Raw genomic sequence first — 117,767 nt, forward strand, 5'->3', positions numbered from 1 at the left:
TTGACCTATTTGTGTATCGGTCTGGATAATGCGTCACAGCTGCCGATACAAGCCTTTTTTGTTCATCAATTAACAACGGATTAGATGTCGCCGTTATATTCTTTTGATATCGGTCTGACACGGGATAATGCCCTGTATTTGAGCAATTGGCATCACCGTTCCTGGCGACATAAATAGTAGGGCTCTAAATGTATAACCCACTACCGAATACACTGAACCATTTATTACCGTGTGTCACACTGTCGTACCCTCATTTAAATTTAATTATTTTGATAGTGGGTTTAGATATCAACCATGAGTTTGCTCAATTATTTTTCCCCTGGGGGAGGGCAAACGCGAAAACGCGAAAACGCGAATGACGATGGATCACACTTGACAAAAAACCAAACGTACAACACGACAAAAAACTGAAAGTTACAACATGATTTAAGTATTTTGCTCGTAAATGTGTAATGTTACACTTTTTTTTTATAAAAATCCAGTTATAATTGATCAGGAATTTGGGCTAGTGCTTTATCTTGGTGGGCTAGTGGTTTTCACAAACCCACTAGCCCTGTGGCTAGTGATTTTTCAAAATATTTGTCATACTCTGAGCAAGGGATCTTTTATATGCACCATCCCACACAGGATAGCACATACTATGGCCTATGATATACTAGTCATGGTGCACCGGCTAAGAGTGAGAAATAGCCCAATGGGCCAACCAACGGGGATCGATCCTAGACCGACTGTGCATCAAGCGAGCGTTTTACCACTGGGCTACGTACCACCCCTGTAAGGAATATGGATTTATACCAAATACGTTGTTATTAATTTAAAAAGGTTATCACACACACAAAAATTCAATAATAATAATTATCATTATTATGTTTAGAAATATGCCATAGTTTTGATCACAATAATTGATTTTGTTATCATTTTGGTGGTTCTTTGGCTACAGGCCGTGGTGCTTAGTTCAACATAAGTGACTTGTCCATTTCTTGGATAGCATAATTTACATCATTAATTAAGATGGTATAAACATAAGTGTGTGAAACAGGAGGCAGGGCAACTGCCCCCCCCCCCCCCCCCCCCCCCCCCGCAGTGCTAGAGCAACTCCTCAAATTTGGGTAAAATGAGCTGGCCTGAAACCATTTCACTATAATGTATTTCCATCATTCTACACACAGTAGGCCTATTTAGTAAAAAAATCCAGGTAAAAATGTAGTGATTTGTTTGTAACCCTATATAGCTGTGGTGTTATGGTTAAGCCATAAGACATAATTAGTAAGTACTGCACCATTAGAGCACAATGATTAATTAACCATCAGCTATTGCATGTCAAACATTTGGTAATTATGACTGGTAGTCATCAAAGGAAACCCGGATACATTTTCCATTAGCAGCAATGGATCTTTTATATGCACTTTCCCACATGCAAGAAAGCACATACCAAGGGCTTTGACCAGTTGTGGTCCACTGGTTAAGACGAGAAACAAATCACCGAGGTCGTTCGATCCTGCAACGCAAACACCTTAGGCTTAGCCGAGCACTCAACCCCCTTGCTACGTATGAGTGCCATGTACATTTCTGGTGTAAATTAGCATATGGATCATCAAGCTGGGGTAGATACAGAACGTTAAAAAATCAAATGACACAGTTTTGCTAGGTATCTTATGTTTTACGGTACCGGTAACCTATTAAATACTTCGCGAACGTTAGCGTCATTCATTATCGCTAAACGCAGCTGAAAAGTCATTGGTAAAGGGGAGATAACTTAATACCGGAAGTGGTATGAGGGGAAGCCAAAACAAAAAAAGAAGAAAATAAGTTTTCAAGAGAACGAGCTGGTATTTTAATATGACTTAATTTTAACAATAAATTTATTGTGTGAAAGCGAGAGAACATGAAACAGGGGACATTATTTTCTTTATTTGTATTGCTAATTAAACAATGCACTGTACAAATTGTTCGAGCTCAGTGTTTGTGGCATTTGTGCAGCTCAGTCAGTGCAGTCTTGCCAATACTAGACCAAACTGGTACACCAAAGACCATTATATAATAATGTTATATACTGTCTTGTAAAAGTAAAACATCCTCTCTCCCTTTCTCTCACTTTCATTTTCTCGTATTTCTCTCGCTCCCTCCCTCCCTCTCTCTCTCTCCCTCCCTCTCACTGGGCGAGACGTAGCCCATTGGTAAAGTGCTCGCTTGATGTGCGGTTGGTTTGGGATCGATCCCCGTCAGTGGGCCCATTGGGATATTTCTTGCTCCAGCCAGTGCACCACGACTGGTACATCAAAGGCTGTGGTATGCGTTATCCTGTCTGGGATAGTGCATATAAAAGATCCCTTGCTGTTATCAAAAAGAGTAGCCCATGAAGTGGCGACAGTGGGTTTCCTCCCTCAATATCTGTGTGGTCCTTAACCATGTCCGACGCCATATATCCGTAAATAAAATGTGCTGAGTGTGTTGTTAAATAAACCATTTCTCCATCTCTCTCTCTCTCTCTCTCTCTCTCTCTCTCTCTCTCTCTCTCTCTCTCTCTCTCTCTCTCTCTCTCTCTCTCTCTCTCTCTCTGTCTGTCTGTCTGTCTGTCTCTCTCTGTCTTCACTAAATTATTTTTGAAAATACAACATTGAAATGATCATCAAGTGATGAAAAATGTGCCGAAGTGTTATTAAACAAATAGTCCTTTTCTTTATATTACTATTGTTTTTCATTGGCTTAGGTCATGGATTTGTTCATCCTGAACAGGATGCAACATTGTGTGTGAATAAGAGCGTCTCACAAACGGCAACATGGTTAAGATCAGCAAGGTTTTGTTTTGTGGCATGAATGGTACCGGAAAGACGGCGATAATAGAACAACTTCTTTACGCAAACCACGCCATTGGATCGGTAAGTCAAAAGATACCTTTCATGTAACTGAGCAGGATCTGTTATGTAGCTCAGTGGTAGAAAAGTTAAAATTTGTTTTGTTTAACAATATCACTAGAGCACATTGATTTATTAATAATCAGCTATTGGATGTCAAACATTTGGTAAAATTGTCATATTAAAGGGCCACTGGCTATCAAACAATGAAATATATATATTTTTCAATTTTACCACAACTATACCCATATTCACAGACTTGGTCGTGTACATGTACATGTATGTTAGTCATCTAATTTAACCGAGTTTAAAATATGCTGTGGTGTTGTTACGTAAAATGTTCTTTCTTTTCGTTTCTTGAGGGGAGCAGGGAGGAAAAATTGCAATATATCCACCCAGGGGTCTCGCTACATGTCATCCACCTATAACTGCTTTTGAGAAGCTGGACAATTTTTTGTTTTTGCCTTTGTCTTTAACTACTTTTGACAAGTTCAGGGTTACCTACAGCAAGTTTAAAATGTTTTTTCCATACGCAAAATGTTCATCTGTGGCAATTTTGAGCCTGCCTAAAACAATTTTAAACTAATGATATTTATAAAAAACAAACTCAAAATTAAAAACCAAACATTATTCCTTCAACATATAACAATAATTTTGATACACCACTTGGCAAAATACTGTCATCAACAAACCCCTGACTTACACCAATTCATTTTTCAAATATGTCAATTACATGCTCGTGCTGTCGTTAAGTTCAAGCCCTGAAGTTGGACAATTTTTGTATAAAATGTTAAAACGTCACTATATTACATTTTTATAAAACATTTTATTTATGCCTTTCAGCCAATGATTCCAACGATAGAGGATATTTACACTGCTGTGGTAGATACCGACCGCGGACAAAAAGAAAAAATCAGAATTTACGACATCAGTGGACTGGTATGGTCAAAATACAATTCTGTTAATCAAGGCCCTGTTCCATGAAGCTATCTTAGTGCTAAGATCACCTTAAATAAAAAGGTTTATTGCATACATAAGAATGAACTGTATAGATCGGCAGAAACCATAAAAGTGATACTCAGTGAAAAGTCATATTTTTACTGTATTTTAGCTACAGTGCAAATATAGAAATCATATTTACTTTTTTGTAAAAGTGCATGATTAAATTATCTCCCTTTGTCTCGTTTCTTTGTATTTACATTTGATGATTACCAATGCATCTGATCATATTTGAAAAATAAAAAAATGTAATTTAAATAACTGTACTGTTAAAAAAGGGATATGAAGTACAATTACAATAAAATATCCAAAACAAATTGAATACGAAGCTAAATAATGATGACACAGTGTCCTGTCATTGAATGTAAGTTAAAATTTAACGGCATTCGATTCGTTTTGATTTTGTGTGGGTTTTGGAGGATCACTTTGTCAGGTATTTTTGCACAGCAGTATTATGAAATACATGTTAATTTAATAATTAAATAAAGATAATTTATATTCAAAGTTCTTTTTAAAAGTCTATGGTCAAGTAAATTTTCGGGAAAAGTTCCATCGGAAGAAATATATCATGTCATTATGTTTTTTTGATAGGACAAGCGAAATATATTAACAAAAAGCGAAAGATATTTTTTAAAATTATGAACGACGTATATAATAAATAGACCATTTCATGGCATTTTTTCGAATACGATTTTTAAGTCAACTTGTGATGTGTGAAAACCATTTTTCACTTATTGCTTTGCAGTTTGTGAAAATATGGTTTTTACACATCACTTGTTGACATAAAAATCATATTCAACCTAGACATGTTTCTAATACTTGTTTTCTTTTTAATTCTTTACAGGATGGAAGTAACGAAACACACAAGCATTACCTAAATTACCCTGATGTGAGAAAATTTTATCTTTTTGTTCTATTCATTAGGCCAGCTATCTCCATTAATAGATTACCCGAATTACCCCGATGTGAGAAAATTTTATCTTCTTGTTCTATTCATTAGGCCAGCTATCTCCATTAATAGATTACCCGAATTACCCCGATGTGAGAAAATGTTATCTTCTTGTTCTATTCATTAGGCCAGCTATCTCCATTAATAGATTACCCGAATTACCCCGATGTGAGAAAATGTTATCTTCTTGTTCTATTCATTAGGCCAGCTATCTCCATTAACAGATTACCTGAATTACCCCGATGTGAGAAAATGTTATCTTCTTGTTCTATTCATTAGGCCAGCTATCTCCATTAATAGATTACCTGAATTACCCCGATGTGAGAAAATGTTATCTTTTTGTTCTATTCATTAGGCCAGCTATCTCCATTAATAGATTACCTGAATTACCCCGATGTGAGAAAATGTTATCTTCTTGTTCTATTCATTAGGCCAGCTATCTCCATTAATATATTACCTGAATTACCCCGATGTGAGAAAATGTTATCTTTTTGTTCTATTCATTAGGCCAGCTATCTCCATTAATAGATTACCTGAATTACCCCGATGTGAGAAAATGTTATCTTCTTCTATTCATTAGGCCAGCTATCTCCATTAATAGATTACCTGAATTACCCTGATGTGAGAAAATGTTATCTTTTTGTTCTATACTTTAGGCCAGCTATCTCCATTAATAGATTACCTGAATTACCCTGATGTGAGAAAATTTTATCTTTTTGTTCTATTCTTTAGGCCAGCTATCTCCATTAATAGATTACCAGAATTTCTTACACACCCATTGGTGAGAACACCATGCATTATTCAGGGTTTTACATGACGCAGGAATCCTGCGTATTTGACGCAATATTTACCTAAAAAGATTTTACATTAAACTTTTTAAAATTTTAAAATACATAAAACCCCAATGACTATGAAGTTCAAAACGAAAATAGTCGAGCAGTTTAACTAGTTCCCAATGTTATCAATATGTTTAATGTAACTTACAGGTAAAAACCAGCAGCTGATGTAGCGTGCTAGTCCCTTTGTCTAAGGTCTCACTACACAGATAGATACATGTGTGTGGCCCCCCCCCCCCCCCCCCCCCATTTTTTTGCCACCTTCCAACGCCATTTTTATTGCACAGATGAAGCTGTGTTACAAAACAGGTTAGCATGTAGCAATGGGTGACTAAAAGCCAAAGATGTTATAATTTGTTTAAAACCTGGTTTTTGAGGATATGTAAGAAATAGAATAATACATTCGTGTCCGTTAGATACCATTTATCTCACACGTCGTTTTAATACGTATCAAACTCATGTTCACTTGTTAGATACATTTTAAAACAACTCGTGAGATAAATGGTATCAAACGGCCACTCATGTATTCTCTATTACCGTGATATGAGAAAATTTTATCTTTTTATTCTATTCATTAGGCCAGCTATCTTCATTAACAGACTACCTAAATTAACCTGATATGAGAAAATTTTATCTTTTTGTTCTATTCGTCTGTCGACCTATCTCCATTAATAGATTACCTGATGTGAGAACAAAAAAGTTATTACACCGTGGAGGAATAAATACCCATGTGATATTTATAGTCTCTTCACATTGTGGAATATGCCTTTTGAGAGGTCATGACCTCTAATCAGGTGATCGACTGTGTCACAGTACAACATCGCATGTATCTTCATGCCAAAAGTGTGCACATGGTTCTTTCGATTCATATTTTTAAATTGGAAAAAATACATGCTGTCAATTTTTATAATTAATGTTAGCAGCATAATTTAACAAAATTTATATGTTAATTTGTTTTAGCCTTGAATTTGTTTATAATATTGTTTGTGTAAATTTCATTGATAGATGTGTGGTGTAGGAATTCAGTTTCATTGATAGATATCTAAATGAGGTGAAAACAACATGATGTCTTCTTTAGTTATTTTACCGGCCTCGGTGGCGTCGTGGTTAGGCCATCGGTCTACAGGCTGGTAGGTACTGGGTTCGGATCCCAGTCGAGGCATGGGTTTTTAATCCAGATACCGACTCCAAACCCTGAGTGAGTGCTCCGCAAGGCTCAATGGGTAGGTGTAAACCACTTGCACCGACCAGTGATCCATAACTGGTTCAACAAAGGCCATGGTTCGTGCTATCCTGCCTGTGGGAAGCGCAAATAAAAGATCCCCTTGCTGCTAATCAAAAAGAGTAGCCCATGTAGTGGCAACAGCGGGTTTCCTCTCAAAATCTATGTGGTCCCCATATGTCTAACACTATATAACCGTAAATAAAATGTGTTGAGTGCATCGTTAAATAAAACATTTTTCTTTCTTTCTTTAGTTATTTTCGAAGTAATGCTGTGCAATTTTATTGTGATGTAATAAATAAAATTCTTTACTCATTTCTCTTTCAGACCATTTATATTACAATGTGTGTTCTTAATTGTACATCACTCGTTTTCCCTCATGATGTACAATTAAAAACACACTCTTTGGTAATATAAACAGTCTTACACAGGAACTTGTTTAATATTGTCTAGATCTTTCTGTTCTATTCATCTGTTGACCTATCTCCATTAATAGATTTCCTGAATTACCCTGATGTGAGAAAATTTTATCTTTTTGTTCACAATAATATACGGTTTTCTCCATTTAAACAAAAAGAGCACTTTTAAATTTTGTATAGCTCCATTAGGTACATCATTGGCTAGAGTAATGTGTTTAGAAAAAATAAAATTGAAAGATGGTACACGTCTTTGAACAACACATTTGTCTCATGGTAAATAATTTTCCTCGCAGGCTTTTGTGATGGTGTACGACATAACCAATTTTGAATCGTTTAAAAGGCTGGACAAGTTGAAGAAGGACATTGACAAGCATCATGATAAAAGAGATGTAAGTAATACAACATATTATAAAGGGATGATCCAAGGATTTTAGATTATGGTAGCCCCACTCCCATGGCTAGTAATATTCAATGTTGGGCTAGTAAATAACTACTATTGCCATGCCCAACGGCTAGTGAATGTTTTGGGTCAAATGTGCAATCAAGTCTTATTTTATAAATATGAATATCCTTTCCCCACCACAACCCCCAATGTTACTGTTTTTAAGCTCCATCTCCCTGTGTATGTGACATATCTGATTATTACTATTATTTAGTAAAAAAAATTATGAACTTAAAGTAAAGTAGGACTAGTTAATTTTTAATCGTGGCTAGTAAATTTTTTAAATCACTGATCCCATGTCTAGTGGATTTTATAAAAATTCTAGAAGCCCTGGGATGTTCACAACTGAAGTGTTTTTACAAAAGTTTGTTACGTCAATGAGTTGTCAATTTGAGAAAACCAGTCTTTAGTGTTTCAAACAGTTATAACTTCAGGCCTAAAAACAATGTGTGTCCAGGAATATGCCGTAAAAATTAGGGTATATCAGCTGCTTTTTTTATTATTACATTCACCTCTATGGGTCCAGATAAAACGTTACATACCGTATGTACTCCTTTCATCTATATGTTAAATTTTAAAAACCATTTTAGAGTTGATCCTTTTTCATCAGTTTGGATGAGGTTCCCAGAACAACACATTTTTTTAGGCCTCATGTACAATTGTATGTACCACTGGTTTATATCCACAATATAATGCATTTTAATCCATTTGGGGATAACCACTGTGGATGTAGCTTTGTATAGTGTATCAAACACACAATTCATGTGGTTATCTCCCTTTTTTTGCCAGACTTCACAAGTTGTAAAAACACTTCCATTGTCAGTATTATATTGGTAGGGTTTGAAAACATTCTCATTCAAGGCTAACCCCCCCCCCCCCTCCCATCTAAAAGCAGACATTAAAAATGTTGATTTTGAATAATTAAATTGTTTTTAAAAAGGTATGGTGACATTAACCCACCCATCAACACAAACACATATCTTGAATGGGCCAGTTTTAGATAGGGGATTTTGTTTTCTTCTTTTAATGTTTCGTTCAACATGTATTTAATGTTATGGGTGAAGTTGAAAAAGATCAAAATACACATGTAAAGTTCTGTGGCTTCAGATTTAGGAAACTGTATTTTAGACACAATACTTGGCATTTGTTTGACTGTCGGACATTGGCAGGTTTCTAAACCCAACCCCCTTGTATAAACACGGGCGGAATTTGGCTTAGTCGGTTGAGCACTCACCTGAGGTGTTTGCATCGCAGGATCGAACCACCTCAGTAAATCTGTTCAACTGACTGGGTTTTTTCTCATTCCAACCAGTGCACCACAACTGGTGAAAGGCTTTCCTGTCTGTGGGAAAGTGCATATAAAAGATCCCTTTCTGCATTAGGAAAATGTAGCGTATTTTTTCTGTTGACTACGAGTCAGAATTACCAAATGTTTGACATCCAATAGCCGATGATTAATTAATCAATGTGCTCTAGTGGTGTCATTAAACAAAACAAACTTCTTTATATAAACTTTGGGTGATTATAAATGTTCACCAAATTATTTATTAAACTTAAAAAATTGCAGAAACCCAGTTATTTTGTACAAAATATATCAGATATTTTCCAGTTTTTAAAATTCGCAATTGATGAATTTGGCAAGTACCAGAGTTAGCCGTGGAACAGGATAAAGCTAGAGAATACTAAAGTTATTATGTACCAATCTCGGAAGTTATTAAAAAAGTAGAAACAGTTTTAAATTTATCAGTTGAAAAATACACAACTAAGTGAATATCCATTCCGACCTAAGTGTTGAAATTGTTGTTGTTTGTACTTATTTATTTTCGTGCTTATATCCAAATAAGGTCCAAGCAAGCAGTCCTGGGCACACACCTCAGGTATCTTGGCTGTCTGTCCAGGACAGTGGGTTAGTGGTTAGTAAGAGAGAGGTCAGTGTAGAGGTCAGTGTAGTGGTCTTACGTCTAACCATAGAGTCGTTAAACTCCCTCTGGGTGGGAGGCGGTACCAGGATGAAAACCAGTCTTAACTCTGATGGCTTAACCACTACAGCACTGAGGCCGGTCATGTTGAAGTGGTTTTGACTTGATGATTTTCCAGATACACATCATTGCCTTGGGTAACAAAACCGATCTGGCAGATCAGCGGCAGGTGGACTACAACACAGCTCAAGCCTGGGCCTCCAAGGAGAAAGGTAAGATAGACAACTCTGTAGGTAACACAACTCAAGCCTGGGCCTCCAAGCAGAAAGGTAAGATAGACAACTCTGTAGGTAACACAGCTCAAGCCTGGGCCTCCAAGGAGAAAGGTAAGATAGACAACTCTGTAGGTAACACAGCTCAGGCCTGGGCCTCCAAGGAGAAAGGTAAGATAGACAACTCTGCAGGTAACCCAGCTCAAGCCTGGGCCTCCAAGGAGAAAGGTAAGATAGACAACTCTGTAGGTAACACAGCTCAAGCCTGGGCCTCCAAGGAGAAAGGTAAGATAGACAACTCAGTAGGTAACACAGCTCAAGCCTGGGCCTTCAAGGAGAAAGGTAAGGTAGACAACTCTGTAGGTAACACAGCTCAAGACTGGGCCTCAAAGGAAAAAGGTAAGATAAATAACTAAAAAAAAAAAAAAAAAAAAATGTTTTATTTAACAACACACTCAACACATTTTATTTACGTTATATGGCGTCAGACATATGGTTACGGACCACACAGATATTGAGAGAGGAAACCCACTGTCGCCACTTCATGAACTACTCTTTTTGATTAGCAGCAAGGGATCTTTTATATACACCATCCCACAGACAGGGTAGTACATACCATGGCCTTTGATATACCAGTCGTGGTGCACTGGCTGGAATGAGAAATAGCCCAATGGGCCCACCGATGGGGATCAATCCCACACCGACTGTGCATCGAGCGAGCGCTGTACCATTGGGCTACGTCCCACCCCAGATAACTCTGTAGGTAACTAAAACTACTGTGTACTATTCAAGGTAGACTTCTATTTTTTGGCATGCTAAAATATTCTGTACATGTGGAAACCTCTTATCTTACTGAGAAATGAAAAACTCTTCTCCTTTCCTGTTCTCGCCATGTAATTATAAGCTTTTGACCTTATGCAATGTAAAGTACAGTGTAAACATGGTCATTAACCTGGCAAACCTACAGTACAAGAAGTTGGCCTTTATAGAAGGCAGGCTAGGGATTTTCAAAGCGATCTTTATTTTTTTCGAGACTCTGTGAGACCCGGCCTCTAATCCAGGCAGGCCTCTATTCAAGAATATACGGTATATGTCAGAATTAGCAAATGTTTGATATGCAATAGCCAATGATCGCAAAACAAATTTTTTCCTAATGAAAGTGTTATTCACATCTGTTTGTAGTTCGACTGTGGGAGGTAAACGTCAGCTGCCGCCAGTCACTTGTAGACCCGTTTCAGTGGCTAGCGTCAAAGATGACTGCACCTACAAGTATGTATCTATGTTAAAGTAGTAATCTCTCTTTCTCAGTCTGTAAAATCATTTACCAGTACTGAATTAATGGTGGAAATTGGTTGCAATTTCATCATCGGTTTTTCTTATACACCCATTGGTGAAAACATCATTCATTATTTTTGATAACACATACTTGTTTAACCATGTACATGTGTTAAAAATTTCAAGACATATGACTGGCTACTCCAAGGTGATGACCAGGTCACCAATGCCATGCATCCAATGAAAAAACAGCACAATCTAAATTGATTACCCCATGACGTATAGTTAACCTGACAATCATTTGTCTGTGATGCATAAGTGCAAGGGCTACAAATAATTTTTATTCGAAAAAGATGTTACAATTTGCTTAAAACCTGGTTTCTGAGGATATGTAAGAAATAGAATAATACATTCCACTCCGTTAGATACCATTTATCTTACAACTCATTTAAAAAGGTATCAAACTTGCTTTCATTCATTAGATACATTTTAAAACAACTCATAAGATAAATGGTATCTAACAGCCACTCATGTAGTTTTTCCAACGATCAGCATCTGATGATACAATTGGTTAGAATATACATGAACTTGGGAAGAATTTGAATTAATAAGACTATGTACTAACTGTTGTTAATTCTACCTTTAATACTAATTCAGTATGAGGTTTTTTATGTATGTACACCAGAAACCAAACCAAGTCTGCAACATATTTTACATCAGTCATTCTTTATATATATAGATATTTAAACCTCTTTTTAGAATGTAAATTTATGCAGATATTTTTGCAAATCGCTTTACAAATAATGTGTATACAGAATTTAAATTGGACCCAAAACCTATATTAGCAATTTTTAGTATTTGATCAGGAAAACAACAAAAAAAACTAGTTTTTAATTAGCAAAAAAAAAAGAGAGACGGAGCAAAAATGGCTGTATGCTATTTTCAAAATGTAAATTTTGGGTGAATTGAATGTGGTAATGAGAAGTATTTGACAAATCCAACTTTAATTTGCATTTAGTAATTTAGCAATTAACAGCATAAACCCTTTGTGTATAATTATATTGTATATCTGTAAACTAACTTTTTTTCTTCTCCTTTGTTACCAGGTAAATCCACGTTTCTACCAAGTCGTAAGGCCAAGGCTTCCTCCAATACTCTTGTCACAGAATCCTAGTCTGTGTGGGATTTTTATCACTTGTCTCATCATTCACTTTTATAGGCAGGATTGCACATGTCAGGTTGTAAAATCAACTCGCTGAAATATTACCTGAAAATAAGTTTGTGGTGAAATGTAATTTATTCAACCAGCTACCCAGTACATCACTGGATCCCACTTATTGATATTTTTGTATAAAACTGAATTAGGCACATGCATGTGGGGTTGAGGGTAGAAACCCACCTGTCTTGCATAAAGCAAATTTTCTTCTGTTTTTAAAACATATTTTCTGGGGGATCATGACTCAAACCCCAGTAGAAACATTGTTTGCCAGTCTGGACCCACACCCACACCCACACCCACACCCACACCCACACCCCCCATAATTTTACGCACACATGCCTGTTCAGGTGAGGTAGTCATAGATTGGAAAAGTGTGTTAATTTTTAGCTAACATTAGTTTAAATGTTTCCAGACAGGCTTTATACATGCAGCCCATTATGATTAGCTATCGCTGCTGTCCATAGCAGTAATCGTGTATTTGCAAAGCCTCTCTAATATCATGATTAAAGAAGTGACTACACAATGAATCATAATTGTGAATGTATTCAGTGGAATTACATCATAACACGCTCATCACCAAACTAGCAGTATTCATACTCTTGGCTTTCATTTGTCTCATTTTCCTGTTTGTTTTTCAAAGAATTTATTTGTTAAATCTAGCACAAACTGGTGACTTTGGTTTTTTTAGTGAAATTGCAAACTTCGATGTGAAAAAATTGAGGGTAGTGATTATTTGCTTCCCAACTTAGATTATGGGGAGCCATTTATATTATCATACTGATCATTCATGCCATTTATATAAATCAGGGGTGGGAATTCTCCTCGGATCCGCAGTTTTCCTCTCATGGAACATTGCGTGTCCTTGCCCTCTAGATTTCCTTTTTTTTTTTACGGTTCACCAATTCCCACCCCTGGTAAATTAATCCGTTTATAGTATTATGTTAAGAGTCACATGCTAAGGGGAGCTAAACATTACTCTTCTTGAACTAGTCTGAGGGGAGAGATGGGGAGCCAGATTGATAATCCCTTGATAATGTTGATTGTTTATATCATTATCATGGCCAATATTTTCGAAGCCATCTTAGCCTACGAAATCGTAAAACCATTGTACGCTATGACATCACTATGGCGTGTGCTGTAATGATGTTACAACCTACAATAGTTTTACGATTTCGTAGTGCTAAGATGGCTTCGAAAATAGGGGCCCAGGACCATATAAATGTAGACGTAAATGTCATTTGGGGGATGGGGTGTTGTTAAAAAAAGGTTTTGGTAAACATTTTGGGGGTGGGGTGTGGTTTATTAAAAAAAAGTTTTTTGTCAAAATTTAGTTACTTTCTTTGTTTTTGGTACTAGGTTATTCCCCTAATTTTTATGATTGTGTATTTAATCAGTTACGGTTTATATAATAATGATTTAACAGACATAAGACATGTTACAATGATTAATGGTATTGCAATCCCCTGACGATCATTGTTTTCCCCATGATCACTCACAATGTGTTAAACATGACGTGCTAGGTTCTGTCATCACAGGGAAGAAAAGTACCCTTTTTGTTTTTGATGGAAAACTATTGCATAAACAACAAAATAATTTGGCACAAATTTACCACCATACTCAGCCCTCTCTATTTACTTCATCTGGATAAGACCCTATATAATATTACTGTGCCCTGAATCAACTCGCTATGTTTTACTACCACAAGGTAGTTTTAAACTGAAAAAAATGCACTGTATATGTTTCTATCCCTCCCACCTCTGGACATTATTAGGAATGGGGTCTCTGTTATTTTATTGATGCTGCATCAAGGATCTCAGTTGACACCGTCTCTAGTTTTTATTACAAAACTCAACTGTATTATTGTTAAACAATATTTTTACCTTGCAGTCTCATTTTTATTTTAATGTTATTTAATATTGAATAATTTGTTACGTATTTACAGACTATCACATTATACTGTGTATGTGGGGTTATATTATAGAGCAGCATCAGAGGGGAGCAGCTCTACACTAGTCCCATGTTTTAGTAATGAACTGCTCCCTAAATGGATGTGATGACCTGGTGACAAAGTGTACTTGAGTACATATTATCCATACCTATATGCGATATAATGGGCATGATCATTTTGCAATTCTAGAAATCGGAATCCCATGAAGCAATCTTAGCACCAAGATCACCTTAGGTCTCACTACACAGATGTCATCTGCCATCTGTCATGTTAAATGGCCCAACTTCAAATGAAGATTGCCAATAGAACGGATTCTCATTGGCACCAACAACATACACTATTGCGAACATACATTATATAAGTATTTATTTTCACTCCAAAATTGAGAACATTTCAGTCTTTGTTTTTTTGCTATATAACCGCATCTGGCTGTAGTATCAGTCCGAACAGGTGGTTCATTAACCGATTCATTCCAGCTGTCTTTTGCACTATACACCCATGTCTCAAAAGGTCAATGCACAATATTACAAATTGGCATGGGCAAAATACAACCAGAAGGCTTACCATTAAACATACATATTGTTTTAATGCTTCACTATTTCCTAGAAGTGAACATGTGAATCATAACTTGTCACAGTTAGGAACTATAGTGGACCATGATCTGTGTAGTGAGACCTCAAGTGCATAAGGTGGTTGAGCAGTCAAAGATGAAGGATATCGGTGTATGCTAACCTCATAGAACCCACTGGGTTTTTTCTCATCCCAACCAGTGCCCCCACCACTATTGTATCAAAGGTCGTGGTATGTGCTTGCAGCTACTGATGGAAAAATGTAGTGGGTTTCCATTGAAGACTACGTCTAAATTACCAAATGTTTCACATTCAATAGCCAATGATTGATTTATCAGTGTGCTCTAGTGGTGTGGTTAAACAAAACAAACTAACTTTATTTAATATGAAATATAAAACGGATCTATTAGTCAGAAACTTCTTACAATAGCAGCACTTGGGTCTCTCCAAGTAATATTAGTCTGGGTTAGTATGTGGGCGAGTTTAATTGCCTGGAAACACCACATATGGCTATGGTATGTGCTGTCCTGTGTGGAATAGTGCATATAAAAGATAACTTTTTGCTATTTGGTAGGAGTAGCCCATATGTTTTATATCATACTAAAATGACTGTTTTGCATGGACAACCCAAAGACAGTCGAATTGCAAGCTCCCTATAGAATATTTGAACCTTCGTTGCATGAGCCCGAAATTAGATTTATGTTGTATCATGACTTGTAGCATTAATACACCCCTAGTCACCAGTGATATAGACTAGTCTGGTCTTTCTCAAGTCATTGTTTAATAATTTGTGCAATATTTGTCATACTTTGTTGTCAATAAATAAATTTTGATTCAAAGGATTTCAGAAGTTCCTTTGTTTTGTTTTAGGTTATTAAACTTTAGCACAACTGGATTTTAATAAAGAAAATGTTTCGGGTTAAACCTAGTGCACATGGGCAACATTTCGACAAATTTTGGTCGTGTGTGCTAGGCATTATATGTTAGATTTGAGATGTCGAAATTTCAGTAAGGTTAGTTGACAAGTATTAAAAATGACAACACAATTAACTATACTTATTTATTTACAAACATATATCGTCAGATGTTATACACTTGTATTTATTATCGAATGGCCTAACTAAAATATAAATTAAGCAGCTTTTTATTTATTATTTACATTTCATAGCATACATTATAACAAGTGTATACATAGTCTACATTTGCATGCACAAAGAACTTGGAAGTTGTGTTGATAATGTGAGTGAAAACGAATGAATCTAACCTAGACCCATGTAATGCAATACTTCTCATCTTGACATGTAGACCGAAATGTTTAATGTGTGCACTAGCTTATCCACAATGGCATACAGGCACACCCCCAATCCTCAGAAAAATATAACACCCCCTCCCTTTTATAAACTGCCTCTGCCAGTGAATGTGCATTTTGGCAAGTCAAAGGTAACAAGTGTTACATTTTTAGCCAATTTGAAAATATCCAATAACCTACATAAATATTATTTGCCATTTTGCACATTTAAGATGGCCACATGCTACTTAAGGCTAACAAAAACAATTCAGTCTACCTAAAGTAAACTTTGGTGGCCATTTAACCAACCATGACTGATATTCCAAAATAAGGAAGACATTTTTGAAAAATCAGTCTCCAATGACCAATTAATGGCTACTAAGATGGTCTTATTTATTTTATTGCAGTAATAAGTAGTCTAAGGTCTTCCAATATCAATATATCAACAAGCCACGCTTGAAAACAAAACTGTCCAAAATTCACGTATGTGAAATTAAAAAATTGCCTGAAGTAGTGATAATAGATTTGTTTTAATTGCAAAAAAAAACAGAGAAAAGTTTTCTATTGCGAAATATTTTATGTAAAATATATCTTGTTACATATCTATCTTAATGTTTTGTTTGTGGTTTCTTCATTGATTCTGTAGACACTCAATACTGTGAAGCAAATGTTCCTTTTCTTTCCTGGATGGGATGAGGGTTTTTTTAAAGTCAGCAGTTTGTATAATTAATAATTTAACTTGTTCGTTCGGTGATGTTGATTGTGAAACTAGCTGAGCAAATTTAGATAAAACAACCTGGCAGCAGGAAATGTATAATGTGGAATTGACTAGGTTTAAAGACTTATAAATGGCTGTTACTAGGTGACGACCCAGTCACCACAGCCATACCATTCAATGAATAATCAAATTAAAGTCATCTGATCTGTGATGAACAAGTTAACCAAGAAACTGACTGCTAAGTTAACTGCAAGCGCCATAAATAGTTACGATTGGAAAAGATGTTTAAATTTATTTTAAACCAAGTTTTTGAAAATATGCAAGAAAAGAATATTACATTAGTGTCCATTAGATAACATCTATCTTAAAACTTGTTGAAAATGCATAAAATTCACTTTTGCTTCTAAATACAGTTTCAAGCAACTCGTAAGATAAGTGGTATCTAATGCCCACTCTTAGTAATTTCAATGTCAAAAGATCACGACTGAATTGCACACAATAAATACCCATTACGGCAGCTGCCCAGACTCCATATATTAACGAGGGTTATCCAAATATGGGGTTTTAAATGGTTCAGTAGCATACTATATTAAAGGTATAAAAGTATTAAATCAGTCCCTAATGAAAGCCTCACCTTGAAGCCCTATTCCTAAGTTCAGCTTTCATAGTGGTACTAAGCAGAATTTTTCACTTGTCCACCACACAAGAACATCTAGACTTCAAATCTATTTGTCCACCACACAAGAACATCTAGCCTCCAAATCTATTTGTCCACCACACAAGAACATCTAGCCTCCAAATCTATTTGTCCACCACACAAGAACATCTAGCCTTCAAATCCATTTGTCCACCACACAAGAACATCTAGCCTTCAAATCCATTTGTCCACCACACAAGAACATCTAGCCTCCAAATCCATTTGTCCACTACACAAGAACATCTAGCCTCCAAATCTATTTGTCCACCAGACCAGTACATCTAGCCTCCAAATCTATTTGTCCACCACACAAGAACATCTAGCCTTCAAATCTATTTGTCCACCACACAAGAACATCTAGCCTTCAAATCCATTTGTCCACCACACAAGAACATCTAGCCTTCAAATCTATTTGTCCACCACACAAGAACATCTAGCCTTCAAATCTATTTGTCCACCAGACCAGTACATCTAGCCTTCAAATCTATTTGTCCACCACACAAGAACATCTAGCCTTCAAATCTATTTGTCCACCAATATTTTCACCTGTCCAAATAAATGGTTTGTTACATTCAAGTACAAGGATGATGTTTTTTGATTGTTCAAAATGAATCTGCATTAAACATTTTCATTTGTTAACTGGACAACCACAGGAACATTTTGCTTCTCCAAAAAGATTTTCACTTGTCAAGACAGACCGACCAGAGCTCATTTTGAAAGCTGTGGTAAAGCCATCAACCTGATCATAGGTGCATCAAACGTCTCTCAGAATGGACCTTTATGGTCAGGTCAGGTCATAGGGTTTAATGTGCACATTCAGAGCAAGCTGTTGTAGTGCACACCTGTCGTGGGCGCAAGTGCTTGCGGAGCAAGCTCTGTCGTCCAAGACAGAAGACCTTTATGACATATTCATTTCATTTATACTTATTTTTGTGCTTATATCCAATTAAGGTTCAAGCACGCTGTCCTGGGCACACACATACCCCAGCTATCTGGACTGTCTGTCCAAGACAGTGGGTTAGTGGTTAATTGTTAGTGGTGCTACACCTACACATCGAGTCGTTACACCCAGTAGCTGATGTGTATTTTTGTGCTGGGGTGTTGTTAAACATTCATTCATTCTATTCGCTCTATGTGAAAGCTGGTACCGGGATGTGATGCCAGTACCTACCAATTTTAGTCTGATGGCATCCCCACTACACCACTGAGACTGGCTTTTATGACGTGTGCGTGAAGGCTTTTTTTAGTGTGCATGGAACTTGATTGTCTTCGTTTGAGGGCACTGATGAGTAGTAAATTAAAAATGTCAAATACCTGTCAATAATTACGTAATTAAATGCTAATCAAAATTATACACAACCATTTGTGGCTTACTAACCGATTCTAGAAAATTTGTGGAACGAAAACCTGAAAACTGTATTAAAAGTTTGTATTATGGATACATGGTTACTCCACATATACAGACCTAACCCAAAGTTGTCTTTCAGCCCTTGAAATTTGTGACAGTAATCAGCAGAGTGGTCACAAAAAGCTGTTGTAAAACTGATTTAGAACAGCATTGTTATCATTATCAGGTATTTACTTTTTTATTATCTGTACGAAATTGCTGTTGCAATAAAATCTGAATTTCGAAGGTTGCTTTTTTGCAATAAAATCAGAATTTCAAAGGTTGCCTTTTTGCAATAAAATCTGAATTTCGAAGGTTGCCTTTTTGCAATAAAATCAGAATTTCAAAGGTTGCCTTGTTGCAAGAAAATCTGAATTTTGAAGGATGCCTTTTATTGACAAAATTAAAAATGTTTAAAGGGACAGACCCTAGTTTCAACCCGTGACAATTAACACCAAGTTTAGTTCGTCTACAAACCTGTAACACATTTGGATAGAGTTACAAATGAGTGAAACATGAGTCTGTGACTTTCAAATGGTGAAATACACTCTAAAAATAGACTAAAACTTGACTCCATAACTGTTACTTCTCAGATGCATGTGCGTTTTTAAAAATATGAGAAATACATTTTGTGATATTAAAAACACCAGGATGACAAAAAACACATCGAATGTACGGAAATGGATAAAATGAACAATAAAATCTAAGTAAAGTATGATTTTAGTTGTCCAAAAAAACGGCTCTAATAGTCAAAAATATGTCTTAGTGTTTAAAAACTAGGGTATGTCCCTTTAATAATACCATACAGAAAAACTTTGAAACAAACTATAACACTCACTATCAGGGTTCGACTAACCCACTAGTCCTCAGTCCCGGCTAGTGAATGTTTGGTCTAGGCTAGTGGAGATTATCAACTGTGTTACTATAATACATAGGGCACTAGTCAAAGCATCTTCGAGGGCTAGAAACTTTTTCACACATTTGTCTAACACTGCATGAGGCATCATTACCTGTAATAATGGCATAAAGATTTGTTTCATGTACCATAGTCTATTTCAGATTGTGTATATAGTAATTTATTAAACAAAGCTTTTCCATCTATAAAAGGCAATTTCTTAATGTTTATTAGCAACTTCTTAATGATTATTATGGCTGTTGTTTATATAGAATAATAGGTTATAATACTGATAATACAGGCTTTTTGGGGGGGGTGGGGTCCCACAAATTTTCACGACTCGTACATAATAAGCGGAAAAAAAATTGTGTGTAATTTTGATTTCGACCTTAGTGTTCTAAATTCTTACAGCCATGCTAATGATAACGCCCCATCTCAACATTTTAATTACTATGTACACGAAGAGGAATCCATAATGAAATATTTACAGGAATTAGAAGAAAAAAACATCTTATTACATCACACACACACTAAAATAAAACCCCTCTGGCACACAAACTATATACAAACTGTTTACTATAGTATTTATTACAATAATATTACATATAACAATAATAATTATATATTACAGCATATATAAAACACATCACGTGAAATATTCAATTATTTGTTTAACTTTTGTTCAAAATTATGTCACTCTAGACCTTGAGCCATACCTTATCATATCGGAATGGCCATATCTAATATTAACTACACAATTTATAATCTGAAATATTTATTTAAATAATTTATTTTTGCTGGCTGCCAAATATTCTTGTTAAAAAGGTATTAAAACATTCAATGAAGAAAACCTTATGAAAACTACAAACATTTTATGCAATGACATAGATATGGGGGGTATCATGTTGGTTTTGATGGATCTGCAATCAAGGTTCATACACAATTTGGAAGGCAAATTTCAAGAACTTTTCACTGTAAAATTAGTTTTCACAGGCTTTCGCATTCTCGGTAACACTTAGTCTCATACATTTTCATTAGTATTTGTAACAGTGTATCCAGCAATTTTCAATAGTTTGTGAAAAAATTAGGCCGACTAGTAAAAAAATATCAATACCAGCTCACAAATTTTTAAAGTAGGAGAAAATAAACGTAAGGAAGGTAAATTTTAATATTTGTCACTGGAAATATGCAATTCAAGCACATTTCCAGATGATTTTTCTCAAATTCATGCACTTTTTATGGTAGTCACAAACCAAAGGGCGTTTCCTCACAATCTCTCAAATTCAAGCACTTTTCAAATCTGTATGAACCCTGCCAATGAAGACATCTTCTTCTAAAACATGCACAACCATTGCTTTCGTTTAATAATGAGTTGTTACGACTTGTTCTATAAAACATTTGATATAAAGAGATGAAATAAAAATGACATTCAACAAAGGAACCAGGTGGTTACAGATGCCGTTTTAGTGTCTGGGTTGAATCACATGGTTTTTTATGTTGAAATGTAATATTTTACATTGTAACAATGTCATTTGTGACTTCCTAGAGTTATCCTTCCTGTCCGAAATCATCCATAAACTTTGTGAGCTTTTTCAAGTCTTCATCATTCACTGTAGGCTTGGTGGTGGCAAGAGACATCAGCATATCACTCTGTTATGAATAAAAACATTTTTTAAATTAGTTTAATGAAATTTATTGCAAACCCCCATTTTTTTTAAAAAGTGTGACACCTCACTTATGAAAATTTAAATCTCTCTAAATACTCCTGAATATTAGTTTTAAAGAAAATAATGCACAAAATTATTAAACATTCTCAAAACATTTAAAATTAAGGTTTCATTTATTACAAAAAAACCCATCTACCGGTATTTGACACATTTAATACTGGCTTCATAATGTTTTGACAAAATTGAATATAGACTTTTTAAAGTGACTTGAACTGCTTTTCAATATACAACATAAACTGTCAAACTGCATTCAGCTTTGAGACAGGCACATGGGTAAAATATACCCTGCAGTACATTTATTCAGGCACCATTTCTGAGTAACTTTTAAGACCTATAAAAGGTAAACACATGTAAAGATGTCTCACATACTAACAAAAATGTGTGTGCCCCTACCCCCTCAGGAAATAAACATTTTTGTTACCATAGAAACAATAGGTTCGAGTAACTTGTCTCCGGGGACCAGCATCCAGTTCATCTCAATGGCTCCAGGGGCACCAGGGGAACATGGGGTCAAAAGGTCATCACAAATCACTGACGGGTCGGATCGGGAAGGGCCTCGGACCTGAAGGCAAAAAATTTCAAAATGAGAATATTAAATGTAAAACTTTCTTAAATACCTTAATACAGTGAAACCTGTCTAAACCGGATCATGCCTGGGACCTAATATTTATCCCATTTAGACAATTAAAAGTTTGTTTTTGTTTAACAACACCACTAGAGCACACTGCTTCCGATTTAGACAGGATCCTGTGTCTAGTCCATGAAAGTTGGCCGGTTTTGACAGGATTCCAGCTTGTTCACAGTCCGGGTCAGACAAGTTTCACTGTACAATCATTCATGGATCTGATACAGTTTATAAAAGACATAGAATGGGATGTGCCTTATGAATGATACATCAAAGATCATGGTATGTACTGTTTTGCCTATGAATGTTTGCTATTGGATTTTTTTTATAGTAATGATAATAGGAAATTTATAAACTACTTAAATGTATGATAACCCACAGGTTACTAGGATGGGTTACCAGGGCTGTATTTTGTCGCAACCTGGACATGGGTCATCAGACATATGCTTATTTCAATGTCTGATTCGGTCGGACTAATGATTCCTCAGACTAGACTAGACAGATCCGCTCTGAAATAGATTAACCCAAATTATCACAGATAGTCAGTGTAAAATATCTTCAGCTATTATTATAGAATTTTTGCCATTAAATTATACATTACTTACAACTTCTTGTTTAAGTGATCGAGTACGGCAAATCCATTGAATGTCTGTCTGCAGTAGCTCAAAATTAGATTTATGTGAAGCAATGAATAAAATGGAATGGATATTTAATGACAACGCAGAACAAAAGAAAATCAGCTTTTGTGTGTCAACAGAGCTATGAAAACTTCCATGCCCTATAAGACAGGGTCTCATGAAAATAAAACAAGTGTTGACCTACTTTTCTAAAGTGAGTAGCTGTCTGAACTTTCCTGACTGGCTGCATGAGGGCATCTCTCACCACGACACTAATATCAGCTCCAGAAAAACTGGAAATAAAAACAGAAACAAGATTTTTTTTTTTTAATGTTAAAGGCTGTTAGTATTGTTTTCTTAAGAAATGATTCAGAATTACAGGTTTTATGAACCATTTATCATTTCGTAGAACTGAGCGTTTGTAATCAAGTAAGCCTATTTAAATTACAAACTAACAATAATCCAGATTTGCCTTTCTTTTCGTGTTCAGTATATTTTCAGTCAATATTTTCTTACCTCATTTGGTAGAGAACCTGCTGTGCAACACAGTCTTTTCTGAGGCAAACTGTATTGCATTTTACAGAGCTATCACTATCCTAACCTTCACATGATAAAAACTGATATCTTAAGACAGGATCCAGTTATTCTCAATTTGTTTTATTTCTGACAATACTTTAAAGGGACTGTCCTGAGTTTGCTGCCATTGTAAGATATTCCCTACTTTAAAAAAAATCTTTGAATGATCAAAATTACACACTAAATGTAGTTTCTTGATTAGCACCTGTGTCTATATATTCAATGTGTTTATAGTCATCCTGATTGTTTTTCAGTATCCCAAACTGGATATGAAAAATATATATATAAGGAAATAAAATGCAGTTTGACCCAGTACAAACACTAGGATGATTAGAAATGTATATAATATATATCCACTGGTATGTTATGAAAAAAAACCTGCATGTAATATGTAACGTTGTCATTAAAATGTCTCTGTTAGTTGACAATATCTTACCAATGACAACAAACTCAGGATAGTCCCTATATCATGTCATACATACCCAATCTATGTTTCGAAAGGTTATATCACTTATTATTTGTACTGCAGTAATTAATTACCCCTCTGTCCGCTTGCCGAGATCGCGGAAATCGTCGTCATTCAGCTGGTGTGGTGTAGTTCCTAGATGTATCTTAAAAATTTCTGTTCTGGCATTAGCTTCCGGCAGTGGGATATAGATACGCTTTTCAAACCTAAAATATCAACAAAATTATGTTTAAGCAAGACAACTTCAATATAGTAACCCATACATTGCTTTCATTTCATTGCATTTCAACTTATTTTCGTGCTTATATCCAATTAAGGTTCAAGTATGATGTCCTGGGCACACACCTCGATTACCTGGGCTGTCTGTCCAGGACAGTGGGTTATTTGGTCTTAAATACCTATACATTGAGTCATTAAGACTCGCTCTGGGTGGGATTTCACTGTATAAAGCATCAGTGGTCAAGTAACTCTGCCTTCTTCTAATGGCCGAGTCCAGTGTCCAGGGAATATTTGTACAGTGGCAGGGGTTCAAAAATCCCATCGCCCGACGCCCGTGCCAAGTGGAATTTCCATGCCGGGCAAGTAATTATGTTAATTGCATATGCCCAATGACAAGTGACTAATGTAACATCTAAAACATTTTTAAAATTTTGTTACAAATCTTGGTAAAAACTTTGGAAAGAGTTCCCACCGTACGAGCATTTATATAGCTCTGAAGAGAACTAACCCTAACCCTAAAAGCTGGAACGATCGGAACTCTTGCCAATGTGTTGACACACCAAAACGGAAAACAATGTGTTGAAAAGTTCGATAACAACTTTAGAGTTATTCCCCTTTTACTATCGACTAAGATCGGTAATTTCAGCAACTGAACATTCGACTGAATTCATACAAATAATCGGTTTGATGATCTTCAGAGAAATAGCGTTCAATACGCTTTACAGCTTATATAAAAATAAAAGTATACATTCCGTGTATGTGCAATCATAATGTTTAATCCTTGCAAACATGGTAAATAAGGTGGGATACAGTTTAAAATTGTTATATTCAAATTAAATTAGACGTTAACGTGGTTCCGGAATCTGCTCTTTGCAAATGAACGGGGACGTAAAGCAAATTTATAATTTCCAAGTTCACTTGAACAGAGCATACATATTATAAACTGTATTCTTATAAAAGTTGCAAGACATTTTAGTTTAGATATAATAAACCGTGTAGCAGAACATACTTAATGTTTTTTTCAGTACTTTATAAATTTAAATCTACGTTCGTGTAGGTGAAGTTATTTTTCATTAGCCCTACGTAATAATCGTGACAAGTCAGATTTCATTAGTCCTACGTCATAATTGTGATGGTGCGATGCCCTCTAAGCATACATGAATATATTCATTGTTTCTGCTTTATTAATAGTTTTTAACAAATAAATTATGCTCAATAAGTTAAAAATACAAGGCTGCAATCGATGTACACCCCCTCCCTGGCTGTTGTTTACCAAGCCTGCACTATTTAAAAACATTTCCAAAGTAAGAGCTCATGTATACTTTGAGCCCAGCTACGACTGTTTGAGAGAGACTTTTCTCAGCTATGAACAGGGTAAAAACACTTAAGAGAAGCGTTTTGGGGCACAAAAAAAAAAATATATATACACAATGACACATGGGCCAAAATCCCTAAACATTTTTGAACCAATGCCAGCCATAAAAGAATGGCTCACGAGTGGAAAGGGATCTCACAACATCCACGGCCATACAAGTGGTCACCAAGACATACATCAACACAATAATTATATTTAGATGAACAAGTGGACACTACCAAACAAATAACAAACTTTAAATCAACAAATAGACACTATTTAAAAAAAGAAGAAGTTTAAATCAACAAATAAAGAAGACAGTTGATACTACTGGATAGACATATACATTTAGTACTTCCTGGGTAAGTGTTGTAACTTATTGGCAAAATTCTTTATTTGTGCAATTGAACCAATTACTTTCAAGATTATTACACTATTAAGCACTGTATTAAATTAAATAGGAGTAACACAACTGGTTACCTTAAGAAGTATGGGCAAGTGAAAAAATATACAGGGCAAGTGAATATCTGATTGGCACTTGCCCTATGGCAAGTAATTTTTTTAAAATTTTGAACCCCTGAGTGGTCAAGTAACTTTACCTTTTTCTAATGGCTGAGTCCAGTGTCCAGAGGATAGTTGTACAGTGGTCAAGTAACTTTACCTTCTTCTAATGGCCGAGTCCAGTGTCCAGGGAATATCTGTACAGAGGTCAAGTTACTTTACCTTCTTCTAATGGTCGAATCCAGTGTCCAGGGAATATTTGTACAGTGGTCAAGTAACTTTACCTTCTTCTAATGGCCGAGTCCAGTGTCCAGGGAATATTTGTACAGTGGTCAAGTAACTTTACCTTCTTCTAATGGCCCAGTCCAGTGTCCAGGGAATATTTGTACAGTGGTCAAGTTACTTTACCTTCTTCTAATGGCCCAGTCCTGTGTCCAGGGAATATTTGTACAGTGGTCAAGTAACTTTACCTTCTTCTAATAGCCCAGTCCAGTGTCCAGGGAATATTTGTACAGTGGTTAAGTTACTTTACCTTCTTCTAATGGCCAAGTCCAGTGTCCAGGGAATATTTGTACAGTGGTCAAGTAACTTTGCCTTCTTCTAATGGCCGAGTCCAGTGTCCGGAGGATAGTTGTACAGTGATCAAGTTACTTTACCTTCTTCTAATGGCCGAGTTCAGTGTCCTGGGGATAATTGTACAGTGGTCAAGTGACTTTACCTTCTTCTAATGGCCGAGTCCAGTGTCCAGTGTATATTTGTACAGTGTCAAGTGACTTTACCTTCTTCTAATGGCCAAGTCCAGTGTATATTTGTACAGTGGTCAAGTGACTTTACCTTCTTCTAATGGCCGAGTCCAGTGTCCAGGGTATGTTTGTACAGTGGTCAAGTGACTTTACCTTCTTCTAATGGCCGAGTCCAGGGTCCAGGGTATATTTGTGGCTCCTAGTACGAGCACACCCTCATTGTTGGTTCCCACACCCTGCATCTGGACGAGAAACTCCGTCTTAATGCGCCGAGCCGACTCAGACTCGTTTTCACTTCGAGAACCACACAGGGCGTCTACCTCATCAATGAAGATGATGCTAGGTCTGTTCTGACGAGCCAGCTCAAACAGGTTCTTCACCAATCTGAAAACGGAAGTAAATGTCTGCATAACAACAACTCAGCACATAGTTTAAGCAGAAGCTATTAATAAAGAAGTGTTTGGTTAATAGGACCCCAGCACACTGTATAATCAGAAGCTATTAATAAAGAAGTGTTTGGTTAATAGCACACTGTATAATCAGAAGCTATTAATAAAGAGAAGTGTTTGGTTAATAGCACACTGTATAATCAGAAGCTATTAATAAAGAAGTGTTTGGTTAATAGCACACTGTATAATCAGAAGCTATTAATAAAGAAGTGTTTGGTTAATAGCACACTGTATAATCAGAAACTATTAATAAAGAAGTGTTTGGTTAATAGCACACTGTATAATCAGAAACTATTAATAAAGAAGTGTTTGGTTAATAGCACACTGTATAATCAGAAGCTATTAATAAAGAAGTGTTTGGTTAATAGGACCCCAGCACACTGTATAATCAGAAGCTATTAATAAAGAAGTGTTTGGTTAATAGGACCCCAGCACACTGTATAATCAGAAGCTATTAATAAAGAAGTGTTTGGTTAATAGGACCCCAGCACACTGTATAATCTGAAGCTATTAATAAAGAAGTGTTTGGTTAATAGCACACTGTATAATCAGAAACTATTAATAAAGAAGTGTTTGGTTAATAGGACCCCAGCACACTGTATAATCTGAAGCTATTAATAAAGAAGTGTTTGGTTAATAGCACACTGTATAATCAGAAACTATTAATAAAGAAGTGTTTGGTTAATAGCACACTGTATAATCAGAAACTATTAATAAAGAAGTGTTTGGTTAATAGCACACTGTATAATCAGAAACTATTAATAAAGAAGTGTTTGGTTAATAGCACACTGTATAATCAGAAGCTATTAATAAAGAAGTGTTTGGTTAATAGGACCCCAGCACACTGTATAATCAGAAGCTATTAATAAAGAAGTGTTTGGTTAATAGGACCCCAGCACACTGTATAATCTGAAGCTATTAATAAAGAAGTGTTTGGTTAATAGGACACTGTATAATCAGAAACTATTAATAAAGAAGTGTTTGGTTAATAGCACACTGTATAATCAGAAGCTATTAATAAAGAAGTGTTTGGTTAATAGGACCCCAGCACACTGTATAATCAGAAGCTATTAATAAAGAAGTGTTTGGTTAATAGGACCCCAGCACACTGTATAATCTGAAGCTATTAATAAAGAAGTGTTTGGTTAATAGCACACTGTATAATCAGAAACTATTAATAATGAAGTGTTTGGTTAATAGGACCCCAGCACACTGTATAATCTAAAGCTATTAATAAAGAAGTGTTTGGTTAATAGCACACTGTATAATCAGAAGCTATTAATAAAGAAGTGTTTGGTTAATAGCACACTGTATAATCAGAAGCTATTAATAAAGAAGTGTTTGGTTAATAGGACCCCAGCACACTGTATAATCTGAAGCTATTAATAAAGAAGTGTTTGGTTAATAGCACACTGTATAATCAGAAGCTATTAATAAAGAAGTGTTTGGTTAATAGCACACTGTATAATCAGAAGCTATTAATAAAGAAGTGTTTGGTTAATAGGACCCCAGCACACTGTATAATCAGAAGCTATTAATAAAGAAGTGTTTGGTTAATAGGACCCCAGCACACTGTATAATCAGAAGCTATTAATAAAGAAGTGTTTGGTTAATAGGACCCCAGCACACTGTATAATCTGAAGCTATTAATAAAGAAGTGTTTGGTTAATAGCACACTGTATAATCAGAAACTATTAATAAAGAAGTGTTTCGTTAATAGGACCCCAGCACACTGTATAATCTGAAGCTATTAATAAAGAAGTGTTTGGTTAATAGCACACTGTATAATCAGAAACTATTAATAAAGAAGTGTTTGGTTAATAGCACACTGTATAATCAGAAACTATTAATAAAGAAGTGTTTGGTTAATAGCACACTGTATAATCAGAAGCTATTAATAAAGAAGTGTTTGGTTAATAGGACCCCAGCACACTGTATAATCAGAAGCTATTAATAAAGAAGTGTTTGGTTAATAGCACACTGTATAATCAGAAACTATTAATAAAGAAGTGTTTGCTTAATGGTACCTCTCTGTATACTGTTTAATCAGAAGATACTGGTAAAGTAAATGGTTGTGTAATGACACTCCAGTACATTATTTAATCAGAATCTGTTGGCAAAGCAGTAACTGGGTAAGAACACCTCAGCACCTTGTTTAATCAGAAGCTATTGGTAAAGCAGTGTTTGAGTAGTGACACCTTTAATGAGAAGCAATTGGTAATGAAATGGCATGCCACACACCGTACTAGTATCAGGTTCAAAACAATGCTTTACACATATTATATCAATTTTATTGGAAAATGTTAACGTTTTCAGCAACGAGAACTGATTTACTGTAAGGGAACCATATGGAGAATAAAGACTGCGGCTTCAAGACTTACTTCTCACTTTCTCCTAACCACTTAGAAACCAAATCTGAGGAGGACACTGAAAAGAATGTGGAGTTGTTGGCCTCTGTTGCAACGGCTTTAGCCAAGTATGATTTGCCAGTACCAGGCGGCTGGAAAATAACAATGATATCAGTAAATCACAAATATTTGTAGAACACAAATTATACATTTATTAGGCCATTATAAAATAAATTCTAGATTTTCATATCCACCTGCCTGAAGAATAAAGGCCCACCCTGGTGTTTTTATTGCCCCTACCCACTTTCTAAAAAGACATATATGAAAATGCACATATTCAGTGCGGAAAACATGCACAACAAATTGTGCACAAAATTTGGGTTAATGGAAAGTGGGTCTAAGGAGAGCAGTTTAATAAATCTTAAAAACAAATTCCATTTAAAGCAAAACACAGACAGACCTATTTTTAGTATCAATGACTAAAGTATTGATGTAAAAGGTATTCCACAGAGAACTAACACAATTTATCTCTTTAATTCTGTTTGTGCTTTTAACAAACAGAATCAATTATGAACTGGCAATTAAGGTTACTGACCAAACTTATATTTGCTTGAATGTAAAAATTAATTATATGTCCATTAATTCATTACAATGTAACGTTATTTCATTGAACTGCAGACTTGATGAATGTTAAAATTACGTTGTTAGGGATTGTCATATTTGATAACATCATTTCATATGGGCAAGTTGTCTTATTTGAGCGTTATTGTTTATGGACCAAAAATAATTCAAAATAAAATCTGAACTTTTACTGTTATTATTAGTAAGTATGTTTTAAATTTAATTATAAGTATTGTATGTTATTTCTTTTACATTCATCTGGGTGTGAAAAAAAAAAAAATCATCCACAAACTTTTTCCTGCCCCGATGAACGTAAAAGAAATAACAGACAATCCTTAAATATGTTTTAAAAATACTCACACCAAACAACAAAATTCCTCTCCATGGTTTTCTGTTCCCTAAAAAAATAAAAATATTGCACTATTTATCAACATTGCAGACTTCTTTAAATGGACACTTTGACTAATTAAACAAAAAATAACAAAGAAAGGCAAAAAAATATTGGTTTAATAACACCTCTGCACATTTTCAAACTATTATTATTGTGTTATTTAACGTATGGTTATTTCAACACTCAGTTGACAGAATCCTGCTGCTACCACAAAAAAAGACTAATCATATGGAAAAAGCAGCAAGGGATCTTTTATATGTACTTTCTCATAGAAAGAACAATACATTAATCCAATAAATCAAGGGTGCGAAAAAGTACTACTTCGCTAATTCTGACGGTTGCATTTAAAAGAAATTAACTAACTGTTCCATGGGCTGCTATTTTTTTACTTCTGTCTAGCTTATTTATTTATTTTAGTTTTTTCTCTTTATATTTCATTTCTCTTATCCTAACTGACTTCATTGGATGATCATTTCAAGTGAAGTTTGAAATTACATGTTCGTTATAGCAGTAGTTCGTTGTACATATTTGCATAAGTTGGTTGTTAACGTATAGGGAGATAAAACGGGACTTTACGATCAGTTCGTTCTATGCAGCAGTTCATTCAAAGCATGTTTGTTCAAAGTGTACTTTACTGTATATATAAAATATTTGACCAGTCTGCTGAGCCAATAAAATCCAATATTCACTAGTTCACCAGAATTCCTACTAGTCCATTAGCCTAGAGTATGGCATTACTATATTACTCTCCTGTTCATTATAAGAGTACATTATTATATATATATATATATACAGTGAAACCTGTCTAAACCAGATCACGTCGGGGACCTAAAATTAATCCTGTTTAGACAGGATCTGGTGTTTAGAGGGTCGCAATTTAGAATACAGAGTTATTTCCCTTGACATTAAATTTGTAACTGTACACAAACAAGTCCAAGAATTACCGAATGAATGTGACTGTCGGACTAATAATAATGTTGTTGTATCCCAATTTTGTTATGTATCGTTCTTATTTATGAACCAACATTAAAACATAAATAAAAGCAACAAGAATTTTACATTTATGAACCAAAAATCTGCCTACATTGATAATCAAGAAGTTGAAAGTAGTGTGCAATTTTAGTTAAATTTAACATTAAAAAGCACGAACAGCCAAACATATTTATAAACTGACTAAAAACTAGTGTATGTGGCTTTAATTTACAGTGCCTAAATAAACAGTGTACCTGTGAAGAGATGTGGGAATTTGACGGGAAGAATGACAGCTTCTTTTAGAGCTTCCTTCGCTCCCTCCAAACCCGCAACGTCCTCCCAACTAATGTTTGGCCGCTCCATTACAATAGCACCTGAAAACACAATTAAAAAATTAAGCATACAAAACAGAGGAGGGAGGGGGGGGGGGGCAGGGGTAGGACACAAAAAACAATACAGATATTCAGGTAAAAAGTGTATTTCCATCAATCTATACGCAAAATTAGTTGTAATCTATGTAAAAATGTGTAGCGATTTGTTTGCAACCCTATATAGCTGTTTGGCAGTAATGCTCAAATGAATAAATGTGGTTATCCAGATTCAGCATTTTCATTTAATTCGAGCAAAGCCCAGCTTGCCCCCCTCCCCTACAAAAATGGGAGCATGTACAGCTATGAATAAAATACATTCCAGGGATAGCTCTGCCACTCGCCAAATCCGCCAATTGAGAATTTTAAACAACTGGTGAATTTTATTCAGATTTTGCAAAATAATTTCATGTAATGTTTGATATTTTGTTCAAAATAATGGTGGGTTTTTGCAAAAAAAAAATATTAAATAGATAATTTGGCAAAATTGTTTACATAGCCAGAGCTAGCCTTACATTCATGGGTTTATTTTGGGCTTATTACCGGTCCAACCGGAAAGGACTATAGGTTTCATGTCCATCCTTCCTGCCTGTCTGATCTGTCAATAGTTTCCAGACTTTTTATTAAACCTATAACCTACTATCTTGGTCAGTTAGCCCAGATAGCTGAGGTGTGTGCCCAGGACTGAGAGTTTAAACTGTAACTGGATATAAGCACAAAAAGTCCTAGTATAATTTTAATACTGGTAAACAGGTGAACAGTTACTGAGACTGGCCCTACGGTTAGGGTTGCACAATGGTCTAAAATGACAAACTTAATTAAGAATGATTTTTTTATTTTATTTTTGATTTAACGACACTCTCAATACACTTTATTTACAATTATATGGCGTCAGATATATGGTTAAGGACCACACAGATATAGAGAGGAAACCTGACATTGCCATTTCATGGGCTACTCTTTTTGATTAGTAGTAAGGGATCTTTATTATGCACCATACCACAGACAGGATAGTACATACCATGGCCTTTGCTACACCAGTTGTGGAGAACTGGCTGGAACAAGAAATAGCCCAATGGGGCTACCAACGGGGATCAATCCTAAACCGACTGAGCATCAAGCGAGCACTTTACCACTGGGATACGTCCTGCCCATTAATTTAGAATGAATGCAAAGTATTAGTCAAAACTACATTTTTGATGGAGAATATGAGAAATGCTTTACAAACAGCCGAAAACACTGTAAAAATAATTTAAAATCAGGAATTCCAGATAAAGTCAAAAGTTTGTTTTGTTTAACAACACCATTAGAGCACATCGATTAATTAATCATCGGCTATTGGTCGTCAAACATTTGGTCATTCTGACTCCTAGTCATCAGAGAAAATCTGCTACATTTTTCCTAATGCAGCAAGGGATCTTTTATATGCACTTTTCCACAAACAGGAAAGTACATATCATGGCCTTTGACCAGTTGTGGTGCACTGGTTGGAAAGAGAAAAATCCCAATCAACTGAATGGATCCACTGAGGTTGTTTAATCATACGATGCAAGTATGGTAATTATTCCAGATTGATACAGAGAACTTTCATCTCTGTAATTACATTTTGGATGTGATGGAATGCTGCATGCTGCTATTTGTTTGACATCATAAAAAGGCTCAATCCATGACATCATTCTAGCAAAGACATGAAAAGAAAATTGCATACCTGATAGCTGCGCTTGAAATTTCTTCTTTTCTGGATCTATATCCGAGTCTTCATCACTTGAACTGTCATTTTTACTTTCCCTATTGAATTACACATAAGTCAAATGTTTAAAATCAACAGTTTATTGGTAAACAATCATATGATTCTCACTTTAATAATAACATTAACAGTTAATTGAAGGTCATCTATTTAACCTTCTGACTACTGCAGGCAAGATATCTCGCCAATACAGTGCATTCCCCAATTCATATTTCCCGCCATTTGGCACATGACACTCACTGGAAACCGGTTGGGTTTTTGGGGGGGGGGGTTTTCAATGGAAAATACCTTGGAATTTTGAATTCAAAAAGTGTTTTTCAGCAAGTAGTTTCGCTTGACAACAATGGCGGCACGTCGCGGTTATTTTCAGGAATCGATAGCTGATCATGACAGCTAATTTGATAATAAATTTGATAATTTTACCAACAACGAAAATCACCTAATATTGGGATATGAATCGTAGTCTGTTTTTAAAAAAAAAAATCTGGTCAGAAAACCAGTTAGACATTAATACTGAACAGCTGGCCACAAATGCTGGTAACTAAATGTGACTTTTTCTGATATAATATATGTAAATACCATAAAAATTATAAAAACACACGGAAATAATACTTACCAATTCAAATATGAACTTTGTTTTATTTATTTAAAAATTATTTAAGTGAATATATGTGAGTAAAAATTATAAACTTGGACATGGTTTTTGTCAAATCCAGTAGTCTAAAGTTAAGAAATGAATTTGTTGCTGTTTGTATCTGATGATTTTAAATAATTATAAATTGCAGCATGAAAATAATGCAAATGGTTATTGCTGTTAACATTTCATTCGGCCCAGTGTTTACTTTAGAGGAGTTTCACTATTAATAGTAAATATAATTATTTAGTTAGTAAGTAGTCCAAGTATAAACCACTTTGTTAGATAGCAACCCAACAATGAAACTGCCCATCATATTCTAGCCACATCCTCCATTAGCTACTTACTTTTTACCACTTGAAGTTTCTCCATCCATAACTAGCTTTTTCTTTTCTCCCTTTTTTACATACTGTTTGAGCTTTTCCGCTCGATCGAGATATTGGATGCATTTCTGTCGAATGCTCTCCTTCGCCTTTTCACTTTGTGCTTCATCTAAAAATTAAAACAAATATACATATTTTTCCTCATTTCTTACTTTCAGTTTCACCCAGGATTTGACTTCACATGGTTGGCAATACAGTTGGACATAAGGGCAAGAATGCTAGTGGTGTTTGAAAATTCAGTTGCTTTTAGATGCCTTATGAAGTATGGGTATTGTGTACATTTACATGCATTATAGAAGTCTAATAATAATATTTACATATAGTTAAAACTTTGAAGTTTGATGAACAATAATTCCTTTTTCCACTGGCAACTTCCATTTTTTACCTTTTTTCTAAAGCTTCCAATGAATGTTAAACAATAATTTTAATTTCTACAAAGAATGTGAAATTCACCAATACAAATTTATTATATAATGGATACACTTGAAGTTTTACGACTGTAAATTAGGTTGTCAGATGAATGCGTCACATGATTTAGTTGTTTACACTGACCAAAGTTTAAAAAAGAAAAGTTACACGAAAATCAACTCTAATGAATATGTTTGTATCTACAGCAACCAAGTAGGGCTTCTAGAATTTTTATAAAATCCACTAGCCCAGGGATCAGTGGTTTTGAAAAACTACTAGTCACAATTTAAAATTCACTAGTCCGACTTTTCTTTAAGTTAATACAATTCTACTAAATAATAGTAAAAATCAGATATGTCACACAAAGTGAAAAAAATAGCTTTAAAACACTAACATTTGGGGTGGGGTGGGGGAAGCAGGGGTGGAAAATTATTTTATAAATGTACTTGTCCGAGGGCAAGGAAAAACTAGAAATTTACTTGCCCTGAATTGTACTATACTTGCCCTGATTTTTATATGATGAATGTTGGAAAATTATTTTATAAATGTACTTGTCCGAGGGCAAGGAAAAACTAGAAATTTATTTGCCCTGAATTGTACTATACTTGCCCTGATTTTTATATGATGAATGTTGAATTTTTAAGTGAATAAAATATATAAACATTTCTGATTTGCGTGGTCTTTATTTGTTTACTTTAGGCCACTGGTTTTGTTGAAGTTTCTGGTCCACCTTCAGGCGTATCAGATTTTAAAGACAGGATATGGCATGTACCCTGGGCACTTTGAATCCACTCCTTTACAGCAGCGCTAGGGCAGAAATCTCTCAGTGTCTTGGGTCCATGTGTCATTATTGTCAGATTGTTTTCAAGTGTCTCTTGGTTTAGAACAGTCCTGTGGTTTGTCTTGACTAAGTTCATACTGGAGAACATTCTCTCACATATAGCTGTGCACGGGCTCATTACAAACATCAGCTCAACTAATTTGCAGACGTGCATGTACTTTACGGACTGATTTCCGAGCAGACGGCTGTATGTGTCAAAGACGGGTTTGTCACAAAAACCTTTGAGGTAACCCTTTAACAAGGTGAACTCTTGAGAGATCAGTCGTTTTTCATCTTCAGGAAGGAGCACAGAGAAATGTTCCAACAGGTCAGCAATATCATCTTTACCATAGACTGACATGGCTTCTCTTTCAGCAGGCCACTGAGTGTAATCGAAGATTGAAAAACTCTTGAGTGGTTTCTCATTAAAACAGGCAAACCTCTTGTCCAGATATGCAATAACTCCATCTACAAGTGATGTAAGAAACGAGTCTTCTTTGAAGTCTACTGCGGTACACTGCCCATGGAGTCTGATTCCATCATAAGTGGTTGTCTTGTGATCATACGCATCCACAAAGTGCTACATATTTTCACCAGTTCCTTCGCAGTTCAGAAGTTTCATCACTAGGCCTTCTAGTTCATGCGTCACATCAATGATTTGATCCGGGTTTCACGCTGGAACACTAGGGACACATCTGATAAAATAGGCAAAATGTCCAACAAAATGAACACTGTTTTTAAGAATGAAGTTGTTTTCATTTTTTTCAGCCAGTCTTTAGTTTTGGCACTTTGAGTTGTCGTTCCTGTCGCAAGAGACTCAAAGTGATGGATAATTGTGTGAAAACTGGCCCTCAAAGCACGCACAGCTCTGACCTTGCTAGCAAGCCACCTCACTTGTTTAATGTTACTAAGATGAAGCAACCCTGTGTTAAATAGCTCAGACATTACTTTGAGCTCTCTGCGCATCTTAGGGCTATAATGATAGAATTTGAATATTTCTTTTGGTGTTTCTTCAAATAGAGTAAGGTTTGGTAGATGTTTAACAGCATCAAGAATGCATAGTTCAAGTTTATGTGCTACACATTGTATTGGCACCACGTGCTTGGCATCCTTACATATCTTTGCCATACCCCCTTTTGATCCTAACATCAAAATAACCTCAGTTTTCTGCAGGTTCCATAACAAAGGTTTTTTGTTAAATAATTAAAAAAAGTATGTCTATGTAAAAAAAATTACAACCGAGTTTGAGCAAAAAATATAAATCATATATTAAAAAGAAATAATACCCCCACCCCGAAAAAAAGAGTGAAAACAATCTGTAAATATTAGGAATTTCATTTCAGCTACTTGATTTAAATGATTCCATCCATTTTTCTGTTATCACAGTGTGTGATTTTGGTTTTAAAAATTTAAGTGTCATCCCATCTAAACTAGGTACAAGCCTACATACTAGTGAATTACTGATTGTCTTTTATTTCTTTGTTTGCACATATCAAAAGTGAGAACAAAAATCTTCTTGATAACTCATTAGTATGTAATTTTTAGCACCATCTTTCAAATGTTAACTAGCAAACTACATTATTTGTATTCGAAAATGTTTTTTATTGATACTTGCATGATAGTAACAAAAATAATATTTAAAAACTACAAATTAAGACGGATAAAAACCTACATTTAATAGCATGGAGGAAGTATTCCACACCATGCTCATACAGTCTCAAAGCTTCTTCATAGTTTTTGTTCTTGTCTTCTTCTGTTGCTTTAGAAACCAAGTCAATAGCTTTCTACAAAAAAAACCCCAACAACCACAGTTTAAACAAGTCATATATATGCATGTACAGAAGTCAAATTCTAAATATTGGAGGAACACTACAACTACAAGAGTTGTCTTCAGTTTAATAACAAAAATTAAGACACTAAGGCAAGTTGGAGGGGCACCAAGGAAAAAGTGGCAAATATGTTTAGTTTCTAAAAATCAAGATAAAAAAACTTATTTCACCAAACCATCAATTCTTCAAATTATGATTATTTTTAACAATGGAGGAAATGAAGATATTTACACCATGGGACATATGGTAAGGATATGACCATCATGTATGTATGTTGGCAAAAGAGGCACAATTGAAACTTACTACACACATACATCAGTATGTTAATAGTATCAATAACAAAATAACATACTATAATTGCAGCCCCTGGAAAATACCATCCTCGTCCAGGCATTCTATATGTTGTCCTTAACAATTACAAAAAACACTACTGTCAACTTGGTCAATTTTGACAAATCTGGAGTCGTGTGATAACCAGCTCAGTGTACTGTGTTGACAATTCAACACATGACCATTACACTGATCTGCAAAATAGATCTGAATCCCAGACGTCACCATTAGCATGTGACATTAACTAGTAAAATATGAGGGTATGACTCATTGAAAAACTGTTTCGTTATTATTTGGCAAGAATTCATTTGTCAATACTAGAGATTGCTTGACAATCTGAAATCCATTAATAACCTAAAATGCTTGAATAAGCTAAGAAAAGTTATTCATAACAATCACATGATTCTTATACCAAACCTGGCAAAATGTCAGCGCTTTCTGAATTAATACAATGTTCAATGTCAATGTTGTTGTTTTAAAACAGATCTTTAAGGATTTTGTAAATTTAAGATCTGGTATGTATGTTGAAACTATTCTACCAAATTCATAGGGGAAAGGAACATTAAAATTTAATTTCTTTTTCTTTTTTAACCATAACACATTAAAATAAACATTGTGATTGTATTTACCTTTTAAAGCAGGTAAAATATTGATATGAATGTACCTGCAATGTGTTTCCTGTCGTCATGGATAAAGATAAAAGTCAAATGAATTGACTTTAATCGTAACAGAAAAGTAGAAAACCGGATTTTATTAAAGGAGTGGTTATTTTTGTCAATTTACTCTCATCAACATGGCGTTTACTTCCGAGATTGGTCACATGATCTCTTTGGGGGGAGATAACTGTGGCTTTGTTTTCTTCTTGTGTTCATCTTTCCTTAATTCATTATAGTTATTTGTGTTTTTGTCTCCAATTAAGGTTCAGGCACGCTCAGCTGCCCTGGGCACACACCTCAGCTAGCTGGACAGTCTGTCCAGGACAGTGGGTTAAGTGTTTGTGGTTAATGAGAGAGCCCTTTAACGGTGTCATTAAACTTGCTCTGGTGGGAGCCGGTATACCGGGAGACGTTCAAACCTTTTAGTACTCATTGAGGGAAAATAATATGGCACATAATAAATTTATAATTTAATTAATTTTTAATTATATAATTTTAGCCCTTTGGAGGTTAAGGAAGGATGTTGAGCCCAGTCCGAAGAGGGAAGATTATTTATTAGGTTAGGAAAAACGTCAATCGTATTCAGGATTTCGGTATGACCAACCGAAAGGGAGACGGGGAGGGGATGGGACGTCAGAACAGTCTCAAAACATTCCTACGGCCGAAACTGCGCTTACCACTGACATCCAACCCCCCCCCCCCCGCTCTTCCCCAGCGAATCCAGTCGTCGTACTGTACAGTCATGGTGCTCTTCAACAGACTAAAAGAAAAAAAAGTCCATCGTTGGCACTACTAGTCCTGAGAGCACTGATGCAGAAAGTAGGGCCTCCACGAGTCTAAAATACTCGTGGGTCAAACTTTATTAGTTAAAGAACTCTTCTATTCCCTTACACGACTGTTTAATTTATCATTGTATCACTCCTTTTTCCCATCTGTATGGAAACTTGCAAATGTAAATCCTATTCATAAAAAAGGTAGTATTCATGAACTTTCAAATTACAGACCAATTTTATTAACAAGTAATATTTCTAAACTTTTTGGAAAAATGCATTTTTAGACACATTTTTAACTTCTTTAGAACTAACAACATTATAACAAAATATCAATCTGGGTTTATTTCAGGTGATTCAACCATAAACCAGCTTCTGAATTTGTATCACTTTATTTGTCAATCTATTGATGAAGGAAAGGAAGTTAGAGCAGTATTCTGTGATATGAGTAACGCATCTGATAGAGTTTGACACAAGGGTTTAATTCACAAATTGGAAAATGTTGGTATAAAATGAAAATTATTAGTATGGTTTGAAAGTATCTATTCCATCGGGAACAGCGTGTAGTATTGCATAACCAGTTTTCTCATATCAAGACTGTCCCTGCAGGTGTTCTTCAAGGTTCTGTCCTCGGTCCTATTCTGTTTTTGATATATATCAATGACACTGTAAGTAATATCACCTCAAATATACGACTGTTTGCTGATGATACTTCGCTGTATATAACTGTTGAAAATTCTAATGCATGTTGTAAAATCTTAAACACAGATTTAAAATGTATTTTTTATTCAACTTTTTTTACAGTATAGAAAATGGTCGCCATATATAATTAAATCACGTATTGATATATTTGTAGAAGCTTCGAACAAAATGGTCCATTTTGGGTTATTTAAAAATATTCGTCGGATCCACGGTCATAAAATTATTTATGTTTATCATTTTTATGCCACTATTTTTATAGTCTTGCGTTATTAAGTTTCTTTTAAGTTGTTCACGGCAGCTATTCCAAATAAATTGGAAAAATAATGTATTTATATGTTTTAGCAAACGTTCGCTTGGATTTGGTAATGTTTTCAGTAGGTATGTTAGTTTAGGAACTATTAACGTTTTCAGGACTGTAATTCTTCCTAAAGCAGTAAGTTTTCTGACAGACCATAGCTTCATTAATTTTTGTACTTCGATAATCTTGGGATTATAATTTAAATCAATAATTTCTTCTAGGTTAATGGAAAAGTTAATACCGAGAAGGTTAAACTGTGTACTGCCCCATTCTAGTTTCCATCGAGTGTGATGGTAAACTTCATTTGAAAATTTCTTGCTACCTATCCAAATAGCTTTTGATTTGGTGTAGTTAATTTTTAGGCCAGATATTTGTGCATAATAATCTAGGATAGATAGAACACCCTGCAGGGACTCAGGAGAGCCGTCTAAAATAAAACTTGTGTCGTCTGCATACTGCGATATTAAATATTTTTCACCATCTATAGTGATACCTTTTATATTATTTGAGGTTTTTTACTATGATATCGAGGATTTCAGCACATAAAATAAATATATAAGGAGACAAAGGATCGCCTTGTCTACAGCCCTTTTCTAGTTTAAATGGCTCTGAAAGAAATCCATTCTGAATTACTCTAGATACCGAGTTACTATATAGTGTTTTAATCCAGGCTTTCATTGATGTTTTGAAGTTAAAAATGTCTAAGGCTTTATTGATAAATGACCAAGATATTGAATCAAAAACTTTTTCGAAATCGATTAATAATAGTAAACCAGGGATATCTTGTTCTTCGGTATAATGGTTATTCTTAGACAATGTTCAGATATCTGAGGTTGAGGTTCATAAACACTTGGGTCTAACGTTTAAAAAATCTGGAGAATGGGACTGTCATATAAAAGATATTGTAGTTAAGGCCAGTTAACTGACAAACTGTCTTCGTTCGTTCAAATTTAGATTATCTTGAAGGGCATTAGAAAAAATATATATATATTATTTATTCTTTCCATATCTGACTATGCAGACATCATCTGGGACAACTGTACCCTCTACCTGGCAAACAGCATTGAAAATTTCCAATTAGATGCTCTCCGTACAATTTGTGGTACTGTTAGAGGAACATCTCACCAATTGTTATATAGAGAAACCGGTTTCATACCTTTACTAGAAAGGAGGAAACGCCACAAACTGTGTATGATGTATAAACTTTCAAATAACATGGTACCAACTTTTTTAACCTTACAACTACCTCGCTCTGCTGCAGAACGCTATGAATACTACACACATAATGCCGAGAACCTGCAAACATATTTTTGTCGAACAAAATTGTTTTCGGATTCTTTCTTTCTTCTGCAGTAAAATCATGGAACAATCTGTTGTCTGATATTATAAATTATTTTTTCTCTAACATTGTTTAAAATACAAATGAACAAACACGACTCTGCTGTTCCATCCTATTTCTATGAAGGTAAAAGATGGCAACCGATTCTACATAGCCGACTCCGTTTGGGTACCAGTGATTTGAATGGTTACAAATTTGTACGACGTGTGACAGATACCCCTTCTTGTATTTGTGGGCATCCAGTCGAAGATGCTGAAAATTTTTGTATGTGTTTGTCCAACATACGCTGCAGCTCGCAATACCCATTTACTGAACTATTGTAATCTCGAGTGTCATACTTTGCTATTTGGAGATTTTAATTTAAGTGTCCAAGATAATTATATTAATATCTCTATATTTAAATCTGTTCAGAATTTTCTTGTTAATAGTAAGCGTTTCGAGATCATTTAACCATTTAACCATTCTAACTGTTTGCTATATTTATACTTTGTTTCTTCTACACCTTCCTCTCTTCTACCCCCCCCCCCCCTCCCAACTATCCGTGTTATCTTTATTGTAATATTGTTCTAGCCATCTTGATGTATAACATGTATAGGCCTATTTGTTAAATGTAGGGAGAGGCCTGTTGGCCAATCCCAAATTTTGTTCTGCAAATCAATATTGTTTAAACCAAACTCGACCCGGACCCGAGTACCCGCCAATTACACTAGATGATTATGAGTCTAAGGAATGAAGTGAAATAGCACATATTGCATTTTAAATTCCAGCGCTGAACATGGATGTCAAATCATGCCTTTGTATTGCATTCCACACATTCCACTTTTCTTCTCCCTTTATGTCTCATAGCCCTTTAATGTAACTGGCGCAAGCATACGGCAAAATGATGTTAAAAATTATAGTTAATTGAAAATGCTCTTCCTTGCACGGGTACTCGCTAGACTCGGCCTGTGCCCGAGTATTCGAGTAGGCCTACTCGTGGAGACCCTAGCAGAAAAGAGCAATTGATTCATATTCTTATCCTTCTCAGGGCTTCTGAGATGCTAGATCATATCCTCTCGGTAAAAACAATGGGTTCTCCCTGTCCAAAATTGGTGCCCATGACTAGTATATTAAAGATTGTGGTATGTGCTTTCTGCACATCCCCCCTCCCCCTTCTGAATAATGCCGTAATGGAAAAATGACGCAGATTTCATCTAGATTATGTGTTAGAATTATTAAATGTTTAACATCCGTATTAATGAGTAAATAATGATTGATTAAAAAATGCATGCTAGTTGTGTCGTTAATTAAATATTTAACAAACTTTAACGTTAAGGTAGCGTATTATTTTTAATGTAGTATATTTTTAATGACAAAATGACCAAAGGGAGATCACTCTATACAGACAACATTGTAAAACAATGTTTACAGTAAGTAATGTTTATTAAACAAATAATAAATATGCTACAATGTTGGTGTAAAATCATGTCACATATCTTCCATTTATAAATTATGCACATGCTTTATTTCTGGAATTCCGGTCATACTTTTTAACGTACATCTTTCAAACGCGAAGTGTTCGCGTATGAAATTCGAAATTTAAAGCAGCAATCTCGATTTCTTATATATTCTTAAAAAAAAAGTACGGGAATGTAGGAAATAACGGCCAATTAACCTTTAGACTACTGGATTAATTTTTAACAAAAAACACGTTGAGTGGGTACAAGTTTATAATTTTTACTCACATATATTCACTTAAATGTTTTATAAATACATGAAATAAAGTTCATATATGAATCGGTAAGTATTATTTTTGTCTTTTTGTAATTTTTATTATTTTAGATCGGCTAATGGTGATTAAAATTAGGCCAAAAAAAAAAAAAGTTGTGTTTACTTATGGGCATTTGTGGCCAGCTGTCCAGTATTTATGTCCATTATTCCCGATAACAGTGGTTTTCTGACCAGAATTTTTTTACAAAACCCGAACTACGATTCATATTGCAATATTTGGTAATTTTCATTGTTGGTAAATCGATCAAATTGATGATCAAATTAGCTGTCACAATCAGCTATCGATCCCTAAAAATTTCAAGGTATTTTCAATTGAAAAAATCAAAAATCAAATAAAAAATTCTTTAATTATATTTCTGTTTCCGGTGAGTGTCGTGTGCAAAACGGCGGGAAATATGAATTGGGGAATGCACTGTATACAGTGTACAGTATATCGACTGACGTGACGTCAGGCGAGATATATCGCCTGCAGTACTCAGAAGGTTAAAGAAGTATCAAGAGGAATCACCGTCTAGGAATAGTTCACGTTGGCAGCAGATTGTATGGGTGTTAACGACTTTAAAAAAAAAATGGGAATGTGAAAATTTAACGTTCAGGTCTTTTGATCAGTAATGGATAATACTGCTGTGATTCGTCAGACATTTCTTTATTCAACATGGCATGCTACGTATCAAGCTCCCAATGACGATTTGAGGAAGTCTACCCAACTCATCTTGCAGCACCTGGCCAAGTTCAGCTACAGTAGCGGGCGGCCGTTAATGTTGCCATACACGTCTCCCGATCATGTACCAGACATGCTCTATGGGGGAAAGGTTAGGGCTTATTGATTGGCTATGACAGTTTGGTTTTGCTGCTGAAGGTAGTCGTTTATGATGTGTGCACAGTGGGCCCCGAGCATTGTCATCTTGAAACACAAACCGTTGACCAGCATGGTGAGCAAATGGGACAACAGTCAGTGCCAGTATGTTATCCTGATAATACTGACCAGTGACCCTCCCTCGAACAATATAGAGTGGTGTTCTGTCAGTCATAGTGATGCCACCCCATCATAATTAAACCACCACCAAATCTATCATGTGGCCTAAGGTGGACGTTTGCTTGGCTTTCATTTCGACATTAATGTGACCACGCCTATCCAAGAAGATCTGGACTTGTTAGAAGATGTTACACAAGACTATCGACAGTTCCATCAGTTTCTACACTGTATACACCATTGGCGTGTGTTTACCATATGGCGATTCGTTAATGGTGGTACAACACATGGTCGCTGAGCATGCAGATGAGCTGCATGTAGATGATTTCTAATCTTCTGACACGTCACTCGGACCCCAGTAGCCTGGTGTAACTGCAGTGATTTGAGTCACTATTTGAGCTTGATTTTGTAGAGCCGGGCATCTGAAGAATTGATCCTAGACTCGTGTGGTTGACGTGGGACATCGTAAGTGGGGGTGATCGTCAACATTTTGAGTCTGCTGCTATCTGTTCCATTTTCTGGAGATCACAGACGACGAAACATTGAACATATTGGCTACATCACAATGAATTCTACTTGTTTGAAACCATAAGGCATTCTTCACGTCATAGACGCTGCATCACTAATTCAAAGACAATGCATAACATCCAAAGATCAAAGGATAATTGATCATGACATCCATCAAAATTAACATTAGTAATCACTCAAACAGATTTATTGACTGCTCTGTGCAGTGTCAAAATCACGAATGACTCCCTACCCACATGTTTGGGGCTTCTGCATGTTGCACATGTCCACATTTTTGGCTGTGCTTAGTTAAGTTGTGCTACCATGAACGTTCTTTCCTAGGCAGTCATTTTTAACTGTTCCAATCATTGGTAATGACATTTGCATTTTAAATTCCCCTACTTTTTTGAAGAGTATAATATACTCTTTCACAAGTATGACTGCAGTAGCCACATTGTAGCAACCAGGAATACGGCTCAAGTAACTTCTAGATATATGTCATGGGTTGTATTACTACAGAATTATTATTATTATTAAACATGATTTATGATGTTCGGAACACCTTTTGTTGTTACAAAAGTAGATCTCTCCAGTTTAAATACAACTACTAATCATAATAAAAACAATTTATGCAGTGTTTTTTTTCCTTCTCACAAATTGAAATAAAAGTTAAATATTTTAATTAGCTAATAATTCATGATTTTCATCATATTGTTGATATTGTTTTTGTATTTGTATTTTCAGATGAGTCAGATGAAGCAAGTATCATTAAAATTTCTGAAAATAAATGCCACACTATCTATTAAATCCATACTGTTGAAAAAGTTGCTTCCAGCTCCAAACTGGCAATCATCCAACTCCAGCAGACAACTTCATATATGCACGAAGTGTTTGAGTAGGTTTTGTTACAATTCCAAAAAATCAAATTTTGCAATTCCTGTTTTCCTAAAAGCAGAAGATCACATAGGAAGAACTGCCATCATTGACCAAAATGGCCGCTTCTCATATGATGATATTCTTCACTACAGTACTGGTCTCTCTCACCAGTTGTTGAAGCTCGCTCAGTGCAGCAATCTAAACAATGGCAGAGTTGCATTTTTGTGTGAGAACGATGTGTCATATGTGGTCGCCCAGTGGGCTACCTGGATAGCCGGGGGCGTGGCCGTGCCTCTCAGTAAAAGTCACCCAACCTCTGACCTGGAGTATTTTGTGGCCGACTCGCAGAGCTCATTGCTTGTGGCGTCGGAAGAATTTTCACAAGTGCTGATGCCTATTGCTACCAAGCTACAAGTGCCGCTGAAGGTCAGGCTTGTTTTAAGGGAGTTTGTTTAGCTAAGGGACCATTGACAAAAGTATCAACATTTTTAAGAGTGTTTTAAGCAAACACTAAGGGGCCATTAAAAAACGTATCAACATTTTTATCAATGTATAAAGCAAACACTGAGGGGTCATTGTCAGAAGTATCAACATTTTTATCACTGTATAAAGCAAACGCTAAGGGGCCATTGACAAACATATCAATATTTTTATCAATGTATAAAAAGAAAGAAAGAAATGTTTTATTTAACGATGCACTCAACACATTTTATTTACGGTTATATAGCGTCGGACACATGGTTAAGGACCACACAGATTTTGAGAGGAAACCCGCTGTCGCCACTACATGGGCTACTCTTTCCGATTAGTAGCAAGGGATCTTTTATTTGTGCTTCCCACAGGCAGGATAGCACAAACCATGGCCTTTGTTGAACCAGTTAAGGATCACTGGTCGGTGCAAGTGGTTTACACCTACCCATTGAGCCTTGCAGAGCACTCACTCAGGGTTTGAGGTCTGTATCTGGATTGAAAATCCCATGCCTCGACTGGGATCCGAACCCAGTACCTACCAGCCTGTAGACTGATGGCCTAACCACGACGCCACTGAGGTCGGTATCAATGTATAAAGAAAACATTGAGGGCCATTTGACAAAAGTATCAACATTTTTATCGGTGTATAAAGAAAACACTAAGGGGTCGTTGTCAAAAGTATTAATATTTTTATCGGTGTATAAAGCACACTAAGGAATCTATACATGCTTGACTTTTTTTTCTGCTTTTTATAAAAAAAATTGTTATATTATATAAGTACATGTATTGGGTTTTGTACGTGTTTAGTGTAGATATGTAAATGTGTTTCCATAAAGTGTACCTCTTATTTTAAATGTGTGTTTGTCACAGGCCTCTGAAAATTGTGAGAGCGATAGTTTTATTCACGCATCGCTCACATAAGTATAGTTTGCATAACTCATTTTTCGTTCTCTCATTGAATTTATGACATCATTTACATGTCTATGATGGGTTTCCTAAAAACAAAATGGGTTACCTGAATTTGTTTTTAGGTAACCCATAAATGGTTTACGCATATTTTCAATTCTTAGAGGCCTGTCCTGCTATTCAATGACGGTTTGCCATATTTTCAGATTCTGACAAAGCACGATTTTGCTGGTGTTTATGACACAGAAAGTAATCTGTGGTTTAAATCTGATGACACCGTGACAACGAAGCGAAGAAAACGAAGTCGGCCAAAAGGAAAGTTTGATGATCTGGTGAACACTAACAAATACAAACACATGCCAGCCATGATTGTCTACACCAGTGGAACAACAGGGAGTCCAAAGGTACACAAATCAGTCTGTATTAGTATTGAATGGTTATGACTGTATGTAGAACACAAGAGCATATCCATAATTTCAGGGCTCAAACTTAAGAATTTGTCTCTGATGGCTATTTCGAGCCTACCTATGGCGATTTTGTTTTTGAAAGTGACATTTGCAGCAAATAAACATGACTGAAAGGTTATTTTGCTGCATGTAGACTTATTTCAAACGTACAAATGTTAAATATTGGCAGATAATGTACACCAGGTTCCATTGTTGAGGAGTTTTACCAATAGTACAAAAGTGCCTTCGGTGATGCTCTCTACCTATAGCAATTTATATCTCAATGACGGCAATTGCCGTTGGTGCTGTCGTTAAGTTCAAGCCATGTGATGTTGTGAAAGAGGGGGTCATAAATTTATAAAACGGGCAATTTGAGTTTGTTGAAGGCAAATGTGCTGCATTTCCTCTTAAAACCCGACTATTTACTTGGTATGGAGGGTGTCCGGTTTAGAGGAGTTTCACTCTTTTACAGAGTTTACTATTATTGGGCAAATGTGTGGCCCTTTTAAGTTACATTCATCCATTACATAACATCCATCATGAATCTTTCTTGTACATCTATTCATTGTTTGTCCATCCATCCATACATGCATACATACAAACATCTAAATTGTCCATTAGTTACATTCATCCATTACATAACATCCATCATGAATCTTTCTTGTACATCTATTCATTGTTTGTCCATCCATCCATCATCCTAAATTGTCCATTAGTTACATCCATCCATGACATAACATCTCATGAATCTTGTACATCTATTCATTGTTTGTCCATCCATCCATACATGCATACATACAAACATCTAAATTGTCCATTAGTTACATTCATCCATTACATAACATCCATCATGAATCTTTCTTGTACATCTATTCATTGTTTGTCCATCCATCCATACATGCATACATACAAACATCTAAATTGTCCATTAGTTACATTCATCCATTACATAACATCCATCATGAATCTTTCTTGTACATCTATTCATTGTTTGTCCATCCATCCATACATGCATACATACAAACATCTAAATAAACAAACATCTAAATTGTCCATTAGTTTGTCATCCATCCATACATGCATTATACAAACATCTAAATTGTCCATTAGTTCATTCATCCATTTGCCTACATGTCCATCAATCTGCCCATCCATCCATTCATCAACAGGCTGTGAATTTAGATCAATTCCATGCTTGTACGAATCCTATAATATAGATGTGTATGTATGTGTGTGTGTGTGTGTGTGTATACATGTATACATACATACATACATACATACATACATACATACATACATACATACATACATATACACACATCTTCACTATAGGATTCATGCAAGCATTATTTATTATTTCAGGGTGTGGTGTTGACCCATGGTAACCTGTACAGTCAGATGTGTGCGATGGTCGAGGCGTGGCAGTGGAGTCGAAACGACGTTGTCCTGCACGTTCTACCGCTGCATCATCTCCATGGCATCGTCAACGTCCTCATGACATCGTTATTCTCCGGTGCCACATGCTTGATGATGCCCAAGTTTGACGCCCAACAGGTGATTAGTGCAACAGGTGTTTTCTTCTGTTTTTGTTATTTATTTATATTATTATTAACATCACATTTTCATTCCAGCCAGTGCACCACGACCGGTATATCAAAGGCTGGTAAGTACTGTCCTGCCTGTGGAGAGGTGCCTAAAACAGATCCCTGGCTACTAATTGAAAAATGTTGTGGTTTTCCTTTGTATGACTTATGTCAAAATAACCAAATGTTTGATATCCGTTAGCCGATGATTAACAATGTTAGACACCGAAGAGACGTTGGGTGGGATGTAGCTCAGTGGTGCAGCGCTCGGCTGATGTGCGATCTAGGATCGATTCCTGTCGGTGGGCCCATTGGGCTATTTCTCGTTCGAGCCAGTGCTCCACAACTGGTGTAACAAAGGCCATGGTGTGTACTATCCTGTCTGTGGGATAGTGCATATAAAAGATCCCTTGCTACTAATCAAAAAGAGTAGCCCATGAAGTGCCGACAGTGGGTTTCCTCTCTCAGTATCTGTGTGGTCCTTAACTATATGTCCGACGCCATATAACCATAAATAAAATGTGTTGAGTATGTCAGGAAATAAAACTACCGAATGAACAGTCTGCTGGGGTATCATTAAATATTGCTTACCTCTCCCTTGCATCCTAAACACCAGCGACATGTACATACGGTGATAATTCTGTCTTATCTCACTAGGTGTGGGCCAAACTGCTGAACCCACAAGCAGGTTTTGAGGGGGAGAGAATCAACATGTTCATGGCTGTACCCACCATATACGTGAAGTTGATTGAGCACTTCGAGACGCGGATCCGAACGGGCCGAGTGTCCCGGTTGGCGAGTCAGTATGTGAAATCCATGTGTCAGACCAGAGTCAGGTACTTTGTTGTTGTGTTTAGTCTGCACACCTTGCCCTGAAAACTAAACTGAGGGTAGTGATTAACCTTTAGACTACTAGATTAATTTTTTACAAAAGCCACGCTGAGGGGGTACAATTTATAACTTTTACTCGCGTATTTTCACTTAAATTGTTTTAGAAATACATAAAATAATTTTTATATTTGAATCTGTATTATTTTCGTGGTTTTTAATTTTAATTTTTATGATATTTTAGATCAGTTGTTATGGATTAAAATTAGGCAAAAAATTTAAAAAGTCGCATTTAATTATGGACATTTGTGGCCAGACGTCCAGTATTTATGTCCATTATTCCCAATAACCGGGGTTTTTTTTACCAGAAACTACGATTCATATCCCAGTATTTTGTGATTGTCTTTGGTGGTAAAACGGTCAAATTTATTATTAAATTAGCTGTCACAATCCGCTATCAATCCCTGAAAATTACCGCAACATGCTGCCATTGTTTTTGTCAAGCAAAAATACTTGCCGGAAACCTTTTTTCAACTTAAAATTCCCAGGTATTTTCTAGTAAAAAATGAAAAAACTAAAGAAACAATACTATCAAGTAATGTATTTCCGGTTGGTATATTATTATATCCGGCGAGTGCTGTGTGTCCAAACAGAGGGAAGTATGAATTGGGTAATGCACTGTATACAGTGTACAGTGTGTCGACTTGCGTGACATCACGGAAAGATATCTTGCCTGCAGTAGTCAGACCGATAATTGCTCCGCTAATAAAGCCTATGGAGAGCCATTTAAACTATTACTATGTTTAGCACTGATATACTATTCTAGGAAGGTTTTATTCGCCACAAGTCAGCTCAAGTTATTAGCAGTAATAAGAAGTTGCAGATCCTGTAAAATTCTGGACCTAATCCGATTTCAAAACCAAAATCACACAACAGATGTCAAGACAGCAACTTGTGTAGTGTCACACTACACACTGTCACGCCATGGTTTTACTTTGGTGCCAGACTGTACATCAACAGATGTTGCACTGTTTGCAGTGACCAGTCAAGCCTTATATAGTTCACATTTATGTCAGTAATGCCAGAAAATACTCATTATTACTTTCGTTTTAACGTAACAATGACATATTAATTATTATTTATTTAATACTATCGTATTTTAATGAAAATATTTAATTGTTTTGCTTAAATTTTATTACTGGAAGTAGTAGTATTTGATAACGAAATATTATGATTCAAACCGAGTGTCGAATTTGGAGCATTTCCGAATGAATGCAGAACATTACGAAATGTACCAATAAATGTAAGTTAATCCTTTTGTAGAACGTTTTTGTTTAATTCATAGACTAAGGGGAACCAAAAATTAATCGCCTTGAACTAGGCTCAGAGACAGATGGAAAGCCACCTTTTCTACTGGCACTAATAAGGAGTGACATGATACAATAATAAAATAAAGTGAATTTAATTGTATTAAAATTGAGGTGGGACGTATCCCAGTAGCAAAGCACTCGCTTGATGCGTGGTCGGGTTTGGGATTGACCCCAATCGGTTGACCTATTGGGCTGTTTTTCATTCCAGCCAGTGCACCACACCTAGCATATCAAAGGCTGTGGTATGTGCTATCCTGTCTGTCGGATGGTGCATATAAAAGATCCCTTGCTACAAATGAAAAAATATAGCCGGTTACTTCTCTATGACTGTGTCAAAATGACTATATGTTTGACATCCAATAGCCGATGATTAAAAAAATCAATGTGCTCTGGTGGTGTCGTTAAACAAAACAAACTCCTTTTTTTTAGGCTACCACTACTGAATAGTAAAGTTTGTTTTATTTAACGACGCCACTAGAGCACATTGATTTTTTATCTTATCATCGGCTATTGGACGTCAAACATATGGTCATTCTGACACTGTTTTTAGAGGAAACCCGCTGTCGCCACATAGGCTACTCTTTTTACGACAGGCAGCAAGGGATCTTTTATTTGCGCTTCCCACAGGCAGGTTAGCACAAACCATGGCCTTTGTTGAACCAGTTATGGATCACTGGTCGGTGCAAGTGGTTTACACCTACCCATTGAGCCTTGCGGAGCACTCACTCAGGGTTTGGAGTCGGTATCTGGATTAAAAATCCCATGCCTCGACTGGGATCCGAACCCAGTACCTACCAGCCTGTAGACCGATGGCCTGCCACGACGCCACCGAGGCCGGTCTCTACTGAATAGATGTAGGGCCACTACGCAAATTCTCTTCTCTCTTTGTTTTGTAGACTGATGGTCAGTGGATCGTCGGCCCTGCCTCAGCCTGTGATGGAGAAGTGGGAACAGATCACAGGGCACCGGTTGTTAGAGAGATACGGCATGACGGAGACTGGCATGCTTCTCACAAACCCCATCGATGGACCCAGAGTTCCAGGTTACACAAATGGCTTATCAATCTGCATCTCTTATATAATCTGGGGTGGGACGTAGCCTAGTGGTAAAGTGCTTGCTTGATGCGCACTCGGTTTGGGATCGATCCCCGTCAGTGGGCCCATTGGGCTATTTCTCGCTCTAGCCAGTGCACAACGACTGGTACATCAAAGGCTGTGGTATGTGCTATTCTGTCTATGCAATGGTGCATATCAAAGATCCCTTGCTGCTAATCGAAAAGAGTAGCCCATGAAGTGGCGACAGCGTGTTTCCTCCCTCAATATCTGTATGGTCCTTAATCATATGTCCGATGCCATATAACCGTAAATAAAATGTGTTGAGTGCGTCGTTAAATAAACCATTTCTTTCCTTCCTTCTTCCTTCCTGTTATATAAGTAATGAAAAAAACCTGCTTAGAATTTATCTATACAGTTATCTCCACTTATTTGCATATTAGTTTATTATATATAGTTAATCAACTATTTTCACCCAATATGGAACCATTTGCCCTTATAACACTACAAAATATCCGGTTAATTGCACGGCCTACAGATTATATATTGGTTATTTGCAAATAAAAATAAATCAGATTGTTTTTGGTGCTAAATTAATGGCACAAAGTACTAAGAAAGTCTATCAAAATTTGGCAAAAAAGCTGAAATAAATCACTGATTAATCTGTTTTGTTTGTGCTCACTGTGTCACGTATGTGATAAGTCGACTGTAATTGCCAGTTACTATTATTTTTCAGGTTCAGTTGGTCACCCGATGCCTAGTGTGGAGGTGTGTATTGGCAGGCCTAACGTGTACACTGAGATTGGATACGATATCGTTGCACAGGGAAACAGCAAGAGAACATCCTTGAAATCAGGTAGTCACAAGACTCTTCAGTTCTCTCAGTTTACTTGCTTAGTTTAGTGTGAAAGTGGAATTATTTCGGGTTTTGAACTTAACTGGACATACCCTAGTTTTTAAACACTAAGGCATATTGTTTTACTTAGATTTTATTGTTTAGCTTATCCATTTCCGCACATTCAAAGTGTTTTTGGTCATCCAGGTGTTTTTAATATCACAAAATGCATTTCTCATATTTGTAAAAACACACGTGCATCTAAGAAGTAACAATTATGGAGTCGAGTTTTAGTCTATTTTTAGAAGGTATTTCACCATTTCAATTGTAACTTTATCCAAATGTGTTACATGTTTGTAGATTAATTAAACTTAGTGTTAATTTTCACGGGTTGAAACTAGGTCTGTCCCTTTAACGACAGCACTGACGGCAATTGCCACAGTTGGTCAAGCGCTTTACCAATGGCAGTCTTTTGATGCTGCATAAACATTATTGCTATCAGGTGAAGGGATAATCTTTGGTCTTTATATATGTTTCAGGGACTACAGGTTTCATCTCCGTCCGTCCGTCTGTCCCACTTATGTTTTCCGGAGGTTTTTTCACAGAAGGTTATGAGATATTGAGCTAAATGTATAGCTTCATTATATACTGTTACAGATCAAGTTTGACTTTCATGACGATTTACCCAGTTACCCTGTTTTTTTTCAGAAGACCTTTAGATATTGAGCACAAATTTTGTGTATAGGCTTATCATGTACTGTTACAGATCAGTGGCGATTTATCCATTTTTAACGGAGTTATGGCCCTTGAAAATATGTTTTCTGTTTTTTTGCAATGCCAAGCATCAAGATGAAATTTTGTATATAGCTTTATCATTTGTATATAGCGTTACAGATCAAGTTGAAATTTAGTGGTGATTTACCACTTTTCAGAGTTATGGCCCTTGAATTTAGGAAATACGAAAAATCCCAGTAGGGGACATGTATTGCTTTAGCAGTACTCTCAGAATGCTAGTTGTGCTGGGGTGTCATTAAATTTCATTAATTCATTTATATATAGGCCCTATATGTTTCAAAAATTACTGATTTAAAATTGCTGTAGGCAGACTCAAAACTGCTGGAGGTGGGCTGTCACCATACACTGATGCACCGATGTGTCACGATACTACCATATTTTCCCATGTATTATGCACTTTTTTTCCGAAAAATACAGGTTAAAAATGGGGGTGCGCATTATATATAGCAATAGAAAAAATTTATCTTTTAATAATGTCTACTGATCACCCATAAAGAAATTGTCGATCGGTAGTTTATGGTACTTTACAGGTTATTGACAGTGTTCATTACAATGAAACGCCAAAATCCTCTTAAAAACCACACAGGTGTCAAAAAGTAAATAAATATACAGAACTTCACATACGTTTTTTTTCGCTTCCTATTTATTGCATGAGTTTATTGTGCGCAAGAATATTTACCATTTATTATATTCTTCCTCACAATAAACGTGTCATTTTTGACATTGTCCAAAGCTGACCCTTTCATTTGTCTTAACCTAGCTTCACTACGGATAGCCACAAAATTGTCCATACATACATTGCATATAACTTTACATACATCGCCATTCTCGTTTGTATTAACCACCATTTTTGGAAAGTTTTTTTCACTAACGGTGTCCTTTTTGCGTGTTTTCGCATTAGGTCCTGACATTTTACTAAATGCCGGGCTAAGGTGATGTCATGTTTAATAAATACTCATAAACCGCTTTAATTTCCAAACCGCGTATATGTTTTCCACATGTAGCGAAATAATCAAAGGGAACGTGCGACTATGTTACTAAATGTTATTGACACTTCTAATGACAGTGCCGACTTTGTAATTGACCACGATGTCGAGTTCAAACAGATACATTGTTTTTTTCTCACACCTGCAATGACCCGTTCTCTTATTATTTTATTACAAAAATAGTTATATTAGCCAAAACACGTCAGCGATTATAGTTTTTGCATGAACGATCCGTCGTTCGTGTCGATATTGGTTTTGCATAACCGACAGACGAACGACAAAATCGTTTATGCCAAATTTTATGCCCTGATGTCCCATCTAATTTTCGACTATTTCAGATATATTGAGAATTTTTAATTTTTAGGAGTGATAATATCAATCTTATTCTTTTTAGGCATGTTTGTCTCAAGTCTTTCACATGGTTGTTAAAAAGGTTATACCGTAAAAAATTTCAGATGTTTAATTTTGAGACTAATTTCTAGCGCTACTTCTCACCTTCTAGTAGGTTTTTTTTTCTTTTTTCTTTTTACAATTTTTATCCCACTGCCCCCTTTCCTTTTGCTCATTTGAATTCCATTTAATTTTTTCCGATCTGTTAACTCCTATCTTTCAACTTCTTTCGCTGTCCACATCCACATCCCAGTCCTTGCCTCACCAACAGCGACTGGCGCTTGTCTCTTGTGGATATCCGTGCCACACACCTGTCATTCCCCGTCAGCTGTTAGCTGTGGGCTTAGTCTGACCACTTCAGAGAGTGTTAAGTAGTTACTTCTGGCATTGTTAATACACACTTGCAATTACCTACTGTGCTCCCCATTTACAGGCAGTCGTTAGTTAGTGCCATGGGTCAGACCAGTTTTATTAGTGGTTGGTGCAGGGAAGTATACACAGAGACTGTGCCCATGGAGGATGTTGAGACAGGTAGGCGATGGTGTGGACAAGTCAGAAGACAGTCAGAGGATACTAACAGAAAGGGTCAAAACAGATTGAAATTGTGGCAGAAATTGGAATTTTTTTTATATTAAGATAATGAAAATGGTAGGCAGAGTATGATAGGTAACAAAGATGAATGAAAGTGTGGTCCAGCTTTGACCTTCTAGTGTTTGCTTTCATCTTGAAATTTAAAAATCAAAGATTGCTTCCATCTCCAAAATATTAATTTCAAGCTGTGAATTGCATATAGTGAAGTATAAATCTACCAAGAACAGTCCATTCCATAAATTGTAATTAATATTTAATTTAATGTCATGAATTGACTATATGTGACGTAATATAATAACATTTGAGTCTTAACATTTCGTTTAAGAAGTGTCTTGCAGAGAACTCACATTTGTTCTTCAATGTACAGTGAAACCCCTCTAAACTGGACACCCACGGGACCAAGTAAAAAGTCTGGTTTTAAGAGGTATCCGGTTTAGACAGGTTAAATTCTTTACTGATTTTAATTTTTTTAGAAAAGGACCATAAAAAATGTCTGGTTTTGAGGGAATTGCGGTTTTAAAAGGTTCCGGTTTTGAGAGGTTTCACTGTATTATGGGTTTTTTCTTCTATGCATATTGATGTTTTAATGTAATTTTTATCAAGGTGAGAAGGAATATTTTGGAGAACTTCTTGTGCGAGGTCCGAACGTCTTTCATGAATATTGGAACAAGCCGGAAGCCACAAGACAAGCTTTTACCAAGAATGGATGGTTTAAAACCGGTTTGTCATTGCATTGTGTACTTGTACTTTGTAGTCTATTTCCTATTATAAGGTGGGACGTAGTCCAGTGGTAAAGTGCTCGCTTGATGTGCAGTTGGTTTGAGATCGATCCGCGTTGGTGGGCCCATTGGGCTATTTCTTGTTCCAGCCATGACTGGTATATCAAAGGCCATGGTATGTGCTATCCTGTCTGTGGGATGGCGCATATAAAGATCCCTTGCTATTAATGAAACATGTAGCAGGTTTTCTTTCTAAGACTATATGTGTCAGAATTGTATGTATGTACAGTTTATAAGGCTCTCCCAGATACTAGTGTAATATTACGAAACAATTCATGTTTGTGTGTTACATAGTATAAAATATTTAAAATACCATATATTTTGAACCATATAGGTGACTATAGGTTTCACCTCCGTCCTTCTGTCTTATCTTTCTGTCCATCTGTCCATCTGTCTCACATAAAGTTTTCTGGCCTTTTTTTTTTTTCATAATGCCTGAAATTTTGTGTATAGCTTTGCCATGTACTGTTACAGATCACGTTTGACTTTTATGTCGATTGACTCATTTTTATGACCCTTCAACTTAGGAGATAAAATTTTTTAATTGGTCTCATAAGGGGACATGTAATGCTTTAGCAGTACTCTCAGAATACTTGTTTAAATGGAGAAAAAAGAAGAAGATATTTATTTCTAGATCAATCAACTGATAGAAACCTGTGCACTAAAAATCCAGCACGCGTTCTTAGAAGGTATAGCACTCTTTTCACTGGGCGGGGGGGTGGAGGGCTCAGTCGGTTGAGTGCTTGCTTGAGGTGCTTACGTTGCAGGATCAAACCACCTCAGTGGATACATTCAACTGATTGGAATATTTCTCATTTAACCAGTGCACTGCAGCTGTCAAAGGCTGTATAAGGTGTTTTTCCTGTCTGTGGAAAACTGCAGGTAAAAGATCCCTTGCTGCATCAGGGAAAATGTAGCGGGTTTCCTCTGATGACTACGTATCAGAATTACCAAATGTTTGGCATCCAATAGCCGATGATTAATTAATCAATGTGCTCTAGTGGTGTCATTAAACAAAACAACTTCTATTTTTTCTGTTTTCTTTTCACTGGCTAATTGGTCTTATCATCCAGGCATTAGAAAACTGTTGTTAACGATTGCTTCTGTCATATGATACTTGTGATGTAATATATATCTTACGCCATGTGATAGAGCTGGGTGGTATACCATATAATATTATACCGTTAGGTATCAGTATCATGTCAATACCAATTTAATTGTATTGAGATGAAATTAGCAGGTGAGATTTAACTCGGGTATGCATTTAAAGCCAAGTATACCGAAAATACTGCTCGATATCGGTATCAGTATTGTATCAGTATCGAATACTGTACTAATACCAAGGTAAATCACCCCCAAAATACTGATACAGATACCAAACCTAAAATTTCAATATTTACTCGGGAATGCATTTAAAACTGAGTATACCGAAAATACTGCTCAATATCGATATCCATATTGTATCAATACTGAATACTGTACCGATACCAAGGTAAATCACCCCAAAAATACCAATACTGATACCAAACCTGAAATTTCAGTACCTCCCAGTTTTACCATGTGGCTATATATTTTTTTATTTTTTTATTTTTTTTATTTTAGGAGATACAGTTGCTTATGTGAATGGAAGGTACAAGATAATTGGCCGAACATCCGTGGATGTTATCAAGAGTGGTGGCCACAAGATCAGTGCCCTGGATGTCGAGCGACATCTCTTGAGTCATCCACACGTTGCGGACTGTGCTGTCGTCGGTCTGCCTGACCTGACCTGGGGTCAACGGGTCGCGGCCATCTTGGTCTTGAAACCAGAACACAAACTTTCTCTCGGACAGCTCAAAGTGTGGGCTGCTGATAAAATTCCATCGTACGAAATCCCTACAGTTGTTAAGTGTGTTGAATTCCTGCCACGGAATGCTATGGGTAAAATCAATAAGAAAGAACTTTTGATGCAGATCTTTCCCGAATATACAAAGCAACGATGAATCCAGTGTAGAATGACTCCGATTAAGAATTGTCTGTTATTTCTTTTACATTTGAAGCCATTCACACATAAGTTTGCGGATGATTTTTTTTTCTTTTCAGACCCAGATGAACATGAAAGACGATCCTTTTAATTAAATTTGAAACATACTTACTAATAATAACACTAAAAGTTCACATTTTATTTGGAAGTATTTTTTTTGTTCTAAATAATAACGCTGAACAAGACAAAGTACCAATATAAAATGATGTCATCAGATATGATGTTTCATGACGATGTAGTTTTTACGTTTATCGAGAAATGCATTGATATGGCTGAACCAATGAGATGATGTTATATTGTAATGAATGTAACAGAAATTTAATTATATAATTGATTGTAAATTGGGTGAAAATCCATGCTTATAAATCCTGCATCATTTGTGTCCATCCTTGAGTCTTAAACCGTATACGCACACATTATTTTCTAGGTTAGGTTGTATTTAAGTCAATGTCATGAACATGTGCTAGGGTGCTTATTTGCGAGAACCAGTCCTCCACAACTGGTCTAACAAAGGCTGTGGTATGTACTACCCTGTCTGTGGGATGGTGCATATAAAAGATCCCTTGCTGCTAATCGAAAAGAGTTTCCCATGAAGTGGTGACAGTAGATTTTCTCTCTCAGTATTTGTGTGGTCTGACGCCATATAACCGTAAATAAAATGTATTGAGTGTGTCGGTAAATAAACAATTTCCTTCCTTATTTGCAAGAGAATAAACCATCGCAAATATTAATCAGGTTTACATTATATGTTTATCCTCAAGCATCTAGAATACATTGTCCTATGTCGTCTAAGTAATTATTGGTGAATAATTTCTTCTTCATTTATATTTAGTTTTTTCATAATGGTTAATAAAAGGTTGTCTTTTATTAATTACTGTTAATCAGAAGAAACAAAAAGCTTGCAATTACATTTTACATCCAACCTCATGTTGCAACATTTATTTGCAGATATTATTTTTATTGCAGATATACATTACAGATACCAACAGTTTTTCACAGAATTTACATGTAAAGTGTTTATGTGCAACGTAAAAAACAAATGTTGCAATATTAATGTTTTATACCCCATGTTTTATACTTTGGAGACTCTTCATCTTTTCCAGTTGTGCTGATCTATCGTAAATGTGATCTCATCTGGGATTGAAGGGCTACCTCTGGCACTCACCAAATTCGCCAATTGCAAATTTTAAAAACAATTAGCGAATTTTATTTTAATTTGGCAAAATTATTTTATGTAATAATTAATATTTTTGTTAGAAGAGAACAGGATTTCTTCAATTTTTGAAGATTTAACAGATAATTTGGAGAAATGTTCTACTCGCCCAGAGCTATCTCTGCTTTGATTTTCCTTAATTCCTACGCAGTTACACTGGGGTTTTTTCCCCTGGTTTTTGTGTGTGTGTTGTGTGTGTGTCTGTATGTATCTGTCTGTGTGTGCGTGTCGGTGTGAGTCTGTGTCTGTGAGTGTGTGTGTCTGTGTCTGTATTTGTGTGTGTCTGTGTGAGTGTGTGTGTGTGTTTCTATGTGAGTGTCTGTATGAGTGTGTGTGTGTGTGTGTGTGTGTGTGTATATGTGAGTGTGTGTGTCTGTCTGTGTGTGTGTTTGTGTGTGTGTGCATGCATGTGTGTTGTATGAGAATTGCACTGCAAAGTGACAACAGAATTTTGTGAAAGCATTTCACAAACAGTTGAGTGGACAAATACAAGTTTATAAATTGAAAGTGGAAATGTAGACTTTAACTGTAAATGGTTTAGGATATGTACTCTTCTTTGTTTTAAGTGTCCTTTATTTTTTTTAAGTGTTGATAAATATTGAAATTCTTGGTACCAAATGCAGACATGTTTTTGTTAAACATTTTATTATATAGAAGTATATGTATTTTTACAAAAACATAATACTCAATAATTAGAAACTGGTTTTCTATAAATTGTGAACAATAGCTGTCCTGTTGCTTTTAAATAATAATAAAAAATATTTTGTGCAATTCATCATGCCTTGATATTTGTAATAAAGTAATACAACCCATTTTGTTTTCTCTTCAGGTTTTTGGGGGGTTTTTCGAGAGCGATGTCATTAAAACCTGCATATGTTGTAAAGTGACTGTTCAAGATGGTTTATGATACTACATATACAAAATGCTTTTACACAGACAAACAGAACTTTCTAGATCCTCTACCTCAGTATAAGCAGTATAGGCCTAGTTTTATTAATGATTATTAAACCATCTAAATTATATACAACACTGTGTGCCATTATTCACTTAAAATTCATACATGTCTATATATGTTCTTTGTTTAAATATTCTTACTTATGTTTTAAAATGTGCCATGTTCTTTGTATTATTCATATACAGTGACATTTTTAACGGTCCTTTATAAAAAATCGATACAGAACTTAACCTCTCTAAACCGGAAAGAAAGAAATGTTTAATTTAACGACGCACTCGACATATTTTATTTACGGTTATATGGTGTCAGACATATGGTTAAGGACCACACAGATTTTGAAAGGAAACCCGCTGTCGCCACTACATGGACTACTCTTTCCTATTAGCAGCAAGGGATCTTTTATTTGTGCTTCTCACAGGCAGGATAGCACAAACCATGGCCTTTGTTGAACCAGTTATGGATCACTGGTTGGTGCAAGTGGTTTACACCTACCCATTGAGCCTTGCGGAGCATTCACTCGGGGTTTGGAGTCGGTATCTGGATGAAAAATACCATGCCTCGACTGGGATCCGAACCCAGTACCTACCAGCCTGTAGACCGATGGCCTAACCACGACGCCACCGAGGCCGGTCTCTAAACCGGATACCTCTTAATACCGGACATTTTACTTGGTCGCAAGGGTGTCCGGTTTAGAGGGGTTTCACTGTATAAAGAAATAAAATTGTAAATTGGCATCACATCATTATAGGTGTTTTAAGTTATGATAGTTTTGACACTTATTTGCATAAGAAACCATCAGTGAGCCTATTGGGATATTTCTTGTCCATCTAGTGCACCATGACTGGTATATCAAAGGCTGCGGTATGTGCTATCATGTCTGTGGTATGGTGCATATAAAAGGTCCCTCGCTACTAATGGGGGAAAGTTTAGCAGGTTTCCCCATTAAGACTAAGACTGTCAGAATTGTCGGTGTTTGACATCCAATAGTGGATGATGAATAAATCGATGTGCTCTACTGGTTTTGTTAAACACTTTAACATTCACGAAATCTGGTGTAGTACAGGACAGTACATACAACAAATATACCAGTTGAGGACGCACACACAAATAGGTGAACTGAGTTGGATCTGTCTGGAAGAGAAGTTTATCGTGGGGTTTACTGGGGTGGGGAGCAAGTGGACTTTTCAGATTAGAAGTTTTAGAACTACCACTATAAGTCTGTCTGTGTCAAAGGGGAACTGATGAATAGGCCTAAAACTATATAATAAAGAATGCTAAAACTTGCATATAAACATTATTAATCCCTAACCAGCCTAACAAAGGTGTTAATAGGTTTTGTCTCTCATCTATCTCCTGCATATTGTTTTCTGGAAATTTTTGGCAGGGCTACATGATAGTGCATGTGGAACAAAATGATGAAGAAAAAACCCCTACTAAACGGGTACCCAGGTCAAAATTTTATGATAGTGAGCTAAGATTTTGTGTATAACTATCATTTTGAGATACAACAGGATATACCCATTTTTTAGTTATGACCATATCAAATTTGACTGTCAAAATAGAATTTATTAAATATTTTTACAGTTATGGTCCCTGAACTTAGGTGATATAAAATTTTGTGGGGCTTGATAGGGACATATTACTTTAGCAGAACTCTCAGAATGCTTTTTAAGTTTTACACCCACATCAAACTCATAACATGTAAGCAAAAAGTTTCTTAAAGGCATATTGTCACAGACCACTGACCTATTTAATGGTCTAACAAAGTATTACCTGAACAAATATAATTTGATTTGTCCCTAAATGTACTTTATTCAACCACCATACTCCATTTATTAATGACGTTTTGTAAAAATAATTGAATTATGGCAATGGTTCATAATTCAAAAACTAAAAGTGCCGAGAGGGATGACATGGATCTCATTCCATCATGGTTCAGTTAAGGTGATGCGATAGCTAGATTTGGTTTCCAACAATTAATGTAATTTTTATTTATTATCCATTTTTAGAGAAATAAGGTCCTTAAATCCGTGACAGTTTAACAAATTGCCATCAAATTCTTTGAATAAATCAAATGTTTAATATAGGGAAAGGACAATATGCTAGAACAGCCTATATATCCAGTTTCACCTGCATTGTCACTGAAGTAATCAATAATACACTTTACCGTGGCCGTTTCATCAGAACTTTGCCTTCATACATATATCACAAAAGATTAATTAACCTTGATGTAATTTGTAAAAAAAAATGGACTTCGAAGCTAGGATTCTACATGTATTAAGCTCTCCAGCCTACATCAGTTACAAATGTAGGTGCTCTAAGCCACGGACAAAAGGTTTACACTACCACTAGCATTATTTTGTTATTGTTTTATTTTAAGTGCATCAAAGACATTGTGATTATGTTTTTGCAAGTCCCACCCTGTAACACAGGATGGAAACCTTGATGTCCAGTCGCCACATGCTTAGTTTGCTTACTCATCTTTTAAGTTGTATCCATTTAATGCGATTTCATATGCAGTAATGCATTCTTAATCTTATTTCTTTAGTTTTTTTCTTCTTGACCTGAATATCAGTATGATGACATTACCATGTGATCTGTAAGCTTACCCAGTAGAAAACACTACAGGGTGCAGACTTGCTGTGTAAGCACTCGCACTCGCATCCAGTTATATCATGTCAATGACATTCATGTTTAAAGTACTTTTTTTTTTTAATTTCTCATGACATCCGTTAGCCAAGTTTTTCTGGAATCCCAGCTTAACAGGTCGACTGAGAACAAATTCTTGATCATATGATCAATCGCATCAAGCTTAGTTTTATCCTCACAAACCCACCCACACCCATTTTTAATGTATATATAACATAGTTCTGGCATTTCCTGCCACACGTAAACAAAACACACAACACACATTTGTTTCATTTTATTTATTGAATTAAAATTACATGTATAATGGCATACAGAAATTACACGGTCAAATTGTGGTTCGATTATTGCACCATTTTATCAAATAGCATGAATTTCCAAGTACAAGTAACTACATCTATTTAGTTGGTTTTCAACATTTTATGCCAATATATATATGTTTTTTTACTTTCGATTTTTCTTTCTTTTTCTAACCTTTTCTTTAACGAGCTATTTAAAATGGACATTCTTATGAAACTAAAATGCTTCTATTCAACTTGTAATGTACAATGTAAGTAATGTCTTGTTTTATCCATGCATGGTTAACACTACTTGTGCAATGAATAACAAGACTATAGTAATGTTAATTCTTTTCAAATTCAAATAACCTGTTTTTATTATTATTTACTTCCAAGGCACATCACAGAAATAAAAAGATATGCAGTAAAACAAAAATATAAAAATAAAATATCACACATTTTTAGAGTATTTTTTTTTTTTTTAACAATTTGTATTTAAATGTCACTTTCCTTTTGAAAATCCTCAAAATAAAGTACATTGTTATCATGTGCTTTCATTAATTTAAAGGACTATTGAGACGTAACTTTTCTATCATCACTATTTGATTGACAATACCCAGGGATTTATCCAGGATTGTTTCAGCAGGGTCCATGTCTAATGTGATACGAATAACTTAATCATAATTTGCGATGTTTTTTTAAAGGAAAATTTAATAATGGCAATACAACATTGTTAATTAATTTTTCAGACCAAAGATAATTATCAAAATATTTATACTGTATATCAAATTGGCAATTTTCAGTGCCACTTGCTTGTGGGAAGAGGCCTATGTTCGGTAGACCTACTGCAGAATGCCTGGACAAATCCCCAATACCGTAGCACAAGTCAATTGTCAAGACTAGAAATTTGGTACCCTGGTGTGTATATATACTGGTATATATATGTTGGGTTTTTTGTATTGCTTTGCTGTCTGTTTTTGTTTTTTAAAAGAGTTAATGAGACACACAAAAAACTACATTTTAACAGAATCCACATTTCAGCCTCATTCTTAATTTATTAATTATATAAAATATGGAAAATCACGAATGTAGACAAGTTGCTTTTAGTTAAATCATGTAAAAAGGTTAGTTATGTGTACTTTAACGGAAGAATTATGCATGTAGCTAAACTTCACAATTTAAATTAAATCACTTTATGAAATGTATGTTTATCAAACTACATCACAGGCAGTAAATTCTCAAAAAAAAAAAAAAAAAAAATTAAATTTAAAAAAAAGATTTTTTTTTTTTTTTACTTCTGCTTGGATCAGAAAATGGAAAACAAAACAAATCATTAGATACAATATACATTGTTTTTTTAATCTCATCATCCGAGATCAGGGTGGTTTTTTTTGGTTTTTTGGATTTTTTTTTTTTTTATATGAACTATATATACAGACATGGTTGGTTTTCTCATCACCATAGTTTTAAAGTACAGTGAATATATACAGGCAATCACACATTCAGTTGAGAGAGAAAAAACAGTCACAGTTTAAAACAAAAATCAATACACAGAATGCACAAATACATTTAACAGTCTGATCTCGACTTACAAATACACACTACATGTATTTTAATTTATTTAATTTTTTTGAGAAAAAAAGAAGGAAAAAAAAAAATCTTTTTTCATACACATCATTAGCAAAATTCTAAAAAAGTAATTTGTTACCCAATTATCTTTCAATATGCTGAATAAAAGTTATATTGGTTTTATTTGCTTTTATGAGTTATTTTAGTTTTATTTTACATTCTTAAAAAACAGAAAGAAGGAAAGTTATTTTATCTTCTTGGAAAAAAAAGAGGAAAGATACATATTATGCATACATCTGTCTGCACCATCTCAACAAACCAAGGCTACTGCTCCACATCTATATGAAGTACAGAACAAGTCTTAACTTGTTAAGATGACGTAACACTGAATGACTAATTTCAGAGCAACTAAGGGAACAGAGATTCAGTTGCTACTTAAGCGTTCTGTGTAGTAACACACAAACAGTCTACTCCCAATTCATCCACTTGTCAAGCACATCAACATAAAACAATAAAAACATGCATCCATCAGTGCAATGTAAGAAAATGTACATTCTCGGTCACAGGTCAAAATAAAAGGGTCATAAATTATGTGGACCCCAAAACTCCACTCTGCTTTATAATAGGGAGTAAATGTTTATTTTAATCCGGGCTAGTTGGATAATTTCACAAATGATGACACAAAGAAAAGGGAACAGTAGAACATCAATTGTCTTGTGACTGCAAGTTTACACAAAAAAGAATGAAATCTGATAAAAAAAAATATATATAATAATAAAAAAAGCTAAAATTCACATCTCTGAAAGAATCCACATAATTTGCATCACATATTTGTTTCTTCTTTCAAATACAGAAATAACATTTAGCATAAATTAAAAAAAAATTAAAGATAAAAATAATAATAAAAAAATTAAAAAAATTTAAGAGAAAACATTACTGTCTATATATTTGGCTTTTTTTTTCAAATAATAAAAATGTCAACAAGTTTGCTGCATATAACCACCGGTTTTGGCCGATATTTTTAACATACATTTTTGCCAAGACATTTCCATAAAGTTGCACGTAATACTGAATGGCAAATATTTAAAAAATCAGCTACAAATTCTAATTTATATAAATAAGCACGACTTTTAGCGGTTTTTAAATGAACATTCTTCCACTTAATCATTTTCTTTTTACCGGGTACATGGATTGTCAAGAACATTTGTACATAACTTTACATTTCATTGTGGTAGCAGACAAGTGTACAAAACTTTACATTTTATTGTAATGGCAGACAATGTAACAATGATTCACCAATGAAATATTAAATAATGACAAAAATGACTAGCTGTCAAATTATTTGCTTTAATCTTGGACTTTTACACGGATAAGAAAATCCAGAATGATAATTTTGTAGAGGAAAAATGTGACTACCAGTTATAGTAGTAAAATTAACAGTGAACACATGATTTCCAAATAATTCCATCATGACAATGGGAAATACCCCCCAATACCCACCCTACTATAATTAACAAAATAGCCAGATAAGTAAACATTATGTCCACTCTTATCCTGAAGACAAGCTAATCGGCTTTTTCCAAAGACATAATTATAGAAAATTCAAAGGACACAACTCGCCTGAAAATTTGTGCACTACAGGTAACTTTTAAAACAAGCTTAAGTAGTAGTCTTGATTCAAGAATTGCAACAATAATGCATTCAAAACAGCTGTTGGGTTTGTTTGATTAACTATTCATTCACAACTCACAGAGTACATGTATAAATAAATAACAAAAGATTCAATTTTGGTCTTGGTTGTTCTGCAGTCTTCGCCATTACCAAACTCGAGGAAAGCTAAAAATCATTTTAAAATGGTGCTAGATAAGCGATCACCCGATCTTTTAACTAAAATTTATTAAAAATATTGCAAGGTGATTAATTTACCTCTGTAAAACTTTTACAATAAGTGTGAAGTGATCATGGCAAAAACAGTTCTGCTAAGTACTAGTTTTGGTACACTATGGGCTTACTTAAATCTCAAAATTTTAAACTGCATTATCTGTCTCAAAGATAGTTTGGTTAAACTATCAAATTTTACACTAGCAAGTGCCAGTTTTGTATTTTAATACCGATTTCTATCCAAAGACGGCAACAGTGAGTGCACATTGTAGTGGGACGGTTTACAGACACTACAACTTCCATCTTACTAAACACTATCCTGGTCAGACAGTCCAGGTGAGCATACATGAACCACAATTGGATACAAATTGAAATGAACAAATGAACCTAATATCAGACAAGTTTTGGAACCTGGATCCATCTTGAAACAAGCATGTTCTCAGACGAACCCAAACCTTTGGACATTATGGATAGCATGTAATAAGCCAGTAATTTAAGCCCCATGATTCACCTAACATCGGAATATTCATTCCTCATCACTGAAATAAGTAGAAACTAAATTGACTGTCCACACTATCATGGATTTTTTTTGGCATAGTCCCCATATGTCCGATGGATTGAGAAAAGTAGCACAAGTAAATCATACTTGTAATATTTTTTCATGCAAGTACACCAGTTAAATTAATTTATTAGAACAGACATAATTAAATATCTACATTGGCAATTTGTAGCTTAGAAATTGGGAAGGAACCTATGTTCGGACCTACAGAACGCCTGAATAAATCTGTGACTATATTATGAAACACTCGAAGAGATCTAGCATAATCTTATACGAAACTTAGTTTTAAACAAACAATTTTGATTTCAAAATCATCACCACACAGACAGGGCTTTAAAGGGTAGTAACGTTTATATTACAAAAATAAGGTGGTTTTTTGCCAAATTCCAGTGGCGAAAATATACTACAGCACTGTATAGAATGAGTATTGTTTTACTCTTGCTTATTGCTTACAAGAAAATTCTCAACATGTAATTGCACATTTTGACCAGTATTTATAATTAGTATAACTGGAAGTGGAGACACTCCTGTTAGTAAATCGATCATATTGTTTTATCATTTAGAGCACACCACCCACATTCATTTTACTACCATTATTCATTCGATATCCTTTGGCTGTAAAGTAATATTCATTAAACACTCAGAAGTAGGAATTCTTGTACAGTTCTGCATTATACAGAGTATAATATGAATTACCAATTATTATCAAATTTATGTTCCGAGTGAAATCACTTTCACTTGTCATGAGTTACAGCAGAAGACCAATGAAAATTATTTCACTCAGGACATAAATTTGGTAACCGTTTTGTTATTAGCTTTATTATATCACCTATTTTCTTCTCTAAAAAACATCTCTTTCAATATCAATAAATGTAAATCTATTTACAGTTCTGAGTATTGCTTTAACTTTCATTGAAAATTATCAAAACTCAAAATTCTGTTCATTTTATTTTTTTAAAATCTATAATGAATTAAATTAAAATAGCATATTACCAAATTTAACAATGAAAACAGGCATAAATAACTATTAAGTAAAATTTTGTGTGCTCTTACCAAATCATGACTTGCAAGTCATATTTGATATCGATGAGGTCATCGAGCACCAAATCGTCCAATAATAGTGTATGTTACAACAACATATATATCCGCAGAGAAATTACTATTTTCATACTCCTGATTATGAGTGCATGCCGATGTAATAAAGTGTTAATAAACACGGCGAGAGAAGGTAGTCAATGACAACTGTGGATGGTGGAAACACTTAAGTTCATTAAAACTGTGCAGCATTTGTACTTTACATAACTAAATGATGACATAATAAAGTGAGGCGAGATTGCAACAGTACAACGTAACTGCTGTGGTTTTGAAACAACCAAAAACCCTGTTGTTTACTGAACCCATAATCTAACCAACTGTTTTATATACATGTAACCAGTTCCAATTGTTAAGAACACAACAGGCATTTTAACGTTCTCCATGTTTAACATACTACAAAAAGATAAAAAAAAGAGAGAAGAAAACTGAACAAACCTGCTCAATATTTAACATACATAAAACACATTTAACATACATACACAGCTGTGAAGGCCAAATAATCAATGGTGATCTACTGTTATTTATGTAAAACAAACTTTCAAAATCATTTAAATATCACAAAACTAAAAAAAAGAAAAGAAAAGAAAGCCAGTTATTTATTAGTAAAGGTTTTTTTGTAACTAAAATTTGTCAAAAAACGATGTACACACTTTCCAAGATTCTTAATTTCTGAAACAACTTTTAAATAGTATGTTATCCAACTCACTTAATTTTTTATATAAACTGTATGACTAAATAATTTTAGATGTTCCCTTCAAAAACATTGTGGCTACAAATGCATACAGCCGGAATCCTAAAACTGATATAAGACTAATACAGATATTTAATAATAAATTGTATCCACAAGGGCTCGAAATTAATTCTGTAGAATGGGGAGCAATCTGTTTCCAACAATGTAATCAGGAAGGGACAGGATCTGGCTCAGTTAGTAGAATACTTGCTTGAGGTTCTTTGGTTGTACGATCAAACCTCCTCGTGGACCCATTCTTGGATTGGGTTCCCAAACCCCACCCCCCATCCCAAGGAGCATGCCCCACGACTGGTGTATAAGGCCGTAAAATGTGCTGTCTTGTCTGTCGGTTAGTGCAAATAAATTAAAGATCCCTTGCTGCTGCTGGAAAAATGTAACACGTTTACTCTGAAAACTACGTATCAAAATTACCAAATGTTTGACATCCAATATCAGGTGATTGATTGATGTATCAAATGGAACATGGTGGCCAACACAAATGTGAATAAATCAATGAAAAACACACCGACATAACATGGAATGAATGTTGAAGTTCACAGGAGAGGAAAAAACATGCATACAGTGCTACAAATATGAAAAACAGATGAGGTGTAATAAATAAAATAGAATAACTGGCATAATGTAAAGTAAGTTTACCTCTGTACCAAAAAAACTAGTTTAATTCAGACAGATTTGCTTTCCCCCTTAAACTATTCTCATCGGATTTGTTACCGGGTTAGAAAACCAAGAAATGTTTAACGCCCTGGTTGATTTTTAGCCTAGAAAGGTTGCTAGCCACATCCTCCAACCTCCAAATGATTGGAACCCTGTAACATATCCTGTAACATTGTGCCATATCCTGAGAAGACAAAATCATAGGATTTTTTTATTATGTGGCTTATAGATTTGCTGAATTTAAAAATCAGGAATAAAGAGAGAAAATCAAATCAACACTAAAAGTTGGAACATAACTACTTACTCTGGGGACTAGGAACTATGAATAGCATTGTTTAATTTGTATTCACCCAACGTGATTTCTACCGCCCAGGGGCAAGTGTTAGTTTCTATCCTTGTGTTATGTTAATATGTACAAACTGGAATTAACAAAATATTCTCCATATAAATCAGCCGTATTTCCATCTTTGCACAAAAAGATAAGAAAAAAGTGAAAGGTGGCATGGTTTTGCTAGTGACTAGTATATCTTGAGGCAAGTTTTTAAATGATAATCATACGAATAAACACAATTTTGGCTGCTGACAAGACGACAAAGAAAAACAAATGACCAGTAAAAATAGTTTTTACAATGAAAGTGAAAGTACCATTTTTACAAACAAATTTACCATCATCGAATGTGACCACCAGTACGTTATCAATTCAAAAATGGATAAGAAAGCATATTTTTAAACAAGATATATCTAAAACACTGGCAGTGTACAAAAAGGAGTAGTTAGCACTGGGTTGAATTTTTTTATTCTTCAAAATTAGTTTTCACTGCTAACTAAATGGCAAAATGTAAGACATATAACCAAGTGCATTACATAAAATCATACAGTTTATCAGAAACCAGCTCCCATCCCCACTTCAGTCAACAGTAAGTTGTCTTGCATTCTTTCCCATGGGACGGCAGAACAGATTTGTATGTACCAGTTATACTACTGGACCATTAGCAGGAACATAAGGCCCAACATTAAATTCAAGCAAACCACCAACAGGTTACATGTATGTCGTGAGTTGTTGGGATTATTCTAAAACATAAAAATTACAACATTCAGACATACAACACTTGCAAAACACTTTTAATCAAACTTATGGTAAAAGTGAAGATATTGTCAATGTAGTCACTTATCTAGTAGTATAAAAATTGCTTCATTTTTTTATTGTGATGAATATAACAAAATGCAAGTTTAGGGTAACAGACTTGGTGATTCACTTGGCTATGAAAATATAATTCAGGTAACCGAACAATCAATTACCCAGGTAAACATCACATGAACACACATCAGTTCAAAATTTAGAAATATTGTCTCCTGAAACAGCAAAATAACAAACCGATTCAATCTCATGGCTAACACCATGGGTGTATACTCTACCTGGATATGCGTTAAGATTTACGACATGTACAATTTGTACAGCTGTAAGTTGACAGAGTTTTGGCACGTGGTCAATTTTGGATTGTTACAGACAAGTGAACAACTCACTACCACAAACGTGAACATGCCTTGCAACTTTAAAAAAAAAGAAAAAAAGATTATAATTTTAAAAAATGATGTCAAGCCGATTTCAATCAGATGGGTTTGTTTACAATAAAGAATGTTGAAGCACAAGTTATCACTAAAGACTGACACACTGACAGTATAAAAAGACTATTATAAATCGATGTATCTCATTAATATGAAGTAAAATATATACACATTTACTATTGCGTTAAGAATACAGCATGATTTTATTTTCAATGTTAATAAGATAATGGGTACTATGGCATGGTTTTGTCCATTAAAAAAAAGAAGACAAAAAAGAAAAAAAAAAGAAAAGAAAAAAAAGAAAAAAAGAAAAAAAAGAAGAAACAAAGTATCCCAAAATAAAGATACCAGTAAAAATTATTTGGGCAAAATCCTGCATTCTGAGCATATTTCTCTTTATTTTCTAACATTTGTTTTCTTACTCATTGTATCAGGTTTTTTTTTTGTACTTACGGGTTTATTTTAAAATGAAAAACAAGTAAATGCAAGTCCATATTATAGTAAATTTAACTGCTCACATTAAAAAAATGGAGGGTATTTCAATCATATCTTTATCTTTGCTGTCGACATGAAAGATAAGAAATGGGCAAAATAGATAAATTAAGGCAACGATCACGTTTTTTTTTTTTTTTTTAAAACTCCAAAAGGACTACCTGTGCATGTCAACATGGGGGGAAAATGTCTCTTGCAGGTTGTGACTGGGCAAGAAAACTTTCTGATCTCAACTAGCACTCATCATCTCACCAATACTAGTTAGACATTTCACGCCTGGGATCATCTTGCGCGGTGATAAAAATGTACCTTTGTTTTTAAAAACTCCACTTTTTTTTTTTGGCGACTTCCACCAAAGTGTCGCAGCAAATGTTTGCTAAGAAAATAAGTGTGGTAAAAATCACCTGAAGTGACTTACAGTATCAACAAAACTCAACAAGTAATAAAATCAATATATATCTAGGTCACAAAGCCAGGATACAGAAAAATATCAAACTTATTAACACTCCTCGTTGCCTATTTAGTCCAACACCATACAACTGTAATTAAAATGTGTTAAAAAAAATTCTTTCTTTTTTGGTTATATTTAGTTATTACTGGCCAAAACCCTCTAGTTTTCTTAAAACGGTATTTATTTAGGCATGAAGCAATACAGTGGGAGTTTATGGTTGTACTGTTATATGTTATAAATGAAAGTACACTTCAAGGTAACCTCTTCATGAAGTAAGTATAGCTCTTTATTGCTCTATTCCTTAAAACTAAAATTAAAAAAGTACTGGGTATGATTAGAAAAGAGTATATTCTAGCTGTTGTCCATTGTAAACTGCATATACATTATGCTAATTTTTTTCTGTCACTAATGTCAGTCAACAGGTTAATAAATAACTGTTTAACAATGAGTGCTGTTACTGGTATATCAATATATATTACAATTCAAGAGGTATATCAATATATTATGATACACCCTACCTGTACCAACATATTCAATAATTTCTGAAAAAATCCTTATCAGTCATACTCAAAAGTCTGAACATATTCAAATTTAGATTTTTTTTGATGGGGAAAAGAAAAATAAGAGTACAATTTTTAACAAAAGGGACTTACAAGTCACAATAACTTTACTTCACTGAAGTGACTCAAATGTAATTTAAGTAACAAACTTTGTTGTGTCTTTTTCTTATTTTGTTAGAAGACTCCTAGATGTAAATGTATTAATCTTACTAGATATATATCGCTAAACAGGGGACCCACATGATGATAAAAACCAAATTATGGTCGTAGCAATCCTTACCAATACACATTAGTGATGCTTCTAATTGACAAGTTAACACTGACGTGTGATACTAAATGGCATGTTAACTTACCTCAAACTAGTAAATAATTGCATTTCATCCTATCTGAAACTAGTAAACAAAAAACAATTATTATCCTAGTACTTAACTACAAAATACAAGTTTATGACAAAATACACATTATGCATGTTTCAACAATGGAAATCAATCATGGGGTTAATTTTAAACCAGTAAACTATGGTCAACTCAGCATTAAACATTGATCTAAGTAACTGGGATAAATAAATAAACTGGTGTCGTTATGTGAATGTAAAAACAGTCTTGTACCAATAGCAACAATGTTTTTTGCATGGTTTTCACTGGTCTTCATGTAATGGCAATTTTTTTGTAGTTTTTAAATGATGACAATGTTTCTCCATCCTTTTGAGAAATCACAGATTTGGTGTTCTGAGAAATCAGTTACACTGCCTTTTAAGAAATGGAATTTATCAGACTGGAAGATTTGCACAGCTCCTCCAAACAATATCTTCATTGATATTTAAACCTCGATCTTGTCTTCTGCAGTATGTTCCACTATGAATCAAAACAGATACCGATTCAGAAGCATAAGCTGTATGGTAACTTGGAACACTATTCTTCTTTTTTTTAAACATACGTAGATAATTATTTACACAAAACAAAACACTGACACATGATTTATGCATTTTTCATCCATCATTTCCATTCAATTCACAAATAATTTACAGGTATGCTAATCCAATCAATGGTCAGGTGAGACAGAATGAAGTCGGTCAAGTTTACATCCATTCAGAAATCATTTGCTTACACATTTTTATGTTCATGCCCACACACACACACTACAAACACACACACACACACACACACACACACACATTGTTTCTGTTTCTGAGAATTGTGAAAAGCGATGGATGCCCGCTATCATACACAAGCTCTCTCTACGTTATCTGTACAAAACATCCACCAGTACCGCTCAGCTCATTATCATCTGTACCCATTGCTAGAAATCTGAATATTTTCCTTTTTGTTAGTCGAGTTTTTCCGCCTTTTGCCGTTGGAGGGTTTGAAAACCTTGTTTGCAGATGGTGCACTATGTTGCCTGTGGTAAGTCTTGTTCTGCACGACGGGAGCACTATTCTGAGGACCGCTCGACTGCGCGGCAGAGCAGTACGTCTTGCTAACGGACGCCGATCGGTACGTCACAGAGCGGTTTGACGATACGCTGCTCGTGCTGCCGTCGCGCGACTTGCCCACGTGGGGATGTTTGTTAAAGTCTCGACTTCGTGCAAACTCCCTCACAGGAACAGAACTAGCACGGATGGGTTTTTGCTGGGGATGACACAACTTGGACTCCATGTTGGCATCTTCGTCCTATTAAAAAAACAAACAAAAAAAACATGTTATTTTTAGATGCTTAATACCAAGATACGAATATAATACATTCAAATATCTAAAACTAAATTGAATTTTTATAATTTCTAAAATAAAACACTACTTGTAAGAATGTAAAACAAATAGTTTTCTAGCAAAACAAACCCACACCGGCAAACGATTAATATCAGAATAGTATATCCAAAAATCTAGAACTAAATTGTTTTTTTCTTTTTTTAATGTCTAAAATAAAACACTATTTTTAAATATATAAAATAATGTTTTACCAAAAATAACAAAATCACATTTTCAAATATTTAATAAGTTAGTATTTTCCAATATGAAAACTAAACTGTATTGTTATATCGAAAATAAGCCTGTTTTAAATATCTTAATTTTAATTTTTTTTAAAGCAAATTGTCATGTTATTCAAATTACTAATCAAGATAAAACAGGATACCTACTAGCACACTAAAATATCAAAGCCTAAGGAACACAGATTTCTAGAATTTGTGTCATTAACAATAACTAAAATATTTTTCAGTAAATCATTGTAAATATTTTCTCAAACTATTTCAAGGAAAGACCTCGGCATCTGCACTCACCGTGTCGCTTGCTAAGCTCGAAGAACTTGAAGCACTAGAGCTGGCCGATGACTTGTAGCCCGAACTGTTTCCGTAGTCCGAGTTCTCACTGTCGCCAGGGGAAACCTGTCCAACGGGCTCAACATCACACTTGGACTTGTGCAAAATGTTGTTGTTGTTGATGCTGCAGTGTCTAAACAGAAAAACACAATGTATTGGTCAAGTAAGTTTTCACCATGTCCAGACTCTTTACAGATTTACAAAGCAAATTTACAATATAAGATAACAAGTGTATATTCAGATGCAATATACATTACAAAACACCCCCCTAAAAACACGTTAAAAACACCTTATTCAATCCTCTTGAAGTGAGGTTTAGCCAGCAGAGGTATAACATGTTTTATACAGCATTCATTAGTTGACATCAATTGATCATTATCGTTGCCTACCGCTGCCACCACCACCTACTTTTTATGCTTCCAGTTATACTCCTCAGTGTTCAGTAGATACAGCCAAAGATACACAGCCAAACCTGTCTTAAGCAGTCACACAAGGACATATGGTTAAGGACCACACAGATATTGAGGGAGGAACTCGCTGTCGCCACTTCATGGGCTACTCTTTTCGATTAACAGCAAGGGATCTTTTATATGCACCATCCCATAGACAGGATAGCACATACCATGGCCTTTGATGTACCAGTAATGGTGTACTGGCTGGAACGAGAAATAGCCCAATGGGCCCACCGACGGGGAACGATCTCAGACTGCTCGCGCATCAAGCGAACACTTTGCCACTGGGCTACGTCTCGCCCCTCGGTCACACAAGGGAGTAGATAAAAGTTACCACTTAAGATAGATGGCTGTTGATTACAGGTTGCCACATTTGTTGTTGTTTCTTGTTTTACCGTCTGTACTGCTAATTAACGGATGTGTGATTCACATTTCACTATAAACCACTTTTGACATGTCACTTTTTTCAGAAAAAAATGCAACTGGAATGTATTAAATTAACCGTTCTCAACACATTTGTTTTCTTTTTCTTTAATTCCTACTTCATGTGGTGGATTATCACAGTAAGTGAATCTCCATATGTCAAGTGCAGCCTGCCCAGAGGCAATTAGATGCATTCCAGAATCAGACTTTCTTAACTGATACACAGTTGACTCGAGTTGTGATGTTGGGACTGAATGGGTACTAGTATTCCTGAAGGTGTGAAGATCAGTTATTTCCTACACCTTATAGTTGTTGTTAAAATATCCCTTTTATACAACAGTAAACATATACTGTGGTCACTTAATACAGGTATTTTAGCGATTTGGGATCCGATTTAGGTGGCCGCTGGCTGCGTTAAAACAGGTGACCGCTTATTACACGTGCATTTACATTATAAATCATTTGAGGGGGAAAAAAAGTGGCAGGAGACCGCTGATTACAGGTGTCCGCTACAACAGGTTTGACTGTACATATATTATATATTATATATTAATATATATATATATATATATATATTTTTAAATAACCACCTACTTTCAAAGATGAAGATCACCCTGGTTTCTTATACGAGACTTGCTTTCAAGTCAGTACAGAGTAAGATATGCTGTGTCATGAATTAAAAGTATTGCTATTGTGTATACATGGAAAAGCCCAATGTTAACTGTATTAAAATTATTAATATGCCAGTATGTCTTGATTCTGGAAATTGAACAGTGTGGACTCACTTGACCGTAGAGTTAGCCAGGTTGATTCTTGAGGTGGCCACACTGGCGTAAGTTGGAACTGGGACTGGGACAGTGTTCTGTGTTGACAGAGAATCTTTGGGACCGAAGTTAGCCTGAACCCACTCTCGATATTCAACCACTTCATTTGTCACCCGTACAATACGGCCAAGAATGCTGAAAAGTAACGACAGCTATAGATAAAATACAGTATGGTAATGAAGTTACGAATTATTAAAAGCAAACAAATGAATTCTAAGCAACATTTCAAAAGAGTATGAGGTGATTTCTGTACATATTGTCGCTCGCTTGAAGTCATAGGTAGAGTGATAATTTTTGTACCTCAATTATCTCTGAAATTTTAATAGTTAACTATAATGTAATACTAGACAAAGTGTTGCCTGCTGTGTACAATCAATACACCTACATAACAGACGAAAATAAAGAAAACACAAGACGAACTTCAGACAGAAATGTACCTGTGATTTCCCCGCAGGAAGTGACTATTCAGTGGTGCCACAGTATGAGACAACACCAGATATGCATACTCGAAGGCTTGTTTCACTTGCATAGCACCGTAAGAACTTCGGCCAATGTCATTGCCTGGAAGAAACAGATTACCAATAAATATTCAACACCAAGAGCTTCATATTTTATCAAATTCAAACAGAATCCACTTGAAATCATGTTAGGAGAAGCTTGAAGACTGCTTTTTCCCCCCATGGATTTTTATTTTGTTTACAATGTACTAAGTAACTAATTGAATCAGAATTTGATTCCAATAAATAACAAATTATTTTCTGGACATGGAATTTTGTTTCAATTGATGTTACCTGAACAATGGATATAATTTTTTTGTTTTAAAATAATATATTATCTGCTGGACTTTTATTTGGCAGAATCCAGAGTATGACAAATATTTTGAAAAGTCACTAGCCACAGGGCTAGTGGGTTTGTAAAAACCACTAGCCCACCAAAATAAAGCACTAGCCCAAATTCTTGATCAATTATAACTGGATTTTTATCTAATTTTTGTAAGATTACACATTCAGTTTTGTCGTGTTGTACGTTTGGTCTTTTGACAAGTGTGATCCATCGTCATTGTCCAGTTTTCGCTTTTGCCCTCCCCCGGGCAAAAATAATTGATTAAACTCATGGTTGGTATCTAAACCCACTATCAAAATAATTAAATTTAAATGAGGGTACGACAGTGTGACACACGGTAATAGATGGTTCAGTGTATTTGGTAGTGGGTTATACATTTAGGGCCTACTATTCATGTCGCCAGGAACGGTACTGCCAATTGCTCAAATACAGGGCATTATCCCATGTCAGACCGATATCAAAAGAATAGAATGGCGACATCTAATCCGTTGTTAACTGATGAACAAAAAAGGTATTATCTTGTATCAGCAGCTGTGAGGCATTATCCAAACGTAATAGGCCAAGCCGAGTCATTGCATGTGCGGTTACCATTAAAGTAAATTGTTTTCCTGGTTGCCGATAACCATATATAAGCAAAGTGTTAAATTGGAAAACAATAAAACAGGTAAATAAAACAAACACTGAAATTCAAAACATGACTGGGGTTTACTTGATTGAGATTAACCTGTAGTCACGATTGGTGATTTCCAAGTTCTTAGCCTAAAACATAATTATGTGCGAGATTAACTACCACATGACATGTCCAACCAATCAAAACATGCATGTCATTAGACTTATTTCCAGTGCATGAAACTTGAAAGGGAAAAGTAAACAATGCATGCTGTAACTGTGATGTTGTAGAGATAGCATGTTACTGCAGTTTGCAGACCTAGTTCAAGTGGATTATTATTATATACTGATGGTGTTGATATTATTCTATGACAAACGTCACAATCAAATTTATTAAACGAAATTTCAGCCGAGAGAAAAAAACAAAACAAAACACGATTGAGCAATAAGGAGAGGGGGTGGGAAACCACTAGCCTGCAGGGCTAGTGGTTTTGCGTTTCTCACTAGCCCGAACTTAAAAACCACTAGCCACGGGTGTCGGGCTAGTGGATTTGTCGAACTCAGCAGAATCCTGTAAAATGTAATATCAAATTCTTCTGTACTTTAGTAATGACAGGTTTTTTTTCAATCATTAGCACTACAAATATCTTTGTAGACTGTTTTTTGTTACTGACAATCCAGTAGATGACAAACTCACCTTTAGTGAGAGGGTCTTCAATGCAAAGTAAGGAAGGACGGTAGCCACTCTCCATCTCTCGAACAATGTGATCTTTTGGCACGTAAGCTCCACCATTCTTTATTCGAATACCTGTCTTCAGGTAGTTGAAATTCCTGCCGTACAACTCAAAGAATTCTATCAACAGTACTCCAAGGTTAGCACGCATGTCGGTAGCATCGGTCCTTGGATGAAGCTGAAAGCAAATGTTTGTATTATGAAGTCCTGGCTTTATATATGAAGAGTCCATTCTCAAAACACAATACACCCCAATTTTAGATGTTAGCAGTGAAGGTATTCCAATGTTAGTATCTCGACAAAACAAAAATAAAATGTGAACAAAAATGTGATCTGTCTATTAACATGATTTAAAAACTTCATGTGACATATGTAATCAGTTGTGAAAATAAGTTTTTCCTCAAAAAGACGTAAATGAATATAAAGCTTTCGTTAAAGGAACTCTTCATATGTTAACCGACACAAACTGAGGTATCAATTAATGATGTTCTGCACAGTTCTAATAAACAACTATTGTGTATATCATATGATCAAAACACAAACAGTAGTCATTACATCACAGAAAAAAACACTACCAGACACTTCCTGTTCATTTGAATAGACAGAATCACTCTCTTGGGCTTTAAAGTACAGGCATGGGACCAATTAAAATTATTTTCAAAGGAAAACTGTCACAGATCCAGTTAAAGTGTGCAATGATGCATAGAAATGCAAAATCGGTGTGTGGTATGCCGTTTGTAATGGGATATAATCCAGATCCACCAAATGGAATCGATTTACAGATGCTGTAATACATCAGCCATGTCCCACTTTTAGAAAATTTGTTTCTAATTTTCATTATTATTCATACTTACCTAGTGCTAGCACAACAAATATGCTATTCAACCTGAGTCATACCTACACACTGCAGAATTCTCTCCCTTGCCGGATATGCGCAATGCTATCCTTGCACGGGCTACCTGTAACTTCATTCTCGGTTCAAAGTCCACCCACCGAGGGAAAGCCTCATAGGGGTGGGTGGGAGGTATAGTTTGTTGTGCTAGCACTAGGTAAGTATGAATAATAATGAAAATTAGAAACAAATTTTCTAATAGTCTTATTCAACTTACTGTGCTAGCACAACAAATATGCTATAACGGACGTGCAATGACACCGTTAGAGCACGTGAATTCAACATTAATGGGAGGAGGTAAGAAAATAGAGGACTTACCCGTACCCAAAAAGCTCCTTTGAAGTAATGACATGGAGATAGGACGAACCACGACATACGGTAACAAGGAGTCAAAAAACTTTTGGGAATAAAAAGGGGCTTCCCAAAAGAAAAACTCATCCCCATGAAAAGGAGGAAAAACATCTCCCCAGGGAGAGGAAACGGTAGACAACACTACAAAAAAACCCCATCCCTCAGAAAAGAGTGGAGTGTTAAACATGTCCGAAGTGTGAAACGATGGCAGTCGGACGGAAAAGAGGTCGACCCCTTTCCGTTGCCCTGCGCACAGACACGACGTGTTGAGCCGCAATGACTGTCTGGATCCTACGCGTACCGTCAGGACCAACCGCCATATCCCGGAAATAGAAACGGTCAAAAGTGTGCCGTCCTTTCCAAACCCCTGCATTCATGACCTTTATAATATCTAAAGAGTCATGAAAATTCAGGGAAGCAGAAATGGCTCGGATCTCATGTGGTTTAACAGAGAAATTCCGTAACACATGATCACCCGCCATCTCATATGCTAGCTTGATGGTAGCTGCTATCCATCGAGACAAAGCATTTTTTGTGACATCACCCGGCCTAATGGTATAAGAAATAAACAATCTCTTTTTACCCTGCCGCCGGTTTTTCGTACGCTGCAAATAATACTTCAATGCTCTCACCGGGCAAAGAAGTCTATCCGAGTTATCAGATGACAGTGTACGAGATAAACTGTGAATGACAGTAGGTGGAAACTCTTCCCCTGGAGACTGGTTTTTAGCAACAAAGATAGGGTCGGTACGTAAAGTGACAGACCCGTCCGAATTGTAATCAACCAAGTCATGCAAAAAAGCATGTATCTCACTGATCCGACGACAAGCTGCCAGTGAAACCAGAAACAGAGTCTTCCACGTCAAGGCACGAAGACTAGCAAACCTCAACGGCTCATAAGGCGCACCCTTAAGAGCATGTAACACCAGAAAGACATTCCATTTCGGAATAATGGAAGGTCGTTCAACCGTGGATTGTAATGATTTAAGTAAATCATGCAACACCAAGTTGGTAGAAAAGTCACGACATCCACACTGTTTAAGAGTAGTGAAAATCGCAGCTCTGTGACTTTTCACTGTCGTGACTTTGTTTCCTTTCTTGGACCAACGCCAGAAAGTACTCCGCTAAATCGTTGACAGTAGGCGATAAGGGATCGAAATCCCGTGCGTTCGCCCAACGAACCCACATACGCCAGTGACACTGATAAACCGACTCGGTAGATTTGCGCTTTGCTGAAGAGACGAGATGCGCAATTCTTGTCGAAAAACCTCTGCGTCGCAAGGAAGCCCTGATAACCTCCACGCGTGAAACCGGAAGACCTCCGGCTTCGGATGCCACACCGTCTGACTCAGTCGCTGGCTGAGTAGATCGGACAACACTGGTAATCGGAACGGGACTGCCACTAACAGTGACAGGAGCTGTGGAAACCAGGGCTGCGCCACCCACAGAGGAGCTATCAACGTCACGTGACAAGGTTCCTGGACCACTTTGGTCAACACCTTGCCGAGTAAGACAGGAGGAGGGAAGGCATAAAAATCCAGTCCCGTCCAATCCATACTTAACGCGTCGTACTCCAACGCCAATGTGTCCGGTACCGGGGACACGAACACCGGCAATTGGTTGTTCAACCGTGTGGCAAACATGTCCACCTGTGGACTGCCCCACACCCGAAGAACCGCTGCGACCACCCCTTTGTTCAACATCCACTCCGTCTGAACAGGGGTATGTCGACTGAGGGCATCTGCTAACACATTCACCGATGAAGGAATGTGTTTCGCCCAGAGAGTGGTCCCTAGTTGGTCGCAGAATTCCAAAATCGCAAGAGCTTTGCGACCCAAAGTCTCCGATTTGGTTCCACCCCAACGATTGAGATATGCCACTACCGACGTATTGTCGCATCTCAACAGAATTCGACGGTGTCGAAGAACACACCGGAAATGAAGACAGGCACGATGCACTGCCTCCATCTCCAAACAGTTGATATGAAGCTTCCTCTCGGAGAGATTCCATACCCCTGAAATGTGTTGATCCAACAGATGCGCCCCGTACCCGTGCAGCGACGCATCCGTGAACAGGATCAGATCCGGAGCAGGGGGGTGCAACGGAACCGATAGGGACATGCACTTGTCCGACAGGCACTCCTGTATCGGATGAGTGAACCATGGGCCCAGAGGCACTATCGTGTCCCAATTGTGACCGTCCCACCGTGGGGACAAATGCCACTGGAGTGGTCGTTTGAATCGTCTGAACCGCACGATCAATGAGGCCAGAGATTCGAGGTGGCCCAACACCACGTGGAGAGATCGTACCGTAGTACTTTGCTCCCCCATCAAACGTCGCGCCGACGTTTGGAAATTGTGGATACGCGCATCGGTGGGACGAACCGACGCTACCACAAGATCGAAGACCACTCCGAGATATGTGAAAACCTGAGCCGGCGTTAACTCCGATTTCACCCAATTGGGAATAAAACCCAATTGGAGGATCGTGTCCAAAACCAACCCGACATTGGTCTGACACTCCTGTTGCGACGAAGCTGGGATCAACCAATCGTCCAGATAGGTATGCATTCGAACCCCTAACAAATGAACATGACCTACCACCGCTTTTACCACACGTGTAAAAGCATGGGGACTCGTCGCCAAACCGAACGGGAGCACACGAAACTCGTACGCTTTCCCGTCGAACAGGAAGCGCAGAAACTTCCAAAACGCCTTGTGCACCGGGACATGGAGGTATGCGTCTTTCAGATCGATCGACACAGCCCACTCCCCAATTTGAAGCAGGTTCCGGACCGAATGAACCGTTTCCATTTTCATGGAAGGAACATCGACGTAGACGTTCAGTGGCTTCAAATTTAGGATTGGTCTCCATTCCCCATTTTTCTTCCGGGCGAAGAAAAGATGAGAATAAAATCCCGGAGTGTCCAGACTGACTCTCTGGATGGCCCCTTTGTTGAGAAACTCGGCAATCATACTCTCCACTAAAACGCGCCGATCCGCGGACGGTAACGGCGGCATTCTCGGAGTGGAAGTAAGAGGGGGGCTCGAAGAAAAGGGTATTTTGTAACCGTGTCGAACGACCGACAGAACCCAGGGGTCGAGACCAGGCAGCTTGCACCAATTTCGAAGGAAATGGCGGAGCCTGCCCCCCACGGGTATGGTTGCTAACGGTACCTCCGAAAGCAACTGCCGATCGTTCACGTACCCTCACCCCAACCGCTTACCACCCGTAGGCGCAACGCCTTTGGTGGACTGAGAACGGAACGCAGTACGACGTTTGCGTCCTCGCTTAGCGGAAGACGGGTTGTTACCTGGTTGCCTCCTAGTGTCAGGAACCCTAGGGATCTGATCCGACTGTAAAAAAGCAGCCTTTTTTACAGGAGGCTTGAACCCCGAAAACGTGGACCGACGTTTACCAGAGGTTGAGGGTCGAGTGTTCGGGACTGGTCGCGACAAATCCTTGTCTAGGACAATATTAAAATCGGGACCGAAAAGTAAATTTTCCCGTACCGAACGTGTACAAAAAAACGTCTTCGCAACGTTTGACGCACTCAAACCCGCCAGGTAATGGTCACGCCGTAACAAAAGACTGTTCGCAAACAATCGGCCAGATAACTGAGCGATATGCTTAGAGGCTTTTGACGCAGCCTCCAAACAGCCTTTCGCCATCGCGGGAAGGCTCTCGACAGCCTTATCCAAGCCAAATAGGAACGTACCTAAATGGTTATTAACCTGGAACATCGACTTAGCCAGCCGTTCGAACGATTCCAGATCCGCGATTGACAATGACACATGCGGCGATGGGGAACAAGCGGCTCGGACACTAGCGGGAACGACCGCCGGATGTTCGAGAAAATCCGCCCCCAACGTCTCATAGGAGTCGGCACGAAAAATGCGCGCTCCCGTTAGGATTTTCCCCGTAGGCAGTGCCGTTGGGTACTCATCAACACCCACTCCCAGGATACGATCACTGCCAGTGATCAACACATCAATGTCACAAAGTGAACTGTGCGCCTCCTGTGCAAGTGGTAAACCCGACTCCTCACGAGGAGTGACCAAATTCAAAGAACGGTTCCCGAAGGAGACACCCTTGAATGTAGGCTGGGCCTCAACCTGAGGTATAGCGTCCCCGCATACCTGTCGGACCTGGTCCCTGACAAAAGCCAGAACCGCCGGATAATCGCACTCCTCCTCTACCTCCGAACCGAAGTGAGAGAGAGCTGGGTCAGCGACAGAATCCGGTCCAACCGACGCTTCCTCTGAAGCCAGGTCACTGTCCACTGGATCCCGAAGATCGATATGGACTCCTCCCCCTAATCGAGACGCCCCTGGGGCAGCGTCTCCCGAGACGGAAACAATAGGAACCGAACGACAATCCCTAACTGCATCGTCAAACTGCTGTCGAGACGCAGTTTCTGCTGGTTTTGGCGGAAAACCAGGGGGGCGAAAGCAATGATCCCAACTGAGGCGAAGCGTTCAAAAATTCCACAAAACTCCGAAACAACGTTTCCTGAAAACCTAACGGTCGTTCCTGCGCCAAGTGCGGAACGGTCGGAGTTTGCGGCCACAGAGTACCCCCAACCGAGGGGTATCTGCGCGAACCTCGTCCTCTATCGAGTAAAGTCGAAGAGGTAGGGACCAAAGACGGTGCAAACTGTGAGGAGATGTCCGTTGCTACCGAAGTCACCGGACCCTTGGGGTAAACATATGCAAACGGAGGACCCAAACGGGATGAGTCCTCCACCCAACGGTAAACATCGGTCGGGATGCCATCAGAGACGGATCCCGGCATCGGAACAACTGGCTTAGTTCGAAGCAAACTGGCAGAACTCTCCTCGGGCCTTGAGAATGCTGAGGTGCCGAAGCGACTGTCAGCAATCGAAGGCAAAGTCGGGGCCACCTGCTCTGCGGACAAAGCAGTGGACCTATGCACAACGGAGTGCATGTGCTCGGTAACCGATGAAGTCGTCAAAACCGGTGCCGCGACGACTCCACCCTGCCCCCCCTTCTGTTTGTAAAGGTAACAGTAACGACGATGGCGACGCCCGCGACGAAGCCACACAAACAGAGGAAGGCGCCGTCACTAACGAAGACGGCTCACGTACCACGGTCACAATAGGAGCCCGGGGGGGGGCGCTCCCGAAGTATCTGTAACTGTACTCGTAACACGGACAGAAGAAGAAACACCCTTGTGTTTCCCCCCTTTCCGGACACTTTTCGAAGTGTCTACAGACTTATGGGACCTACCCACTAAGTCCGACTTGCCGACTACTGCCGAAGCAGACGACAAGATTTTGCTGGTACCCGAAACCTGAGTCTGCGAACCGAACCGACCCCACTGGTCAGGAGACCACGTGGCGCAGATCTCACACTGACGGTCTTGAGAACAAGACCGACAGTCCGGACACAACACGTGTGTGTCTTTACGTCGTAAAAGAAATGGACAACCATCTCGCGCACAAACTTTCCGTGCGCTAGCTGTCAACGAACTCGCGTCGGACATGGTAAATTCAACACAGAATTCCCAACTACCAACCGTATGTCAAGTTCAACCAAAAAAACAAACACAAAATTACAAGTAAAGAAAACTTTTTGCCAAAGCTTAACAGGTGTTAACAGGTGGACTGCAGAATTGAGAATGAAGTTACAGGTAGCCCGTGCAAGGATAGCATTGCGCATATCCGGCAAGGGAGAGAATTCTGCAGTGTGTAGGTATGACTCAGGTTGAATAGCATATTTGTTGTGCTAGCACAGTAAGTTGAATAAGACTATTGTATTAATGGTGTCGAAGCAAACAGTGGCCAAAGTTTTACTATTTCATCCGGTTTTTCCATTAAGAATAAAAATAACTGGTGAAAATTAAATTATAAGCTACTGTTACCATTTGCTATGAACACATCTCACAAGGTTATCAACATGCACAAAGTATGCAAAAATACCCACATTCAGTTAGGAAGATTTTCTGTTTTTTTGTTAAGTCTATATCCTGCAAACACTTATTAAATAGACAGTGACAAATGTCCAGTATTGCCCATTACTGTTAATCTGTAATCATACCACCTCAAGCAAATGATCTACCACTGAGCTGCACCCCTTCCCTTAACTTAAAATGTATTCACTCCTGATAACGTACCTGTAGAAAGCTGATTGTGAGCAAGGTGAGGCTGTACGAGCTGATTCCACCGGTGAACACCTCATTGAGGTCACGCTGCAGCAGGAACTGTTTTAGTACGAGCACCAGGTATTGCAAGTTGGGATACTTCTGTAGGTAGTCCTTCAAACAGAAAAACACTCAGTTTTAATTTAAGATATTACAAGTACCAGATACTGCAGGTTGGGATACTTCTGTAGGTAGTCCTTCAAACAGAAAAACACTCAGTTTTAATTTAAGATATTACAAGTACCAGATACTGCAGGTTGGGATACTTCTGTAGGTAGTCCTTCAAACAGAAAAAAACTCAGTTTTAATTTAAGATATAAGTACCAGATACTGCAGGTTGGGATACTTCTGTAGGTAGTCCTTCAAACCGAAAAAACCCACTCAGTTTTAATTTAAGATATTACAAGTACCAGATACTGCAGGTTGGGATACTTCTGTAGGTAGTCCTTCGAACAGAAAAAAACATTCAGTTTTAATTTAAGATATTACAAGTACCAGATACTGCAAGTTGGTATACTTCTGTAGGTAGTCCTTCAAACAGAAAAAAACACACATCTAAAGTTGTAGCTTAAGATAGTGTACCAAGATACAAACAAGAAGATAATGTAGTTTCGTTTCACACAGACTTAGTGCCTGAATAAATATGATCCAATATTAAACCGTTACAAAAGAGGGTGGGACGTAAGATAATGTAGTTTCGTTTCACACAGACTTAGTGCCTGAATAAATATGATCCAAAATTAAACAGTTACAAAAGAGGGTGGGACATAAGATAATGTAGTTTCGTTTCACACAGACTTAGTGCCTGAATAAATATGATCCAATATTAAACAGTTACAAAAGAGGGTGGGACGTAAGATAATGTAGTTTCGTTTCACACAGACTTAGTGCCTGAATAAATATGATCCAATATTAAACAGTTACAAAAGAGGGTGGGACGTAAGATAATGTAGTTTCGTTTCACACAGACTTAGTGCCTGAATAAATATGATCCAATATTAAACAGTTACAAAAGGGTGGGACGTAAGATAATGTAGTTTCGTTTCACACAGACTTAGTGCCTGAATAAATATGATCCAAAATTAAACAGTTACAAAAGAAGGTGGGACGTAAGATAATGTAGTTTCGTTTCACACAGACTTAGTGCCTGAATAAATATGATCCAATATTAAACAGTTACAAAAGAGGGTGGGACGTAAGATAATGTAGTTTCGTTTCACACAGACTTAGTGCCTGAATAAATATGATCCAATATTAAACAGTTACAAAAGGGTGGGACGTAAGATAATGTAGTTTCGTTTCACACAGACGTAGTGCCTGAATAAATATGATCCAATATTAAACAGTTACAAAAGAGGGTGGGACGTAAGATAATGTAGTTTCGTTTCACACAGACTTAGGGCCTGAATAAATATGATCCAATATTAAACAGTTACAAAAGAGGGTGGGACGTAAGATAATGTAGTTTCGTTTCACACAGACTTAGTGCCTGAATAAATATGATCCAATATTAAACAGTTACAAAAGAGGGTGGGACGTAAGATAATGTAGTTTCGTTTCACACAGACTTAGTGCCTGAATAAATATGATCCAATATTAAACAGTTACAAAAGAGGGTGGGACGTAAGATAATGTAGTTTCGTTTCACACAGACTTAGTGCCTGAATAAATATGATCCAATATTAAACAGTTACAAAAGAGGGTGGGACGTAAGATAATGTAGTTTCGTTTCACACAGACTTAGTGCCTGAATAAATATGATCCAATATTAAAACATTGTTACAAGAGTTTCTGTAACTAAACGTTTGTCTAACATACCTGAATCAAACGGCCTCAATGGTGTACTGGTAGGTATCGAGTTTTCATTAAGTACTGGCTCCCACCCACAGTGTGTTTTAACGATTCAGTGGATAGTTGTAAGGCCACTACACCAATTTCTCTCTCATTAACCACTAACCCACTGTCCTGGATAGACGAGGTGTGTGCTCAAGACAGCATGCTTGTACCTTCATAGGATATAAGCATGAAAATAAGTATAAACAAAAATACATACCTGAATCAGCTCGGCACTGGCAACTCCGTTATTATTGACCATGTTAAAACTGATGTCCACTTTCACCTCAGTGGCCAGGTCAGTCATCTTAACAATGGGCACCTACAAACAAAACCAATCAATTAATTACAAAGTTAAGACACAGGAAATAAAAGACACTGACCACACAGTCTGACAGGAAAGGCTAGTGATAACTTGCATCCCCAATCTTCAAGACCAACATGTGGCTTGCCAATTCAGGATGCATACCCATTTGAACATGTAATATCCCATGAATTTTTACTGTGACTATAGCCTGATTTTTCATGAATTTATATTTCATTCAGAGAACATTTTTTGTTTTGAAATGTTTTTTATTAGCGACAGTTGAAAACTAAATAGCAATTACTATTTAACATTTTGTAGCTTTCTATGAATTTTGCATGCCGATCACAATGTCATACTGAACAAAATGGTCCCCGTCTTTAGGCAGGTGCTATCTAAAATGTTGCTACACTTACTGAAGCCTTGTCAAGCACTTTGATGCTGGATGCATCTGCAATTCCATTCACCAGTAATGCCTCGTGTAGGGTCCACAGTGGAAGATTATCCCAATCGCCAAACACAACCAGATCAATGTCACTGTAAACAAATAAAACAAATTAGAACAAATATCTACCAACATTCTACAACACTGCAGAATTACCAAATGTTTGACATCCAATAGCCGACAGTCACACACACACACATTTTGGTGTACATAAATACTCATAAGCTTTTCAATGTAACACATTTACACAGCATCCCTCAATTTGATTGGTCGGTTGAAAATGCGTTCTTCAGGGTTCTAGTTTACTTTGAGCCGGTTGCCGACAATTATTAGTGGCTGTCAAACAAAGTTTTATCCAACAGATTGCTGCAATTACTACTGGATTTTAATGTTTCATCTATTGTACATCATAATCAATCTGGTCTAGTCTTACCAAACAACAATCCAGTACACTAAGTGTACTTTAGTTCTAAAATAAATACCTGGTTGGAAGGTAGAGGCCTGTACGAAAGCTGCCAAATATTTCCACCTGAAACGAGAAATCAAAAAAGTTATATATATATATATATATATACACACACACATATATATACACACACACACACAACATACACCAATCGCTGAAACAAATAGCACACAGTATTAGTGGTGGTCCGATTTATTGGAATAATTGGAGATTGGTGGTAAAATCCAAATTTCAACTAATCGATTACAATTTCTGTAATTGATTATATAAACGAACATACACATACCTTATGATACGGAAATGGCCAAAGTGACCCGAATGGTATCTATAAAAAATTTCAACTATGTATTATTTGCAGATTGATCTGCGAAATGTAATGTTTATACCGCGTTACCATTTTGCATAAATACATAATATACATTATACCATACAAATAAAAATGATTAAATTAATTAAATAACTGACCTTAGTTTTCAAAGGTATATTTTTCACCTAGACCCTAGTTTCAACCCATAAAAATGGACACTAAGTTTGGTTACTTTACAAACCTGTAACAAATTTGGATACAACAGAGTGAAACAGGAGTCTGTGACATTGAAATACCCTTAAAATAAGACTAAAAACATGACTACATAACATTACTTCTCAGATGCACGTCTTTTTAAAAATACGAAAAATGCATTTTGTGGTATTAGAAACACCAGGATGACCAGAAACACTTCGGTTATACAGAAATGGATAATCTAAACAATAAAATATAAGTAATGTTTGATTTCAGTGATCATAAATGGCTCCAATAGTGAAAAAAATAGGGTCTGCAGTGTTCGAGATTACAAATTTTGGATACCGTTAATCTCGAACACGGGTCTGTCCCTTTAATTTATCTTAAATTTATTTGACGAAGGATAAAGCGTAATTGAGAGTTCTATTTTTAACTTGAGAGATTTGTGCGTTTTACCAATAATCTTTATTTTATAACAACCGGTTGAGGTTTAGCATGGCTGAAAACCTCGTCGGCAAGAAAAGGTGGTAACTTTCGCCGGAGCATGATGATTTTTTCAAAAGAACAAGAAGTACTTCCTTTAACTTAGAAAGAAAGTTTATTTTCAATGATAGTGACAATTTCACACTTATAATACTTATATTCTTTACTTTGAGTAACAATACACTTCAGTGGTGTCAATAACAGACATGTTTGTACACCCTACCAAAAAAACCCTGATTTTACTTTAACATAGTGATGTTAATGAGGACTGAGAGATGGCTTTGCAGTTGGGTGGGTGGGTAGGGGGTGGGGGTGTGTGGCCTGTAACAACATGGGACACCTTTTTTTCAAAAGGCAAACTGTTTGCCATCTTGTTACACAGCAAATCATTGGTCTGTTGGAAACCGTAGGCCAATCACAATACGGGACATTCAAGAAATTCAAATTGTAATATTCGGCTATTTTCAGTACATCTCGGTGAATTTTGTTTTCTCTAACACTGCTCTGAATGATTACCTATTTGTAACTTTTTAAAAATAAATGTAATAAAATAAATGTAAAAATAGCAAAATATTGCACACATCAAAATAATGTTTAGGCCAAGTAAAAAAAATTGTTTGGTTCCTGTTACATGCCAAAAACAAATAGGGTAGGTAGGTAGGGAAAACTTTTTTTTTTTTTTTTTTTTCCCCCATTTTCGAGCTAATATTTCCTGAATAGTATAGCAGATTAATATATTAAAAGCTCTTTCTTTGTGTTACAGTGCAACTGACAATACATACTCTAATGAGAATCATTAATTATTTTCTATAAAAAAAAACCCATGTCGTAACCTAGTCAAACCACAATCGGTATTAATGTAAACACCACCCAAGTCTAATACTACACGGTAAGGTTATAAACTACGATAACACTAAAATAACACTATAATTTGTTCATTGGAAAAAAAAATTAATATCAAAGGTCTGATCCACAACATGGTTACACCCCCTCACAACTACAGCAACAACACTGATCTTCCCGGCCTATTTCATTGCCAGTATTGCAGTAACAAAATGTACATCATGAACATCATGACGAAGATGTCAATAAAAATTAACAAAATAAGTTAACAAAAAGATCTCCATACTAACTATCCTCATAGCAGAGCTATCAAAAGAAAACAACTATTTTCAGGAAAACAGTTTCCCTTTTGGTCGTCCATAAGGACACTGCACAGTATCTTTGCACTGTTGACAAAGAGGTAAAACAGGTTTGTATTTTTGCTTTTAAAGGTCTGATCCACAACATGGTTACACCCCCTCCTCACAACTACAGCACTGCAGACGCTATTAAATGTGAAAAGAGTTGTCATTTCTTAAGGTTTTGGGTACTACCAGTTCATTTCAAATGCCATGGATATCATATTTAATAATAAATACAGGGGTTATTTGTCAAACAAATGCAAAATATTGATAGAGTTGATGTCTAAAGATTTAATTTAAGTAATCTTTTCAGCATAATCGGCTATTTTCATGTTTACTCTTTATGTTTAACATTGAATCGTAACTCTGTATTTCTAGAAGTTCGATTACGTTTTAGGGAATTCCCCTACCAAAATAGACTGGACATTTGTATCATTCTGCTTTTTAACAGTAAACTAGCGTAACATTTTGAAGATTGGATTCACAAGTTCCGAGTAGTTCCGAATGAGTACAAGAACACGTCCGAGAGCATGTGGTGTCAATGGCGTCTTCCATTTACAATGTGCTCATTCAAATCAAATAATATTACACATGTATTTAAATCAATTTCAAATGAAACGACATTCAAGGAATCGGAACACCTCGTCACATTCCGCTATGCTTATATTTCGTGGAAATGTACGAGGAGTTCCGAATGGCTCTTGGAAGCTTTTCATTTGGAACTCTTCGGAAGTAAAATTGCGCGAAGTGTTCCGGGTCTTCTGGTAACGAGATCTTGGACTGACAGATCTCGTGGCATCTCTCTGCAGTTGTTGTTTTTAGAGTCGACGAAAATTAGGATTGATATTAATGGATTATTAAATAAAACAGGTGGAAAAAAAAGGGTGGGAAAAAGGTTAAAAAAGTTTAGGGTCGGCACCAAAAATTTAGGGACGGTCGGGTAACCGGAACCAAACAATTTTTTTTACTACGCCTTATGAAATGTGATAGTATATATATATCTTTATCACATGGCCAAAAATTAATAAGATTTCTCCACCATGACCATCCTCATCACTTTCCGCCACTAACCTTAGCATCAGGCCACAAATCGTGAATGACGTCCTGTAGTCTCTCTACTACTTCTCGTCTCATCTGAGCCTCCTCTGGTCTGGGAGTCATGTACTTGAAAAAGTCGAGAATCTCTTCATGAAGCCTGAAAAACAGAAAGCAAGTTATAAATCAGCTGACAATTTCAGTTAGGCCTAAAAACTTAAATATCTGTTTCCGGTTTCCCGACCTACCCTAATTTTATGTAGCGTCCATGAAATGTTTGGAAGTAAAAACTAATTTAAAATCATAAATCCTGATTTTTTTGCAATCAGAAAACTTGTTTCAGAACACCTCATCCAATTACAGTTTCTTGGTTTGATTTGATTTAAAACTAAAAAAATAATAATAATTAAAAAAATCCTACTTAAAAATACTCCCACTATTTTTTTTTTTTTTTCAAGGATGAAATCTGAAACACATTTTTTTAGGCTGTAATAGGCTTTGGCTTCATGTTTACAATCCTACAGTACTAGCACAGTAAGTTGAATAAGACTATATAAGTCACGGATTTACATGTAAAAATAAAAAGTGATGTCAGCGTTTCCTTCCTTTAATATTAATAAATGCATTAATTGGAAATTTGGCTATTATTTAATTAATTAAAATAGCACATGGCATTTCTCTATATAACAAAACTTGACCCCCTACATGGAGTCAAATGGGGGACACAACATTACTGAAATTAACAAATTAAATAAACCATCTTTTGACCTTTACATGTACAAATTATTCAGTTTAGCATTTTTGGAAAAAAATATGTACAGAGAATAAATTGAACAACTGGCTTAATGTTCCCATTTTGGGCCCGACCCCTCAGGCCCCTGGGGGTCAGAATGACCAAAGTTACAATTTTGATTATTGGTGTGCCAAGAAAACTTCCCACAAAATGTGGTTGGAAGTGGTGTAAGTGCTTTTGGAGACAATGTTTTACATATGAAATGTATAAAAATACATGTATGCAGGACACCTGAGCTGAACAGCAGAATACAACAGTACAATATTTTATGCAAACAACCATTTTCTTCACTTGTCAGTTACGTAACTTGAAATTGATGCTAACTGTCAAATAGTTAAATGTTGTGAATTGCTTGCTTCAGGATCAATGGCACTTTATTCATTTATCATAAAAATTCATATATAATTCAATAATGCAGTAGACTACACTGTTTTGCAGAATATTACTAAGGGTTATAGGTAACTCATCAGTTAGGCAAGTATAATTCACAGGCAACTATTACGTTAACCAATTTCTGGATTTTAAAGTAAGATTTTTAAATATCTGAACATTAATTTGTTCCCTGGGTACTCTGCACAAAAGCCAGACTGTTGCCTATTAAAGCAACAGTGGAAAACATCCAGTACTAAGTTATTGATCCATTGCAAATCAATGCAAGAGCTATAATCCAGAATTACAGTGTAATGCATTCTGTCATCTGGGCCACGTAATCATTTGTAAGTAGAGTGAGGACAGCTTTCAAAGATTACTGCTCAGTGTTATCACTACAAAGAGGCCATTAACCAGTGGCCATTGGCGTTAGTATGATACAGTTAACCTATACACACACCTGTCCATGTAATGTATAATAATGCATACAGCATTAGTCCTTTACTATAAAGTTAACCTCCAAATGGGAATTCCCAAAGCAGGCATATACTTATGGTAAACACCAGCTAAGGGCCAAGGTTACATTCACAATCGACAACAACAGTTTGTGAAGATCTAGGGCTGGTCATATATCATTTAAGTAGAAGTGTGTGGTCAACAAGGTGTCTTCAGCACGATAACTGTTATTGAGATATAGGAGATGTATGTATACTGAGATAAAAATGGAAAAAGTTCCCATATACAAGGCAAAGAATGAAACAATGTCCATTTACATCATGTATATTATGGACATATCAGTGTGCAAGTTACACCAGTTTCATGAATAAATAAGAATCTGCTCTAGTGTTTGATGGAATAACATTGATACCTTTCTTAAGATTCTAAGGGTGGTAATAATTTATTCTTAATTAAGAGCCAACTTTTCTCTTTTTTTATGTACAACCATGACAATTTAGTTACAGGTTCAGCCAAATTAGCCAATTGATAATTTTTATATAAAGTGGCTACAACATTTGGTATTTGGCTAATAAAATTTCCTTAAATTAACCATATTTTAATCATTTAAAAAAAAAAAAAAAAAAAAAAAAAAAAAAAATATATATATATATATATATATATATATATATATATATAAGAAAATTAGCTAAACCATAATTGGTTTTATTGTGATCCATGAAGTCCTATTCCTTCTAGTTTCAGGCAAGACAGGTATTCAAATATTTCAAGCATAATGTACACTGCTGAGTACACAGTGTACGTAAACTTAAATTAGTGGACATAATTAGATATTATTTTGATTTCAAGGACAGTGAACACCAAAAGCTACATGTAATATGAGAATATAAATAATATCCATAATGATTATTTAATTTCATTAAACTCCGACTACATTTTTTTAACACATTTGCCAGCAGTATTTTGTATGCCACCTAACACCTTGCTACTGTAATAAAGTTCATTATATGCCGTAAATATGTAAATATGGATGTCATTAATAGGTGGCTGCTTGCAATGTTTTGGCCACCTATATAATATCTGTCAGCCAGGTATAGATTTTAAAAGAATACATGTTTGCCAACTGAACGATGGGATCTTTACATAATTTGTACATGTTGATAACTTTGTGGTTTGCATCTGAAAGCTTGTCTCCTGATTGGTTAATATTTAATAGCTGTTGGTTAATGTATGCATGGCATTAATATTTATAATAAACCAATAAACCTGCAGCATTTTTAAGGTACAGTATCAACTTTTTAGGTCACATACCAATTATAGCAGATGGTAATAGCTGCCTAAAATTCACTTTTCTCCTTTTATTTCTATCCTTTATGACATCATTGAACAACGTTACATGTAACATGGTATACAAGTCTGTGTATAAAATAACAGTGCCCATTATCAAGTACATTATTTTAATGTGAATAATATATGAAATATGGCCGACAACTAAAGACCATGAATATGTATAGCACAGCCCACACTACTTCCACTAAAGTGAAAGTGCAACAAGCCACCACCAGTGCTGGCTGCCAGTGAGAATAAACACATCAAAGCCAGATTCTCAGAAACCCAGTCACTAACTCCCACACACAGCTCAACTCCGACATTCCACTTATCAGTGTTAGCTTGCCTTTTAAACACATACACCACCACAGTCACATGCCCATCAGAGCTACCGGCAGGCAGTCTCAATTCAATGCAAAATTACAACCTGTGAAAATATTTACTGTTAGAGCAGTAACATAAATACATGTAACTCAGTAACTGCCTGCAGGCAACAAACATAGTCTATTAATTTGCCTGCTGTGCTGTTAACTTGTCCGTTATTGGAAAAGGATTACACTATTGGGTTTTTTTATTTTATTATATACACATATAGTGTTTAAAATTATAATATACATGTATGTACACTGAAAATATTTACTGTTAGAGCAGCAACATATTTTATACAGTGTACACATATGTCCACAGGCAACAGTCAGTCTATTAAGATGCTGTTAGGGGAACATGGTAAATAAATCACATAGGCTAGGTTGGCTTTTAAGGTATATTTTTCCCTACAGGTCCAGATAAAATGTAGTGTGTTAACTTTTTTCACCTACATGTTTATATTAACCCTTTGAACCATAAACATTTTTTTTTTAATTCCCTCCACCCTGGGCTCACAGCAAAAATTTCGGTAATTGTGGGTTTTTCAGGGGGGGGGGGGGGGTTCCTTGGAAATATTGGAAAGTAAACACTGTTCAATGATGTACAAGCCTGTCAACAAAACCTGGAGTGTCCCTAGTCCACTGATATTGTTGATTATTTCCACTAATACCATGTCCCCTGCCTTGCCCTCGCCACCCCGTCTACAAGCATGCACATTACCAAAATCACCTGCACCAGAATCTTTAGTCTTTGGATTAACTGATTTTCTTAATTGTTAACAGTCGACATTCACATCATCAATTTCATCATCACTTTCAGTTTCAAAATCGCTTTCATTGCCATGGGTGTCATTATCGAGCTGACTTTAATTTTCGGACATTATTAACTTTAGCGCATTTTCAGTGCTGACACGCCCACGATTCATATTTATCTTAAAAAGACTTCTGCAAATGTACATTCACACAGGCAGACAACTCTGCTAATACCTATGCCGTAAAACAAATTCTGATTGGTCAAAAATAATGCTGTTGTCAAACAGTTTGTTTACAAACAAGACCATGTGGAAGCCGGAAAAGCAGCTTCTAGGGTATACATCAAATGATGTCAAGACAGAAAAAACGGCTTCTCTGGTTCATAGGTTTTTTTTTTAAAGTAAGCCCCCTCCCCCTTACTAACCCCCCCCCCAATATTTCTTTTTTAAAAGGTTGTCGCTAGTCAACCTTCGCATGACATTTTATTTTTCAAATGTCTGATGGCAACTACAATAGTGCCATCTATACCAGAAAAATATACTGCTGTGCCTTCAATAATGTAACATTTTGGGTTCACATTTAGCATCAAAGTCAGTCATAAAGCTCACACACATACATGCTGCATTAATTCTGGAAATGTGCTCTGGCCAAACATCAATATCTAATTTGTTTGGCCCAATACACCAGGACACAAAATTTGGGTTGTCCCTTTTTTTCTCGATAATAATCTGCTCGTCTGTTATTGAATCAGAGATTATACCATTGATTTGTTTTTAAAAGAAGTATTTATTTGGGGGTGGGGGATCGATGTACATTTCTTCCTAATACTTTAAAGAACATGAAGCTCTGTAACATTTATTTCTAACTATCATTAACCAACATTTTAAGCCTCTAAATACCACTAAGAAAAGAAGGGTCGGTCAATACATGGAGTCAATAAAAAATGTCTAAGAAAATAAAACAAAATATTGATGTGTACAGAAATAAGATATTAACAAAAACGTGTCAGTCAATCTAGGCTTCAAAACTTACCGTTGCGTTACTTAACCAGTATTTTTAACAGCTTTAATTAAGTCCCATACCAGTGTCCATTTGATACACACAATAAAAGTTGTATTTTATTTTTCATTGTGTCGACAATTTCCAGCAAAAGCCACTGACAAAGTAGTACCAGGGCTGCGTTCAGCCAGACCGAGCAGAAAAACGTGTGCCAGACTGGTATAGATACCTCACGTTATACCAAATGGCCATGTCGGGAACCAATCAAATTATTTACGAATGTTAGCGAAAGGTTTGTTGGCTAAACTTAGGGCAGTATTTGGCACCAAAATTGTCACATGATCGGAACGGTCATCAAGTCTTTTTATGACCGCTGACATTTTGTCCCAAATTGCAAATTTAATTGGTCAGAACTGATGATTTTTACTTACCATCATTGTTGATTCTGCAATTCCTGATAAATTATTAGAAACTATGTTTTATTAGAGATATCACCACTTATAAAATGAATGGAGTAGGTTGTGTTCATTGCAATAATCTATCATGGGTGTTAAATAATATTTACACAGCCGTATAAAAGTGAAACTACATTTACCAGCTAACGATGCCCATGTGATAAATTCAATTGAGAAATAAAACAGAACAAAGTAAACCACATTAGGGGATTTTTTTTAATAAACCTTTATTCTTTTTAGTTATCTTAAAACCTTAATTAAAATAGTTTTTATACATTGTACTTTGATCGGTTCACCAAAACAAATTCCCACGATTGACTGTTGCACAAGACTGACATGACATTATGATTATCTCGATCGGATATATCGATATTTTTGCCCATCTGAACTACGTAAAACCTGAGTCGGCTTACACATCATACCAACCTTTTTGTACCAGATATTGAGAGAAAAACTAAAGGGTCAGCTTATCCACAGAGTTTGCTAATACTCAGCGATATATGGACTTAAAATATTTTTTAATTATTGATGATTCCCCCCTACATTACTAGTAAATATTTAAATCATGTGAAACACCAAAGAAATTTTCACAAATGTCTGGTTATACGTATCAGGTATTGATCAGGATAGCAAATTCACAAAACTAATCTATATAATCTTTATCCTAAATACTGTTACAAACAAAACATACATATTTGTACTTTCATTTATAAAAACAAAGTTTAAGAAGTTATCAAGTGATTGTTTATTCAGTTAACTGACGTCTCCTTTGACCTAAGATTACCAGACAGACCAATTTTGTTTTAATAAGACAGGGATTAACATCCCCAGCTGATGTCTGGAAGTGGAATTACAATGATCAAAAGAATATATGTGGTAGGCTGTGCACCTTCATTGGTAATTTGTTGAGATGTTTGACCAAACAGTTGGTATTACATGTGTCTGAGTCAATCAAGTTTTGCAGTTATATAAACTAATACTTAAGGGATCATAACCTCAACAACCCCAACCCCCAAAAATCATTCTGGAAAGTCCAGCAATTTTTTTCTTCTAAATTTAGATTTTAAACAAGTTAGTATTAACCAAATGAAAATTTATTAGCAGCTACTATTTAACATTTTTAAAAAGATGTAGTTATCTCTTAGATACAAGTTAGCAGGCAAGCTTGTTAATATTATTAATTTTTAATTAAGTTTAAGGAAGTGCCAAGCAATATTTCTGCCTACCCAAACTAAAGTCGATGGACAGTCACTTTGCGCACCCTTGTTTTGGCTTAGTACACAATAAATACAGAATATCTCACTGTAATTTTACTTGAAATCCATATTTAGTAAATAGAACATTTTTAATTACAACATTTACTTCAAACACATTCAGGTGCATTAATAGTAACATTCAAACAAAAAGATTTCAATAGGAATTTTTCCAGCGTTCTTAAAACAAAAACATCGATCCCAGTTTACTGTTATTGTAAGCAGATGCAAAGTTTACAGATTTTTTTTGTTTAATGCACCACTAGAGCACATTAATTACTCGGGTATACACTTGGGATTTTTTTTGACTAGCCAGTTGGGTCACTCACAGCAACACTGACTCGCCTGTACAACTTTTGAATGACCCGCAACCGAATTTCATTTTTTTTAAAAAGAACTTACTGAAATTGCACTTTAAAAAACATGTTATCATATCATACAAACAATAACAACAACACAAAAGAAGGAAACAGAACTTGTTTTAGTTTTATTACAAACTGTTGTAAATAAATTATAATTATTATGTTGTCACGGGACCCACACAATCAAACATCTGGAATATTTTACCAAGGCTTGGTCTTGGAATCAATAAGGTGCTTTTATGGCCATATGACTAGAATTAAAAAATACTAAGCTGACATCGTTCACAGTGATGACTGGGTGTTTGATATAGTAGACATTATATTTTGTACAAAACGTCAACGTTCCAACACAATGTCAATGTAATTTCGGAAAACGTCAGTCTTGTAAATAAAATCTTTCTGCGAAACATTGTGTAGCGTAATGTGACGAGTTATTTTCAACTGTAACTAAATGGAAAGTAGATGGACATGGCCGAGGTGTTCAGAATACATAATCAAAATTGGCCGAGGCATTCCGAATGATTTTAGACTGTTCGATAGACTGGTCAGTAGTATGTCCTATATGGGTTTGGTTGCACAGATACTAATAGGAAACCAGTTGAAAACAAATAAAAAAATAACTTTCCAATTTCTTACAAATATTAGTTACATATATTTTGATATATAATACAATATGCGGAAATTTATGGTCGCCAGGTGGATGACATGTGATAAGGTTTTGACTTGCCTGACGTTATTTTGACTCGCCATGGGCGATCGGGCAATTATAAAAAGCACACCCTGATTAATCATTGGCTACTGGATGTCAAACATTTGGATGCAAAGTGACGTCATTCAAATTAAAAAATATCTGTATTATTACAATGCTCTGCCACATTAAAATAACTGACCTTAACCCATGTAACAATTTTATTACAAGCAGACAAAATATTACGGTCGATGAGTCACTTTTCGCACCCTTGTTTTGGCTACTTACACAGTAAATGAAACATATCCAACGGTAATTTTTTGATATGATATATTTGACAAAAGGTACTTTTTATTTCTTTCATCTTTGACACTTAAAATTAATATTTTGTCAAGAATTATGAAAAATAACAAAATACCAACCTGTAAACAACGTTGTCTGCTTGTTATAGAAATTTGACAAGGGTCAAGGTTAGTAGACCAGTTTTTATTTTAATGTGGCGAAGCATTGTAATAATATAGCTAATTTTGAATTTGAATGACGTCACTTTGAAACGCCTTACAATAACCATACACTGGGCGGTAACCAGTCAATTCGTACCACAGTCATTTCGTACCCAATTTTACCATTTCGTACCCTGGTCATTTCGTACCATAATTATTTGGTCATTTCGTACCATAGTTATTTGGTCATTTCGTACCATAGTTATTTGGTCATTTCATAGCATGGTCATTTCGTACCATGTCTGTTTGGTCATTTCGTACCTCAATAATTTATTGTGCAGCTTAGTTGACTGATAGATAGTAAAATGTTGAATTATTGATTTAAAAAATAAACATTAGGCTAATTATGCAGCTATATTGAAGCCCCACCCGTAAGAAAGAAAGAAACAAATAACAAAAAAAGATTATATATTACTTTTATCTTCAAACGGTTCCCTTCATCATTATATTAATTACCAACGAGCACTTTGTGTTAGAATAACATATCAAGATCTTCTGAGACAAGCTGATTTCAGAAAAACCTTAATTACCCACGAAGACTGTGTGTTATATAAACAAACGGATTATGGTTTTATAAAATAAACAAAGGCCATGGTGATGTGACTGTTGATTATAACGATTGTTTATCCAACAGCAATAAGGCAGGCATAGGCAGAGAATCTGTCGACAGTGGGTAAGGACGTAAGCCTATATAAGATATGGGGGGGGGGGGGGGGGGCAGCGAGTCTCGTATCATATGAATGATAATCAGTGGCAATATACATATGTTCATTTAAACCTTTGCTCACTTTACAAGATATGTTTACACATCAACGTTTATTCGTCAACAATAAAAATAAGAAGTGACAAAAATAAGATACTGAGTACGAAACCACTATGGTACGAAATGACCAAACTTTATGGTACGAGATGGTAAAAAGTAGGTATGAAATGACTGTGGTACGAAATGACCAAAGCACTATGGCACGAAACGACTTTGGTACGAAATGACTAGTAACCCACTGGGTACATGACGTTTCCGTTTTAAGAATGCTGGAAAAATTCCAATGCAAACTGTGATTAAAAAATTGTACCTTTTACAAAATATGGATTTCAAGTAAAATTACGGTAAGATATACTATATTTATTGTGTACGAACCCAAAAGAAGGGTGCGAAAAGTTACTGTTGTCGACCTTAAGATTATAAGTTTAATGAGATGAAAGAAATAAAAAGTACCTTTTGTCAAATGTATCCTATATATCGTATCAAAACATTACTGTTGGATATGTTATATTTATTGTGTACAAAGCCAAAACAAGGGTACGAGACTTGTCCACCTTAATCAAGTTAATGTGCAATGTCAGTAAATTAAAAGTTTCTAAATTAAATACAAAACAAACTTTGGAGGAAATCTAATGGCAATTAAAGGTAGGAGAGTAATTTTTTGTAGTTGTTAACAATTTGGTTCTGACAATAACTAATATTGTAATAATAAATAAGCATTTATAACCACATAAAGACTTGAATTCTTGAATATATCAGCAACAATATGAAAGACAGATAGGGGTAAATACAATCTAATCTAACCATGACTTGTTAGTAAATTACACACTGCGAAGTCCCATATATTGACGAATACTTTTGGCCTACGACTGTAGCACTTGTCAAATGATTGTTGTGCAATAGCCGGCAGATGGGTCACCCCATGTTTTGCCGTAAAGTATGAAAACTAAACAATAAACAATGCTATCAATTAAAACAGCAGTTGCAAAACTAAAAAGTACAGGTACTAGAATATAAAATATCTCACCCAATAATACCAGGTCTGTATTTTTTGCCTCTGATTTTCCAAGGTGTCAAGCCGCCATCTTCCCCTAATAAATGCTTGTAACAGGAGTGATTTAAACCGTAAGTACTAGCTCGATTTTCTCTTTTCCTCTTGAATGGATTTTGATGACTTTTGTTGTACTGATTTTTATCATCGTTTCTGTGTATGTGATTATCAAATCCGGCTTCGATAGGAATAAAATCCAACGTTCTTTCCTCTGAACCAAGATGCATATTGTCCACGCCTGACATTATGTGAGCTTCCCAAATTCTCGTCCATAGATCATGTGCGTGTCCCAACTGTTCCGGTGGATACCAAGCTATTCTTGGATCCATGCAGGTTGAAAATACAACCTTTCTTTTGAGGCGATAATCTCCGTCTTGGAATATGTCACAAACACCGAGCTTACAAATAAGAGTCAATCACATTTGCTCCGTCAGCTTTCACTCTATCAGCCCTGTTCAAATTTCTGGACCTTACGAAGCTGATGCGCATGCGGTTACCACTGCTTGACATTGAGCCCTGAACATGAATAAGCTGCCATGAGCACATGTCATGGCTTTCGGGTAGGACTGCTAGCGCTCGGGTGTATATTGCTAATGAAGTTAATTAAACCAATCAACTGAGTACAAAAACTGTTTTTCTTGTTATTATATTATATTTTATATTATGTATTTAATCACATTTTGTTTTAATAATTCGTTTTCAAGTAGGCCTATCAACATTTTCACAGCGTAGGGGGAGGGGGTAGCTTACGTTTGTTAACAAAAAATGTTCATTAAAATATTTATTTTAATCCATTTAAAAAAAAAAAATTGACATGCTTTCGCGTTTTAGGCACGACCGGCTCCAACCCAGAGCGAGTTTTTAAGGGCTCAATGGGTAGGTGTAAGGCCACTAGGCCTACACCCTCTTCTCTCTCACTAACCACTAATCAGCTAACAACTAACCCACTGTCCTGGACAGACAGCCCAGATAGCTGAGGTGTGTGCCCAGGACAGCGTGCATGAACCTTAATTGGATATAAGCACGAAAATGAGTTGAAATGAAATAAATTAAGTTGGTGATGTGTTTATTCGAAACGGAATACCGACTAGGGCCACTCACAGGTATCAACATTTTTACTAAATGTAGTCCTGCCTAAAACGTGAAAGCATATATACCAGTCGTGGAACACTGACATGTACCCAAAAGCACACACTTTCAACAATGTCCCGGTTAAATACGTAGGCCTAGGTGCTGACAGTCGTAGGCCTATATCTTCCTTTTGTGTGTGTATTCGTTATTAATTAAACAGTAAAATATTTGTTATCAGTGAACTGGAAAATGATTGTTGTAAAGGTATTTAACGTCAAACATAGAAGTGTGATGTTAGTATTAGGCCTAGCTATTTCTCGTTCCAACAAATGCACCACAAATGGCATATCAAAGGTCGTGGTATGTGCTAGGATAGTGCATATAAAAGATCCCTTGCTACTAATGGAAAAATGGAGTGGTTGTATGTCGAAATTAACAAATGTTTGACAACTGAACATTTCGCTTATACTTTGAAACACATGCTAATAAATGTATTCTCCTGTACACCATGAAACACTTTTAAAGGTTTATAATAGTTTAGAAAATGATAAAATACTGCAATGAACAAAATAAAGATTTAATTATTTGTAACAGTTGATGATGTGCGTTCCCTGACCCAGGTGCCAATTTCGCAAGGCATACAATACAGCATGATAGCCAGTAGGCCTACGGTTAGAATTTGTCTATTTTTAAACATACATCGTCGATATTATATCGAATAATGTTGTGCTGCATTGACATTTGCACAATGATATGTGCAACCAACGGAACTGAAAGTAAAACTACTATACCGTGAATGAATATGAAAAGTATATGGATATGACTCAAGGTTTCTTTGTTGGTTGGTTGGGGTTTTTTAAAGTTTTTTTCCCCTCGTCCCAATCACCCACCGGTCAAATTGGAAACTTGCCAACGCAAATCCATTTTCAAAAAAGGACAGCATTAATGAACAATCAAATTAGACTTAACAAAATAATAGTTGTGGTTCCGATTACCCGACTGTCCCTACAAAAACCGTTCGACCATAACGTTTTTAAAGAAAAAAAAAAAAGAAAAAAAAAAAAATATTGTCAACCGATATCAACGAGCGGATTTATTATTTAATTTTTAAAAAACTTTGGTATAATATTCAATTGAGAATTAAATTGCGTTCGGGTTGACCGTGATCACATCTGAGAAATTCAAATTCGAGAAAATACCGAAACAGAAAGTAGAACTTTCTGCGAAAAATACGTTCGTAGACTAGTAGACTACAGTTACGTACTAACTCTGTATAATAAAAAATGTATTACACTCTAGTCCTTTAATGAAGGAAGGAAGGAATGTTTTATTTAACGACGCACTCAACACATTTTATTTACGGTTATATGGCGTCAGACATATGGTTAAGGACCACACAAATATTGAGAGGAAACCCGCTGTCGCCACTTCATGGGCTACTCGTTTCGATTAGCAGTAAGGGATCTTTTATATGCACCATCCCACAGACAGAATAGCACAAACCACGGCCTTTGATATACCAGTCGTGGTGCACTGGCTGGAGCGAGAAGTAGCCCAATGGGTCCACCAACGGGGATCGATCCTAGCTGGTCCTTAAATGAAAGCATACTATTTTATGAAAGCATACGTCAATTTTACCACAAAATAAACCCATGCAAGATCCCTGGCTACTAATGCCATTTGTAATGGAAACATGTAGCAGGTTTCCCCTCTCAAGACTACATATCAAAATGACCAAAATTAATGTTTTACATCCAATAGCCGATAAATCGATGTGCTCTAGTGGTATCGTTAAAACAAACTTTAACTTTGTATTTCAAATATATTGAGAATGCCTACTTTTTAGGAGTGATAATATAAATCATAAGTTTTTGTTTTATGTTTCATACAGTTTCCTGACTGAAATATGAGTAGCAAAGATTGATGCACTGAATGAATTTCAAGCCTTTTTATTTATTTCAACTTATTTTCGTGCTTATATCCCATTCAGGTTCAAGCACGCTGTCCTGTGTACACAACTCTGCCATCTGGGTTGTCTGTTCAGGACTATGAGTTAGTGGTTAGTGAGAAAGAAGAGGGTTGTAGTGGTCTGACACCTACCCATTCAGTCGTTAAAACTCACTCTGGATGGGAGCCGGTACCGGGCTGCGAACCCAGTACCTATCAGCCTGTAGTCTGATGGCTTAACCACTGCGCCACCGAGGCCAGTATTTCAAGCTTTGTTTTCGTTTTTATTTATACTTGTGTTATATCCAATAAATGTTCAAGCATGGCGTGTCCTAGATGGGTCCACAATTCAGCTAGATATGGGCTGTCTGTCCAGAACATTGGGTTAATGGTTAGTTGGTTAGGGAAGGAGAGAGAAGTCTGACGTAAACCTACCAGGCGCGGTGCAGTGTAAAAAAGTGGAATTGCTCGAGGTTGCCAGACTCTCCTTTCAAATTCACATGTGTGGAACATTTTCACAGATACAACAAATATGAACAAAAAAGTGATATGGCCATGCTGTACTTCTTGCCTACATGTACATCTCGAGTTGTACTCTGGGTGAGAGAGAAAGAAAGAAATGTTTTATTTAACGATGCACTCAACACATTATTTTATGGTTATATGGCATCAGACATATGGTTAAGGACCACACAGATTTTGAGAGGAAACCCGCTGTCGCCACTACATGGGCTACTCTTCCGATCAGTTATGGATCACTGGTCAGTGCAAGTGGTTTACACCTACCCATTGAGCCTTGCGGAGCACTCACTCAGAGTTTGGAGTCGGTATCTGGATTAAAAATCCCATGCCTCGACTGGGATCCGAACCCAGTACCTACCAGCCTGTAGACCGATGGCCTACCACGCTGCCACCGAGGCCGATTCTGGGTGAGAGAGAGAACCGGGATATGAACCCACTACCCATCAGCTACAGCTCAACCACTACAACACCAAGGCTGGGTGTGTGGGTGTGTAATTTTTGACATGCATCCATCAGAGAACTGTTCAAGCATGCCGGTCTAGGTACAACTTCCGACTTCACCAAATAGTTCTGTCCATGACATGACTGAGGCTGTATGTATGTATGTATGTATGCCCACAAATGACTGTCAGGTCAGATGTCGGATTAACGTGCTTATATCAATTTAATGTTCAAGCACGCTTGTTTCGAGCACGATTTCTAGCTAGAGACAGAAACTGTACTTGGAATGTGAGGGGTTGGGGAGTGTTAAAAAAAAGAAAATGTTTTTAAAGTTAAAAATAGCTACAAATACTTAATTGATGGTTGACTGAGGCTGGTTTCTGAAATACCCCAAGTATAGATGATAACAATAGCTAGGCGATATATCTTATCATAATCCTGTTACATTTGAAGCAAACAGTGCTACAACTGACAGGGTTGGAAATAGCTGGCTTGGATAAGATTTAAAGAATTAAATAACCAGTGAAGCATGATGGGTGACAATACAATACACTAGTACATAGGAGTGTCAAAGACAAGGACATACTCAAGGAGGGGGCACAGATTTGATTAGCACATAGTGGTTTAGGAAAGTGGAGTAATTAATTAAATTAACACGCAGCTGCTGCCAACAATCCACAAGAAAAACAGACAATTCAATAGGAGCTAATTAGAACATAATCCTATTAACAACCTGCTTGCAACGTGGACAAAGCTCTTTTGTTTTTACCTTTTGATATGCACAGGTAGGGTTTAGTTTAACAATGAGAAAATATGTAGAACATTGTCATATTACAAATTTTAAAAAAAGTTTTTATTTTTAAAAACAAACATTTATACAAAACTCATAAAATGATAGATTAGATTTTTGGTTCCATTTTAAATTTAAATTTGAAATCGGAGGCTATCAGCCAAGAGAGCTCTGATATTTACTTTTATTCGAAATGGTGAGAGTTTAAGTTTGTTTTGTTTAACAACACCACTAGAGCAAATTGATTTATTAATCATCGGCTATTGGATGTCAAACATTTGGTAATTTTGACATATAGTCTTAGAGTGGAAACCTGTTACTTTTTTCATTAGTAGCAAGGGATCTTTTATAGGCACCATCCCACAGACAAGATAGCACATACCACAGCCTTTGATATATCAGTTGTGAGAGAGGCACCTATCCCCTGGATCCACACCTGCATAACAAATCATTATAATAAATAAGAAACAATTTTCTTTTCATATAAACAATTTATTTACACACATCAAAGAGTTAAAAAATCTGTGGTTAATGTTGGTAGAAAAAATAGTAAACAGCATAAATAACTCCAAGTATGACCACAGACACAAACATACTTTTCCCATTTTCCTTGCGTAATCCAGCCAGCGATTTTTCTGAAATAGAAGAAATAACAATATTAGAAGCAGGACTGTACCAAGTAAAAGGCAGGTACAGGGATATGGAGAACTGGGCAAACTGCCCAAAAAAGTACCAAAAAAACACGTGTCCTAGGTCATAGAAATATATATTACGACCAAAATATACTTGAGAGAAATATACTTGAGAGCGGTAATGGAAAATCATGAAATAAAAAACCATTATAAATCAGAATATATTCTGTGAAAAATAAGATGTGGAGAAGGCTATTTGATCACTATTTGTAGGAAGTACAGTTGGTTGGTAACATGTATCTAGGAAAAAAATCAATATAGGTTGACCACAAAATTTGTTTGAGTTATTCACCCCAGAACTAGAGTACCTCCTCATTTTGCTGTTATGCAAGTGGTAGCATATCACAAGTACAGTTGTTATCAATGAGTAACTCCAATGAATGAATGTTTAACTCCAGTACAAAAATACATCAGCTGTTGGGTGTCAAACAATGGTAAAAAAATGCATGAATTAATGATCAACATTAATATAAAATTAAAAAACAGTGTAAAAAAACTGTGCAAACAAAGTTTGAATATCACAAATATATTAAATATTTCAAGTATATGAATATCATAGATAACTATATTAAAATTTGGAATAAAAGTCAACATGTTTTCAAAATTTCAATCAACCCACTAGTAAGTATTGAAGAAAGATTTCAAATGGCATTTCAGCACTTTATATATTTATTTATTTAATGAAGAACTATTTCCTAAACTGAACGATATTAAGCTGCTACACAAAATGACACAGGAAATGGTGGTGTGATACCTTATATAGAGGATATTTCATGTGTTTTGCCAAATATGATTTATATCTCATGAGTCGCACTTGCGTGACAAGTGTGATATGATTGTAAACTTCACGAGATGAGATATAAATCATATTTAACAAAAATCATGAAATTTTCTATTTATTATATAACTTCTGGCAATTTACCTTTATTTTTAAATGCCAGCAGCAAAATAGTTTTGGCTTTCTTACAGTGAAGATAACACTTTCTACAATGACGATAACACGCTTTAGAGTGAAATTTTTAGTGATTATTCACTCTAAAATGTGTTATCGTCACTGAGTGACTGATAACACTTTTATTTCACTGATATTTTAAGATATTTCACTAAATGTTATATAATAAAATATGATATTGTGAGATAGTAGCTTTAAATGTGTTCGTACTATTACTTACGGTGTGATTTTAGTGCGTCCTTTAGCCGCTTTTCTTCTTCTTTCCTAAACTGCCTGCAAAACGGAGAAAAACAAAACTACACATATAGTCATATAGTCCGAGTTCACTCAGTATGGAAAATATGTTAGTTCACATTGTATGGAATAAAAGAAAAGTTTGTTTTGTTTAAGTACACAACTAGAGCATATTGGTTTATCAATGCATTACATAATTATATAATTTTTATTTAAAATTTAATCATATTCTTATAGTTACCTATGTTTGACATCCAATAGCTGATGTGTAGTTTTGTGCTGGGGTGTCATTAAACATTCTTTAATTCATTCCATTGGCAACAAGGGATTCTTTATATGCACTTTCCCACAGACAGGAGAGCACAAACCACGGCCTTTGATATACCAGTTGTGGGACACTGGATGGGAATGGAAAACACTCCTCATAAAAGCATACATCAAATATTTCGATTTTGTAAGGAACATTTTTATCAACGGTTTTCTTTGTTTTAAAGGTCTGCACTGACATAAATTACAAAAACTCAGTATCATAAAAATTATGGTGTTACTTTCATGATATTGTTTTGAGCTTTTAACATTAAGACAACTAAGAACACATTGTTACAGGGTGTACAGAAATTAATACTCCAAACAATAAACAGTAAGTTTCAACCAGAAGGACAACACATTAATTATTTTTATCCTAAATCCACTGGTTCCATTGATAGATTATGATGACCGATTAAAGCAAAGTCATAACGTACACTAGCAGATTATGACTTTTGACGTCACTCATATGATGTCACAAGCATAGCTACATTACAAAATTGCTCATTTGACCTCTAGGTCATCGTACAATGTGGCTGAAATAACAGAAATAACAGCTTTTCCCCTTAATTTTTATGGTCTGCAGGATAAAGATAATAACTAGTTACTGACGTTGGATATCTGCTTTATCCTGTTCAGGCCGAAACAGAAATTCCCATTCTTACCATCACAGGATAAAGCAGATATCCAACGTCATTAACTAGTTATTCTCTATTTATCGGACCATGTCCTATTAACAAATATGAGATGTACGAAAAATAGTAGTTAGTTTGTAGAGCACACTGATTTTTTTTTTTTTATCAGTTATTGGATGTCATACATTTCATAAATTTTACTTATAGTCTTCAGAGGAAATCTGCTACTTTTTTCTATGAGCAGCAAGGGATCTTTTATATGTACTTTTCCACAGACAGGAAATGACATACCATGACCTTTCATATACCAGTAGTGGAGCACTGGTTGGGACAGGAAAAAACCCAGTCAGAGAATAGATCCACCAAGGAGTTTTGATCCTATGACCAAAGAACCTCAGGTGAATGCTCTGAAGAGCTGTCACAGGATAAAACTGGAATCCTGTGTCATTAGCATGTTATTCTTTCTTTCTTTTTTATTTTTTATTTCCACTGTCCCCTTTCTTTTTTCTACTTTGAATTCTGTCTTCATTCCTTGTTGATCTGACAGCTCCTCCCATCTCTCAACTTCTTTTGCTATCCACCTCCACATTCTAATCCTTGTCTCTCCAACAGCAACAGGTGCTTGTCTCCAGTGGCTATCTGTGCCACACACCTGCCATTTCCCATCAGCTTCTAGCTGAGGGCTTAGTCTGACCACTTTGGAGAGTGTTCAGTGGTTACTTCTGGCATTGTCAAGAGGCACTCGTAATCACTTACTATACTGTATACTACCAGGGGTCATTAGTGCCATGGGTCAGACCAGCTTTATTAGTGGCAGACGACAAGGATGCCAGGTGGGTGCAGGAGACTGCATCCATGAAAGAAGTTGAAACAGGTAGGTGATAGTGTGGACAGCTCACAAGTCAAGAGTTGGAAAAAACTGACAGATTAAGATCATAACAGATTGAAATTATGGGAGAAATTGGAATGTTTTTTATATGAAGATAATGAGAACGCTAGGCAGAGGGTGACAGATGAGTATTATTCTTTCTTACTTTTCACTGTCTGTGCAGTGTTTTAGTCTTGATGACCGCTCAATCCGATCAAGACTTTTTTCACAGGCAGCTATTTCATTCTCGATGTCTGCAATCTAGAGAAAATTAATGTCATTGTAAATGATACTGAAAGTTGTTTGTTATGAACTCCCACCCCACAAAATACCACCACCAATCAAAAACAAAAGGTGAAACTTATAAACCTACAAAAGGAATATTTGATGGAGAAAAATACAATTGTGTCCATCGCATTCTTAGCTCAGTGGTTTTTTTCTTGAAGATTGTATGACTAAATTTTTGATATCCAATAGCCAATGATTAATAAATCAATGTGCTCAGGTGGTGTCGTTAAAGAAAAAAAACTTTAACTTTTAGAATATAACCTTTAAAACATAGGATTATTGTTGTATTAGAGTGGGAATCTTTGACTACCATTTGGTAGCCAGCGATTGCACAGAATTTACATAAGATTGGTCTCCGACGGTCAGAGAGCTTTGATAAATGTGCAAAAGTTCATCTAGCTCTCTTACCATCAGAGTACTCGGGTTAAAAGTGTGTCACTGTGGTATGCCTTGCACTATGAGTTTGTTAAATTCAGACTAAGATTTTGCTGAAATTCATATGAATGCTTAAAGAATTTTTTTTAAATGTGAGTGTGAAGTGACAATTACAATGATGAATTTATATTAAGGTGGACAATAATGAAATAGAGGATAATAAACAAGTTACCAGTTATTATCAAATTTATGTCCCGAGTGAAATAATTTTCAGTTGTCATGAGCTTTAGCGAGTGACAAATGAAAATTATTTCACGAGGGACATAAATTTGATAATAACTGGAACCGAGTTTGTTATTCTATTTATTACCTCAGCTATTTTTTTTCTTCTAAAAACCTTTATTTTCCACGCACATGCATGAAGGCCAACCTGTATAGAAATGATGTAGACCACTAAATACGCAGTTCTGAGAATTACTATAACATTGTAATTTAATCACGTTCATAGATAATTAAAAAACCCACACAAGTTCTCTTTATTCTGCTTCAAAATCTATAATGAATTGCATTAAAATAAACGTGATTAAGTTACAACGTTATAGTTATTCTCAGAACAGTGCGTAAAGTGGTTTACATCGTTTCTATACAGGTTGGCCTTCGTGCATGTGATGTGCGTGGAAAACATGTTTTTAGAGCAAAAAAAAAAAAGAGAGGTAATTTTGAGTTTTAGAGAGGAAAGCCGCCACATTTTTCCATTGGTAATAAGGGATCTTTTATATGTACCATCCCACAGAAAGGACGGCACATACCACGATCTTTGATATACCAGGCGTGGTGCACTGGCTGGAACGAGAAATAGCCCAACGGACCTATCGTCGCGGTCCAGTTATAAAAGAAGTATGGACTTGTGACAGTTGTGTCGTGTATATAATTTAATAAAACAAATCACCTGCTTGACAATCGACTTAGTCGGCATGTTACAGGGTGTATAACAACTACTAACACGATTGGAATGCAGTCATATTTCCAAATCAAGTCATAAAATTAAGCAGTGAAAATGTAAACAAATTCACGTGGCAATCTAACAATAGACCGCCTCCACGACGCGGATGAAGCATACCACGAAAACAGTCTACACTTGCTGAATGGTCTCACATCACATTAAATTTATTCTCGCCTTTAGCAGGGTATATGATTTTGCACGTCATAAATTTATACAAACTGTTATTTTAAAAATTGACTGTTTGAAATGACTTCAGTATACATACGTCTAGTATTATAAACCCAGTGTTCTTCTGTTATTATTTTTTTTTTTTTTTATAGGAACGATATCAAGGGGGGGGGGGGGGGGGGGGGGGGGGCATGGGGTACAATCTCCAGTGAAGAGGGGCAGTCTCTAGTGGTGGAGCACAAGCCAGAGTTTTATCTTTATAGAGTAAGAACAAATTTACATTTTCATCCTCAAGTAGGGAGACAGTCACATGGACAATTATTGGCTTCTATTAAAAAAAAGGAAGAAATGTTTTATTTAAAAGATAACCATATGGAGTTTTTAGATTTGCGGTTGTTATTGTCTATTTGATCCTGCAAATGTCATTTTTATCCGAGGGCATTTGCCAGAGGTTAAAAATTAAACATTTGTGGGCATCAAATAGACAATAACACCAGAAAATAAAAAAAACTCCACATGGTTATGTCCATTGTAAACTGAATTGTTTTTCTACGGAACTGTTTATTTGGTATTTCTTGAAATAAATGACTGTAGACCCTTGAACCGTCAACTTGGCCTGTTCCAATTGCTAATGACGTCACTTTCTAATGACATCATTAGCTTTCCGGGTGTTATTTTCATTTGATCCCGGGGAAAAAATGCAATTAACCAAGCACAATACAGAAGACACTGCCCATCAGTTTACAATTAACGATACACTCAGCACATTGTTATTTATGGTTATATGGCGTCAGACACATAGTTAAGAACGACACAAATAATGAGAGAGAAAACCCGCTACTGACACTCCATGGGCTATAATTTTCTATCAACAGCAGCTCTGGATCTTTTATATGCACCATCTCACCGGACAGGATAGTACATACCATAGTTCTTGATATACATGTACTAGTCATGGTGCACTGACTAGTCTTAAAAATAAATAAACTGAATCATAATATTCACCTGTACCTGAGGGTACTTCAAAATTTAGGGAAGAGTTGTGCCCCTTTGGGTCTGCACCTGAATGTGTAAGCAATGGTAAGTTCCATATATAAAATATTTCAGCTGCAAGAGTTAAGATTAGTTTTATAGACATTCAGTGGTACCTTATATTCTTAGATATCTTATGTGTCGGAACATATATCCAGGCAGACTTAATTAATGTACCATGACAAATTTAACACTGAACAATTTTATAATTTAAAACAATTTATTGCTTTTAAATATAAACAACAACATATTAGATATGCAAAAAAAAACAAAAAAACATACAAAATGACAAAATTTAGAAGAAAAACATGTAAATAACAAATATTAAAGAAATGTTAATTTATAATTATCAAATGACTTCATATATTATTTAATGGCTAAAACATTTGATATCATATATCACACTAAATTTTACATTAAATATTTACAGTAATTTTGTTATCTCCATGCTGAATGCACCGAACCAACAAGCTTGATATATTAGTGGTTTGATAAAACTCATCAAAACCAGACATTCAGTAAACAAGAATTATTTCAAAACTGGACTTTTTTTGATAGTCCCTTTTTAAATATCATTACAGAACAGAACTTCTCTAAACCAGGTGCCCCTTTAAACCAGACATTTTACTTGATCCCGTAAGTGTCTGAGGGGCGGGACGTAACCCAGTGGTAAAGCACCCGCTTGATGCGAGGTCGGTTTGGGATCGATCCCCATTGGTGGGCCCACTGGACTATTTCTCATTCCAGCCAGTGCACAACGACTGGTATATCAAAGGCCATGGTATGTGCTATCCTGTCTGTGGGACGGTGTATATAAAAGATCCCTTGCTACTAATGAAAAAATGTAGTGGGTTTTCTCTCTATGACTGTGTCAAAAATGACCATATGTTTGACATCCAATAGCCGATGATTACTAAATCAATGTGCTCTAGTGGTGTTGTTAAACAAAAACAAACTTTTAAAAACAAACTGTAGGGGTCTGGTTTAGAGAGGTTTCCCTGTAGTTGGTAAAAATGATGCCACAAGACAATGTTTTGACCTGAAAATACCCCGAACTAATGACATAACGGAAACTGATGTTACAACCTTTAACTCTAACGACTTCTTTTAGTATGAGAATCATAAACTGATTTTCATTTTGCAGGATGTTTTACTTTACAGAAACTACAGTATTAGAAAAGTAGTACTTTAAGAGTGAGTGTAATGGGGTGCACTATGTCAAACCTGTCACACATTTGTCACATGACAGTAACTATTCATATACCAAGTGTTGACAATCAGAATTTCTTATGGCCACTGCAAAAATGTGCACTATTTTGATTTTTGATTTTAATATTTTTGGGGTCTTTTTTGGGGGGTGGGTGGAGATACATCATAGAAGTGATATATAATTTGAAGAAAAAAAAACCCCAACTGTCAAAACAATTGCTTTCGTTTCAGGATTATTAAAAAAAAGCCCTGACTGTGGATATAGTGAGTGACAGACAGCTCAGATAGCTGAGATGTGTGCCCAGGACAGTGTGCTTTAACATTAATTGGATATAAGCACGAAAATGAGTTGAAATGAAATGAAAAGAATGATATTTACATGCAGTTGACTGCAGCCAGTACAATGGTTTAATGGTTTAGCCATCAGCCTACAAGCTGAGCTAAGTTCTGGTTACTCATCCAGATTGAGTTTAGGCCAACAACTCAAAGAAGAGGTGTATGGCTACTACACCAACTTCTCTCTAACTAACACATGTCCTGGACAGACAGCAATTGTGTCCAGAAGAGTGTGCTTGAACTTTAAGTGGATAGATATACTGTTAATAAGTATGAAAATAAATCAACAAGAATTCTACAGAATTGAGTGTCTCACCTAACACAAACTTGTTCGATGTTGTTGACAGTTGCATGAACAGATGCTCATCTCAATGAATGTTAGTAAATTTGAGACAAAAATGTTAAACTAAAATTTGTCTCAGTAATTATACAGGACATTTTGGTGGAAATCCATAGATGCAACTCTAAACCAAGTTTCAGTGATCTTTGACATATACTGTGCGAAATGAAGAAACTTTAGCGTTCAGCTAAATGTAAAAGCTGACATTGTTGTGAACAACATCGGAAAAGTAAATAGAGGATACTCTTGTGATATCATAATTTATCAGCATGAGTTGATAGAACTTTTATCAATGAGTGCTGATAAATTATGATATCACAAGACACGAGGGGGGCATTCTTTTTATCATCCATTATCATTCTTTTCATTTGCAACAGTTGTAAACAATGTCAGTAATGTGGGTTGAATGTCACTATTGTTGGCAGCAGTAGACTCATTAACTAGCAGAACGACAGTGGCGTGATGTCACTAATGATAGGTTTAGCGCTGAAACAAACACAGTGATTAAAATTTGACCAATCAAGATTATAAGCGATATCTCCTGTGGAAAATATCTCAAAAGATATCTCAAATTAGAGTGCCACCGATATCTCCTACAAAAGCCTTTAATGGATGATAACACCTGTATCTCACCTAAAATCTGTAACAGGACAGACACAAATTACACACTGGCTACTACACAAGTATAGCGTAATACTGGCCAATCACTTACAAAATACCCTGACAAAATAACTGGCTGTGTACAAAAAAGTATTGACATAATAATCAACCATAAAAATATACATCACAATTACTGAGCTATAAAAATGCTTAAAAGTATCACATATTTTTACATTAAAAACTACAGTATCACAAGTAGTTGACATACATAGTGTATTGCTATATTAGAATTTTTTTATTTGTGCTGGTTT

General features: G+C 36.0%; 4 protein-coding genes across 4 annotated transcripts; 2 read left to right on the top strand and 2 right to left on the bottom strand.

Moving 5' to 3' along the window:
• The first annotated feature begins 1,763 nt into the window (after window positions 1-1,763).
• LOC121388766 (NF-kappa-B inhibitor-interacting Ras-like protein 1) lies at window positions 1,764-14,820 on the top strand. The gene is made up of 8 exons (XM_041520259.1): window positions 1,764-1,829; window positions 2,711-2,879; window positions 3,699-3,794; window positions 4,699-4,743; window positions 7,574-7,669; window positions 9,820-9,913; window positions 11,096-11,182; window positions 12,295-14,820. Exons 2-8 carry the CDS (start codon window positions 2,781-2,783, stop codon window positions 12,360-12,362), a joined length of 585 nt encoding a protein of 194 aa, XP_041376193.1. The 5' UTR covers window positions 1,764-1,829; window positions 2,711-2,780; the 3' UTR covers window positions 12,363-14,820.
• A 5,517-nt stretch (window positions 14,821-20,337) lies between these two features.
• On the bottom strand, window positions 20,338-38,859 carry LOC121388463 (vacuolar protein sorting-associated protein 4-like). The gene is made up of 12 exons (XM_041519811.1): window positions 38,702-38,859; window positions 37,551-37,662; window positions 34,615-34,759; window positions 33,595-33,674; window positions 31,773-31,892; window positions 30,516-30,553; window positions 29,568-29,686; window positions 26,891-27,121; window positions 23,995-24,126; window positions 23,084-23,171; window positions 22,058-22,198; window positions 20,338-21,559 (listed from the first exon to the last, which is right to left on the bottom strand). Exons 1-12 carry the CDS (start codon window positions 38,723-38,725, stop codon window positions 21,458-21,460), a joined length of 1,332 nt encoding a protein of 443 aa, XP_041375745.1. The 5' UTR covers window positions 38,726-38,859; the 3' UTR covers window positions 20,338-21,457.
• Window positions 38,860-45,513: 6,654 nt separating this feature from the next.
• LOC121388950 (malonate--CoA ligase ACSF3, mitochondrial-like) lies at window positions 45,514-60,494 on the top strand. The gene is made up of 8 exons (XM_041520496.1): window positions 45,514-46,354; window positions 47,512-47,709; window positions 49,114-49,305; window positions 49,992-50,170; window positions 52,429-52,574; window positions 53,321-53,440; window positions 56,785-56,901; window positions 58,563-60,494. Exons 1-8 carry the CDS (start codon window positions 45,749-45,751, stop codon window positions 58,940-58,942), a joined length of 1,938 nt encoding a protein of 645 aa, XP_041376430.1. The 5' UTR covers window positions 45,514-45,748; the 3' UTR covers window positions 58,943-60,494.
• A 3,569-nt stretch (window positions 60,495-64,063) lies between these two features.
• LOC121389479 (terminal nucleotidyltransferase 4B-like) lies at window positions 64,064-104,092 on the bottom strand. Its single transcript, XM_041521126.1, has 11 exons — window positions 103,624-104,092; window positions 93,545-93,668; window positions 90,321-90,367; window positions 89,810-89,930; window positions 89,310-89,411; window positions 87,230-87,370; window positions 79,816-80,029; window positions 78,104-78,227; window positions 77,628-77,801; window positions 75,929-76,100; window positions 64,064-75,323 (listed from the first exon to the last, which is right to left on the bottom strand). Exons 1-11 carry the CDS (start codon window positions 103,974-103,976, stop codon window positions 74,937-74,939), a joined length of 1,959 nt encoding a protein of 652 aa, XP_041377060.1. The 5' UTR covers window positions 103,977-104,092; the 3' UTR covers window positions 64,064-74,936.
• Between the last annotated feature and the right edge of the window lie 13,675 nt (window positions 104,093-117,767).

Source organism: Gigantopelta aegis, chromosome 14 (assembly GCF_016097555.1).
Source record: "Gigantopelta aegis isolate Gae_Host chromosome 14, Gae_host_genome, whole genome shotgun sequence".
NCBI classification, from domain to species: Eukaryota; Metazoa; Mollusca; class Gastropoda; order Neomphalida; family Peltospiridae; genus Gigantopelta; species Gigantopelta aegis.

Excerpts from the sequence above, each read along its gene's own strand:
- LOC121388766 (XM_041520259.1), top strand. The coding sequence starts at position 2,781 with ATGGTTAAGATCAGCAAGGTTTTGTTTTGTGGCATGAATGGTACCGGA. Across the intron at positions 7,670-9,819 it reads AGCATCATGATAAAAGAGAT|ATACACATCATTGCCTTGGG; the intron begins GTAAGTAATACA and ends ATGATTTTCCAG. Across the intron at positions 11,183-12,294 it reads AAAGATGACTGCACCTACAA|GTAAATCCACGTTTCTACCA; the intron begins GTATGTATCTAT and ends CTTTGTTACCAG.
- LOC121388463 (XM_041519811.1), bottom strand. The coding sequence starts at position 38,725 with ATGACGACAGGAAACACATTGCAG. Across the intron at positions 27,122-29,567 it reads TGGTTAGGAGAAAGTGAGAA|ATTGGTGAAGAACCTGTTTG; the intron begins GTAAGTCTTGAA and ends TTCCGTTTTCAG. Across the intron at positions 23,172-23,994 it reads CTCGGCAAGCGGACAGAGGG|TTTTTCTGGAGCTGATATTA; the intron begins GTAATTAATTAC and ends TTTTATTTCCAG.
- LOC121388950 (XM_041520496.1), top strand. The coding sequence starts at position 45,749 with ATGATTTTCATCATATTGTTGATATTGTTTTTGTATTTGTATTTTCAG. Across the intron at positions 50,171-52,428 it reads ATGTGTCAGACCAGAGTCAG|ACTGATGGTCAGTGGATCGT; the intron begins GTACTTTGTTGT and ends TTTGTTTTGTAG. Across the intron at positions 53,441-56,784 it reads GAGAACATCCTTGAAATCAG|GTGAGAAGGAATATTTTGGA; the intron begins GTAGTCACAAGA and ends ATTTTTATCAAG.
- LOC121389479 (XM_041521126.1), bottom strand. The coding sequence starts at position 103,976 with ATGGATCCAAGAATAGCTTGGTATCCACCGGAACAGTTGGGACACGCA. Across the intron at positions 78,228-79,815 it reads TGAAGACCCTCTCACTAAAG|GCAATGACATTGGCCGAAGT; the intron begins GTGAGTTTGTCA and ends TGTTTCTTCCAG. Across the intron at positions 75,324-75,928 it reads CGAGCTTAGCAAGCGACACG|GACGAAGATGCCAACATGGA; the intron begins GTGAGTGCAGAT and ends TTTTTTTAATAG.